Below are 109,646 nucleotides of genomic sequence, written 5' to 3'. Positions count from 1 at the left end.
AAGCCTGAATTTTGTCTACTTCTGCACAATTTTTTTGATAACATTATGCCAAACAGTGTCAGAAACCACATAATCTAATCTATTTAAGATTATTTTCCAACTCAAACATGTCTGAGGCAAATGTGCAGAGGTTTAGGCACGCAGTTGGCACAATACCAATTTGTGGGATGTAAGTTTGCATTACTTGTTAGCTTTCTTCCTCACAGCTCCAGGGCAAAACTAAAAAAAAGAAAAAACTTCAGACATTAACCTTGAAGGACTACTTCTTTAACCACCACATCTCTCCAAATACAGGAGCCTTTTTAAGATGAAATAATCATAAGGCAAAATCCAGTACAGAAATGTCTTCAGCCTGCAAACTCAGCCCGTTGCCTTCTATTAGCACCACTTAGAAGTGACCCCATGCTAGCCCCGGTCAAGGTTCCTCCACCGAGACAGTCCATGCCCTCCAAGTCCATGTTCCAGATCTTTCACTGAGTCCCTCTCTAGCCCTGGGCGCATCTAATTGAAAGCGATCTCAGGGCTCTGCCGAGTTCCGTTTCTTTGCTAATCCTCCGCTGGGGGAACCTCACATGGTCCCAATTACGGCCCACACTGGTCCCTCTGACTGCCCCTCTCCTTCTTCTGTCTCCCTTTTCCTTGCATCTCTGCTCACTTGGCCTGGCCTTTGCAGGAGTTTATGTTATTAACCGCACACTGCACAGTTCCTGCCTGTCACGGGGGCCTGGAGATGTTATCACCATCACCCGACGTATACGGTTACCTTGAAAATATTCCATAAATTAGATTGGGATTGGCAATTCTGGAATATGGAAGTGGAGACAAGGCAAAGGGGAGGGCAAGCTTCAACGTAAGAAACAGGACAATAGGATCTCCTGCTGTTTATTTTGGACAGAGAGACATTAGCAGTAAGTCACTGGCAAGCAGAAAGGTAATACCTGAAGAAAAAAGTGGACGGGGTTTTAGGGGCTTTTGGAGTTTTTTCAGAGCCAAAACAGGAGAGACAAAATACTCTGTTTTCAGAGAGATTCTTACGGTCAAGCACTGAATGTATGTAGTCTGGGTGGACCTGGGCTTTGCAGCATTTCTCCTCAATGACAGGCGTACATCCCCTTGTAATCAAATAAGGCTGTGTCTTGGGCAGAACTTTTCACCTCCCAGACAGCTTTTTCAGTCACATCTTCACACTCTAAAGGCCTTAACAGCTCCATCAAGCAGGAAAGTGATTCTGTAGGTAACCAGTCCAAACATTCAACAAACAAGCACAAAACAGGTGATTTTAAGTGCTAGAACTTTCATTTTGTACTTCTGAAAGCAGAAATGTTCTTGGGATGTTTTAGAAAAAAAGCTAAAATCTCAAGATGGAGCTCAGGTCTGCCTCTTTGATCCTCAATACAATCATATCAAAGCTTATTTGATACTGTTGATCAACTCACTCTTCAAAACAGGTCGGGAAAGAAAGCCAGCTTGAAAGGTGGGAATTCCCCCAGGTCCTATCATTTACTTTCACCACAGACACTACGGAACAGTGTCTTTAAGAAGAAAAAAAAGAAATCTAGGGCTTCGGCTGCTGCACCTGCTGATGTTTTGATGCACCTGCACCTAGCTAATAATGACCTGTAGATTCAGTAGCAATGTGTCTGAACAATTTTAAGTTCACAACTTTCTGAAAAAAACAAAACTCTATATCTTCATCTTCTTAATGAATATTTTGGAATGGCAAATAGTAGTAAATAAAATGTACAGAGGGAGTAATTATAAACTATATAACTAAGAATGTAACTGGTAAAATAAGCTCTTAATTATTAAAAACATGTAATCTCATCTGACTTTTTACTTTTAGATATCTCACGGTTTCATAGCCAGGTTGATTCTTCGTTCCAGTAAGCTTTCCGAATTTTCTTTATTTTCATGTTTATACACATGATTCTATTCCCATTTGTGGGACTTAACTAGGAGTAGCTAAAAACTTAATGAAACCGCTTGATCTTAGAGTGGAGAAATGACACAACTGTGGATCACTCTCGTAATGCATAATATGCAAGATCCCCCACAAAAAATATTATTCACATCATGATAATCTCAATGTCAACTGACTCTAAATTCTGCAAAAATGTTTAGATTTTCTACAGTTTCACTATGGAATTAGCTGACACAACTAGTCAGTTTCATTTTAGTCGCAGATGGCTTACTGGGAATACGAATTTGGTTAAAAGGAAATTTCATAGCTCATGCACTGCTACAGCCCTGATATCAAGTGGAGATGATGCTGACTGGTTCCCAGCAGCACAGTCAGGCAGAAGCTTCCAAAGATGCTGGTCAACTCCTCTGTTTAGCACCTGACTTGACAAATCCCTTTGGGCCTTCAAAGTTGTTCACTATATGTCTGAAGCTTGTAAACCTTCTTGCAAGGCTGTGGATTGAACTTTCACTTTACAGTTGAATGAATACATCCTGACCTCATGAAAATACTTGTTTTAAAAATGCTCTTTCTAAAAATGTGTTAGGGTTTAATAAATGAGCTTTCCACAATTTACAGCTTACATTTAGAAAGAAGGAGAAATACTCCACCGCTATAAGACACGGGCCTATTACAACTAAATAATTAACCAGATGTTTAGCATTTCACTGACTGATTAATACATCACTCACGATGCTTCTATCTGTGCCAGTGTATGCTGTGCTCACTGACAAAAAGCATGGTAAAAGCAGCATTTTGACCAAAGATCAAGAGTACTCCTTTACTTCTTTAGAGGGGTAGACGATATATAGGAGTGGATGATGATACTTTGAGGTATTTTCATGATACGCATCATGATATTCTGACACTGACACAGTACACTAGCAGTGAGACATTTAAAAGCACTCATAAACTAAGAGGTTTCGCTGTGATGAGTGACAGGGTCAATGCCTAAGCTCTATGCTCAGAAATCCTTGTTTAAAGTAAAGCAGTCCTCCAATGACGCTGGAATGCAGATCAAGGCTGATAATATGGTAATTATTTATTAGTCATGTATTCTATTCTAAATACAGCACAACAGTCTTCAGTATGTTGTTTAAATTCTGAAATAATTTGATTTGGGAATGAATTATTCATTCAAAAGTATTTTCTTTCTTGCTGAGAAACATAACACTGAATTTTTTCACAATATTGCTGCGTAGTCAATTAACAACTGCAACTCACACCAAAGAAATTATGCTCTCTTTATAATGAAACATGCAGTTGGTCAGTGTTCTCTAAACACTGACCATATCAATGATATGCTCAGGAAAGCATACTGTTCATCACAATAACTAAATTCATCACAACAACAATATAATATCATCAAATTGCCAATCTTTACCTCTTCATTATTTCTTTTTGTGTGAGTGATAATAGCAAAAATTATGTTAAAACTCTTGTATTGCCTACCATAGGAACCTAACAATCAGGAGCATTTTTGATCAAACCACATAATAGCTATTGGCAACTGGCAATGGTGAAATATGAAGCATTGTATACTTATAACACACGTCAAGGTATTCTGCACACAATGGAAGTACAATGAAACCAAACTGATTGCATGTTCAGGCCAAAGGCATGATATCCAGCTTAACCCGGCCTAACAATTTAAATTCTTATTCAATGTTAACAGGCAGGATTGTCACATTTTCAACCATCAAGATAACCTTACACTTAGCATAGGCCTGTGATGTCTACAGATTTAGCAAAAGGAACTAAAGAGAGCGAAATCTGACAGGTGGTCAGTTGAGAGAGGTGAGACAAAACTGATAAAATCAGCCTCTATAATTTGCAAGAGCGGGGCTGCCCTTTTGCGCTCTTGCTACGAACATATGCTTAACAGCAGCCGGGTCAAGGTGGCAGTTGAGGAAATGAAACCTGTTTGTTTAGTTACACTAGCCCTATTTTACACACACAAACACACCTGTAGCAGAACCCCACATATACACACACACATTACACACTCACACATACACACCCAAACATGGCCTTGCGGCTTAGAGGTCGGAAGTTCAACTATTGCTAAGGGCAACTGAAATAAATTCTGTTACCTATTTATCTGCATTGCCATGTACTGCAAGCAGGCGGACTCCAGCTTTCCTTTTCTGGAGGAGGGCCCCCAATTCTGGCTAAGGCCTGTTTTAATTGAGTCTTGAAAGCCTGCCACTTTCGAGAGGCCTCACGGCTCCACACTGTGCAAACTTATGAGTGGGGTAATTGCAACCACACTTAAAGGCACCTTTAAACAAAAGCAGTGAAACAGATTCAGCATCAGTCTGCTCTCAAAACTGAACTGCACATATTTTGCAGATCAGCATGCGGGCCAGCTACAGTAAGTTAGATAAAATGCATTCACTGTTTTCCTTTCAATACATTAAGAAAAGGATTAGGCTAATGAAGCTGTACCACTGGCGCACCTGATTAGCCAGCAAAGTTCACTATATTTTATTAATAGCAATGGATGTAATTATAGATGTGCCTTTACACAGATACCCCACAACCAGGCATGAGCTACAAATAGCGATGAACTAACAGGAACAGGGACGGAAAGTACTTATTAATAAAATAAGAGCAGCACTACTTTAGAGATAATTCACTTAAATGTAAAAACATTAATAAAGAAAAATTCTGAAGAGAGAGTAAACAAGTTACCAGCTCATGTAATTATTTTGAGCTACTTTAAGTTATTATTGACCTTACAGAAAGTAGGTCCAATGCTCAGGATTTTGCAGAGTTCACCAACAATATAAGCCAATCCATTAACTTACACTGAACACTGTTCACATTAGCTAAATTAGCCAACTAACAGGCGCTCTCAATCGAACACAAAGTCATCATAGCAAATTTTCCTTCCCTACTGTGACATATTTCCTTGTGAAACACTGTATTAGGTAGGGCTTATTTATTCTTTTAAATGGCATAAATTTTGCTTAACATAATTAGGGATGTGAACTAACCTTGTAAGAAATGTCCATTTTGATACCTGTTTCATTTTAAGGAACAGCTTTATGTAAATAAAAAGCTGTCATGCTTGTTAATTTGTAACAACAAAAGAAAATAGTAAAAGAACACGGTGGTGATACGATAATGCAACAGGGCAATTACATCTAATCACATTACAGGCAAAAGTATATTCAAGTACTGTAGCAGCAGAAGGCTAGTTGCAAATTGTAATAAAATTGTTTATCTGTGAACAAATAGATAGCATTTGTGCAGAAACAAAAAACATGGACATTACTGAAACAAAAACTGCTGTGTCTCTTAGCTTACAGTACCTAGCTCAAAACAGTGAGTTGTGAGCTTGTCAAAACAGTCAGCATAAAGCAGGGCATTCAATTGTGCCTGAAATCTCTTCCCACCACCCAGTTTCCCTCCCTCTGCCTCTCCCTCCTCCTTTTTCCTGCAGCATGTCTGAAACGGAATCTGGTCTTCATTTGAGCTTCCAGATATAAATGAAAATGTGCAATGTCCAACACCAGTGCGGCATGGCTCGAGTGCCTCCAGTCCCTCGCTTGAGTAACGGCTCTGCAGCGTAAAGTGTGCTGTGCACTTTGGAACATGTGGTTTTGGTTTCAGAATGTTTTACTGCTGAACAATGTTTCTGCCTTGGAGCGCAGCACCGCTCATAAAGACCATATTGTCCCTCCGTGCCCACACAACACACACACACACTGTATGACATCAGCAGCGCTCAGGCTGGCATTGTCAGTTTACAAAAATAAGCCCAGTCTTTGATAACTCACTGTAGATTACTGCAATAGCTCCTGCTTCCCTTTGGTTTTGCACCCTGCTTTCCCCAAATTCACATCTATGTTCATCTCATTTCTATTGCAATAACACACAAAGTATGTTTGTGCCAAGGTGAATAGGCCAAATCAAACCACAGGGACCATTCTGTATTCAGAAGTGGAATTTTTAAGCTGTGATGACATTTTAAGTATCTCTGAAGTGAATGTCTCTTTACAAAAAAGTGAAATAGCAGTATTTTAAAACAATCAACAGCATGTCAGTGCAAAGAACTGATTTAAAGCTTATCTAAGAGGTTTTGCTGTGGTGAGTGACAGGGTCAGTGCTTAAGCTCTATGCTCAGAAATCCTTGTTTAAAGTAACTCAGTCCTCCAACGATGCTGAAATGCAGATCAAGCCTGATAATACATTATGTATTCTATTCTAAATATAGCACAACAGTCTTCAGTATGTTGTTTAAATTCTGAAGTAATTTGATGTGGGAATTAATTATTCATTAAGAAGCATTTTTTTCTTGCTGAGAAACAAAACACTAAATTTTTTCACAATATTGCTGCTCAGTCAATTAACAACTGCAACCCACAACAAAAACACTTTGGCATAACAGTAACAGGTTTATAACAATCTGTTCTGTTATAGAGGAAAGCAAGCTGTGAGGTTAATTTCGACTGAAACCACAAGGTGGCACCAGATTCGTGGCAATGAAACAAAAGCACTTTTCATTTCAGGACAGAATTATAGCCTATCTATGCACCAATGATTGAAATGAATCAAACACAAAAGCACATTTCCCAGAAGGAAAAGCAGTGTCATAAGGTTCAATATGCACTGCTGAATCTTGTGGAACAAGGGATAAATTTTGAAGCAGTGCAGGAACAAATGTCTCAATACAAAATAATCACTCGCCACTGCCATTTTAAATTTTTTAAAAAGTAAAAATATAGTCATGTTATAATGCAGAATTGATTTATATTGATTTAATTGTTCTAATGTTACCATGACACAGTAGGCTGAATAATAATATATCCTACCTGAATATTTCAGACTGGCCCACAGTGCCAAAGAGATGACCAGATACACAAGAGACTACCAGACACAGCCAAAGCTAAAGAAAATTGCATGAATTATATCTAACTGTATTCTGACCTACTCAAAGGTTAATTTGATGGGGAATATTTATTCTCATTCTTGTTAGTTTTTGGACAAGAAAGGACAGGCCTGACCTCACATCAGTGGAGTTTGACAATTCCTAATGAAAACTAATTTTCTCTCCCCTCCCAACATTTGTGGACTGCACACACCCAGTCATTACCAGATACACACACAATGTAACTTAATATTGCATACAGACTTTATGCAGCTCTACCTTCCAAGAAAGCAATTCCAGTAACTCTTGGATCAGTAGCTTCATCTCTCCTCTACCCCGAACTCCACAAGTTGTAAACCTGCAAAGGCGGGACATTTTATGAGGATAGTGCTCGCTAAGAAACAACAAATGTTATTATCTAATATGCAAAGTGGATTTTCAACCTCTTAAAGAGGAATTCCATTGATGTTGCGAAACCTCTAGATAATTAAATAATTAATATGTAAACAAGATCATTTTAAAGTGGTTTGATGTGAAATGTGACATTCAAGAGAAACTCAAGTCAGTAACTTTCTCTACAACGTTGTATTCCATACCAAACCCTGCTGAATGACTTTGTTCACTGAAATTTTGAAAATTCTGTGAAATTCCCCTCAATGGCTGATTTAGCAGCTGAAATAACTTCATTTAGCTACTCACTAGTGAACAGTTGATTTTTGCAACAAACATTACAGTTCAGCTTATTTTATGCGTGATGGTTCCTAAAAGCTGAAAAAACAAACGTTTGCTGTTAACGTTTTTGGGTTAAATATTAAGTACCATGCTAGCTGTCCGACTGACTAGCTTGGTAAAATGACTTGCTAGCTAGCTGCCTAACTGGAACGTAGGACGAACTCACTTTAATACGAAGTGGTTACTTTATGCAACAAAATAAACTTGTATAAAGGCTAGTAACCTACATAGATACAAATACATTACCTCCGTTTTGAATTTGAAAAAACCGAACAGACCTAACGTTACTTACGTTAGGTAGCTAGCTTGCTAAAATTACTAACCCTATCAAGTTAGTTAACTACTAACTACCTAGCTTACCGAAACTAACGAAAAAGTACTTAAGCTAGTTACTACATAAATACTTACTGCATTCGAGGTCGTTACCTTATGCAACATAAGTAAACTAAAATATTGTTTATATGTTGGTAACGTTACATATATAAATTAAAATACCTCAGAATGAAAATTTCGAAGAAGTAAAGAGACGGTTGGAGAAAATTCAACCGTTCCTCGCGTGCATCAGTTCCGCGGAGCTCTTCGATGTGAATGGATTAGTTTTCATATCTCAGTTTAGCTGAATTTACTAGTATACTGGTTGATAAATTGATGGATTGACTCGCGCCTTAATTTGAGACGAAAATTTTATTTCATTTTAATGTAGTTTATATAGTAAAATGGAATATTGTTTCCACGGACATGTTTCAAGTCACCAAATTTGCCATATCGCTGTACATTTTAGTATTTCAAAAACCCAGTTTAAGGCAGATAGCAAGGTTGTTGCCAGAATGGCTAGCATAATCTCCTCCAAGAATATTTCTGACTCCTAATCAAAACTCTGGACCATCACTGGTTCTCTGAAATAGACATAAAAATTAAGAAAAATGTTGTCAAAGGCCTGAAACCTTTAGCAAAGGCAATGGCTCAATTAGAACCCTTCTATATAGAACCATTTCATGCCTCAATGGTTCTTTGCATGGTAAAATGTTTTTTTTTAGATTGATGGAGTAGGTTATAGGGTTCTTCTGTTGTTATGTCAACTTGTAACAATAGAAGAACCTTTTTTGGTGTTCAAAAAAAAATATATATATATATTCATATATAACACATTCTCCATTAATCTGAAGAACAATTTCACCATATAAAGAACAATTTAAGCATGGAATATGGTTCTATATAGAACTCGCGGTTCCAAATAGAGCCCTTGAAAAATTCTAAGTGTGTATGCCTTTCACACACTGTACTGTAAAGCAACTGTGTAAGGGCTGTGGCCAAAGGCAGTTGTAGAAAAAGGAGATTCTATGTTGAATAGATGGATTCAACACCAGTATTTTGTCAAAAAATACTTCCCTGAAACGCCTGCAGGCTTGGTTTTTCTGTTTGTATTCCAACTTCCTCTGTTGAGTTCCACTTTCCATAACCGAAAAAATGTCCAACACTCTGCCCAAACCAGCTGAATGAGGATACAAGGGAAGACACTCATAGCCACTGCTAGTTACTATTGTTCCCTTAGAATTGGGACGTAAAGGACACTAAGCAAGTACTACATATTAACATACACAGAAACAAGTGTTTTTCAAAGTGTGCTTTGCATGCCTATCCCAAATGCATAACAAAATCCCCAAAGAACACGAATTATTTATTAATGGTATTTCATTTCATAATGGTTTTGTGCTTCCCCTCATATAGTTAGTATCTCCTGAAACAAAAGAGGTACCCTTTTTATCATATTTGGCTAAAAACGGTTTCATTGGAGAATTCAGTTCAATTTAAGATTAGGCCTCCACTGCAAATGTCTGCCTAAGAGGAAATTTTCTTTTCTGATTCAGGTGGAGAGACACTTGGAGCTGAACGTGATCGAGTTGCTAATTTAGCTTTTGCATGTGCTTTCCCTTGCTGCGAATGATAATTAACATGCAAATTAGGTCAGGGAACAGTGAGAGGAGTCATACTTCATTCATTAAGGCCTTAATTACTGTTTGAATACTGAAACATTACTTATGAACCATGGGACTTCACTTAAGTGGGGCACAGGGTTTTGTGATGCTTTCAAATGAGCTTTGTTATTTTGCAGCACCCCCCCCACCATCAACAGCATCAGCCACATAGACTTAAACCCTTAAAACATTTATTTCACTAGAGAACACATGAGCAACTGAAAGAACTATTGACGAATATTAGAGTTAATTTCATCCACACTGCCCAGATTGAAGGTCAGTGAAGTCTGAGTTGGCCTCCAGACACCTGCAACCTTTACAATAAATCAACTTCACCTTTTTAATTAATTAGAAGGTAAAAAGCATCTTTCAATATTGTTACAGCATTCAATTTCAGATTTTAATTAGGTCTCTGTAATTAAGCAGCATATACAACTTCAGCTTTTAATGAGCTCCCCTTAATTAAATAGCTTATTAAATTATGCAGTACCTGTCAAGCGTTGATACTATCAGAAATATTAATTTTAAAGGACGCATCTTGAGTTTTGTATAAAACACTCATTTTCATCTGTTGAGTTTAAAAACTTACTCCATTTACATAAAGCTACATTTTGCATTTAAGCTTCATACTTAAAAGGGCACAAAAAAGACATTCTTGCATCTGCAATAGCATTCAAAGCTGCTTATTTTGGGAGCACACTGTGAGAGCTTACTTTCAGTAAAAAACACATATGCAATGAACCAACAGTATTGATTTTTATTTCATTTTTTACATGTATGGGTTAGGTCATATTACAACAGTCACTGCATGCACACATCTATACATTACTATCGACATGGAATCTACAGGTCAATCAGTTTACCCTTTTCTCTGCTTACCTGCTGACCACAAGGCAAAAGGTACAAAATTTAACTTAAGAAAAAATAAAAAGCAGCAAATGTAAAGTGCATGATCAGTGGAGAGCTCTTCAGATTGCTTCCTTAAACACTTGGCACAAACCATAAACCAAACCCAACAAGCTACTACACGACTTTGAGACAGGAAGGATTGATGGTGGATTATACACATACGTGGACATTTAATCTAGGAGCTAAGTGCTCTTGGAATATACCTTCTACATGTAGTAATGATATCAAATTGCAGTGTAAGCCAATGTGGTGCAGAAGTAGGACGAGAAAATTCTGGTTATCTAAGATTTTATCCACTTAAATAAGATTCAATGAGTTGTTCTTTGTAAACATATGCATGGTTATCATTCAGTAGGGATTTAATGCTTTGCCACCAGTCATCACAGGGTGGTCGTACTGTCTTCTTCGTTTAATCTCTGTTTTCTTAAGTTCACTTCTATGTTCTCTTCATTTTATTTCTCTGCTCTCTTCAGTTCATTTCCCTGCTTTCTTCAGTTCATTTCTCTGCCGTCCATTAAAGTGAAGAACTAAGTCACACCTTCTGAATAAGTTCGATTTTTCTACTTAAAACAGAATTCCTTCATACTTACTGGTAACTACATGTCGTGCACTCACAGCCCCAATACTGAAAGAGTGCTACTGCACAGAACTGTGCTTACTGGCAGAGAGCATGGTAAACACAAATAATGTTGCATTTTGGTAGCTGCAGTTCTTGTTCAAAGGCTTATGTTGTTACAAAACCAAAAAGTATGCTATTCCTGCCTGGAGCCTTTAACATATATCTAAAACTGGAATCGACAGCATCAGACTACTTTCTGGAATCATTCTTGATCTACAGTCCCACTTTGCAAACACTGACCAGACATTACAAACCAGAAAAGACTTGGAATCTATCCTAAATGAAGCTACAGTAGAGACGCCAGCATAATGCCTTATTTATATTATACGTCCGTGCAACTCACCACAAAAACCAGCACAACTGCTGACCATGCAGACGCAAAAGCCATGTCTGTTTAAATAAACCACACTGATAACGCAGCACAACTCTGATGAGTAGTAATTTGTGCATGTCCTCGCATGAACTATTTGGTTACACTTCTTAATCATCCTTAAAGTTAAGTGCATTTACCATGTGTAGCATCACAATATAATCGCCCATAACCGGGCTGTGAGTATCAACAAGGAACCATCTTGCCAGTCACAGAGAAGGTGAGGTTACATTCTCAATGACCACCTCTCACATCCAACCTATTTTAGCAAGCGGGGAAATTACTGAAGACAACGAAAACAACTTCACATGAAGTCAAATGCAAAGAATAAATAATTACACAAAAAGTGAGCATCTCTTTACAAAAAGAAAAACAAACAACAGGACCTATTAGGTCGCCTTTCCTCAATGTGGTACAGTTCGCCATCACTGTACCCTCAAAGGCAGGTTTCACACTTTGAAACATCAAAAGAGAACAAAAAAAACAGTCATTTTAGAAAGTTGATGGCAAAATGATTTGGTATAATCAAATAATGTCCTCTCCTATAAAAGCATGGCTAAAAGGTGTTCTTGTTAAATAGTTTGTAGAACAATAGCAGAATAATTCATGTTATGTATTAGTTAGCACTTTTAGTGTTGGTCTTGGTCATGTAATTCAATAATTAGAATATAACCCTTTATCGGCCCTGCTGAAGATACTGTTGGGTGAACATGTTCAGCTCACTGTCCAGCCAGCCAGCTTTATTCCTGTAGAACACAAACAGAGACGCATGATTAGACTGCTTATAGCATATGTTGCAAGAAATATGAAAAGTGGGGGGTGCTAAAAATTGTAATATTTTAAAATGTAAAATTTTATTATGACTTTTGACACTCATAACAGCTAGTGAAGAATCCACTGTATTATATGCTTTATTTGTAATATTATGTTCAGTATTATGTGTTATAATATGTACGTGAGCTCCTGGTCCTGGTTCTGAAGAAGGAGGAGGGGTCTAAAAATTCTATACTAGTCCACATTTCCATGTCACCTATCAACAATCTGGTCGCTGCTCATTTGCATAGACTTTGTGGGAATGAGGGAGAACAGAGAAATCAGGGTGGGTTTGATGTGTCAGTTATATGTGCATATTGTCTCATCAAGTTATACCACATTATGACACATTCTATCTGATGTGCATTATCAAAAAAAATAGGGGAAAAAAAAAGACAATTCAACACTTTCCCACATCCCTGTATGGTGCACAGTATTAATTCAACTCCTAAGCAAACATAGCACCTAAAATTGAAGGATTTAGTTTCAAAATGCAATATATACTACTTGTATGAATCTTCTTTTTTCCATGATATACATTGTTAGGAGTGGAATTTACACATACAAAAATATCAATGCTATAATATAATTGATACCACCTTTATAAGAAAAATAAAAATGTGTTTTCCATTAAAGTCAACTGTAAATCTTTAAAAGTCATTATCATCAAATTTGTCACAAATGGATATAGAGCATTTTGGGATAAAACTCTTCAACTGTAAACAACTCTGACAAATGGCAGAGAATTAAAATGTTAGGACAAGCCAATCACTGTCATAAACTATAATGTTGAAGTTCTTTATTATAGGCCCAAGCCTACAGATCATTTAAAAATTTCTGTTCTACTATTGTTCTCAGTTGCTTTATACTAATTCAGACAACACCGTTCCACTCAGGATAACTTCTGTGTATGGAAGAAAATATTTAGTTAGTGTTTCTGTTACCTGAGCAGCTTGGCTTTGCTCTGTAAAGAGTCCAGCTGTTCAATCTTGCGATTCATGTCCTGAATCTCATCTTCCAGCTGCTGCCGCGTCACATCTACCTGCTGGCACAGTTGTGAAAAGGTGCCTGCCAGCTCCCTGTGAGACACACAGATCAGAAAGGCACAGATCTTTATAAGAGGCCTTGGCATGTCACTCCAAACAGTGTACATTATTTTTTACTTTGTCATATAAAAATATACAAAATATTTCAAAAATTAATCAGAGCATACACAACATTTGCTTTCTTGAAAACACAACCAGGACTTCAGTTCTTTCAACGCACGCCACATAATAATCCCTGGCCTGTGTCTCTCAAATGCATTGCATAACTTTATCCACTGGATGGAGGTAGTGAGCAAGCACTCAGATCAGCCAGAGAGAAACCACAAATCTGTGTCTATTTATTACATGTGGGCTTATGTAATAACAGCATGACAAAATGACATTTCCATTAAGGTGCAGATTTAGCAAACTCACTGGTAGTGCTAATACACAACCTGTCGTGAGGGGATTACACTTCAGTTCTCTTGCCAAAACTGCAACAGCATGAGGATTAGGGAGTCTTTACTGAAAAATATCGGACATAACGCAGCCTTAAGGCAGGTCTCTGAGAGGCTGGAAACTCACTGGAGATTACAGACAAGGGATTTGTCCTCTGGTTTATGAAACAAAAGAAAGTGACGGCATATAGTTCAATCCTGCCAAGCAACAACACTCCATTTATCATCAGACAAAATATTTAGCCCAATAGTCAAAAAGTGTGATTAAGTATGCAATGATCATTTCAACATAAAAGAAATATGAAACTGGAATAAATCATGCAAAATGATTAGTGTGTAACAACAGCTTGTAAATGGTTGTTTACTGAAACATACTACAGTAAAATGTCCAATCACAAAATTAACAAAATTGAAAAATGTTACATTAGTGAACAGAACATTATAAGGGCTGGTTGTGACAGCTTAGATTTGTGACAAAATAATAACACATAAAACAACAAAATTGCCACTGGGGAAAACTATTCTGGCCTCTAGCGTTTGACTCTGTGTTTTGCTTATTGACTGATGTAAACACAATACTGGAAAAAGCTTCTTACTTAGCAGATTACTACAGTATACATTTTTGTGTAAAGTGTAAGATCAGAAGGCAAAAAAAAAGGGTGAGACAGCGAAAGAACATCTCCTGATCTGCCCTTATAGTATCATTGTTGTACTTTAACACTGGAAGGAACAAGACGAGACACTAACTTCCTTTCCAAATACAGAAAGTTACTACAATAGGGTCTGTTTGTCCTCACTTACTGCTGGACTTGGTGGCTGCAGTTGGAGCCAGTGTAGCTGACTATGAGCTGCAGCTTCTCGCTAGCATATTCCACAAACTGCCTCTTGAAGGCTCGCTCTTTGGCTTTGGTGGTCCATGTGAGCCTCTCGTACACATAGAGCAGGCCATAGAGCCCCACAGACAAAGCAATCAGCCTCCATCCTACTGCCTTCCATATCTGAGAAAGAGAAAGAATCAATGTTATTACAAGACAGAAAACATGTATATGCATGACTGTTCCTACTTTTAATTATCAAAGCTTCCATTGACCATGTCCCAAAACCCAAAAATTGACCCGCTCATATCTATAACTAAAGCACTTGTTTACAGAATGAAGGCCAGTTTTATTTGAAGCTGTTGTGGATGCTGAGACAAATGTATATGCTAATTACCACGCCTCCTACAACTATGATGCCCATGGATGTTCGAGAGGTGAGAGAGGCAAGTCCTGTCACCATGGAAACCATGAGCTCTTCCTGGGTCACGGAGCCCTGAGGGAAAGGAGGCATGGCAGTGCTGACCGGGGTGATGGCCATGGGCCTTGGAACCTGTGGAGACACACAAACAAACACATTTCGAAAATCTTCATACTTTGACAAAACATCTCAAAACAATGACAAAACATTGCAGATTTAGAAGCTATAAGGGCTCTCACCATAGACGAAATCCTGGTTTGATAAGACTTATGATTTTGAAGTTAAGTTTTGATTAATTTTTGATATTTTGAGTCAAAAATGTGTTTCAAACACCAAAGAAAACTTTTAATTAAGGTGCGTTGATGCTCAGCGACTTCTAGCACTGTTCAATTTCTCTATGCACCACAGCATGCCACTCAACATTTTACTATTACAATGTGAAACGAAACCCAGAAGCACACCAAGAAAAGTCATAGTAGATTACTTAAAACTTAAAGCAGTCATTTTAAAGTCTTTTAGATAAACAGACAACTGCTAATGATACCAACCGGGGTGGTATAATATTAAATCATGTTGAAAGTAATATTCCATGACATTTATACAAGTAGAATGTAAAAATGAACTTGAGCTTGAGCCAATAAACATCAATCTCATTGGGATACATTTTATGTAGTATAGCCACACTTTAGTACTGCATCTGCTATGCATGTGGTATGATGGGGCCTTTTGTGTAAATCAAGCTCACCAGCGATGAACCCGCATTCTGGTTTAAACTAATAGGCTTAAAATGAAACTGATTAACAAAGTATTTCTTTAGAAACGGAACTTATGCCAAGATAACAAACACATATACTGTGGTCTCACATTTCAGAGCTGCTTGCACAAGCTTAAGCTAGCCTTAGTAAGTGCTAATTCAAATCCACCATCGTATGGAAAAGGCCAGTACCTGATCGTTGTAACCCATGAGGGCCCGGCGAGTGTTCTTGGGTCCAAGGAAGCGGTTGACCAACATGGTCCAGCCCAGCGAGAAGTGGAAGCCGATGTCTTCCTGGAAGTCGCTGCACAACTTGTCACAGTTGAGATCGTAGCTGAGGCTGAAGCACTGCCTGGGCACCATCTTATCCACCTGTTCCCTCACTGATAAGGGCAGCAAGGGCTTCAGACCATCTGTGTCAGAGGGAAATAGAAGTGTTCATTAACATGGCACTGTGGTTATGGTACTGTTCCATGAAAAGTCTTAACCTGCAGGCTGGTAAACTGGACAGTAACAATTTTTGTTGTTAGCTCTAACAAGAATATTTGATTAGGAAAGAAATAATGTGGTTAAAGTGCATTTTTGGGATGATAGTGTTGTAAGACAGCTTTTTTTGCTCACAGCATAAGAGTTGCTTTACTGAGATTGGCACTTTGGTCTTCATGTTAAAAGATAACAAAAAGAGACTCCTCATGCAAATGCCATACTTACAATTAACCCTAGACATTTTGTTAGCTTTTATGTACATTAATTAATGATGTAATTATGTTCAGCTGGCCAAGAGACAGCTGAGCACCATTTCTTCAACTTCTTATAGTCCTCTGAAATGGATAATGTAAGACTAGCTATAAGTGAATGCAGCTGCAAGTCAGCTTGATTTTGAAAGTTAATGTATCAAGCTGGCCCACATTTCACCAGCCATACAGGATGTGTTGTAAACTACTGCATGTGAATGCGATACAGACCTATCATTTCAGTTTGGGTGTTTTGAAGGGCTGAGGTGATGGCATTGGAGCACCTCTCAGACATATTCCTGCCCAGGCCCTCTTCTATGTGCCTGTGTAGTTCCTGCAATCACACACACAGATTTCATTTGCATCGGACAAGGTTCTGCAATTCTCCTTTGTCCACAGAAGCACAGGACTGAACAACGTGACCAGAAAAGTTGTGGACTTCCATTTGGCAAGGGTGACCATTAACAGTAAACACTGAATAAGAAAGTGAAAGCAGAGGAGCAGAAAGTATAGACAAGAATAACAGAGCAGGGAAATGAAGCATAGAGATAAAGCACTTACATTTTTGTACACCTTCAAAACCACTTGTGAGGGATGGAAGTCTATGTGGAAGTCATCCACCAGGACGTGCAGTCTTCTAATCTCTTCAGCCATTGCGTTTGACACCTAAAAGACAGTTTGTATTAACGCAAACCTACAGTAACTCTTTCTCTTTTTTCCATGGGCTGGTTTAGAACTGTGTAAGTTGACAAAGGAAGTGAACCTTAAAAGTAACAAAGAGACACTTTATCTCTGACTGATGGTTTGCAGAAGTTTTGACCAAACCTCCCACTGTGATTTATTTCCATTTGACATTATAGACAATACTAGTCTCCTGTACTGAGACTGCTGTTCTTCTATAGAGTAAGATGAGATACTGTAGTTTCTTTAAGTTACCTGTTTCTCCACTTCCTCTGTAATCTTCTTGATTTTGCTCTTACAGTCCAGGGTGAGCAGGTCCAGCTGTTTATCGATGAACTCCAGCCTGTCCTCACGTTCCTCTTTCGTTTCCATGCAGTGTATCCTTAACATAACAATGAGGCAGCATTATGCATTTCACTGGTTAATATTCAGAATGTTTGGATGTTGGATGTATATTTTTAAAGCAAGTGAAGACAAGTACCAAGTAACAAGCAAACTTTACTGAAATGTGATATTCTGAGGGTTTATTTATATATCATTTATTCACTAGAAGTGGGGCAAGGACAGTGAGAATGTGGGGTCAGGGTCAGTTCCATTTCAGTTCATTTGTTTTAGCCAAGTCAATTAACTACTTTTTTAACCAACAAAATTGGATGCATGTTTTTAATTTGTTAATAAAAATTGTTAATTCAGATAATTCAAACAGTTCATTTCATAGGATCAAATCCAATTTTCCTGAATGGTTGCATCACCAAAAAGCATGGAAAACACCATTAATCACTTATTGGTCAGGGCACTGGATTGTGACCGAAGGGAACACAGTTTGATGGTGGCCATAACCACTTCCTGGTAGCCTAGAGTTATCTGACTGCACACCTCTGCTCTTGGGCAGCCACATGCACAGAGTCCATGATCAGTCGAAGGGTTTCTGAAATCTGCTTGGCCCTCACAGTGTGCTGCTCAAACTTCGTCTTCACGGCTGACTGAGAGATACACTCCTACAAGTACACAAAATGAAAATGTGTCTCAGCAAAAAAGTGGTTGCTGTCTCTTTGATGCAAGCACAAAATCTTATTTTAGAGCTTCAGATGACAGTAACAGCTTACCTCAAAACGCCTCTCAAAGTTCTGAAACTCAAACATTCTTGCTTGAAAGCCTTCAGCCAGGGCCCCACCTACAAAACAATGAGGAGTGAGGACTGAGGCATGCTGAAACCATGTAGGCTATTTTACAGGAAAAACAAAGCACTACTGAGAATAAGGCAGCTTAGGTCTAATACGGCTGTAAATCACTTACTATGAATGGAGACATTAATGAAACTGATTTACACAATAACTGACTGTCACAAGACAGTCATCAAATTTAAAGGGCCAAGAGCTTCTTTTGTTTTAAAAACAATATGGAAATACTGTCTTATATTTCCACAAATATTTACTGTGAGCCACACAGAGACAGAAGGAGAACTGCTGAACATAATCTGTGCTTTTTTGATTAATAACCTGCTCTCAGTCTTTAACTGCACGCGCTACTTTACTTTTTACCAAGAGGAATTTTTAAGATATTGTGGCAATCTTAAAACCATGTTATAAAGTGCTGCTACCTGCTTCAGGCATGCCCTGAGCCTTCTGCACTCGTGCCTGCAGGACTTCTTTAGCAGAGACGAAGAAGATGCGATCACCGGCCTGTCCTCGATCCACCACCCCCAGCTCATCCACAAGGAAACTGGTGCAGCGGTCCATGTGCTGCCGTCTGACCTGAAACATGTATCAGTATCACATGCTCAGCCTAATGCAGCCCATGTTTTATTTCTAAAGTGTCCTTTACAAAGAACAAAGTTATGTGTGGGGGGGGAGAAAAAAACATAAAATGTGGCCTGTGTGCTTTTTTTTCCCAAAAGGTTGAAATCAAATGAACTAATAAATAGCAAATAAATAGAATGTGTACACTAAAATTTGCAAGAAAAAATTAAGTTTGTTCCCTGTAGATATGTCAACTTGATTACACTTAGAAAATCAACAAAATATGTAACTTGATTAGGGGTATTCAAACAGCATATTATGTAGGACATGAAGCGCACACAGCCTTGAATAGAAAATTCAAAAGAAATATATATTCCAAGCTCTACAGCTCTCTACCATATTCAGGTCATAAACTGAGCAGTAGAAATAAGGCATCTAGTTTTTCCAGCAGTTTTTAGGGATACAGAAGTAATTTCCATGTTTTTCAAATGTCTCTACATTCAGTATTGTTGACTATTTATTTTACAACAGTTTACTTGAAAGAACTAATCTTCAGCAATTACATACGAAAAACATTTTAAAATACATAAAAACAATCAATTTACAAAGCACTGCAAAATCTGTCAATAACTGAACAGTGGTGCAATTTTTGCTATTTTGTCTCTGTACTCCATCTGAAATAACATCGGGGGGTTATGACAATGACTGAGGGTGAAGCACCCAATATCAGCTTTGATGAGAGGGAACTCGTATCTAAATTTGTTGAAGCATATAGAAATCAGAGCTTTTGTTACACATATTCTCCATATTTCAAAGGTTCAACTAATACAGATGTAAGCATTCTGGAATAAAAGCTGATAGTCTGTACTTTAACCTTATAGTCATATCATCTTAAATGCATTGTGTAGTACAGCTGCAAGACAAAAAAACATCACTGCCCAACGACTTAGAGACTGCAATGTTTACCTAACAGCAATAAATCAGTTGGTGTGATAAAGTAAGGAAACAGGAGTCCAGGTGGTGTTTACAATTAAGACTCCACTGACCTGTTTTCTAAGTATGATAAATATTTATCAGGCTTATCTTATTATGACAACTGTCCATCCTGGGACAAAGCACTGAAAGCAGAGGTCTTCCTTAACAGGCTGAACATCATCTGTCCTTAAGAATATGTGGCATACTCATACCACTTTAACAACTTTTTGTGGAAAAGTTTTCACAAGTGTCTAATGCACTGCTTTTATGGTAGTGTCAAAATACACTGGTGCTCTACTGCTATAGTACTGCTGAGGCCTGGCCAGCAGAATACCTAAGTTCTGTCATGCTGTTTAAATAGAAAGATCATAAGACCAGGAGTGTGAGTCTTGTTTGTTGTGTAGCTCTGTCATACCTCCTCCATATACTCTGGCTCACTGGCTGAGGCATCCCAGCGGTTATTCAGGATGAAGATATTGGGGCTTGAGAGGCGTTCATTCACCTTGTGGAAGAACGATTTCTCCTACAGAGAGAAAGATCAAGACACTGAAGGTTATTCTAACAAATTCCTGCCTAATTCTGCTTCTTGTATGAGCTTAGTCAAGCAATTAGATTCTAAACGAGTGGTTCCAAAATCCAGCTAATCTGCTGGACGGCTACCATCCTGTAAGTGTTAAGATTCCAGACATTCTCTGTGCTCCTCTGATACACTACAGCTCTCTCAGTTAAGGCCAGTGTTGACTGAGCCATAGTCCACATCTGCAAAACTCCTATGTTCGTGCTAAAAAAGCTGCTTGGAGAGCTATTTGTGCCATTTGGTTCAACTGTCCCACACACTAAATTCCTACCAACTGCAAAACGACACACAGTCAGCATAGGAATGCCTCTGGGGGAGGGGGTGGGGATGCTAATGTGTGATGATATTAACTCACTGTTTGCATCAGGGTGGACTCTGAATTGGCCACCAGAACGAAAACGTCAGCATCCAGGCAAAACTTGTCAATCCAGCTGTCCAGCTCTGTTGTGACATCTATGCCAGGGCTGCAAAAATTGGATCACATAATACACATTTTATACAGTTCAGTAACATTTATCCTTCTCCCTCTTTCTTTCTCACTCACTTTGACCAGACAGTGTTCATCCTATTAAGTGTAATTTGGTTACTATATGAAAAATAGTGTTGCAAAGCCTTTAGCAGGTACACCAATTTTATTTTATCAAGACAGTGTTTTAGATATTAAGATATTGATAGATATATTAAGTAAAATAATTATGCGCTGACATGAAAAATCATTTTTGGCACCTAATTTTTTAAAACGGCACAAACACATTTTCCTAGTTTGACCCTTCAAACGATCCATAGTTCCACCCTGATGCCCAGGTGCTTCCATGCTGTATATTGCTATGATTGACTCTGCAACTACAGCCTTTTCATTCAAGTAGAGCTTTTACATGGCATGTTCCATTTAAAACTTGATTGCTCTCATGATAAAGCCAAAGTTATTAACAGCTACTGCAATGGTGTGACTTTGTTTATAACCAAAGTACATTGAGCCTAACGTATCATTTGAATGCAACACTAATGATGCCAGCAATATCAAATTCAACAAACAACGCTACAGTACTCATAGGAGACCTAAGGATGAATCGACAAGCAGCAAACTAACAAAAGCAGTAGTGAAGTGGAAAGCCCCAGTTCCACTCGCAACAACATGTAATGTAGAGGTTTGAAAGCAAGAGGGTTACAATCGCAGAAGAAATAGAACATGTAGACCCTGTTGCTCACGCTCACACTCATGTGATGTTTCATCACATTGTTTTCACATTTAGGTTCATATGAATCCTGTGTTCACATGATGAAAACAATGCTATGCAAAAATAAAAGTAATAAATGCATTAAGATGAAACTTACTTTGTTCACTCATATAGCTGTAACCAAATGCACTGGGAAATCTCTATCTAGATAAAATCTCTATTTAGGATCAAATTTGAGCAAATGAGATAAATTAACTGCAATTAACTAAAAAAAACAATAAGATGAATTACTTTAATTTAACAGACCTAAAAATAATATGATCTAACATACACAAAACATCTTGAGCTCCCATGACCTGGTATAGAGGTCTAAGGACAGATGTCAAGATCCAAATTAGTCAGGATATAACGCACAGCAGGGCGTTAAAGCTGTGTGTGATCTGCCAGCTTACCTGTCTACCAGCACCAGGTCGTCACGCAGCAGAGCACACTTTGCTTTAGGCCACATTACACACACCAGGCTGCCCTGCATCCAGATCCTCATCCTGATGTAGAGCATGTGCTAGCTGGTTCACCGTCTGCCACAACACACACACACATATTAAAACAAGCTCTACAGGTGCAACTCCTTCCTTTTTACATTACCATTACTTTAACGGGTTACACAAACAGTTTCTTCAAATGAAGGTTAACCTAAAATACAAAATAATCACATTCAGTGTTTTTGCAGTAAAGAGCGCTGAAGGTGACTTCCTCAGGCTGACAGAATGCAGACCGTAGCCCAGCTCATTGTTATGCTCCTCCTGGATGCAGAAGTCCATGTGCGACAGGCTGGACAAGCAGTGCATTGGAATAAGAGAAAAGCCTGGATGCCTGACTAACGTAGGAGAAAACCAGCAGAGGCTGCTTGGCAGGAATGACTGTCACCATTTGATAAAAAAAAAAACCTCAGGCAAAATGAAAAATGTTACCATCACTACATCATACTTAAACATACGTAAACATACTTACTCTCATCTTACGAGTAAGAGTGAGATTTCCCCCTTTAAAGACTGGTAAAACCCTTCTGATTAAGCATCTTGAAGGTGGGAGAAACTACTACAAATGCTTTCGGGCTGATTTTTGAGGTGGGTTGTTTAGTTGTCTCTTTTTTTGCTAGCTTGCAAATGCAAAATGAAGGTAAACAGCTAACATTACTGCTAAGAAGCTGAATATCTCAATGCAACTGTAGAAACTGTCCTCAGATCATCATTACAATAGAGAGAGATTACTCAAATGACAAAACCACTCGTCAGATGATGAGAACAACAATCGGAATGCCGATGTTAGCTATCTGGCTATTTAGATACCTTAACTCAGTTTGGATTCTTTTAGCTGGCCAAAAGAATGAAAGAAAAAAAAACGTCACTGGTGTCCATTTTGTGCTGAATAAAGACAGAATCAATGTCTTTCTTTACAATTTTCTTTGATGACCAAGGTAAGAGTTACACTACTGCTACCTTGGTTGTATTTATTAGTCAGTGGCTCAGTGGCTAAACTAGCAGTTAGGATAAGATGACAGCACAGGGACATGATGGTCCTATGATGTATTTATATAATGCATGCTGGGTATTGTAGTGAGAGAACACTGATGAACAAAAACATAGGATAATATAAAATCAGGAATTCTGTTAAAACGAGGTTCGAAACAAACTCTAGTTTTAGGCCCTTTTGAATCAGATTATCAATACAATTCTTTCCAGGATGGTTCAAGCCAAAATCTAGGGATGCACTGATCAAACCTTCTCTCCTGATAATGATTCTGATATCTGAACTCAAAACAAGTGCCAGTCCAGTACCAGTGCTCTCATAAGGCACTCATGTTTTATAGTAGAAAAGTACATAAACATCAAAATATAGTTGATGTTACGACAGCCATGTACTAACACTGTGTTTACAACTGTGTGCTTTTTTTTAAATGCCATTGTTCTAGAAAAGTGGTTTTCAAAGCTTTTTAATCTAAGGCCCTCTTTGCGGAGCCAGTGCCACAGCACTGTATCAAATGTAGATCGGTCATAATCACAGCCAGTCCACTTAACAGAGTCAGTACTGGAGTCAAAACAAATCCAGAATATTGGAGGGGTGTATCACAAGATCCTACTGCAATTGCTGTTTTGGCATGTTGGGTTCCCTATACAAGTAAAACATCCCATAAAATGCATTTCATGCTTCCAGGATGTACCAAATGGCGTAGCAAATTCCTTTGCAAGTCTACTTAGTGAAGAGAGACTTTATGAAACATGAGGCTTCTGCCAGAGGGCATTTATGTGTTGCATTAGCCTGCAGGTTGTACAGTCATGGAAAGCGGAAACAGCTTTTCTTAGTTGCAGTAGGATACAGAGAGGGGGTTCGTGTGAGACGAGATAGAGCAAGACCACAGGTGGTATTAGAGAGGCACTCTGCCCTAGATCCGCTGGAATGCTCAAACACTTGACTGCCAAAAGCCGTGCCCTATTGTAGCTGTGCTATGTTTAGATGTTGATAGGGATGAGGGAATGCCATCATAAGCTGGTGAAACCGATGGACAAATCCCAGGCATAAATTTGACTCAGCAACGGCAGGGCCCGTGCCAGCTCTCAAAAGGAACTGCAAGACAGAGCAAGTAGCACTGGCTATGTAACTGAATATCAAATTCAAGTATTGTGGCAAATACACAGCACTAGTAACATTCCACTGAGGGTAGGGTTTTCCAGTGAAGACAACTTTCCCTGCCCTTTAGTGTAAAGGGGTGAAGTCATGAGACCAGGGTTCAGATGACAAAACGTGTGGCCTCATGACAAATGGCCAGGGTGAGCACAGATTCATGTGGGACTAATTATAGGCCAGTCAACTGACACAGTTAGAACATATTAGTTAGTTAGAACACATTAAGTTAGTTTCGGGCAATTTAGCTTTGACTAGAAGCCATATATACACTACATTTGTCGCATGTTTTATGAAGCAATGTTTATCTGTATCTGTACAAATAAAATAAAAAAAAAAACATACATATAGTAGTAAAAGACAGGTTTTCCCTCTACAGCACAGGTTTAGAAAACCACACCAGTGGAATTAATATGGGTACAAACACCCTAAAGGCTTATATAAACATTTTTTAAGTAATTTTCAGTAATAATGGTGCTTGACTCACAAAGGTCTCTTTCAAAGTCTAATGAGAGGAAGACACTGAGCTACAAAACTCAGTAAGGTCAGTCGCATTTTTTGGGAACAAAGATCCTTCCTATGGTAGCTGCTAAATTAGAGCAAACAGGATCTTCTTCATTCTTGTATCACTGTTTCATTTGACCCATCTCAAGCACTTGAGCTGGACCTTTTCTAGTTGGTTTGTACAGCCTAAATAAGAACTCATGTGTGACTCGTGCGAGCAAAGAACACAAACTTTGAGCACAAACACCACCATATTGCAGCACGTATTTACAAGCTAACTCTTCTTTTAACTCATTTTTGTTTGTCAAGGGAGCAATCATTTTGAACACTGGAATGCTGCAGACTGACACATTAACCAATGCTTGCCTGCCATGGATTGACTGTGCACACTTCAGACTTTTAAGCTGTTAAGGCATTTAGGAGCTTTTCATAGCATGATTAGGCTAAAACTAGCAGTATGAACACCTACTCATTTCACAGCAGCTTTTACATCAAAATACAACCAAGCAATCTATGACACATGGATCAACTCATTTACATCTAACTGATTCAAAATCATGACCTTGGTGTACCAGCACTGTTTCACACGGTGGACTAATGTTTGTGTTTCACAAATACCACTGAATGCCAAAGAAAATAAACATTACTCACTTTAACACTCTTTCTTTCCTCTGATCCCTCTGTAAGCAGGAATGCCTCATTGCCGTCAGTACCTTCTACACGCAGGAAGCAGTTAGTGGTGTGGCCGATGCCCGATGGCAAGACTTTGTCCCACAGCATGGCATTGATGACAGAGCTTTTGCCATTGCTGGTCCTGTGGACACAAGAAGTTCACTGGGGTTCACATACATGAAACAAACAGAGGCATCAGCAAAATTTCAGAGATTTAAAAAAATAGATAAATATAAATAAATAAATATAAATAAATAAATAAATAAAAATTATATATATATATATATATATATATATATATATATATATATATATATATATATATATATATATATAAACTGGATAAAAGCTTGTACAGGTAAGACTTTACAATCCAGTCTTTAACAAAACAATACAACCATTGTTACAGACTGACTACACAAACCTTAGGATGTAACAATACTGTATTGTATTGTATAAAATATCAAAGTGTATTGCAACACATATCATTGTATTGCGACTAGTATGTTAGCTTGTAGCTATTGTGTTTCAAATATTGTACTTTAATGTTGAATGCTGTAATAAACAGAAAATGCAAACACTAACATAATGTAAGCCACATTTTCAGACACCATTTTAGCTGTATTGAATCGAGACACTACTGTTACATCCTTAGATAACAATCAAAATGTCAGAACCTGTGCTTTCTTGTACGGAGTTAGGATGGGCCATTTAAACAACTTGCTTTAGATGTGCAACAAACAGCATGTGTAGACATGGGCCTTGCAACATTATGCAATATTTGAGACAACACACCCTAACCAAACCCATAAACCCATAAATGCTTCTCCCGCCACTCCTTATGCTGTAATGTGTTTCAGATTGTGTGTCCAAACCCAGTTAATAATGTTAAATAAAAGCTTTAAAGCACTCACACTGCAGAAATATTTTTTGGTATCAAATGAATGTGATCACATACCTGCCAAAAAAGACCACTTTCATGTGTCTGCGGGACAGGACCTCACCGATCCCTGCCACCTTGGAGAGGTAACCCCGCACCTCTGCCACCTGTTCCTCTGTAGTGACTGGATCCAGTTCCTCATTACTGTAGGTCTCTGTCACAGAAATACAACACATCCCACCGCATTTAGGATGAGTATCAACTGACAACAGGTGGCATAAAGTTCACTGAGGAAGAAAAGATAAGTCTTAAGTTAACACAGAGTAGAGTGTAGTTTAGTTAAGTAATTGCTGATTGCTGGAAGCCTCGTCTTTTTTTGTTTGTTTGTTTTTGTTTTTTGCAGCAATTTAAATCTGCCAGGCATTTGTAACCACTGTGTACTGATTTTTCACCACAGATTGTATTGATTAAAGGAACAAAACCATCATTAACATATTATTGACTGAAATTAAAGAAACATGGAATAGCAACTTCATCACTTATTCTTCATCCGCCCAAGGATTCCTGCTCCAGCTCAGACACGGCGCTGACTAAGCTGGTCTTTGTCAATGCTTGTTTCCTTAGGGAGACGAACACTGGCTGTCAGTTACATAACTTCTTTTCTGTCAGACTAAGTTAACCTTCCTTCAGCAGGCTTACAGCCATGGGAATGTTAACCTGATTTGGCATCCAGGATAATAACAGTGGGAACACATATTTACCAGTACTTCAGAACAAGAGTGCTAATTAAGGCTGCAAGATATAGACAAAACACTAGTACTGTGACTATATTGTTGAATACTGCAATATACTTCGGAATGTATTAAAACACAATCATTAAATCAATAACGAAACATAGTTAAAGATTGGCCTGCATTAATCTAAACAAAATAATTTAAAGAAACACTCATCTGGAACTCACAGCACATTGATTAGATGCTCATTTGCATATTGCAGCCTTCTGCAGTATCTATATTGTACAAGTAAATATTATAATTACAATATCAATAATGTACTGGTATAGTGTACAGCCCTGGGGCTGATCTAGTATCAAATTGGCAGCCCTCATACAGTTGTATTCCTTAGAATGTATTAGGCAGAAGCTGATCCCAGGCCACTTTTCCCATCCTGAAAGGTTTCTAACATTGTGAGAAAATGTGTTCAGTTAAAGTTACAGCAGGTCTCGAGCACTTACCGTCTAGAAAGGCCGAGCTTTCTTTGATGTACGCGCCAAGCTGCTCAAAGATGCCGTTGATTTTCTTCTTGGCGGTGACAAAGTGCTTGAGTGGGGAGGCATTCACCTCGGCCATGAGTCGTTTGTCCTTTTTGCCAATCGCACTGGTGTTGGGTCGCGAGAAAACCAGAGACATTGCACTGGAACCAAAAGGGAAAAATCAAAAGAGTAGTAAATACATTGTGAGTATCTGAAACCTCCCCTGGACGAAGAAACAAAGGCTCCAATGAAACTGTCTTGGTTTACATTTTATCAATACCAATAATATCAATGTATATTAATAAACACATTTTTTGAAAAGCAGAAACACTACATTAAATGTCCAACAAAAAGTCTTCTCAAACACTGAACAGTATTTTACACAATGTCCAAAGAAGCTATCTGGTCTAGCATTACATGCAAATACGTTTTATCTCAGCAGAAGCCAGGCCTAACTTTTCACAGATGTAGCTTTTCAAAAACAACAAATTTGCATTTCATGTTCTAAACAAGAGCAATACAAAATGACATGAAGGGCTGGTTACCAACCAAGAACTTCCCACTCTTGGGATATTTTGAGTACAGGCTGGAGTATAATCTACTATGTAGCCTACTACCACTCACATCTTTCTGACTATTTAAAACATTTAATATATACCCATAATAGCATTTAAGGAACTGACAACTGCCTTCAATACACGACTAACCACACAGCAGGGTGGTCACTAAGTCATTAAGACTTCCATGCAGGACATATATTCATGTTTGCAGCATAATGTGAGTTTGTATTTATGCTGGATGGAATCTACCAATTATTCAAATAATTTTCTCAAATATACTATAGTATTTGATGATAATTGAGTTTGCATTAATAAAGTTAATGAAGCTCTCAGCTGAAAGAATGCCGTACAGACCTGCATAGCTTGTTTTGACTGGATTGTTTTATTCTCTTAAAATTATAGCAAAGGGATCTCTACAATCTACTGTTAACTGGAAACCACACTTTCAGTGAGGAAACGTACATTTTATTTGGTAAATGTCCTTTCAAAACTATATGAATGACACAGCAAAAGGCATATACTGCATTTGACATTTTAATTATCTATCCATATTGGCAAAACTAGAAATGAACATTTTTGTGTGACATCAATATCCACATAAAGGATATATATCTCAGCGCTAGTTTCTATAGAGCTGAGCACTGATTGTGTGAAATGCTGCTTCTTTCAAAACAGCGGAAACAATTCACACTCAAAGCCCTTCTGATTGTTCATGTTGAAAGAGCAAATTTCCAGATGGGCTTTGTTTTTGTTTTTTTTGTTGCTGTTGTTTTTTTGGGGGGAATGGGAAAGTTGGAAGATTAAGCTGTAATGCTGTGGCTGCATTGAACGTTGCTTTAAAAGCCAAAAATGTTAAGAAATCAATAAATTGATGCTGAAAGCAAAAATCAATCAAATTCCCTAAAATAGATAACACAATGGTAGATTATCTCAAACTGACTAAATGACGAGGTCTACAGAAACAGTACATTTCTAAAGTATTCAAATCATGACTGATTTGAAATGTTCGCACATACATGACATTCAGTGCAAGTTTGAAGGGAATTTGCACCATCGACTTTCTACATAATTACATCACTGGGATGTAAACAAAGCAATTCAGGGTGGTTTGATATGCAACATTCTTGAGAAACTTACAGAGAATTGTTCACTAAAGAGTTGAATGCTTCTAAAAGCCACCTCACAATTATTACATGAAATGGTTACTTACATACATACATACATAAATAAATAAATATATATTGAGTTATATTTTATTTATACACACACGGTGAAAAAGTACATGCAAGGCGTTGTAAGGCATAACAGTTTGCAAACACGCAGGTTCACTGGTCATTTTAGATAGTAAACAAACACTGCATCACCTGGTACCTTTCACCACCATTATAAAGAAATGTTAGTAAGCTTCTCCACAATGAGCCATTTCACATCAAAACACTTTGAATGACTTTGCTTACATCTGAGTGATGAATTCTGAAAAACTGAAGGAATTCCTCTTTGGAATATACTGCGTTGTACAGCTCTTTGCATATATGTGGCTCCTGCCTATCTGCAGTGCTTTGCTCAAACTCTGCATATACAAACATGAATGTACATAACGAACCATGTTTGTCCTCACATTGAAAATGTCAATATTTACTGCTGGCCATGTAACATAGCAGTGCTGACAGAGTCCATTGAGAACGTGCAAGAGGCACTTTAAGAGGTGAAACTGAAGTGTGCGTGGGCATGAGATTGCCAGACACACACTGCAAAGACCACCTGCCATAGAAAGTCACCTTCAGTGCACAATCTCAGGACAGACAACTTTAGAAGGCAGCGGGACACCAGCACGCTGAGAAAGGTGATTGGGATTCAGAAGCTGAACCAGAAATGCAGACAAACCATGCACCATGTGTGAGGCATGTGAACAGAGGACACTGTTTATCAGCCCAAATTGGTAAAACAGCCCAACCCCTGGGTGCAGCTCAGAGATAAAGAAGCAGGCTAGCACTCCACTTTCATCCTGAACCATGCAGTCTGTCAACATTATGATCACAGACGAGCTCTGACAGGGTAAACGTGACATTTTTTGCGTTGCTTTCAACCTATTCATTGTATGCTAACTCTAAAATAGGCCTGTTTCAAAGACAGCTCCCAAAAAAGCCAGAGAAGACTTAAACATACTACATTTTTTAACACTGTTGTGCCTAAGAGGGCCATCTTCAAAAGTCTATGACAGAAATAAAGTGCATTTTGTCTACACGCAAGACGTATAGTGGCCTCATTTCGCAATCATGACTGTTAGTGATACTTACAAATATTACCTGAACTGACTTTAACTATTTATCAGAATGTGCGAAGGAAAGAACAGAAGTCATGTTGAAAGGTACTGTTGATTAGAAAGGCATGGAAAAATCCAGCCAGTTAAAGGGGAACTCAACCAATTTTTCAAAAAATCTACTTAATGAAATAGTTGAGATGTAAACAAAGTCATTCAGAGTGATTGGATGTGAAATGTGAAATGAGAAACTTGACTAGTCAGAATTGTTCACAGTGGTGGTGATAGGAACCAGGTGTCTGAGGGAGTTTAATACCTCTAAAAGCTCCCTCACAGAATGCTGTAACATGAAATGTTTAGATATATGCTGCCTGGTGTCTGACACATTGTTTCTGATAGTTTTGTGTTAACGTTTTGGTTTAAAGTGTATTTTAATCCATTTATGGCAGAGGGGTACATGCAGGGTGTTGTAAGGCAAAACAGTCCCCAAAGACTTTTTCTTTCATTATGTTACCATTATTAAAATTACATATAAAATATTCAGAGGGCACGTGCAGCTTCACTGTTAAGAAACCAGACTATGCAAGCTTGTCTACGACGAACCAAATTTACATCAAACCACTGTGTATGGCTTAACATCTCAAGGACTGAATTATAAAGACATTTTGAAAAATTGGTGGAATATCCCTTTAAGTTAGCTAAGGTCGCTAAAATGTAAACATGTATCGAACACGCGTCGGATCCCTCACTAAAACGAAACAACAACGGAAAAGCACGGAAAACACGGCGAGTAAAAAGTCAGACAGCAGTAAATACAAGCTAGATCAGCTAGACATGTCTTACCTTTCAGTACATGCACAACCTTGAGGTACAATAATGTGTCCTGTAGCGAACAGATCGCTACTTCCAGTTCAGTCGTCTTGCCGTGACCGTTCACCTAGTTCCCTGAGCAGACCGGCGCGCTTCGGCCAAACAACCCTCAAACTGAAAGAGACATGACGGCGAGAACGACCTCCGGCTAGTGTAGCAGCTAGCAAGCTAAGTCACGGTCTAAACCCGTGTTGTGTGCTTCAGCGAAAGAAGAGGACGATGTCAATGTCACGCCGTTTAGGCTCCAGAACCAGCACACACCAACTCCACTCACCACCCAGACTCAAGGCCCTTTTCTGGAGAACTAATCCGACTCCGACGGCACATGCCCTCTAATTCCGTTGCTGAGGGCTAGGGGGTGTGAATTCACCTCCTCGTGTCGCTCATGAAACAGTGATTTCCACCCCTACAAACACAAACTTGTGAGGGTCACACCTCCACAGATGATGCTGCTGGTTCTAGCTAAACACACTCTGCCCACTGGACAGATACGCATTTATCTGAGCATCAGTAAAGTTACCTAAGCGGCAACGTAGGGAGCCAGTAGTGACCTGAACTCGGGCAGATCCAGATTATGTAACTCAGATAAGAAGAGTCCTGCCGTGAACTGCTAGCTAATGTAAGTTAGCTAGTGTGCAAACGGCCTTGGTAGCATTACTGTCACTTGAGAAAGTGAACATAGCCAACCAGCTAGGCAGCCAAACCACAAGCTACTTAGGAAAGTCTCATTATGTTATTAAATAATATTCATAAATATTTCGTTAACACGCATAACAACTGCAATAGCTAACGTTACCCGATGCTAACGCTCTTTAACAACTGCGCTAGCTAGCCTATATCTTAGCCAGTCAGCTAATGTTAATGGAGGTTTGACAGGAACGCTAATGTACTTAGTCACACGTGTGTGCCTGATTTAACTAACGTAGTTAAAGTGATCTCTACGGATAACAGCCAGCAAATTAACGGGCGGTACGTTACGGGCACCTACTATAAAGCCTCTGCCACATACAGATCTAATTAGTACGAATAAAGTTAGTTAGCTAGCCAGCTAGCTCCTTCGCAACTTACCAAGAAGGGCGGGAGGTTATAAGAAGTCCTCAAGCATGTTGGTCCTGTGTTCTCCAAAAAAAATAAATAATTTTGTTCCTCCAAAGGTTCTTCGAGCAACAGTCTTAGCTGCGCTTCTGAAAGGAAGCGAAATCCTGCGAGCTGCTTTTTGTGCTTGCAAGAGTGAAAAGTGAAAGTAGCTTAGCAAGCTAGCTAGCCCGACTTGGTCCACTCAGTGTGCCAAGAAATGTTCAGGGAGCAGCTAACGTTATAGTTAATTCAGTGCACCTTAATGAGCTGTATAAGCGATCTCAGAAAGTCGTACCGTTTACACAGAGCTAAAACTCTCAAATTACCCGACGGCGAGCATTGGCTGCTGTACCTGCACAATGCATTAACCGTACATCATCGGATACCGCCACAGCGCTGATGAGAGGCGGCGGCGTCCCACTAAGTTTCCCTCCCTTCACTAAGTTCACTTGTTCCCTACACCCTTGTCCTATTTTTTTATTATTTAAGAGAGTGCAAAAACATGGATTGCTATACAAACACAGATGGATGTGTATGTGTAGAATTAAACAACAGATCTGAATCTTCCCTCATAGACAGTAAATTACCAATCCAAAGTTTTCCATCTCTGCCCCCCCCCAAAAAAGATCATAAGTCTATTTCCAATGCGTAATGAGGAAGAGATGTATTGTCAAACAGGTGGCAGTCATTAAAATCTGCTCTCAGATGTCCACTAAAAGTAACTTTCCATCATTACTTATGATGTTCATATCATGTTATATGAGATCTCTAGAATCTGTAGCCTCATCTAATTGTATTCAATTGTGATTGTGTTAATTTGCTTTCATGCCCTTACCAAACCTTCTTTATCTGTGTCTCAGTTTTTACCCACAAGCCAGACTCTTGACTTTTGTCCTGTCAGCCCCCTAAGGTGATGATATTTACATTAGTTTGAATGCCAAACTCAAGAGGAAATCACACCTTCCTCACTATTCCTTTCACTGAGCCTGCATTCTGTGGTGGTCACAGAAATGAGCTCAGTGACCCCCCGGCCAGTGACCATACCTGAAGGGCAGCACTAGTGAAGACCCGCAAGACTGTGTTTGTCATTAAAGCTGTACTTCGGTGTACTTTAGTTCTATTCTTCCTTACAGAGCAAATATTTTGCCTGGTAAGTGGTACACACATGACTCATGAGGCATTCAATGAGAAATCAGGTTATATGGTTTTCCTTTACTGATGGATGTCTTTAAAATGAAGGGAAGGAACTATTCCAGGACTGCACGGACTGCACTTTACTTTCCAAAACACTCATATAAGCATCAGCTGAAACTGAATTTCATTTAGTGTAAATGTGCCACCTAGTGGTAAAAACAGATCACACCATAAATGGCTCCTGCTGATTCTCTTGAAATTGCATGGCTACACAGAGAACCACGGCTGTAGAATCTCTCATCCAATGAGTTTGGCTCAGAATCCTGCCTCTCGTAGAGAAATGTGAGTAGATATGGTGCAGATATTTGTCTCTGCTTGTCTCAAAAAGATATGATTCTCCTATACTGGGCATAGGGCTGCCTCAAACCCTTCATTCAGCAGTTCCTGGTCACACTGCAGGCAAGATAGGATGCCAGTATTAGATCATAACCACCGTTATCACTTTAAATATTTTTTGTCAATCACACCCTATTTAGTGGATCTGGTAGATAAAAGTATAATTCAAATGTGAATAATTGCAGATAACCAACTGAACTCCTTTGGGAGGATTGCCTATTCTGAAATGAGAAGAATGCGATTACCTGCACAGTATGAAATAAAACATATTCCTAAGATGTCATAAAAACTGTTTATTCATGAGGCTTGTATAAATCTATTTTCACCTACTGAGTTAAATTAAGAGACAGAATTGAGCTTCAAAACCGAGTTAACCAATTGCTCTCCTCTTACGTTGTTTAAAGGTGAGAGTCGGTTACATCAAAATGTGCTTAATTGGATATAATTTCCCAAGCTCATCATTTTCATTAACCCCTAAATTACTAGTAACATCTACAGTATGTCTATCTGTTTAGGAAACTGAAACAGACCTAAATAGACTATAGGCTTCTTCAAGATCTCTACAAAAAATGCTAACTCTCCTATTATGATCTAGTACATCTCAAAGTGAAAAATATCAGTTTTAAATCATCTTGAAAATTTTCATATATAAAAATTGACAACAAAAAGCCCCAAGTACTCAAAACAGTAACGTTTATTGACAAAAACCATAAGATAAACACAAAACTATAAAATAAAAACAAATGCCACGGATGACTTAAGAGAGCACTGAAGACCAAAATACACATCAGCCCATTTCTGAACAGTAGCAACAGTAGCCTGATGTATGATCCGGTTATCCATGACTAAATCACACAAAAAAAACAGTGGCCAAGGACCAAGCAACGGTTCATATAACTGATATCTATATAAAAACTTTGGCATGACTGCTTTGGAACTGGATCAATAAATAAAAAACAACAGAATTTCTTTCAAAAGGAGGTACACACTGCATCTGCCTCAACTGCTCTCAAAGTACGCCTGAGTTCAACAGATGGCCGTCTAATTACAGTTTTGTTTGTAACATTAAAACATAATGGAAATGTAAGGCACAGACTCTATCAAATCTTTCAGTGATTTTCAACATAAAGTCAAAGTGATTGTCTCTCTGGTCCTCCTTTAACACTCATATTAGATACTAACCTTCGTGTATTTTTTAACTAAAGTAAAGGAGCTCCTTTTGAGATCAACTCAAGGGTCCACAAATGAGACAGCGATGTATCTGATGCCTGCTGTGGTGGGGAGGCCCTCGTGGTAGTGTGTTAAACGACCTGGGTGCATGAGAGCCCAGCCTTTCCTGGGGGCCCGTACGGAACAGTTGTACCTGAGAAATCGGCAGCCGCCGCCCTGAACAGGAGAACGGATGAGAAGGCATGAGAATTAGTTTCTTAGCTTCGCTGACAAACCATACATTAATGACATAAAAGCACTGATCAATCGAGAGCTGCTTAACATTATGCTGTGACTGTCCACTCATTTCCCAGGCTGGCCATATTTATTAGAGCCCCAGCCAGCAATATATTGGCAACATGCAGATGTATCAGTATTGCCTAAAGCAAGCATGCCTGTTTCAAAATTAATGTATATAGCCATTCAGAGGTGTAGATTTTGAAAATAAAATACAATACAATACAATATATATATATATACCCACAAATTTTTACAAATAAATTTGGACTAGTTCATTATAAACACAAATATGTTTCATACTTGAACTGGCAAACAAATTATATGGTGCAAAAATGTTTCCCTGGTCAAAGTTTGTGTTTCATTTTCCCAATATGTTAAACTGAGTGAATAAGCAGTAATTGTGCATCCATCAAATGTGCAAAGGGCTGGTGTGGGTGCAGGTTTTCATTCCAGCCAAGAAGAGCACACCTGATTTCACTTGATTAAACAGTTAAATCAGTCTCAGTCTTTAAACAACTGATCAGGTGTGCTCCTGTTTTTTTGCAATGAAAACCTGCAGCAACAAACATTATCCGCCATACAATTCGTATTGATAATGAGCTGGTCCAACTTTGTAGTGATTTGTGCATTTAAGCATTTAAACCACTAGTTATAAAGCAAACCAGGTGATTTCTGTGTTTCACTGATGCAGGATGCTTAACTAATTGACAGAACATGTTCAAAGCAGTAAGTTACAAGCCACACAGGTTTTAACCTACAAACATGGAAAGGAAGAGATGGAAGCAATGCAAAAAACAGAAATGTATGTTTCATATGGAAGCCATTGTAAGTCTATGTGCCAAGAAGTACTTGTTAAACCCTAAATGAAGAAGCAGAGAAAATACGTATGACGCCACCAGCACAGAACAAAGTGTTAAATTTTTTTTAAGCTGCCAAGGCCAGTCACGAGCCTAAACATGCAGCATTGCTGGATGAAGTGTTTGCTCAGCAGTTACACTAATCTACAAGGTGGACTCATTCTATCAATATACATCGATGTTCTGTTTGTTTTTTTGTTATAGCTTCTTCATTAAAACGTACTACAAGCATCCTGCATTTTCATCAGGTTTATTGTCTTACACTACACATTAAGGCTGCATAATATATTGCTTGCTAATCATCATCACAACACAGGCTTTTCTAAGGATGCAATATGCAATTTTTTTTATAATTCTTTAGCATTTTAAAAATTATATTAGGGGATCTCCACCAGTATTTCAAAATTCCTGCATAATTAAATGGTTAAGATGTAAACAAAGTCATTCAGAATGGCGTGATGTGAAAACAGTCAGACTTGTTCACAGGGGTGGTGATGGGAACCACACATCTTAAGAGCTTAGTGCCTCATAAAAGCTACCTCACATAAAGTTAGTACACAAAATGGTTATGCATTCACTGCCTGATGCTTGAGACATGGTATTGGCCTAAAACACATTTTTTAAATAATATTAATGTCAGAGACGTACAAGCAGGGTGGCAGGGTGTTGTAACGGCACAAAAAAAATCCCATTTTACTGCTATATTACAGATATCAAAATGGTACAAAAAATCCAGAAGACTAGTAGGTTCACTGGTTGTTTTGAAGAGTAAATAAAACAGCTACTTTTGCATTATAGACCCCTGGTTCCCATCACCTCCACTGTAAAAAAAAAAAAATCAGTGGTTCCTGCACTCTACCAAAGACAATATATTAGTTTATTAAAAAAATTAAACAATTGTCTCTTAATGTTTGATAAACAGTGTACATGCTATCAACTAAAATCAACATTCGGTCACAGCAAGAGAACCAAACAATAAGGTCGACGGCACAAGAAAACTGCTAAATCCAAAACAGCAGCCAGTCGAAACACTCACCTCAAAGTCAATCCCGACTTGATTGAGAGCGATATTTATAGTAAATGTAGATGCATCATGATGAGGCCTTAAAAAGGGCTGTTCATCGGGCTTATATCTAACTACAAATGCCAAATCAAATTGAGCCTGCAAGAAGAGAAAAGACACAAAGAGAGGCAAGGAGGTCATGCAGCATTCACGATCAAGACACAAGAACATCAGGCATCCTGCGAGAAGGTGGGCGAGGGGAGAAAAGAAGAGAAATAAGGCAGACCCCCTGCATCAGTAGCGCTGCCACAGCATCTTTGGTCTTTTTTTCTGAAGCTTCACCTTCGAGCTGAGCACCCATTTACCTGATAGTCAATGTCTCTGCTGTTGAGAGCTATGTTAATAGTAAAAGTGGACGCGTCATGATGTGGGGCGAGTGAGGGCTGCTCGTCAGGTTTATACCTCACTACAAAGTTGAGGTAGGAGGTACACTAATGAGAAAAGAGATGCAGGTGAGTCAAATCTAACGGAACTATGATTTTTTAGGTTTAATAACAAACTACTTAGCAACCTCCAAACAGTGTCACCTCAATGTTCAGACGTCTTTGTTTTTCTGTCTCTGAATAAGTGAATGCCAGTAGGGTTGTGACGATCTTTACACTAAAATACAACACTTTTGCAATACAGCAGTATAAAATTAATGCATTCATTTCTGATTTATTTTTTGTCAAACTGTAAGTCAGTATGATATTACAAATGTTTTATAGCATAAAACTGTACTCTATTTGTACTTTGTTTTGTAACCCCATGTACAAAAAAAAAATTTTGAATGCATATTCAAATGCCAAATCCCAATTTAGCCTCAAAAACATAATCTAACACATACAATTTAATTAAACACACCATGACTCACGCAGGTGCTGTGATACCGAGCCAATGAAAGGAAAGCTTTCAGCAAGTTCATGAGCCACTGCTTGTTCTTCATGAAAAAATCTCCCAGCTAGTGAGATATACTCCTTTTTTTTACATGCAAGCACTGCACTGTGGTCTTCTAGAAGTGTAACAACTGCAAATATGTGTCTCTTTCTTTAGCTACACAACAACAATACAGACTAAACTAAATTTAGTACTTAACTAAAACTATGGAAGTATAAAAATCTAAAATATATATGTAAACTTATGCTGGCTAATGTGCTCGATTATCAGAATTTTTAGCCCCTTAAAATCGGTATTGGCTACAAAATTTTCAAAGCCCTAGTTATTACTGATAGTACTGATGACATTTCTAATTACTTTATTTATTTAACTACAAATCAAATATTTTAAGGCTGTTAAACTATTATGCTCAAATTTGCTCGCACTATGACTAAACGAGTGTTTGATCATCCAAAAATGACAAAAGGTCAAACGTAAGAATATAAAAACTGTTGGTAATTTTCATACACGCATACTGCAAGAGATATTAACTTTTAGAGCAAGTTTGATATATAAGGGCCAATTTATCCAAAGCAGATTTTAGAAAATATCTACATTATGGTGTGAGAAACAACAAATTGAGAAAATATACTCAACAGAAGCAAATATTCTGTCTTCTAAAAGAATGCTCAAGTAAAGGGGGCTTACCCTTGTGTAGTACCCAGGAAACATTTTCTCTGTGACAGGCGCAACATACTCCAAGAGGAATTTGTGCCACTCTTTTTCAAAGTTTATCTGATTCATGTGAATATCAATTGTGGGAACATTTTCATATCCACCCTGGATTCTAGTGTCCTACAAGACATAAAAAGAAACAAAAAGCATGCTGAAAGAAAAATGTAATATGTAAAGTCATTCTGCGACCAACAGGTTGATTTGCAGATACAATGGTATCTTTTCTTAATCAATATACATTGATCAATTACCAAGATTAATTCTAGGGCCTTGATGTTTGTAGGCAAATATTCAGAAGAACATTTTGGCCATCAAAGTGAAAGAAAGAATCTAAACACTGGCAGACATAGCTGTTGTCAGTTCCAAGAGATCTAACATTGGTCACGATTCAGCTTTAGGACAAATGTGTCTTAAATACATACCACATTGCCACCTCCTGACCATTGGCCAAAATTTTCCATTTCTTCAATAAGATGTTTGCAGGCTACTTCAGTGAAAACAGGGAACCAGTATACATCAGGACATGGCTGTGTGAAAACATGTTAATACATGTTACTCTTTTAAACAGTCTTATCCAGCCTTTTTTTAAAGAGCAGTATTTTTACTTGGCTAAAACTGGTTTGGCAAACAAATTTCAAACTCTAAAAACACAAAAATTTACAAAAACATTACTCCAACCATAATTTGATTAATCAAATTGTTAAAGCCAGTACTTACAGTTTCTACTATATTGTCCTTCATAATTTTTGAGTAATTCTCATGAATGTATCGCTCTTCCCAGTCCTATTACAAAAGAACAAAGTAACAGGTTAACAGTAAAGAAAGTCATAAAACAGTTGCAATTATCTATTTGGCATATGTAGCTTTTCTTCATACCAAAGGGTTTTCAAAGATCTGCCAAAGATCGTTGTGCAGGTGATTCGTCTGGTAGTTTTCTGCATTTAGGACTCGGCCAAATGTATGCATGTTTGTTACAAACATGAAAACTCCCTTAAAGAAAAAAAATTTGACATGAATTAAGAAATAGTCAGTTACTCTGTTTTAAATTTCTGGATTCTTTGCATATTAATTTCCTTATATACTGGATATATTAAATTGCTATATATTAATCTCAGATGCTGTGTCACTGATTGCTGGAAATAACTATCTAGGTACATACTTTATATATAAATGCTACTGATCTAGCATAAATGCTTATGAAGCTGTAGGCTGTACTTTGTTAACTGCACATTATACATAATTATTAACAACTGGTCAGCGGGTAACACACTCAATAAAGGGACCATATAGCAGGACAATGCCTTGGCCTATCACTGGGATTTAGCATCAAATCCCAGCTGTATCATGTGCTTATATCATCTACAGAGTGAGAAATGAAATATTTGACTTCATATGCATCATAGAACTAGTATGCGGTTCTTACCCCACCAAAGTACCGCCACACAACAAGAAAGAGACCTATTTTACTAAACTGGCTATAGATTTAGAGAATTCTTTTTTCAGTCAGCAGTTCCACTGACCTGGTCTCGCACTTTGGAGCAGAAGGCCATATCTGGGTCGAGTGTAGCAGAATGGAAGAGGTCATCGGCTTTTAGTTCACTCCTCAGAACGTCTGCACTTACCAGATACACCTGAGATACATACGGAACATTCCATATCCCCCTGGAGAGGAACCAGAAAAATATTTTAGCAGTCAAACTTAACAAAAACATGATACAATAGGGCTGCACAATATATTGTTTGTTAATTGTTATTGCAACATTACAGGTTACAGTAGTGAGATCAAAAAGGCTTGCGATATGTGAAAAAGCCATCAAGAAAAATATCTAAATATTTTATTGTTTGATGTGGGCATCCTGACTAATTCTCAAATGTCCCTGTGCATTTCTGTGGGTGTGTGGATAAATCAAGGACTTCATAGCATCCAACATACATAAACAAGTTTGGTCAAAATAATACATTCGAGTCTTTAACAGTGTCACATTCATGTTTGCCCAAACACAATATGCAGCAATATAATCACAATATAATCACAATACAGTATTATACCATATGGTATAATACTGTATTGTGATTATATTGTGATTGTGATATTGTGATTGTGATATATATATATATATATATATATATATATATATATATATATATATATATATATATATATATGACTTTTTTCCACTTTTCCACTGTTTGCACTGGTGCTTTCAGCTTTCTCAGCACATGATTTAGTCACACCCCTTTTTTGGTACATGCATTAATCCTTGCATACTGATGAATAGTTGTCTTAATATGCATACCCTAGTTCTGCACTGATGTAAAGACTGACAGTGACTCGAGACTTGAAACAACCAGTACCCATTCTCAATTCTCTGAATGAATGCAAGTAGTCTTCACTCAAATCGAATTCACCCAACGCCTGTATTATGAAATATCATGAACACGTAATTAAAACAACAGACTGTGTGTTTTTGTCAATTCATTTATTTGGCTGTTTTAAGTAATAATTGATCATTTCCTTCTGACAGAAATGAAAATCAAACTAAAGTCTTTAAATAAGCAAAACGAAATGTTCCAATCAATAATGCCATCCATCTGACATGTCTGTCCTTTTATCTGCTTGAATCATCTGCACTTTTAAGTACAACATAATACAGTACAGCAGAGAAAACTTGTGAAATATTTCACCTCTGTGCAACACTTTACTGCCAGGTTTTATTTACGGGCATACCTATAAATATGCACTACTGTAGGACATTTCAATAAGGCAGGACAACTCGTCAGAGCACCGCCATAGCCTGCCTTACTTTCGTGTAGCTTAGTGACATCAAACTGATGCGCAGTAGCTTCAGCTTGCTTGTAGCAATATTAGTACTACAACTCTTTAACAACCTGGTAATTCAGAGGATCCAGTGATATTCTGGAGAAAAATGTACACAGGACAAAATGAATCGGGTTCTGAACAATTTTCAGATACAGAAATAGAAATAGAGGTGCAATAGAGGCGATTTTCGAGTTTCTGCTGTGACAGTATAGCTCAGCCTTTATACAAAGTAAAATAATTTTTTAAACAGTAGCTGGATTTGGTTGGGACCGGAAAATTAATCTGGTGAGACCGATATTCGAGAACGAGACAAGTCAGAGTACATATACTACCAAGCCCAAGACAAGTCTGAGATGTTAAGAAAACATCTCAAGTCTAGACTCAAGTACTAATGCAGCCTTACTCTCAACTACCATGGTTAACATAGTACTCGTGCCCGAGGGGCACCTAAACAACCATATTGATTGCAGTATAGAGATGTGTATGTGTTGATCTCTTTCTATCTACAAAGCATTTTGACACTTCCAAGTGATGCAGAAAAAAAGTAAATAGATTCAACTGTGACTTACACTCTGCGTCCCTGGACAATATCCACATAGTCCTCTGACCTGGCATAGTACCCATCTGCACTGAGGGCTCCCCAGAAATTAGTCCACAGCCGGCCAGGCTTGGTCATCATTGGTGCTATGAATGGCCTGAGAAATGTGAAATAAGAGAGGCGATTTTATGGCATCAAGTTTACACATGCCTATGAAGTCTATGCTTTAGTGGCACAGTCCTGTTTTATAAAATCCTTTTTGTTGTAGTACTACAAACTGGACACCAGTTGGAGCAATTTCCTGTTTAGAAATACAGCCTATTCAATTAAAATTCCCAGTACTTACCATGATGACAGTACATTAAAAATGCATGTGACTTTAATGGAAAAAAGGTATAAATTCGACTGATGTCTATAAGCATCTACCTTAAATTTTTAACAGTAGATCCATCACAAAAAAGAAAAGATCTCGCTTACTTGTTAAGCTCAATTAGTATCTTAAGCGTTTCGTCATTCTTCAAGACCACTTCTACATCCACACTGAAGAAGTATTCACAGTCAATGTCATCTCGACACATGTCACTGCCAGGAAAACAGAAAGACAATTATCTTCACATTCCAAGCTTAGTACACAGAGGAAAAACAATTAAGTTGAGACGTTCAGTAAATCAAATAGGTAAAAAATAGATGATTGTTTAAGTATCACTTACGTGAATTTGTACTTTACCATCCCTAAAATCTGTGATATTTAACCGTTAAAAACTCACAAGCCCAGACTGCGTGATGTTATAGGATCTACACCCTCATCTGGACCAATCAGCTTCACATTCTGGTAGTCTGCTTCATGGCTCTCTAGAAATGAACGGATGTGCTGGTCATGGTGTGGCTCCTGGAAAAGATATTACAAAAGTACATTGTTATACTTTAATACATTCTTACAATAATTATCCATTAGTAATAATAACAACATCTTTAAGAGGGCTGACTCAGTCCTAAGGCTCAGATTGGGCTCAGTAAAGACAGAGGTTGAGAGGAGAATGTTGGCCAAGCTCTCATGGGAAACCACTCCTATCAGACAATCAATGCAGAGCTAAACACACAGCTCACTGTACAATGATAGCACCTGTAAAAAATAACCAATCAGTACATCATTTACCCTTACAACATGAGTAAACCAATCAGTCTACCTAGATTCACAGAGAAAAATGTATGCCAGACGAGTCACTTTATACAAATACAAATGCGGCTGGTCTGGCATCCGTTTTTCATGGATGAAATGTCACATACATGCACATACTATATCAACCATGGACTGCTCTAGTTGATTGTATCTCACTTTGCATCACTGGACTAATATTTGTCCAAGTCTTAAACAATAACTGGGTAGCAAGCACTCTATCTGCTTCTCAATGTTCTCATTAACCTAGCTGTTTTATTCCAAACAAGCTGTTACAACACAAATCCAGAAGTTTGTTTAAAATAGGATTAGAAATGATGTACTCTAATGTCTCACCTGATTGTAAATGAAGAGCTGGAGGCGATTTTTGGGGTACTGGAGATTGAGCAGGCGCTCAAAGAACACAGATACGAAGGGAGTGGGCTGCTGAATGAAGACACCAATGACTACCCCTGGATACTCGCTTTCCTGTAGGTCACAAGAAGATCAGCGTTCAGATTGTGTAGCTTCGTGTTGAAATTAACTGTTCTTCCCAACTCACCTTGCAATTTCCAGTGGTATTCTGCCCACGTGTTATGTACAAAACTAGCAAACAAGCCTAAATGTACAGTTTATGGGCCATGTGCATGGAAAACCACAAAATGTATTTAGTGGGAGTATCAAACAATGGATGGCAACACTGGAAGTGTGGCAATCAGCAGCCGGTTTTGCATGGATTTTTCTCTGTCTTTTAAAACCTGGTGAAAATTTATGCTGGCAAACACATGGTAACAGACACCGTGGCTAGATGGAGGCACAGATACAAGTAGAGCTGCATGGTAAACTGTATTTTTATCATTATCATCATGACTTTCCACAATAAACATCGTTAATATACCATTACAACTAACAAGTGCTTTGCTGCACTGGGCTGGAACTGTGCTTTCTCACATGAAGAGCACATAACCATTCAGCTTAACGGCCAAACACATGCATGGATTACTAGTCAAAAACTACCCTATCCTACTCCTACTTGCCTGTAAAATGCAAACATGATGAGTATTCTCACTCTCAAATTTGTGTAAAATGTATGAAACAGTAATAGCCACAGCAAACCTGCATTATAAGGAGCGTTAAACTCCTTTTTGTAGCCTTCATACAAAAAGCTGTTCAAGGAACGTTCAGTTTTAATAATTGTGCTAATATTTTATATTTAGACCATGGTGTTTTTATCTTCCTGCGACCCAAAAGGATAAACAGCTTAGAAAATGTGTGTGTGTTTTTATCTTTCTAATGTTTTACTTACGTATACGTGACAGTGTAAAATGTGTCTTGATGCAGTCATATGTCCATATTATTGTTTCCCAAATTCTTTTTTTTTAATTTCTGTTTTGTTTTTGTTTTTTTTAGGTGGACAACAATTATACCCTTGTTGGATCTTTTGATGAAACAACTTTGTTCATTAACACTGCTTCATCACTGTATCACTGAATTTTAATTTTCTCCTTTGTCTAGAGCTCATTAAGGGCTCCACCATTTCACTTCCTTTTAACCTGTGGTTTAAATCTACTACTAAATCTACTGATAATTTCAGATGCATTGAGGTTATACTGCAGTCACATCAAGGCCCATTTTGTACTGCACCTGTGTTTATTCATAGATCTGTTCATGTACATTAGTCGGATTACACAAGCATTTCTGTTTTTGAGTGCACACAACACTGTGGGACTAAATTAATAAACAAATGGCACAGGCAAAATTTAACTGGTGGACTTTTTCTGAAATTTTCCCTTCCCTTAAAACATTTGTAGCTGCATGAGACAGCAATGCATAAACAACGCACAGGCCTATACATAAACACACTCTTTTTATACCTTGTTCAGCAGCAGACAATTTAAATGCAAATCTAGTTCAAGTAGATGACAACTAAACTAAAATAACTGGTCATTTTGTATAACCCACCTTGAGGCCTGAAAGTGGACGCATGTCTTCGTTGCAAACTGTGCAGCCAGTCTCAAATGTCCACACTTTTGGGATATAGTTCCCAAGGTAATTTATCTGAAGCTGAAAACAATATACAAAAGGTACTCATGAGAGGGTCACTTTATATGTTTAATTTTGTTTGTTTTTTTATATAAGTACTGTCTTTAGATCTCACATTTATAAAAAAGGTAAGGAAATAGCTGCCTACCTTTGTGGGCCCATTGCCATGCACAATAACAGGCAGAGTGTCATACAACACGTTTCTGGCCCGCACCCTTCCGTCCTCAAACTTCAACACCACTTCATCTGCTCATGAGAATAATAGGCAATTAATGTCCATATTCACAGCAGCTATCTAGGTGACTTTATAATCTGCTGGAATCTTTTTGTTAAATGGCCTAGAAAACCTGAGAACACCTCTTTATACCACACTATTTCCTGCCTATTTTTTACAGCTATCTGAACACAGATCTCTATTATGTGCCTGAAAATACCATCTGAACTTGATTCAAGCATTTTTAAACTACTGGCAAAACATAAGAACAGTGTGCAAATGATCCACTTCTTAAAAGTTTAAATATTTATAGAACTTTATTTAACTTTTTGGCAATAGTGGTTCAATTGCAATTGTTTGAATTCGTCCACAGCAAACACTGGCCATCACAAATACCATCAGAAAATGAACACAGCAAGAAGCTTAACTGAATGTTCAAACAAAGCTTCTCTGTATTTGTTAACTTGCTGATGGACCAGGAGTCAGATTCACAAAAGTCCTAAGTAATAAAATAATATATATAATAAAATAATATATATAAATGTATAATATATATAAACTTTAGACTTCAAAAAAGTTAAGGTAAACTACTATTCTTCAAAATGCTATTCTTAAAAAAAGGGCAATATTTTCTTAATCGTACAAAATCCTGGCATTTGTCTTGACAGAAAGTGTTGATAAGGTAAGCCTCTAAAATGGCAAGAGACTCTGACTCTGCTGAAGCATGCAGGTAGGTGTGTTGCAACTAACAAAGTTGTACTTAACTTTTCAGACTCTGTAGTTAATGTTTGCTTACTACACACATTATTACACTATTATCACATCCACTTCCTGTTTACTAAAGTTTTGGCCATCTGTTCCCTTCATTTCCATTTTACATTTAGGCACTAAGCGAATCATGGCTAAAGCTTACTCAAAATACATTTGACTGTGATAAGCTGTTATTGGTAAGACTACATAACAAATAACCCAATGGCCTCCTAATGAAAAAATGTAGACTGTCTTAAGATAAAATCTGTGAACTTTATCTTTTTGTGAACTGCATTTAAGAGTGTTCCTTAGTATTCCTTTTTTGAATACTTTATGAATTTTTCCTTTAGCAAGCTTTTGTGAATCCAGCCCCAAAACTATACATCATTTACTAAACACAGTTGCGTTAGTGTGAGAGAGCTCAGCTCTTCAGAGAACCCAGCAGGGTTCTTTTATCACTCAACTGAGGCAGCTTTGTCCAACACCTGGATATAGTGCAGAAAGCTGCAGCCCCTAACTCCCCCAGCTGGCCTACGTGTGCACAAGCACATCTTACAGTTGACTCTTACATTCCAGTCCCCGAGGCAAGTAGGGATGGCCGGAAAAAAATAAGGGCTCACAGCAGCCTGGCCCAAAGCCAACAGTGTAGTTAGCGCCCCTGCAGGGAAGAGGCTCCTGCACTGAAAATAAGATGCCAGGGCCCATACGAGAGTAATCATCAATTTAGCCCTCCACCTTTCCATTAAAGACACACCAAAGCTAAATTCTCATTAAAAGGGAAGTTTCCGGAGAGCTGGAAGTTTTTTTTCCCCAGATCCTCTCAACAGGGTTCACTACATGGGTTTTTATAGGGTGCAATAATGGCACTGATGCTGCACTTTAAAGTTCCTGGAATAAAGAAAGCTTAATGGAATAGCAAGCTGATGTCAGTAACTTTGATTCCCTGATAAAAGCTCAGGCCTCTGAGATTCTGTAGTGAAATTCTGCTCTCTCTACACAGTAGAAGGAACACAAAATGACACACTCACCAAGTGCTCCATGGAGGTTCTGGAACAATCTGCACTTGCTGTCCAGAGTTATATTTATAGATTTCTACAGAGAAAATGAGAGGGAAGAAAACTTCACAACACTACACCAATGCCTCATTAAAAAATAGACAGGAATGTCAACATGGTCATATAATTGGCAAACCAAGTGCCAACAAATCTTTGCCTTTAAACAACATAGGGAATAAACTTGAACGATCGTGAATAAGTACTCACCCTTTTCTCTGGGTTGATGTATAATTTGGTGTAAAAAAGCTGATCACTGTCATTATCTTCACCTGACCAATCTGATACCATCTTTTTAAGTTTAGGAGCATAGCCAATGAAGCCTGTATAGAGAAAAGGAAGAGCCACTGTTAGAACCAGAAAAAGAAACAAGTCTGCTAGCAGAATCTCATGACCTTGTCTTACGATTTCCCGTCTCTGTAGTGCTCATCATCAAACATCTGATATAATCATTAACTATAAAACATGGAAAAACCAATGCCTGTAAGGCTGTTAGCTTCTTACATCAGCTTTAAACCATGTGATAAAGTCAAATTTAGAAAATTAATGTTTTCTCTAAATCTAAACATTGGTCTTAATCAACATGAAGACATTCTATTAGCAGATTTGATCATGTTAACGTATATGCATGTAAATGTAATGTCAGGGTACAGGACTTTAGAAGAGAATGAAACTGATCTTCTATCCTGCTGAGTAGATAAATGGGCAGTAAACTAATGGGCAATAAACTAATGAGCTCATGGCTACAAAACTATGAGGATGGCTGTTTTGGTTCACATGCCTCCCGCTCCAAGGAACCTCTTCCCCTCTCTGACATGTGGGTGCTTGTCCTCCAGATGACGATCTGGCCAAATCAGGGTCTCAGCAGAGAAGACCACCTTGTGTTTAGTCTGCTGGAACTTCTTAAGCAGCTCTTTTGGACCCGAGGAGAAGATCACATCGTAGCTACAGACAATAAATTGAGTTTATTAAACTGCTGAGTATAGCTTTAATAGATAAACGTATGTATCATCACCATAAAAACAAAAAAAAAACATTTAGTGATACTAAACAGTAGCCACCTGTCAATGAAGAGAATGATCTTGTCCTCCTCCTTTATGTCGGCCAAGGCGGATTTCAGCAGACGTACTTTCTGTCCACCTCCCGGTGTTGACATGTAATCCCCACCGCTCCATTTCTCACCTCTCCCAAGAACCTGGAAAATGGAAAAAAGGAGAGATTAATAAACACCTGTAAAAAGACATAAAAAGAAGCTTCTACCAAATATGTGCATGGTTTTAGAGAGACAAAACAATATTCATTGTTAAAGGAATGAACTGCCACTCTGGTTAAGGATGATGGCAGGCTTTAATAACTTGTCCACTGTCTTTAAGCTGAAGGAACATTGAACATAAGTTTAAGATTTTCTGTACCTTAACCGTGTAATTAAAATGTCGTGCAGATCTCATGAACCTCTTGAATCCATCGGTTTCTTTCGTAGCTACAGTCAATACAAGAAGTTTCCCTGTGGGAGGAAAAAAGCACAAAATGAGTATCAGTGTTACAGTGGCTAAATAGCTGTACGGCTGAAGACCTCTATTATTCACTTCATCTTTCTATCTTTTTTTAGTGTGGCTTTTAAGTAAATCCTTCTATGAGCCTTTTTTATTACATTTCTGAACTACAAGAACAGCAGTGGTTATGAAGAGCTTCATTGTCCCATCCTGGGATGAAACTTTGGGTCAGACAGCCCATCAGCCTACGTGCTTTACAGAGTGTGCGTAATGGGGACACCACACATCCCCACTTTTTACTTGGCAATTGGACCGGTTTCCTCCAAAAAACCGCCAGGTTGCTTGGCACAAATAAGCAAATAAACAACCTATTTGTTGTAGCTAGTGCAAAAGCATCTACATTCACTGGCTTTGCATGCAAAATCTGCATTAGTCGTATTTTTGCAGCTCTCACGTCTTCAAAAAGGAAAGAGCACCGAGAAGGAAAGCGGATCTTACTACATCGCAGAAACTCTGGTGTCTGCATTAGCTTCATATTCTTATTCAGGGTTGCAAAATATAAGGATGAACCCGAAAGCCAATGTCTTGCTTAAGATATTTCACTAAACGAGACACTGTAAGGCATTAAAGTTACGAAAGAATAGCCTATAATGCTAACAAAAACCAGAACTGATTTTTCCCTCAGATAACCCACTAAACACGAGATTTTCTTTCTCTATTAAGACGAAAACGTTAGCCCAAATGCTAAAATAAGCCAGAAAGACGGCGATTTACCTCAGACCATTCACTATTATCTCACTATGAGATAACGATATTCTTTCTGTCAAGACGAAAATGTAAAGAATAGACCAAATTAAGCAGAAAAACAGACCAAATGAAGCAGAAACCCATGTTTTGCTTCAAATATATTCACTAAATATGTAATAACGTTAACGCTAACGTACTCTTCGCTCATCAAGACGAAAAAGTAACGGCAAAAAAGCTAACGTAAAAATTATGGAACATGCCAGAAAGCCCGTGATTTGCCGTGGATATTTCACTCAATGTAAGACACTCTTTCTGCATTAACCGAAATTGAGTGATTTAACGGAATGTATTCATCAGTAATACGTTCTAACGTTATCTGCATACTGGGGTTTATCAAACGACAGGGAAAAGCTAACGTGTTTGCAGAGCCGGACTCGAAGTGAAATCGCCGCTACACATCGGCATGCAGCCTCCACGTCAGCGGCCTGGAAACGGTCGACAGTCGGTAGCACAACTTTTATTCAGACTGTCACCACAGCAAGTGAACCTCATAACAGCGTAAGACTGTTTATTTCAGCCAAAATCAAGAGCACAGTGTCGTTTCGTTAGCTCGAAGCTATCTAAAGCTACGTTTGGAGCAGTTTAGCTGCAGTAAATCTGCCTTACCTTCAGGAATGGATCCCTTCGGCTCACAGCGTAGCGAGGAAAATGCAGTCAAACCCAACAGCCCTAACAGAAGGGTTAGCGTTTCAGCCTTCATCTTGGGTCGCCGCTCTCCGCTACTATACTCCCAGGATAACGTGTACGTGCAGAAGTGCGGCAAGCCTTTCGATTAAAAGTTAGCTGAAGTTAGTTATATACAGCCTCCCCCCATAAACACAGCCTGGCCAGCCGTCCTCTTCTTCCCACCCTTCCACAAGCAGAGCCACTGCCTTCACAACCACGGGCTGTATTCACGATTGGCCACATAGCACAGACAGCGAGCAGGGGGTGGAGAGGAAGTAAAGTGGCTTTTAAGTGATTTAAAATGAATAGTTAAGAATAATATTTTACTGCATTATAATTCACTATTGTATAAATCCTCGAATTGCGTGCTGTTCAACGGCACGTAGACAGTCCTTCAGTAACATACACTGGTCACTTTTTAAGGTATTTCTACCTATCTACGTTTTATCAGGTCCACTCACCATACTGACTATATTGCCAAAAGTATGTGGACACCCCTCCTAATTACTAAGTTTAGGTGTTGCAGTCACAACCATTGCTAAGTGTATCTCCATAGACAAACAGTGGCAGTAGAATGGGTCATACTGAAGAGCTCAGTGACTTTAAACGTGACACTGTCACAGGATTCCACTTTTGCCACAAGTCAGTTTGTGAAATTTCGTCCTGTTAGATCTGCCCCAGTCAGCTGTAAGTGCTATTATAGTGAAATGGAAGCATCTAGGAGCAACAACAGCTCAGCCACACAGTGACAGACCACACTACTGCGGTCTGCTGTGTAGCGAGTATAAACCACATGTCCTCTGTTTCATCACTCACTACCAGTTCCGAACTGCCTCTGAAAGCAACATCAGCACATGAACTGTGTCGGGATCTTCATGAAATGGGTTTCCATGCCCAAGTAGCTGCACACAAGCCTAAGATCAAAATGTGCAATGCCAAGTGTCGGCTGGACCCAGAGGAAAAAAAAATATTTCTTAAGATTGTCTCAGATAAATAAAGGATATCTCAATATTATATTAATGACAGATCAATGATTTCTGCTTTGTTTCTCCTAAACCCTCTTAGGAGAAAAGAGGAGATTAACATCAGCATTTCACTGTGAGCGGTTCTGGTGATGAAGGAGAAAAGTGTGAGTTCTCCTTCTGCACTGACAGACTGCTGAGAGAGTTCTGTGATCTAGAACAGAGCTGCATAAGAAAAATGATGAGATCTCATACTTTTCTTATAGAAATATTATTCAGCTGAGACTGGGCTGAGATGAGTCAGACACTAAAGAGTTAATCCATATGTGTGACAATATTTTGATCAAAGTGAGAAAATCTGAGGGTTGTTTCTCAGGAGCCGAATTTCAGAAACAGGAGAAAATGGCTTAAAGCACTCTGATTTCAAACTGGACTTAACTGTGTCCAGGAGAAGAACCTGGGATCAAAAGGAGATCTCATTCAGAATATTTCTTTCCTCTGGGGAGTGGTGTAAAGCAACTCTGCAGTAATGGAAACGTGCTTTCTGGAGTGATGAACCACATTTCGCTATCTGGCCGTCTGATGGATGAATCGGGTTTTGGTGAATGCCAGAAGAACGCTCCCTACCGTAATCTGTAGTGCCAACAGTTTGGTGGAGGAAGGATAATGGTCTAGGGGTATTTTTCAGAGTTTGGGCTTGGCTTTTAGTTTCAGTGAAGGGTAATGTTAGTGCTACAGCATATAGATTTTAGAGATACAAGAGATTTTAGACAATTTTACTACTTTGCTACTTTGTGGCAACAGTTTGGGGAAGGACCCTGTTCCACCATGACTGTGCCCCACTGCACAAAACAAACTCCATTAAGATATGGTTTGATGAGTTTGGTGTGGAGGAACCACAGGGCTTGCGTAGAGCCCTGATGACAAGAACTCCAAAATCTTGTGCAAAGCCTTTCCAGAAAAGTGGAGCCAACCAATCATCATATCACACTAAAATGACTCTTAAACATGCTTCTATTGTGGTAGATATCTAAAATAAAATGAAGCTAAAACTTTGCAAGGTGCTAATGCTTGCAACACACACCCAGTATAAAAAGCTACATCATGGGCCCTCCTAGAGCAAGTTTGGTGAGTTTCTTGCTCAAACACAGCGGATTCAACTCATCTGTTGATTGCAAGGTTAGTGGGTGTGTTTGCGCATACCACTGTGCTGGCCCTCCAGGATCAGAGTTGTGCACCCCTTGGCTACATCAATTAACATAGGAGGGTTTGCATGCATTGCTGCACTTTAGAGATGTGCTGTATGTTGTGCGAAGATAAATTAGCATTTTTTTAAATCATTCCTCTGTGACTTGCTGTAAATATGACTATCCTGTGATTCTCTCTTGAATGGGTGGCTTCTTTGGACAGATCTACCATTAATTTCTCACTTCATATATTCCTTAGCTTTTTAATTAGTGCTACATGGACACACTGGACCTCCATGCTTTTCAGATGCCACTCATGATTTAGTTCTGTTTCACTGCCTGTCCTAGAAAGAGATGGTATATGATCTGAATGGGTGAAGTAACATTTGTAATGAAACTAGGAAAAAATGAATTAACTATGCATAAGAATTTAAATTATATTAATGATATGGGGAGCAGTGACCATGTGTATACTGCCATGTATAACTTCTAAACACGAAAATCACTTTCATTATATCTCATACTACATGCATTAAGTTCTGTATGGGACAGAACTTTGCTTCTGAATTATTCTCCCTTTTTCTTTTTTCTGTTCAGGGTAAGCACTCTGTGTTAATAAGATCAGAGTAGCTGGTTCTCCACCCTTGTGTTTATTCATGTAAAATTGCATATGTGATGTTGAAAGCTGTCCCCTTACAGTTACTGTGTTAGCTGGGTGTAGAGTGTAGAGAGTAGAGTGACATTCAAAATTATGTACATGCACAAGCAATGTTTTTAAACCCAGGTTAATAAATAATGGAACAATAATTATAAAATATTCTTATACTTAACATATAAAAATGTTACTACTAATAATACATATATACACATAAGTGCCAGTTTACTAATAAAAAAAAATCTTCTCTTTTCTTTTAGTGAAACTTAAAAAACTAAAAACTATATTCTATAAAATGTAATAATTATGTAATCCTATAAAAAAACAGTTCTTTTCTGAATAAGAAAGCAACAAAAACTGTCAATGAGTGCATGAAATTTTTCATTATATATAATGATAATTTTTAAATATATTTGTTTACTTTGTTTTATTTTGATTATTACTTAAGAATTAACATACTTTTTTCCTTTTTTCTGTTATATATTATCATTTTTTATTGTGATTTTTGACCACCTGGTATACACATTTTTGTATTTACACTATGACTTTCATTGTAGTGTTGTGCATATGTTGTTACGTCTGCAAATGTAACAAAAAATCAATATTTAACCTCCTTATTCCGAACTTCCAATATACTGCACATTTTTTCCCAGGTTTTCTAGCCTATAGAAGCAGGCATGTCTCCACACTCACTTTTATGTGTTTCATCAGAACACAGTATTAGTATTGGTGGATTATTTAATAAAATGTTTTCTTTTTGTATCTTGTCATAAACAAAAACAAATATGGCAGCTGGCGAGATAGACACCCACCGCCTCCAAGACCAAATTAAACACAATTTATTTGGATATGTGGTACCACAGACTCCATCAAGTACCAGAAGAAATAAAATTCAACCAGGAAGCTTAAACTGGGCCACAGTTTGGATCCTCCAGCAGGACAATGATCCATGCCTTAAAATCAACACAAAAAATGGTTCACTGACAACTGAATTAAGGTTTTGCCATGGCCATGGCCACCCCAGACCCCTCACCTAAACCCCATAGAAGACCTGTGGGATGAGCTGAAGAGGAGAGTCCACAGTGTGGACCTCTAAATCTGAAGGATCTGGAGAGGTTCTGTATGGAGGTATGGTCTCCAATTCTTTGCCATGTGTTCTCTAGTCTCATTATTAAATATTATAGGAGAAAACTCGGTTTCTTTGAAAAGGGAGGCTGCACAAAGTATTAAATGAAGGGATGGCAACAATTATGTCACACACACAGATTTGAGAAAAATATTTATTTCCTGATAAATATTTTTGGTTTTTCAATCATTGTACTTCAAATTAAGGTTAGATTCTTGTTAATATTTTGAATGAAAAATCATCAGAGGATAAGCAATAAAGATTTTTACAGCCTGTTTATTTGCTCATTTTTACCAGCGTGCCAATATTTGTGGAGAACACTATATGTAATACAGCTTATTTAATCTTTTTTGACTTTATTTGGTCACTGACCTCAATTGTTTAAACTATTTCTTCATTGCAGGTATAGTGATGTAAATATGTGTAAATGTTTTGTGTTGAAAAGCTCTTTGTTTATTATTCTGATTATATAATGTATTATTAAAATGACTGTTTTGAAATGGAATATTTTAGCAGTAATGCATGCAGAAGTCCAGGAAGTTCCAAGAGTTCAGAAAAGTTTTAATGCAACTGTAAAGTAAACAAAAACATGTTCAGCGTTTGTTTTGTTAAGTTAGTGATAAAAATAAATGTGATCATTTTTCAAAACTCTGACGTTTCAAAGCACTTAAATACACACATCCCCGATACAGGACACTGAATATTATGGTTACCAGTGAAAAAGCATGCATGTTATTCGGTCAGAACATGTTTTACAGCAAAACATTGTTTGTTTATAAAGTGCCCAGTTTCGGGACTGAGGAGGAAGATAAATATATAAAAAACAAACAAAAAACACGACGAAGGAAGGTTTCGAGCGATTTTAAGTGTCGTGAAATGAGTGGTTTATAGCGCGGACAGAGGCGCTGACCGCGGATCAGCGCGCGCTCAGATTAAACGCATTGAAGATCAGGAAGAGAGGGAGAAGACTGATCTGAGACCAGCGGTCTGAGCGCGCTCCTCAACGTCAACCGTTGGCAACTACGACACTTCCGCCTACCAACCAACCTGATTTGGGATAATATGTACAAACCAGAAACGTCAAGCTGTGTTGCTAACTGACTGGCCAGCGTCTGAAATGGAGAATTCGTGGATTTACACCAGGAACAACTCGGATAATGCCTGAAGAGCATTCGGCTGAAGTCGTAAAATGATATTTCGTGCACAACGTCGTTGACAGACTTCGTTAGCTTGCTAGCTAGCTAACTGCCCAAGTCATGGGCATTTCAGTCAGCTGACCGCCGAGCTCGCTAGCCAGCTAGTAAAGTTACAGGAGCGAGAAACGAGCTACTGTTTCCATGATAAATGCTATAGTGTTGTATTATTATCACATTAAAGTGTCTCGGTTCCGTTTTTGATGCAGCGCATGCAAAAGCACATCAAGGAAGGACATAGTTCCTTGAAAAATATGACAGGTTAACTCACTTAGCTTAGTTGTTAAAACTAACTCGGCTCTCGACTCGTCTAGACGAGTGATTCAGAATCGCAGTCACAAGGAGAAATGTCACGGCTCTGTCATCTTTTGCTCTCCTTTGGATTCATTCACATTATTCATTCAGGGGTTGAAATAACAGCGATCACTCAGACTGCTGCTCAAACCCGTCACGCCACTCCCGTGTAAGTTATGTGTGTCAGATGTCAGGAAATCATTTGAGGACCCGTTGAGTTTTCACTACTTTATCTATTTTAGTGCTTGAAAGCAGGGATAATTTTGCTTGCAAACATTTAGACACTATGTGGCTTCAACAGAGGTTAAAGGGGCTCCCTGGTCTGCTCTCAAGCAGCTGGGCCCGTCGCATGTTGGTTGGCTTGCTTGTTTTTCTCATTTTTTATTGGTACCTGAGCTCAGATGGGATCCTGAGGCTACTGAGCTTCTCTAGAGAAACTGGAGGAGCTGCTGGACTCTGTCTTCAGTCTGATGTCAACAGATGGACAGCACTGGTTGACCGTGGGGAGGGCATTGTTCACACGCCCCAGATGAAAGAGTCTGTGCCATTTGTGACGGGTAACGGACATTTCCTGGTCGACGTGGATTCGAATAAACTCTGGGTAACCTCGTCCTTGCAGCCAGGCTCGGCACCTGTGCACCAGACAGAGTTTTCGCCTATAGTGAGATGGCAGATACCTGGGAAGCGCTCTGAGGCACAGGCAAAAATGCTGTGGTACCGGAAGGGCTCAGTGCTGTCCACCAGGTGCGTCCTTTTGGGGAGTTCTCGGGACTGTGTCGTCATTCGGGAAGAATACATAGCCCACCGTAGCAGACCTAACGTCTACCTTCAGAGGGTGCACATAAGCAACCCCACAGACAAAGCAGTTTCAGTTGAGGTGTCTATGGACTCACCCAATTTTAGGAGTGTTGCAGAGAAGATGGATGACAAAGAATTCATGCTGTCCACTGGGAAGGTTCTCACAGAGAGGAAGGACATAGTGTTGGTGGCCGTGGCCTCAAAAAGGCTGAGCGCGCTGTTCCAAGTTCCCGCAAAGTCTGACCACGCTGAAAATATAGTGAATGTGATTTACACCTCAGAGCCCATTGAACCCTCCAAGGTTGACGAGACCTTTAGCAAGCTTCGAGAAGCTGTCAAGCGAGAGATGGTGGATGTGCTACGGGCCAACGTGGAAGATCTAGTGCAGGAGCACCAGCAGGCGTGGATGGATCTTTTCATATCTGGCAAGTCAACTCCTTTAAGTCTGACCAGTTTTAAGGCTGTTGTTTTGCATCTGTCAAATGACAGTTTTTAGCTTGAGGGGGAAATGTCATTCATTTTATTAAAACTGTCTGGAAATAGTGATATATGTCTGCTGTCAGGCATTTACTTAAAGTGATAGTTTGGTAAGAAATCAAATTTACCAAGTTTTCCCCTTACCCCAAATGTAGTTGATCAGCCAAGACATGTTTGGTGTCCAAAGTTTGCTTTAGTTTAGTAGTTTTGTTAGTTTTGTACTAGAGCTACGAGGCTAATGTAGCTGATAAGTAACCAAAGTTTATATCCCTCTAATTGCCAAAACTGTGTCAAGTTGTTAAGCACTTTTTAATAGTCTTGCTTATGTGGTTTCTGACACTGTCTGATATGCTGTCATCTTTAAAAAATAAAAAATTACAAAATACTAACAAAATTCAGGTTTCAAGATGGCTGTTTTTATCTGTGCAAATACAAACTAAAATAATGAATTTTTATCAAATATTTGTTGCACTGTCTAATTTATCTTGTCTTTTAGGTGTGGAGATTAGAAAAATAACAGACGCCCACACTCCATCTAGCCAAACGGTCAACACTACCCTGTACTACATCCTCTCTGCCTCCATGGCGCCCCTGCTGGACAGTGGTATCACTGCAGAGGAGCATGATAGGCTAGAGTCTAGCCTGAACTATGCTGACCACTGCTTCAGCGGCCACGCAACCATGCACGCTGAGAACCTTTGGCCAGGGCGGGTGAGCAGCGTGGCTCAGATCCTGCAGCTGGTCAATCTCTGGACCCTGACCCTCCAGAAGCGAGGCTGCAAAGTGCTAGTGGCGGCCGGTGCACATGGCCTGATGCAGGGCACAGTGCTCAGCTTTGGCGGCCTGCAATTCACAGAGAACCACCTGCAATTCCAGGCTGACCCAGATGTCCTGCACAACAGCTATTCACTGCGTGGCATCCACTATAACAAAGACCTGATCAACCTGGCTGTTCTGCTGGACACAGAGGGCAAACCTTTCCTGCATGTGTCCGTCAAACCCCAGGAAAAGCCGGTCAAGCTGTACGCCTGCGAGGCTGGGTGCATGAACGAGCCTGTGGAATTAACATCCGAGGTACAAGGCCACACGTTCCCAGTGATGGTGACCCAACCCATTACGCCTTTGCTGTACATTTCCACGGACCTGACGCACCTGCAGGACCTCAGGCATACACTGCACGTGAAGGCCATCCTGGCACATGAGGACCACATGGCCAAACAGTACCCGGGGCTGCCTTTTCTCTTCTGGTTCAGTGTGGCCTCCCTCATCACCCTCTTCCACCTCTTCCTCTTTAAACTCATCTACAATGAGTACTGTGGGCCAGGCGCCAAGCCGCTCTTCAGGAGTAAGGTATAGACCCATGAAGGAAACAGCAAAAATCTGCTCTCGGGTGGTAATCTTTGTTGGTGAAACTCTTCCCCCCCACCTCTCTCCTTCTTGCTCTAATTTAGTCGCAAACTGTCAAATTCTGCTTCCAGAGATAGTTCTGGAAACATCAAAGTGGTGATGATGGTTTTGGTAACCCCTCAAACTTACAACCTACAGTAATTGCAGAGCTAAGGCATGTTGAAGATTTTTTGCTTCTACCGAATCCTCTACAATCATCAGTCTGGATGTTTCTGACTTGAACTTCTCGCTTAATGAAAGCACCAGTGTAATTGTGGTTGGCACTGCTGTATGAAGTACTCAACGATCTTGCTCAAGTTTTTTTTCTTTCCTATTCTCGTTGATACGATTAGAAATTTTGTGAGTCATAAGGTAACAAATATTTATTTTTTTATACAAAAGCTGACTTTCAGTTTGCAGAATAACAAGTTGCAAATTAATTTTATCGCACAGATTTCTTGAATGTAATTTATCTCAAACTGAAACAAAGACTTGTTCTTTCTTTTTTCATGTAGACGACACATTTTACAGTTTGAAGAACAGCGTGATGTGAATTAGTCTCTTGATGAAGTAGTGGACGAGGATTTGCTTTTTTTATTCAATGAGAAATTTGTGCATAAAACTCTTCACTGGTGCCTTCAAGCCTTTCTTCTTCCAAGTTGGTGCGGGGGTTCTTTTGTGCTATCCACCTTTCTCCAGTGTTTTTTGGTTTGTTTGTCTGTTTGTTTTTGTTTACATGTTCCTTTCTTTTTAGACAATTGTTTTTACCACCTCAGTTTAATTTCATGCATATATCTAAGGGTAGGAAATGAGGTAACACATTCTGAGCACTACACAAAGTATTATACAAAGACATATGAAAACATTATGCTACATTGCTGATGCCAAAAGGCATCAAGGGGGCAGTAAAGTAAACAGGGGTTTGCACAGTAAGTGGTTAGAGTAAGGAGGGAACAGTTTTATCGTAATCTGTAAGAACATATGGGCAAAGAGAAGCAAAGAAGATTAGCACAGTGCTAAATGGTCAATAGACTGTGTCAACCAGATGCCCCATTAACCACATCTACATTTATAAATGACTGTCATGTCTGATTTGTCAACCAAAGTACATAATTTTTCATTAGAGATGGCACGATACCACTTTTCCTTTCTGACACCGATATCAATATTGAATCCTTGAGTATTGGTTGATCATTTTTCTGTAAAAACGCCTAAGCTTTAAGCTATTTTAAACTGAAGCACTTCACTTTAGATTGGCAGCTATTTCATTATCAAACTGCTCAAACTATGACGACCCCAGAGAAAGAAATACACAGCTAACAGCACATCCCATAATATGACTGTATGCTGTTTTAGGCTAGATTTGTTACAAGAATGAATCAGATTCATTCTTTTTTCCCTCTAATATCAGACCCATCATTTTCTGCTGATATCGGCCCGATATGGATACCTGGTATCAGATCGGTGCCATCTCTAGTTTTTATATTTCTTCATAAGAACTATGTAAACAAGTGCATAATGGAATATATGTAAGCCTCCTTACATCTTTAGATACACTCCATAAAACCAAGCCAAGAATTCCATTATTCATAGGTGGTATGAACTATTGAAAAAAGAAATCGTCCAACATGTTGTTCGTAAATGTGAAAGAACTGTATTGGTTGCAACATGAGTGACAATTCTGGTGTACATTGGGTGAAAAATTCAGGGAGAAAGTGCTTTTGTTTGTTTGCTTGATTTTGCCTTCTCTGTTAGCTTTGAAATTCTCGGGTGCAGACTTCTTTGTGGTGTTGCATTTCTTGAGTCTTGATTTGTTGTGTTTTTATATTGACTCACTACGATTAAATTAACAAATCAATGGTGACAGTGTTCTTCATTGATGTCTTAACCGAGACAGAGTTTTAACATGGAATACACACTGATTTGACCACATTGTGGCAATAAATGTGGTAGGTTTGGGTGATCTACAGTACTGTGCAAAGTCAAGAGACCACTGTTCATTTATTTCTTTTCCAGTCAAAACGGCCATTAGGTACAATTTTAAGTGTCAAAAAAACATTTAACATTTAACCAAAATTACAAAGCCTCAACAATTATATCTATCAATTTTTCTCACTGTTTAGTGTGTCCACATTTCTGTCTTTATTACAGCTTCTATTCCTTTCAAGAGACTTGCTTTTAGATTTTTTAAATACTTTTTATTATTCTACACCTCCAAAATTCAGTCTTAAAAGTTGGCTGCACTTTGTGCTTCATCTTAATCCATAAATTTCATCTTAATTATAAATTTAGACCTATCAGCTGTCTAGTTTTGGTGTTCTAATGCAAATTTTCTTTTCTTGTTAGCAGCTTCTTGACAGTTATGCATCCTTTCAGACCCATAGTGTTCAGTTGTCTTCTCACTAGAGATGAAACGATATTAAAATTTCATATCACGATTATCATGACCAAAATTGTCACAATTATCGGTATTATTGCGATATTGTTCAAATGTGTTGAAAAGTAAAATAAATAAAAAAATAAACACTGATACACAAACTGAAACTCGTTTCACCAACTTTTATATTAACACGAATAGAACTGGCAGCAATATGCACTTTTTTGTTTGCATTAACATTAAAAAATAAGGTCAATACATTTTTAGTATTACTTTTGTATTACTTACAATACTTGTAATACTCTGTAAACAAAAGAATAGCAAATGTATTATTATTGCTGTTATTATTATTATTATTATTATTATTAAGTACAGTAACTAGGAATTTCCCTGCATAGAGAATTAAATCTCGACCAACTCTGAGGTGGGTCTTAATGGAAAATGACTACTTCTAAGAAGTGTTGCACTCGGGGGATTTCTTTCCTAACTGCAGTTGCAGCATTGTTGTGGCGCTGTACCCCTAATCAATACAGTGCACCAGGAAAAACAGCCAAAATCACAGAGGAATTGCGTGACCGTGCTGTGAGCTGCAGACAGTGTAGAACTCACACAGTGTGTCTTCACCTGTGGAGCTGCTTCTCTAAAAGCATTTTAAAACTAAAACATAACTTTAAATTAACGCGCATCTGAGCTGCGGCAGAAACACTCCTAAAGTTTAATCTCTGAAACTCGGCTTTTCCTAACATCAGCACACAGCGTTTACTCGCTCAAAGCACACTATCTTCCCTAGTGCACTTTGTAGATCATGAAATAGCAAATCCTTCACCCAAAGAGTACAAGAAATGTTCGACTCAGTCATCTATAATCAACGTTAACAACAGGTTACAATTCCCTATTTAAAACTCAGCTGCTTGTTAATGATGATCGTGTTTGTTTGAACAGTAGTGCGCTATGTAGGGGACATTGAGTGATTTGAGACAGTTATTCTCTTCTCCGTTAAACTTAACCTTGCATTCTCTAAAAAGTAGCGGGTGGTGGTCGCGAAGATGACTCGTAAGGTTGGATGTGTTGCCCCCTTTCGCCGTTATTTTCTTTCTTTTCTTTCATCTTCAATTAGCTTTCCTTCTGCATCCTTATAAAACCCAAAATATGACCAAAAGACAGACTTAGTCTTCTTAGAAGGCTGAAATTTCTCCAAATCTCTGAGTTTTTCACACTGCGGTAATCAAAAGCGGTTTTACAATACTTTAAAGTTCAAACGGTACTACTAACCGTCATTAATTTTACCGCGGTTAACCGTGAAACCGGTAACCGTTTCGTCTCTACTTCTCACAGTGGAAGGATGGACAGAAACACCTACAGAGTTTTTCAGATCTGAAAAGTGAAGCTTGATTTTCTCCTTTCTCTCAGTTATCATGGTCTACCAGGTCTTATTGAAGTTAGGGATCCCATTTTCTAATCTGCATGTTTTGGAAGCTCCTGGTTTTCCACTTATTTTACTTTGACTTTCCCCTTCCTTATGCAAGTGGACAACCTTATATCCAATCTCCTTAGAAATATTTCCTTTATGCGTTTTAGATGCACATGAGAAAGAGGTTTTCAATACAGTTAAGGTGTGTTTGAGTAGTTGCTTGTGTGAATGTTAGGGTAATATAACGTCAGTGATTCCTTTAAAATCATCTTTTCGTTGGGAGAACGCAGCTGTAACTCAATGGTTTTATGATTGGAAGAATGGAAGTGTTATAGTGGCTGTAGGGTTTACAAAAGTAAAGAATGGACAACTTAAATACTGATGAATTTGATATTATACTTAGTGTTGGGGGCTTTTATGTCATTTTCTGTTAAACATATGTTCCCTGCTTTTTTTCAGACACTGAGAAATGAATAACTTGTACTTAATATCCGTTTTGACTGGAAATGAAATAAACGAAAGGGTGGTCTCTGATTTTGCACAGCACTGTAGCTTGAAAAAGTTATCATGATACAGAATTATAGCAGTGATAGAGACATTAGTACATTAGTACAAATGTTGTTTTATAGATAGTTTTAAAACTCTTATTAAATCACTAATGAGTAGTAGGCTTAGATTAAAACATAGACTCAAACCCACCACAGACAGGCTTATAACTGACTACTTAAAACATACAGAGCAGTGTGGTTTACTGTGCAGCTGAAAATGGTCATTTTATATCTTCTTACCATCATAGAACCTGTTTCTTGATATTAAACATGGTAAATTTGTTAAATAATGATCAGCTCAGTTTTTGTCAATCACCCAGCCCTGTTGATCATTAATTGCATTTGTACTACTATTACAAACAGAAACTTAATTTTGTATTTTAATATAGCGATATGCATGTGAAACAGACACATTTGATCGGTCAGGCTACACTATTACTTTTTAACTACAATTTAAAGGGAAATTCCACTGATTTTTCAAAAAATCATTAAGATGTCAGCAAAGTCATTCAGATAGGTTTGATGTGAAATGCTCCTTTTTAGGAAAACTTGCGAACTCAGTTGTTCTCAGTGAGTGGTGTTGATAGGAACCAAGCTAATGCAACTTCACAGAAAATTATTATTCCAAATGGTTACAAACGTGCTCATTCACCAATATCTTCCTAACCTTTTTCTTAAATTAGTTCTTGAGAAAGGTCTTAAGAAAAAGTCTATCTCAGATTCATGACATGTTAAAACGCAGAATTGTTTGCACCTTTTGTATTCTTGAGTGTGTGTAGACTCTGTTCTTACCTAAGAACAAAATCCAAATAAGAAAACATTGGTAAAAGTCAGAATCTTCATGAAAACTGCATAAGTGGTGTTTAAGAAGAACTTTCTTCTTAAGAACTATTGGTGAATGAGGCCCATTGTTCTCTATAGTTTTAATAGAAGGCTTTGGTATAAAAATCCATGTGGGTGTTGTAAGGCAAAATAGTCCCCATAGAAAACTTATTTCCACTATTTTACTATTATCAACGTTACATACAAAAAGCATGGGTTCAGTGGTTTGATTTGGATAGTAAAAAATGGATATATTTCAGGTGTAGACATCATGACCCTTGGCACTGTAAAGAAGTTTCTCTACAGTAAACCATTTCACATCAAAGCACTCTGAATGACTTTATTTACCTCTCAACTTTTGATTTATACTGACATTTTGAAATTTGGGTGGAATTCCGCTCTGACTCATCAAATGAATCAGAGTAGATCTAAATCAGTTTGTCCTTGATATCTGGATGTTAAATGTCTGAATCTCCAGGTAATGAAGACAAATGAAGAAACGGAACTGTAGGATGAAGGACTTTCAGAGAGTGAGAAGAACAACGGGTAAAATTCATATCAGCCACCATGATCACCGTTCAGCACAACTTTACATCACATATATTAAAGAGTGCCGTGTTTCCCAGCTCTTATCTTCCTGCTCTAACACAACTTATTCATTTGAGCCCAAGACTGATTATGATAAGACTAATTATAGGACATAATCTGAGAAACACAGTCTATGTGAAATGAATTTAGTTTAATTAAATTCAATTGAAAAGTAGAGTCTGATGGCATCCATTTAAGGCCATAATCTCTTAATCTGCGGGGTAACTATTCAGTTATTACAGTCTTACTGTTATGAAACTTATGTAAATCATTTGGTAACTACCTTAAAACTAATTTCTGTTATGCGGTTTTGAAAATATGAAATGTCGGTGCACATATGCACCCTTGCATTTTAGGGGTTTTAAAAGAAACATTAATGTGTACATGCTGTAAAACAGTTATTGAAAAGTTTGAACACCCCTTGTCAAATGACGTTTTGTTTTTTTTTTTAAGAGAAGGATGTGATGTTTTCCTTAACATTTTAGTACAATTTCTATTTATTTGCTGAGTTTAATATATTGCAACAAAATATAAACACATAAAATGTGCCATACCTTTTGCACAGGCCTCATTTTATATTTGATTTTTTTCCAAAATGTTAAATAAACAGTACTTGTGCATTAAATTGTGCAGACGTGTGTTCTCTGTAGAGGATGTGTTAATTTTAGCAAAAGCTGTCATTTGACCAGGGGTGCCGAAACGATGGCAAACAGGATGTACTTTTAAGAAATTCCACTAGGTGGTGATGTTCTCAATCAGTTCTACTAGAGATTTTGGCTGCAGCCAAAACCACATACTACCATTCTGAATAGTAGGCCTAGGTCAAAAATAGTGCACCACCAATAGAAGCCCATTCATTAGTGTAGTTTGTGTGGTATAGTAGCATGTGGTTTTGGGCGCAGCTTTAGATTTAATTACAGAAATGTCTTTGTCAGGCTGTAATGAAACCAAATTTAGAATGGATTGCTTCATGTGATTAAAGTCTAAATAATTGATGATGGAAAGAGCAGCATGACTAAAAGAGAAGGAATTTTCAAATGCTGTGAGCAGAAGTTTTTGTCAGTGACCCCCACACTAATGGAGACTCACAATGGACTCAACTTTGAAACATTAGCGAAGGCAGCTATGCGGCCAGTGATGAGTGAAACCAAGCTTTTGATTATTAACTACTAGGATTTTTCTCTTTTTTTCATTTATAACTATGTGTTCCAGCAAAATGAACGGTTGCTGAAGTGTGAAAATCATATGATTTACATATCTCAGTATATTTTGTTTTTATAATGACATGACTCAGACATTCAACGCTTATCAAATCTCCTAGAATCTCTTTTTTTCACATGTAATGAATACGTTTTCCATGTTGATGTTAGTCTGATGCTGGATATTAGAAGTGTGACGATGAAGAGGTGCAAAGCATGCTTTTTTAAATGTGAGCACCAAAATCTTTTGTATTAAGCTTATAAAAAGTTTATGTAGTCATAACTTTTCATACCCTTTAGAAAAAACATGGTGGTCTAGGAACAAATTATTCTGGCACAACTCATTGATGCCATTGTGGAGCAATTCTAGAGCACTAAAATATCTTTTGTATGAAGTAAACATCATGAAGTTAAATGACAGTAACATGCTATCTTTTGCTTGTAATATAAATGAGCTATCACAGTAGGCAACAATCATTCATCATTCATATTGCACACACACACACACACACACACACATATACACTACATATATATATATATATATATATATATATATATATATAAAACATATATACACACACTCAAACTACACTATGTTTAGTGCTCCACCAAGATAAGAGAGTAGTTTGCTATTTTTCATGTGAGGAACTGTGTGTTTGTGGGATTGAACTTGTTGTGGTGATGTAACTGTAGTTATATTAATTCTTCTTGTGTAGTCAGATGTAAAAAGGGGACAGCCTGAAGTTTTGGGGGAAGATTGTGGGGAGTCCTGGGTGCTTGTGAAGGGTGGATGATTCTATTGTGGCTAAATGACTGCATTGTTAGTTCCATGATATCATTGCCTTAATATGTGCTTGTATTTAAAAAAAATAGCTTTATTAAATTGTTTTTAGTAAATCTGTATTTAAAACACTGAATTTTATGTGGATAATTTATGGGGAATATTAACTATATTAACTAGCTATATTGATATTTTGTAACATTCATGAAAATCCTGTTTTTGAAGCAAACACTGTGAATAAAGGGGAATACAACAGCCGTAATACAGGATGTCTCTTTTTTGTCTCCTACCAGACTTTGACAAATGAACTTTTGTAATCAGCCCTAAGTGCTCCTAATGGGGTATAATTAAAGGGGAATTCTAACAAATTTTCTTTCTTTTCTGTATAATTATTTAATTTGGATTTGGTTAATGGTTAATACTTATATATTAATATGTCTCAATGTCTTAGACAACAGGCCACATATGTATGACTATTTCTATAACTCGGTTGAGTTCCCCTTTAATTGTGGTCAGTAGCAGAATTAGTCAGATTTCTGGAAATTTCCATTTAACTTAGAAGCCACAAGACCCAACATTTATGGAAGTGTATGTGTTCTTCACCTTTTTTCTATTTTTACTGCTGAGCCCATAAAGTGGCATTGTGGAAAAATAAACTATGCAACCACATTTGCAATAGTTTTGCGTTTGCTTGCAAAATTTTTGCATTTCCCTATCAACGGGAACGCAATTATTGCGAGGGAACACAACGTTACTTTAAAAACTATCATTGTGAAAAAAATCTTTGCAATGACCTCGCGTTCCCTTGTGATATTTTTGCTTTCCCTTGCAATAGTTCTGCAATTCTCTTGCTAAATTTTTGCATTTCCTCCCAAACACTTTGCCTTCCCTTACTGTTGCTTCATATTCCCTCCCAAAAGTTTTGTGTTCCCTTGAAAAATCGAATGCATTTGCGAGGGAACGCAAAATCACTGCGAGGAAACGAAAAACATTTGCGAGGGAATGTAAAACAAATTTGTCATTTTTTTAACCACGGCCCCTTAGATGCTCTCTGTTCAAAGGATAAGAGTTACTTAAAACAGATCAGATAGCAATATAATAACACAATAAAAAATATTTTATATACAATAAACACACGCAAATAGACCAAAGTACCATTTGGGATCCATTTTTCTAATTTGAACTGAACTTTTTTGGATTTGTTGGACTTGTTTGAATAGTTTATCCCCAATGTGCTCGTTATTGTGTCACGTAGGTATTTCCCTACCCTTTTCTCCTACGTTGCTTTCCTACATGAATCGTTCATACGCCAGGAAATACGAACACCGTGAATACGAAGTAACACAAAGTAACTGAAGAGCTGCTGAAGTCAGATGAATTTGAGATGAAATGTGTTCAAACTCACTCAAAGGCTACGAACGAATAAAACTAAACACTTCACAAAGATTTGAAACGAATGCCCTGTATTATGTGCCAGTTTAAAACCGACCTGAAGCCTGGTTAAAAAAAAAGATGCACAACATGGCGTCTCATTAAGCAGCCCTCATTGTATATTAAAAGCCCCTCAGTGTGTAATGAGACGACGTCACATTTTGAATTCTTTTACGCCCAGCAAAAGGAGAGGAAGAAGCTCGGACGAGTAGAGTAACAAAAAGAAGGTATATTAAAAGTAACAGTTGATTATTAAATTGTTAAAGCTGAATTTGGACTCTGGTTAGCCACCTGAATTCATTTCGTGTAACATATACGAGAGGAAGCTCATGTCATCAGTGGAGTACATGAAAAAGGACTGCTTAGCTTCTGGGACCCTGTCATCGACCTCTTTGAAAGGCACCTTAACTAAAATCCAGAGCAGAAGACACAAAGGAAAGAAGCTCTTAGCAAACGACCAGGAAGATACGGAGGGAGAATGTGATATTTGCAGGTAAGAGGCTTTATTTTAATTTTATGACAAGACAGTAATTGGTTCAACTAATGTCCTACAAGCACATTCAAATCTGTTGACTGGTTTTTAGCTTACATGTTCATTTTCAGGGCTTTCCTGTTAAGTTGAACCTATCATGATGAACTTTATAGAATTGTAAAATATTTCAAGCTTAAACTCATTTGTTCTTACTGCAGAGTGTTTGTTTAACATTGCAATAATATTGTCCAGTAATCAGTGCCCATCTAATACATATGCATATATTTTTACCTCCTTTCACAGCCTCTCTCTCCCTGCTTGCGGCAGTCGCAGTCGCACAGTTCGCAGGATCCTGGTAGCCTGCGTCGTCTCCTTCCTTGCCCTGTTTTCCGCCATGGCCATGGACTTCAGCTCCAGCTTGGCTCAGTGGCAGCACACAGAGAACTGCCTCGGTGAACTGACCTCCTGTAGGACTAATGCCACGCTCCAAATCATTACTGAACTCCAAATGATGAGAAACGCATGCTCATCAAGAGAGAGCAGAAATAGTGGGCAAGAGATATTGCCAAGTTTTTCATTCAGTGTACTGTCGGTGGTCAGTCACCATTGTACAGGTGTAGAAACAGATGGCCTTGGACAGCCTTGTGGTGCAGATCTCACTGAGTTTTGCAAACATCTTCGGTCTGACTTTTTGGAGTTTGTTAATGAGTCATGGAGTGATGAGCCAACTGGTATAAATGCAACCACTTTTGTCACACTTGCGATTGAAAAAATCTTATACTCCTCCGGCATTGGAGATGTAGATATTGGTCTCCTGAAGTACAGTTCAGACTGGGCAGACCTGCTCACTCTGAAACTTCTCATTACGCTCCAGGAACTGAATTATCAGTGGATATTGGGTGAAGGAGGGGCAGACTTCCAGTATAAATGGTCACAAACAATGACCCTTCTGATCATCCTCCAAAACATGTCTGAGAGCTTCCAGAACTGTTGGATGGAGAACCTCGGTCTGGAGCTCCACTTGACTCAACTAAAAGACTTTCACCCACTCTTTTCCCTCTACAGCCCTGGTTCCTCTTTGGAAGGAGCCTCTGTGTTCGTTCTTGCTTTGGGAAACATCCAGAACTGCTTTCTTTCCAAGACCACATTGGCACTGAAGATGAAATCCAGAGATATCTCCTCCAGCGTGAGCCTAAAAATATGTCTGCTAACCATCGCATGTCTCATCTACCCCATTGTGCTGCTTTCCTTTAAGGAAATGACAGAGTGGATCCAGGATTATGCTCAGAGCCTGAAGGAAAGGACAGAAGACCTGAAGACTCAAAGGCGCCTTGCTGAGGATCTCCTCCACCAGATGCTGCCCAAATCTGTGGCCAAGCAGCTTCGGAAAAACAGACACGTGGAAGCTGAAAGCTATGAAAGTGTAGGAGATTTAGCAGCCTAAAGCCATTTTATGTGTAAAAGTGTAGTTACATCAATGACTCCAGTAGAATTAAAAGCAGTTCAGCGGAAAACAACTTGAGCAGGATCAGAGAAAAACAAAAGAAAGCCTTATAGTACATGGAACTGCAAAATGTCTTAGTACATCCAGCATGTATTTAGTTTGTTTGGTGCTATTCCTCTCTTTTTGGGATATTTTTGATATAAAATAAAATGCTAAACCTCAAAAGTAAGAGGTGTGAGCAGCAGCAAAGCGGTCCAGTTGCTGGAAAAAAAAACAGAATGAAATCAACCACATAGGTATAATTAGTAAATCAGTAAAAAAGTAGATTTATATATATATATATATATATATATATATATATATATATAAAATGTACTATTATTATTATTATTACTATATTATTGAAACTATTTAGCAAATACTACCCACCGCTTTATAGTACAAAGAAACAGGCGCAATATAATGAATTCCATTCAAAAATATCCCAGAAAATGAAAAACAAAACCAGGATTTCAGCTGGGCTGAAAGATGTGCTGTTCTAGGTTAAACGGCTCAAAAAACAAGCTTTCAGAGAAAGGGTCGGTGCAACGGTTCTGCCTTTAACAAATCAAATTGATGTTTAAAAAGAAGTCCATATTCATTACGCATGTTGGCAAGATTGCAGTATATGGAAGGAGCACATGCTCCCATTTTGTTTGTTCTTATTGTTGCAATAATTGCCTGTAATTACGGTATTACATATTCATTAGGAGATAAAACAGCTTATGAGGGAGAGAGGAAAATTGTGGGTATCTCGTGAAGGATGGCAAATGAGGCCCATAGCAGGTCATTTTCCTTCTTTTGTTAGAACATGCAGGTCACCTAAAGATTCAGTGGACTCATTAAAGCACATACATTTTACTAGCTAAAATGTGACATTTAGGGCTAAAGATATTTAGGGAGTAGAGTTCATTTATCATTACTTTAAAATGGGTATTCAGGAGAATGCACTATATTATTTAAAGGCAGACAAATTTAAATTTTACAAGCTTTTGTAATCGGATTGGTATGATTTCTGCATTTAATTGTCTATGTTCTGTATTAAAATACACTCATTTATTGTTTGCATTTTTACAGCACAGTCATATGTAGTCTATTATATAAATATGTGAGTGCAAGTTCTGGTTGGTTCTCTCTAACGCTCAGGTATCTTTTCAGGTGACCATTTTCTTCTCGGATATTGTGGGCTTCACTGCCATATCAGCTTCCTGTACGCCACTGCAAGTTGTTGAAATGCTAAACAATCTGTACATGTGCTTCGACACACGCATTGACTCTTATGACGTCTACAAGGTAAGAACTGACATTATTACATGATTACTGTAGACCACAACATGTAATTTTGATGCATGGGAGTAGTCTTTTGTTTCATAGCAGTCTCTCGCTGCAGCCTACCTTACTATAAATATGACACAGTTGTTTAATCATAATCCTATTCTAGTTTGTCAACTGCTTTCATAGAGCAGCCACTGGTTGAATTCAAATCAGTGCAGAATTAAACCAATCAATCTTAAAGAAGATCATTTTTATTGCCTTCTAATACATGCAGACCCAGTGAGCCTGTAAGTTGTATTCAAGGGGAATAGCGATTTCTGCACAATTGTAAAATTTCCGTATAATTCAATTGAGATGTAAACAAAGTCATTCAGAGTGGTTTGATGTGAAATAATGCATTATAAAGAAACTTATCGGGTTAGATTTCTTTACAGTGGTGCTGATAGGAATCAGGGGTCATGATATCTACAACACACATATATGTGTTTTATTTTCTATGACCAGTAAATCTAAATTTGTCTTCTGAGTTTACATATATAATGTTGATAGTGATAAAATAGTGGTAAATAAGGAAAATAAGAAAACAGGCATCAGACAGCATATTCGTGACTACTTTATGTAATAACTTTCTAGTGAGGGAGCTTTTAGAGACAGTAAATGCTTCAGACATCTGGCTCCTGTCACTATCACTGTGAACAAATCTGTAACTTTTGGTGAGTTTATCAAGAATGGACTCTTTTACTTGATTCAGATTTGTATGCTGGTCCCACATGAATGAAATACACCACATAAACATAATTACTGTTGCTCATTTTACCTGCTTTTGGCAAAAATTGTGTTGATATAATGTATTTTAATCATGTGGAATGGTTGTACAATCAAATCAAATAAATTCAATGCAACACTTTCTTCAGTATGCAATAGAATGGGTATCATAATACAGTCATATTAGGGATGTACTCTTTGTGCAGAATAGATGCAGATTTTTAAAATGATAGGCGAGTGATTAGCAAGTTCTTTGGCCCACGTAACAAAAAAAAATCATTGTCCATGATTATTCCAACATTTGAATTATAGAAACTCGTCCCTGTGAAGTAAACTGAAATTGACCTTTGTTTCAAACTCTTTTCTGGAACAGGTGGAGACTATTGGTGATGCGTACATGGTTGTGAGTGGCCTTCCAGAAAGAAATGGGGATAAACATGCAGATGAGATCGCTAAGATGTCTCTGGATCTGGTGGCTGCTGTGAGACAGGTTCCCATTCCTCACATGCCCAACAAACGGCTTCAACTCCGAGCGGGGATACACACAGGTTTGTGTGAGCCACAGAGTACAGAGTAGTAGGACATGACTTTTGAGTGACTTTTGTCGTTGCTTAATATTTTAAACTTTAAGGAAACTGTATGTGGGCCCACAGTTCAAGTCTTATGATTAATACTGAGTAAGAATAAGGTTTAGGGGTTACATAGATACATAAAAGTAAAGGAATGGTTCATTATGGTGGTTTTGAATACAGCATTATTTACTGTATAAAAATTATTTAGAATACATTTTTGTTGTATACATATATAATACATACATTAAAGAACACTTTTTTTCATTGTCCTATGAGGTTACCATTATGGAGATATCAGGTTTTGTTATAAGAGTGATAATATATAAGTTATTAATACAGTCAACACTTAACATACAGACATGTGAAAAACGTTGAATACCCCTGGTCAGATTACATGTTTTGTTGATTTTCTAAGGTAAAAAATTAAATTAACACATCCTCTACAGGGATTAAACTTCAGTATGACATTTGTCAACGAATTGTAGTGCACAATTGTTATATATACATAAAATATATATAAAAATAATATTTTTTTTTGGAACAAGCCCAATGTTTTACATTTCTGTTTTTGCCACAGGCCCATGTGTAGCAGGTATTGTGGGCTACAAGATGCCCAGGTACTGTCTGTTTGGAGACACAGTCAACACAGCCTCCCGAATGGAGTCAACCAGTCTGCGTATGTGTCTCTAACATAACACACCTCTGGTAAACACTTTCTTATAAAGACAATGATAATCCCTCCAATACTGCACTTTCAACCATATATGAAGTTTTAACGATGATTACAGGGTACAATATGTGATCATGGAAAACTGATGTTATATCAAAACGAATCAGCTTTTGGCCGGAGTGAAGTGTCTGTTTTATGCCGCTCTGACGTTCATGAATATTTTCAGTCACCATAGAGACAGACGGCCATTTCAGCAATGCCTGCATCATTCTTCATTCACTCTTAGTTCATCATCATAGCATCTCTCTACCCTTTGCAGACCATGAGCTCTTTTAACATGGGTTACAGTTATCATTATACAGTCCAGTATGCTGATATGCGCAGAATAAATTTGAGAGCATCATATGTGTTATACATCTAAAGTTGATAAGAAATGTAATTCTCAAAAGTCTACAGTTGTTGTGGTTTAGCTGTGTACTATTTAAATGTAATTCCGTATAGTAGTGTGCCACCCTTTATTTATTTAATGTCCAATCAAAATGGACATTAAATTAAAGTTATTCTTTTTTATAGTATCAGAAAAAGTAGAAAAAATTAACAGAAAATTACATAGAAGCTTCAATAACTAAATATAGTTTCACATGTTTCAGTGTTTAATCTGTCCACCCTTTGTCTTTATTACAGCTTCTGTTTCTTTGTGGAGACTTGCTTTCAGTTTTTCGAAGAAATCTGCAGGCATATTTTTTTCCAAAGATCAGTCTTCAAAGTTGGTTGCATTTTTGCTTCTCACGATCCAAGTAATCTCAAACACATTAAATGATGTTGAGGTCTGGACTCTGGAGTGGCCAGTCCATTGCTCTGAGAACACCAGCAACTTCTTTGTTTGATTTGCAAATCAAGATGAAAGCTTTAAGTTGTGCTTATCTGGTGGTGACAGTTTTAGTGGTCTACCAGTTGTTAGGAGTCCCATTTTCTCTATATTTGTTGTACCATTATGAACTTAAATACATACATTTTCTATGCCACTTATCCTTTTGGGGTCACGGAGCCTATCCCAGCGCTCATTGGTCATAAAGCAGGAAACACCCAGGACAGCTCGCCAGTCCATCACAGGGCAGACACACAGACATCTACATTCATTCATATACTCACACCAATTTAGCATCTCCAGTTCACATGTCTGCATGTCTTTGGGCTGTAGGAGGAAACCGGAGCACCCAGAGGAAACATTTTGAACTTGGAAACTTTGGAAACTCTTCATTTTTCAGTTATTCCCAAAACTGAAGTTCAAAATGTTTCCTCCAAGTGGTCTCTGATGTCTGCACATTAGTATAATTACATAATTAATTGCATAGGTACATAATTACAATTACAATTAGGTTTAATTTATTTACTGCATTGTCAGGTTTAAGTCTGCACTTCTAACTTTAAGTTTGTTTAGATGTGAAATGACTATAAATACAAAGCATCATTCTTTATGCAATACAAGACTGTAGGCAGAGCAGTTTATTTTCATCACATTTAAATCATAATATATTTCTTTTTTTAATTATGAACACAAATGTATTGACCTAAAGTGATTTTTACCTTGTGTGTGGCATTGATAAGTCATAAACCATTTTGAATATGCCACCTTCATAAATTAAAGGGCAAAATGGTACCAAAACAGAACAAAACGCTGTTACCAGATCAGACTGTGCCTTGAATAGTCCTTTCATTATTGTTACAGCTCAGAAGGTCCATGCGAGCTCTGCAACATACCTGGCTCTCATGAAAGACAATGCATATGAGCTCCAGCTAAGAGGAGAGATTGAGGTGAAGGTAAGAGTCAATTGTGCATTACAAAAAAAACCTACATATTACAACTCAAAGGCATTCTGTTGCATTTTTGTACATTAGAGAGAGCTAAGGTGTAAACATATAGCTACCCAATTAATATATCACCTCCAAGCTCCCTTGCCTCCTCCCCTATAGATCGTACAATATTTAAAAGCATAGACTGTTTATTAATAATAAAATAAATTTAACCACCAAGCAAATATGTTGATGTAAGATGATCAAATTAATTTAATATTGTTTAACATTTCTTAAGATTTAGCTATGATAATATATTGTACTGTGTGCCTATTTACCATGTTATTTATGGGATCAGCTTCACTGCTATTTACTACTTTCATTTTTAGGGGAAAGGGAAAATGAACACCTACTGGCTGATTGGTCACAAAAACTACAGTGTCCAGAACGACAGTTTGGTGTGTCACTGGAATCCTAACCTGTCTAGGAAAAAGAAGACACCTATAGAGAGCAATGCTTCGGTAGGGAATGTGAGTACATATATGATAGAATATGGGAACAAATGTGTTATTATATACAGTAGTGTGCACCTGAGCAAATTGTTTCAAAATATTTATCTCATCAGCAAAAGTAGTTTTGCTATTATCTAGATTAGTTATATAGTAAAAAGCAACAAGAACGTTTTGTTTTCCAAATAGTAATCAAGACCTTGCTCACTATTCTGATGAGCAGAGATTTGGTTCCAGACTTCACCTCAACATCCCCAACTATTGCATATATTTGTTCAAATCTACCATCAGCACATCTGATTTAACTTACTGATGCATTGATTGAGCCAAACAAGATTTTAGATGATAACAACAATAAGTAACAGTTTGCCTCAAGGAGAGTTTGAAATGGACAAACAGATTGACATATGTAAAGTCACTGTTTTTGTATTAACATTAGTGTTTTAAGCAAATAAATGCTTACAGACCAATGAAATAGCTTTTGCATATAATATTCTGAGGTGGCAGAATAGCTAAATTCTTCTTGTGTCCTGACACACCTGATGCCACTAATGGGGGGGTGTAATTATTAGTCACAACAGATTTGTTAGAACAGGATAAACTTTAAGTTTTGAACTTTAAGTGCCTGTGGCACTCCTTAACTGGCTTTGAACAACCCTGCCCTAATGATTCATATAATCCATAAAAATCCTCTGTGTCATGATGAAAAAATGCCACATGCCAAAGAAAAACAAAGAGGTAGATAAATCTTCCCTGAGGAGAGCAGCGCAAGTCAATTTTTTAGAAGACAGAAAATAAATAACATTTCTAAACAGAAGTGCAAGATCCACATTATATGTTGGACATGTGTGTTTGGCAAACACTTATAGAGACTATGAGGGGCTCCTGGACATTGCTGATATATGGCTTCTGCTTTGCGTCTTAACTTTTGTAGTATTTTAGAAACTGCATTTACAAGTGTTTTCCACAGTATTCCAGAGCCAACGTGGTTATATTTATTACAGAAGCATGTCACTTTTTAAAGCAGTGCCATTGGAGGAATCGAAGGTCACAGGCATTCAGTATTGGTTATCAGCTTTGAAGTTTACGCACAGAGATTTCTCCACATTCTACGTGTTAAAGACTGTAGATGGTCCCTAAATTTCCTAAATTCCTTCCATGTGTTGACGAGCCCTGTTTTTAAGCTGTTTGACTATTTGCTCGTGCAGTTTTTCGTAAAGTGGCGAACTATGACAACGACAGCTTGTAAATCACTACTTTCTGTTTTTATTTGCATTTTACCTACGGTCCCAACTTTTTGGAAGTGGGTTTTTACATTATATATTACCAACCTTATTTCGCTGTGTTTGGCTGATAGAACAGAAGTGTTCAGCTAAAATGATAAGCTCCAGCACTGTTCAAACTATGTGCAAAGGGAGAAAAATTCATTCTGATCGAGTAACCACGTAAAACAGTCAAGCGCTCTCTCTCTTTAACTGCTTATCCTGAATGCTTATCATTGACTTATTATTGAGTAACTATGGTAAATGACAGTAGCTACTGTGTGTAACCTTGTGCGTAAGTTCTGTAGTTATAAGCGTGAGGAACTGAAGTGTAGTTAAAAGGTTAATACATTGCATTTTTGTGTTTTTTGTGTAATTTACAGTCCAGCATCACAGTGCAGAGCATAAGTGAAAGTGCCACGCCGGTGTCTCAGGGTGAGGCTCCACTCAGGGTGGAGGGCTCGGAGGTCACTATCTGTGTGTCAGCGCAGGTGGAGAACCGAGCGGGCAGCTACGGTACACTGGGCTCCATGATGGGCGGTGAGGAGAACCCCCCCAGCCCACAGGTCCACAGAGAAGCTTCTTTACCAGGCCTGGTGCCACACTGCTAAATGGGACTGACAGTAAAAATATGTGAGACTTGTATAGGATTGTTCTTGGCAAATGAAGATGAACGTGGGCTTTAAGGGGAACCCCACCAATTTTTAAAAAATTCTGCGTAATTCAATTTGAGATTTATACAAAGTCATTCAGAGTGGTTTTATTTAAATGGTTCATTGTAGAGAAACAACTTGGATTTCTTCATAGTGATGGTGATAGGAACCAGGGGCTGTGATGTTTACAATGCAAATATGTGTCTTCTGAGTTTTTATGTTCATAGTGCTAAAATAGTGGTAAATCCAAAAAAAGGTGTCTTTGGGAGACTATTTTGCCTTGTGATGCCCTGCATGTACCTCACCACTCTGAATGGATTAAAAGAAATAAGTTTTAGGCCAAAACCTTACTGCATCAAAAATCAGGCAGTGTCTTCATAATCATTTCATGTGAAGTGGCTTTTGCAGGTATTAAACATTTCAGACGTCTGGTTCCTATCACCACCACTGTGAACAGTTCTGACCAGGTAAGTTTCTCTAGAATGGAGCATTTCAAATCAAATCACTATGAATGATTTTACTCACATTTTAAAAATCGATGGAATTCCCTTTAAAAAAAAACCATTACTTTTTAAAAAGTGTTCTACTATGGGATGACCTTTTCTGCATCACTGGCATGCTTACTCTAACTTCATGTAATGGCCTGTTTCCTAGACCCAGATCAAGTCTAAGCCTAGACTAAAAAGAATTTCCAGTGGTGATTCACTACAGGCACTGCAGTTAGGTTCATGACTAAGCTCAATCCATGTCTAGGAAACCAGCCCTTAGTGTTTTATGGCAAAATGAAAGAACATCCAGTACAGACGCTTCTTTTTGGTGAACATGTTTACTATTACATTTGACACAGAGGCAGCCTTTCTTTTTCCAAACTTCTTACAAACCCTTTAGCCATAGTGCACCATGCTGTCATGACAAGACATATATGGATTATTCTGCTGGATTGGTTCAAAGTCAGAGTTGAAAACACATTTCAGACTTTTAACTTGCTTGGACTTTGGACTTTGGGCTTTACACTTGCTTTGAATGACCTCATACCTTAATTATGTTTTTTTTTATTAAAGCAAATGTGATGATGAATATTCCACTTTCTTACCACCAAGGCAATCATAACACTACCAAAACTTTACCAGGTGTTTCGATGATGACTGTTTTGGTAGTGGCAGTTTGAGCTGATTTTGAGCAGAACTCAAAAAACACTAGCCAGTACATGACTAGAAAACACAGCTTTAATGAACACCACATAAACACACATAAAATCATAATATTTTTCATTAAAACACAAAAAAGTGTACTTATTTGCTGAAAATATGTGTTTCGGTAGTGACAGCTCCTGATGTTACACACTGATTTTAGAACTTCTGGACGAGTGTGGCTAAAATATGGCTCCACCTTTAAACTAAAACTCTTGTGTTTCAGCAGTGACATGAAAACATGGGACAGCATTTTATGATAAATATGATAATAACTCATCATCAAAATAAAACTTGGCTTTAAAAGAAATAATTAACACTGAAAAAAGCAATATTTTTTACAAATTGAAATTTCAGGGTTAGAAAGTACCATATAAATTAAGATTTTGTATATATTTAGCTTATTTTAATCTCAATTAAGGCCTTGGATTTAAATAGATTATAACATAATCATTGTAAATCTCTAAGGTTTGAACTATTGATTTTTTTTTTTTTTGAGTAATTTTTTTAGCACTGCAGTTTGAACTAATTAGTAGAGTGGTCCATACATATTTTTCTCCAGAATACTGAAATAACCTGATAAAGATAGCAGATAGTTTCAAAGCAGTGAAGTTTTAGTTTAAGTCTGTGTTCTGCTCTAACCAGTAATGTAACAGCATCCAGGCCAAGTGTGAGAGTTTCTGTCATTTTATGGTTTCTCTTTCAGTTTTCCACACCATCTTATTTTAAAATATTGTCACCACCTCAACTGCCTCTGTAGTTTATCAAAACAGATTGATGTCCTGCAGAAAAAAAAATTCCAACAGCAGCACACTGAATCTGTATAGATCAAGTGCAACCCTGTGAGATTCAGGCTATTTTTTCACCCAGCTAGAAGGTAGACAGAAAAACAGTACTTTTTCCTCCCACACAGACTATGAAATTTGTTCTTAGAGGGTAGAGATCTAATTTAAAACCATAGTTTAGCTTTAGCCATTTTGGTTTGCTTATAAGCTTTAATCATTTATGCTTATGCTGTCTTGCTCTTGACAGCACTTTGTTGTGATCAGTACTCTATTCCTGTGCATTTCTTTTCTGTCAGCGTGGCCTTGTCATCCTTATTGTTCTTAGTTCCTAAGTCTGTATTTCTACTCTTTTTGTACTACACAGCAATGAGCTTGTTCACAATATAATAATAAATGTTATATCGTTCATTACAAATATAACATTTAATAAAGAACAAATAAACGCAGAACCAGACCTCCTGCAGTTATTATTTTCTGCATACTAATTCTGAAGGGGGCCTGGCCCTTCAGCGCATTCGCCTCAGTCACCCTGATCTTCAAAGAACACTAACAAAGTGATCGTCATTAGCAGAAGTGGAATGTAATTCCATGGAGAAATAGCAGTGCTCATAAAAAGGACGACTGGAGGAAAGGAGAAAGAGAGCCCCGTATTTAGAGGCTGTGAAAAAACAGTGGCCTGTGCCCTGGAGGAACTATTGTGTTTCAGTCAAATGAAGGCTGGAGATAATTGCTTAGCTGAAGCACACTCCTCTTAGGCTGCAATTCACAGCAGGCGCGTGCCCAGCCATCTGGGACGAGCCAAGAGCGATTAGGCAGGGGCTTTGTTAACCAGTAGAACAGGGGATGGGGAGGTTGTGCCAACAACCTCTTAAACTGTACGCTTATTACTCAGTTGTTAATCTTAAAGTGCATTATTTTGTGACTACTATACGTTATTAGCCTACTATACTATAACTATACCATAACTATACTGTAACTATACTATGCTATACTTTAACTATGATAACTAATATCAAAGTTAGGCATTGTGACAGTGAGGAAAAGCAGGGTGAACCCACTGTCAGGGACTTTAGAGTTCAAATCCCTCTGTGTGATCGTTCTGAGTTGATCAGACACTAGAGGGCGCTCATAAGAGAGTCCTACATGAATGGACACCTGTAGGGTTGTAAACTAGCACTTTGTATATGTTTAATCGTTCCTCTTTTTCAGACTTGCCTTTGTTTTCTCATAACAGAATAGCGTCAATGGTTTTAACACTGCTGTCATTTTTTTTAATACTTTTCAACACATTTTATATTACTAGTTATAGCTGATTAGTTCACCAACCACTCAGCACTCATAATCCATAACGCTACACTCTTAAAAGTGTTTCTTTTGTCTTTAAGAGTTCTTTAGTAAAGAAAATAGTTCTGTATAGAACCATGAGCATTCAAAGAACTCTTTGCATAATTAAATGGTTCTTTGCATTGTGAAAGTGTTCTTTAGAATGTGCTGTAGATGGTTCTATATAGATCCCTTTTGAAAAAGGATCTTTATAGAACCATCTACAGCACATTCTCCATCAATCTGAAGAATGCTTTCACCATGCAAGAAAACCTTTAATCATGCAAAGGGTTCTTTGAGTGTTCATGGTTCTATTTAGAACCATTTCCTTGTGTTTCGCTTCTACTTAATATTTAATAGTGCTTAATACTGGTCTATAGTGTGAATAACAACCAGCCGCAAGACTGCAACTAGCAACAGAAAAGTAAAAAGAACATTGTCTTTCACACATATACAATACACAAAAATATTATCCATCATTTCCTTCTAATTGTTCTTAATATAACTGAATTAACATAATAGTTAATTCAGTTATATTAACACCACTGGTGTTTCCAATGACCTGCTGTAGAATGTAGTTCCATCTTCATACACTAGGGGACATTGTTGGTTAAAGTTTGTATGATTCTGTATGCAGCAAGGGCAACATCTGGTTTTGCAAATGTTTTGTTAATCACTGATTATTGAAATAAAGATTATAATTTAATATAATCATTTATAATTTACTTTAATAATATAATGAAAGTGTGATATATTTACATGTACACATACTGAACTGTTTCTTTCCTCTATTTTCATCTGTTCTTTCTCACATGCTGCAATCACTGCTGATCAGACTGAGTAACCATGAATCAAAGTGAGGTAGAGAGGACTTGAAAGTACCCGGCAGGGCAGTGGGTCTGTTCCCCAGTTGACCTGTCACACTGAGAGAGAATCTAGAGGCTCTGAGAGGCACTTTCCATAAGTATTCATGAGCATTGTACAAATTGGACTTAATTGAAAGTGCTTGACCTTGTAATTGAGAGGGTAATACCAATTTTTTTAACCTTCTATAAAAGGGAGATCCTGCAAGACATAGCTTTTTATACATTTATTTTTGTCTGACACATATTAATTATGTAATATAATAATTAAAAATAGTTCTTATATGCAAGTGTTTATGTATGGTAGACTTATATAATAATTATATAATGTGTTTCAGTAGTGATTTCACGATAGGTCTAAATCTTTCAACTTTAAAAGAAATACAACACAAAAGTATTATTTTCACAAAGGTTTAGGGATTATGGTGTGGGACAGCCACCTGACAATAGAAAGTACCCTATAAATGATGATTTTCTATATATTTAGCTTATGAATATCTCAATTAATGCTGCAGATTTGAATAGATCATAACAAAATCCTTGTAAATACTGCAGAAACAGCCTCTGCTTATGAGCAGGCTTTACACTAAACTTTGGAACATGTCTGTGAGGATTTGACTGCATTCAGCCACAAGAGCATTGGTGAGGTCAGGTACTGATGTTGGATGATTAATTCTGGATGACTAATATCACTGCAGCTAATCACACAAATATTGGAGATATATATGAAGCTCCATCCCTCTAGAGAACACAGTTCTACTGCTTTACACTCTACAGCCCTGTAGCCAGTGCTTGGCATTGGACATGGTGATCTCAGGCTCATGTGTGTCTCTAATAATAAAAATAATAATAATAATAATAATATAATTCCTTGTAATAAAAGGAAACATGCATATAACATCCATCTAACTACCCATCCTAATGGCTAATTGAAGGAATACCTCTCATGATGAGAGTCTCCCCCTTCCATGCTGTTATATTTCTATTGTTATATTCACTGACGTCAGAAGCAACACCATTAACACTTATATAGCTAAACAATTAACCTCTGCATCACATCTTACTGAATGAGGGGCCTGCAAGTCAAACTGACAAGCATCTCTCTCTCTCTCTCTCTCTCTCTCTCTCTCTCTCTTTGTCTCTCTGCACGTCAGCCACACTCACTTGTCTGGAGGTGTGGAAGCTGGCGGCATCATTATTGGAAATGACTCGGTGCACATTCCGTAAGATAATGCGGCTGTCACGGGGGCAGATGCCGCCATGAGTGCTCAGCCTTCAAATCTTGTGGCCGCAAGAGCTTAGAAAGAGACCTTTTCCCTCTCCAGACTGATACACTCCTCAGAAAACATATGCGCTGCAAGCTAAAGCATCTACTCATCACTTATATAAGCACTCATCAATATAATCACAAGCAAGTACAAAGTTTCTGACATATAGTAATGTGCAAAATTCAGAGACTTCAATTACTTATTTGTAGTCATTTTTCACAAAAACAGGAAAAAGCAGAAAACATTTAAAGAGAATGGTTATTGAGGCACAGAAGCCTCAAAAAGTATTTAATATATCGCTGCTGTTGGAAGAAAACCTTGTATCTCCATTTTTGTCATTTTTCCGTTTTTGACATAATTTGAAAATACCTGTTGTCCTTTACACTGTGTGTAAATTTCATGATGAATAGACCAAAAGACTAAAACTGCCAAAAATTACTTGGGGAAAATGTCTGGTTCTACTGGCTTACATTAAAAGTAAAGTATGTTTTTTCCTTATCCTGTAAAGTTACCATTTGGGAGATATGAGGTTTTCTTCCAACAACAGCGATATTCAATATTTAGTGTATCCATGTTTTGCCTTTATTACAGTTTCCATTCTTTTCAGGAACTCACTTTGAGTTTTTTGAAGAAATCTGCAGGGATATTTTCCACACAAGTTCAGTCCTAGAAGTTTGTTGCATTTTCTGCTTCTCGCAATCCAAATAATCCCAAACATATTCAGCGATGTAGAGGTCTGGACTTTCAGATTTGCAAACATTCTTCTTTTTTGTCTATTTTTTTGCCGTTAGAAGCTGCTTCCTGACAGCTTCACATCCTTTTTAGACCCACAATGTTGAGGTGTCTTCTCACAGTGGAAGGATGGACAGAAACACCTGTGGATTATTTAAGATCTGGAGCTTGATTTTCTCCTCTCTTTCAAAGATGAAAGCTTTAAGTACTGTTTATCTGATGCCAACAGTTTTGGTGGTTTGCCAGGTCTTGCACAGTTATAAGCAGTCTTATACGTTATAAAGAATAATTCTTTAAACTCTAGTTTTGTTTCTCACTTATTTCCCCTATGCAAGTAGGTTATATCTAATCTCCTAAGAAATGTATCCTGAAAAAATGAATAACTTGAAGCTTACCCACATTTCTATTTCGTGGCAACAATACTAATGACAAGAACTTCCTAAGTCAAGGTACAAGAAAGTTTGTATATAAATATATGTTGTGTATATATTTTATATATATGTTTGTATAAGTTGTGATACTATCACAGTAATGCCCTAAAATATTCTTACATATAGCTGCATTGAAAGAATATAGCTATATCTGCTGTATGATTTTTCTACCAGGAGATGACCACTGACTGCAGTGACTGCAATAATCTCTTAACATGATGCTCCCCCAGGACAGCTTTATATATTTCCCTTTGGACTGCACTCAGTATATTGCAGCGAATTACGGCCATCCAGTTGAATAGGGCAGGTAAAGACACGTTCACAGGCCACCACAATAAATCAGGAAACCTTTCTCCTCCAGTATAAGGCAGCATCACCATGGAGATCCTATGGATGGTGATGTTGTCTGAGGCCGCTGTCCAAATAACTCTTCAGAGGGAAAACAGTCAGTTCTTTCTGCAGCAAATGCCACCTATATTTGTGCAGCAACAATCCTACCTCAGTCCAGAGTTGGGTTTATTTCATATCAATTTTATCTAACTTCATAAAACCTCTTCCCAGAGAAATCATATTTACAGTATTTTCAGTTTTCTTTTTTTAGAATCACATTAACATAAAAACAATTTAAAGAATTGAGAAAGATGATTTTAACAGGTCCACATGTTTGCACAAACACACGTAACCTCACATGCAAAGGCTTAACGAAGGCAAAGCTTAAAGAAAGAAATCAACAGGCTAAAACTTTGAGTGTGGAGAGAAAGAGAGAGTTAGCATCCCTAATTAGCATCGGGCAAACTGCTTGCCTAAATCATTACATGCTTACCTCAGACTATGTCAGTTTGTACGGTAATCACAAATACAAATGCTTGTGTGGTTTGACACTGTATATACAGTTACATTACATATTTACAGAGAGTTATAAAAGTATTCTAAAACATAGCTACCAACAGTAGTAGCAGCCATCTTGAATTTTGCTTTTGCACATTTTTGTACATTTTGTATGTCATACAGTCAGGGTTGGGATATAACGGAACACAATTATTGGGAATATGTATTCAGAATACAGAAATTAAATATCTATTCAGTCCAAGTTACATTTTGAAAAGGCACTATTCAGAATACAGTTACTTTTTACATTTTTAGGAGAATACTTTTAGAATACTTATGCACTAAATAAAAAAATGAAAAAGCACCATCATTTATCAGCATTTTTATTAACTAATTTAGAATCAGTGCACAGCATGCAATTTTTTTTTAAAACAGGGATCCTTAATTAACAGCTTCTTTACAAACACTAAAGCCTGAGTAGACTGATAAATCACTGTGATGAGCCAGTAATTAATCTCAGTGTAACTGAACTCTCTTAATGATGATGAAACTAATAAGTAGTGGACATGTTCGCGAGTGATAAGCTTTTAGCATCAGTATTGCACTGGATTCCTGCTCTGGGGATTGTGGGAGCAGCAGTGGACTGAAGCAGGTGGTGGAAAAAAAATAGAGAATTTTCAGAGCTTCATTTAAATGATGAGCAAATTCTTCACTAAACATATTAACTGAACAATTACATGAAGAAAACTGCCAACTAGTAATGAGAAACAATGTGAATTAAGTAGAAAAAATGTTCCAACATGTATTGTAAATATATCCCAATTGTATTCCAAATACATTATGTATTGTAATGAAATAGTTACTGAATACATTAAGGACTTCTTCAAAGTATTCTGCCCAACCCTGCATACAGTGTGCGATTTGTTCAGTGTGCGAAGTGTTATGTTATTTGAATACATTTTGCATAATGCTAATCAGTGAAATATGAGCTTCCATTATGTGTTAGCAACATTAGCCTCATAGCTCCAGTTCAAAGCTAAAGAAGCACACTTGAGACAGCAAACATCTCTCACATTCATTTGGGGAAGAGGGAATGTTGCGTAACTTAGATCTTTCACTAAACTATTGCTTAAAGAAAATCAGTGGTATTAATATATTTGCTACACATTGCTAATGCATTTCTTTAAGCTCTGTTAAAAGCTTTGAAACAAACTCTGAGGAATAAACTGACACAAATAAGCATGAAAGCAACCAAGCAAAGAAATCAGGAAGTGATTAGAAGAGACTCTACAGGACATTAGCCCACTGTAAGTTTCAGCCATCTGCAAGGTGAGGCCTTCATATGTGGCCACCTCACACAAGGAGTCTGCCACATTCCACCCCAAAAATGGTAGTGGTGTGGGACAGGGAGCGCTAGTGAGTGGCCCTGGCATAAGGGGCCAAACATGAGGGCCAAATATGCAGATCACTCCCTATGACTCTTGTTCATGTTTATTCTATTCAGCAGAGCTTTGTGCTTGAATGGCACAGCCAGTGCTGTTGGGTATTTGGCGTGATTTCAAAGGACGGCAGTCATAGCTTATACATGAACATAACAATGACCTGCTATTAATTAGGAACTCTCCGACATGCCCAGTGATGAAAGCCTGCTAAATCCAGAAGAAAAAGACTTATAATAAGACTCATTATGAAAGTCTACAATGTAGCTGGCCACCACTGTTAGTCACAAAGGTGAAAAGCTAAAATAACGAAAGAAACTAGAAACTAGAAGCTAATAAAAGCCCCTGGCCACCCGACGTCCAGATTATTCCAAAGCTCTGTCCTTGATATGTTGCATTGAAAGGGACAATGTCGAGGGGGAAAATGCATCTTTTATCATGGCAGTAGTGATTTTTTTAGCATGGCTGCTCCAACATCCGCCACTGCAGGGAAGCTCGAGCCCCACGGTAAGTCATTCATATCTGTCAGCCAGTTTGCGGGGGAGTGGGCTGGGAGCGCTAAAGACAGTTTAATGACTCTTAAGGAAGCTCTAATGGATTCATGCAGCCGCTATACGGATAGAGACAAACAGGATGTACTGGAAGTATGACAAATAAAGAAGGCAATGAAATGGCATAATCTTTTCTTAATTAAAGTTATAGAGGGAGCTAATGGGAGTATGGCAGCTTTCCAAAACCTCTTTACTGTATTAACAGCAAATATGTATGTGTCCCTTCCAAACTAATTTGTTCTATCTGACTACATTACAGAACATCAAATACAAACGCCATTAAATTTTGGGGTCACTTTGGAATTTTCTCACTATTACTTCCAGTTAAGTAAAAAAAAGAAGTACAAACATTCTGTTACCATAAAACAACGGTTTGTTTACAATTTGGGTAGATTTGGCAACTTCCAGCTTCAGGTTCATCAAAGTGTCATCCTAGGTATGAAGGGTAGGTTTTGCCTAATTAATGATTCTACAGTTTTCTTTTCAAACAATGGAAGACGCAAAAGCGTGTAAAAAAGTAAAAGAACAGAAGATTTTCACAAGCTCTCTGCATAGTCCTGATACAGCCTATAATCTGTAATCTTCAATCTTTCTAACCATTGTACACTATAAAACGTTGGTTTACCCTCAGTGTCACGACCCTCACTCTAAACATGAAAGCAAGACCATATCATTTTTTCTTTTGAGGAAGACAGTATCATATATGTTAATAATGGTAGCGATATTTGTGACAGTGCCAAAGCAAAGGTTGGGCAAAACGGCAAAATATAACATCACCACACCTGAATACATTTTCATGAAGCACAGTAGATTTCATGATATTTTGACACAGATACAATGCACCAGCAGATGCAGATTTAAAAATGACAACCAAAAGCAATCAATGCAATGATTTTAATTTGTTTCACATAATGCACAGCACTAATTCTAATTAAACGTGACTAATTATGCTCTCTTTATAATGAAGCATGCAGTTGGTCAGTGTCTTTCAAGTACTGACAATATTCTCAGTAAGCTCAAGAAAACCCATTGTAATGGAATTGATCACAGTAGCAATAAAATATCATCTTATTGCCCACCCCTTACCAATGTCCTCACATTTTATCACCTTCTTGTGATGTTGGAACTCAGCGCCTCAGTAGTTTGATCCCTTTGGGCCAAAAAAGGTCCCAGCATGTGCTTTTAACAATAATTTGGGAGAGAAAACTGTTAAATCTTTATTTAGTCAAAACCTGCTCTTCATACCAAGGAAGACAAAAGTGAAGCAAAATATACCCAAAGTATTATAATTTTTCTTACTTCATTGAAAAGTAAGTTGAAAAGAAAATTTTAACTTTTGATGGATAGTGTACACACAGCAAACAATATCTGTCTGTCGGAACTGATTACCAGCCAAACAAACTTTCTCAAAATGCCATGCCCAGCAAACTGCTCTTTCACTATCCTGTGGGCGAGATTTCTCTCTTACTCATTGGTAGATGCACTTTACAAAAACACCTCAAGCTACAGCAGGGGCTCCCAAATGGAACAACGACATTCTGGACTCATTAAAAGCCCATGAGCAAGTTATCTGTCCTAACTCTCTGGAGGAGTATTTCCCACATTAACACGCCCTTTTGTGTGAGAATGGAAACTAAGTCGATTCTCAGTTGACTACATTAAGCTTGAGCTGCTCCTTTTTGCGGGTGAAAATTAGGAATATGTCACATTTCTGTTATTCAGCTTGATACATTTTGCCCGTGTTAGCCTTTTAATAATGTGTTTGGCATGATAATTGCATGTTAGTGAATTAGAAAGTCCTGTCATGGCTGTATGGCTTTGGAGCTTTTGTAATCTGTTCATGCTCCACCCACAAATGCGTTTTACAAAGTAACTGGTATGAAGTTTGGCAAGCTTTACAGAACAGTGTCATAGCTGTTCTGTCTTATGGGTCCAGTGTTATGGGTCTCTCCACCCAGAGAGAGCTAGGCCATATATGGATGACCTCACCATCCCCAGATGATATGGCCCGTGCATAGATGAAGTGTCATGAAAGTTACTTTCAGTGAAAACAAAAATGACAATGTAATTTGCTTGTTGCTTGTAAACAATGAACATATCATGTTGCAGGTCGTAAAAGATGCATACAAATCGTTACCATAGATGAGATACATTATGAATAAGAGGAAGATAAATGGACGTCAGGACTGTGGGTGTAATGTTGAAAGAAGCGAACTGGCGAGGTATACTGTTAAGAAAATGGATATTTATTGAGTCAGGGGTATATTTATGCATTACTATGTATTTGAGGGGCTCATAAAGATTTTAGGGGATTTTCAGTTGCACTCCCTAGTAGTTACACCACTGTAAAAATCACGTTTAACCAAATAACAATTTGTAGCACATGTTGATTTTTTCCTGCTTGAATGTTTGTTCGGAGTTTCAAATGCTACACTACAGAGTTGTATTATATGTTAGCTAATTCTAAAAAAGCAGCTTGGAAACAATGAGGAATTTGCCACCATGCCAATGGTAACTCAACAGCAAGACAAAAACTACACACCAAACTACATTCTAAATAGAAGTATTTTGATAAAAATGCATTTTTTCCCAATGTTCCTTAAAGTTTGCCCAACCTTCTAAACGTAACTAAGAAAGAATGCATTTGTGGGTGGAACATAGATAAGGCAGTTGTTCATACAGTGTTACTATATATGAATCAGTTTTTAAATGATGATATGCTCTTGACAGCAAGCTGATAAAAAACTGAACGTCTCCTTGCTACATGATTTGACTTTCGTGGTCTTGTTTGAGTGACTGGAGTTAAATATAGCAATAACTGGAGCTAAATATATCAAATTAGGCCTTAGTTCCACTAAAATAGCTTTATCTCTGTGAGAGGCGACAGCACAGAGGTTACAACACGCATGTCATGTGGAGGCCTTTCAGCGGGCTAGAATGCAGCCGGACTGATAGCGGCTGACCCTCAGGATGTGATGTAATGGCGTGGATGTGCGTGTTGATTCTATGGGCTCCGAGTGTTGAATGGGACAGGATGTCTCAAGAAGTGTCAGTAAACCCTTCCCTTAGCAGCACCCCAAGAGATGATGTGGTAATCTGAGATAGCATGGTGTGGCCTAAATTGAATAGCTGCATGCTACTCATACTGCCTGTTCCCAAATGACTCTTCAACAATATTTAACTTGTCCATTCAAGTTCATGGTAGTGTAAAATAGCTTCCCATTCTCATGAACAGCTTTTTGGGAACAGTCTCCAGGAATTGGTAACCATTTTAGGAACCAGTTGTGTCCGGATCAAAAGGCTTGTAATACAGGCTCAAAGTTTATTTCAGAATGTCTTTTAGATTGTTTGTTTATTATTATAATAGTACCCACAGTTGACATCACATTGTATTCTGTTTATCCATTGTTTTGGTTTTTGTTGTCTGGGATTGGTTCCTTGTATTCAACCCTAAAAGCTCGACTCATATGCATGCATTCTCTTGCATTTTTGCTATAAGTGTGTCAATGATGAATTATATTAAAACTTATTTTCTCTGAAGTAAATTCTCTGAAGTCTGGTACCTGGAAGTACTGTCATTTTCTAAGTATTTCATTTTTCTTACCATCTATTTTCCTGGTATATACCAAGAACAAGAAATAAAACAGAAAGACAATGTTTCTGCATGTTACTGTGGGGAAGATTTTGGTATATCCTGAAGGCTAGACAGGAATTTAATTCATCTGTGTCATCTTTTAAAGACCGTCTTTACAGTAATACCAATCAGTTGTAATCATCTGCTGAGTCTTCCAAAGCTTGATGACCATAAACCCAGGTTAGGAGAACCGTTAAATCAATCATTACACGCACGTCATGACTGCCACACTCCAGTGAAGCCCAAAATAAATTTGGATAAAATACCTTTCTGCAGATGGTTAAACGTCAACCAGACTTTCCTGGTTGCATTCACAAACATTCTTCATAGGTATTTTTAGCAGTGCCTCTTCAATGATTTGTGAATGGGAAAGGAAACGTTAGCATGCATGCTGCTTTGGTTGTCAGCTTTTTGGTAGGGCTAACATTCTTGCTGGACTGCAGCTATGTCCAAAAGATAAGACTGAATGACAGTGTCATCCAGCAATGTGTGAAGATGCTGCCGACAGGCTCAACTCTGAAAGGACATGTACGACAGACCATCCTGACCGTTATCAGCTGTGAGATTCCTCCAAGAGACATGAATATGTGTGAGTAATGCCAAAGGGTCAGAGTGCTGATATTTTAGATGTTTAGGATCAGGATCGCCATTAGGTTTGGTGGGGTATTTTGTCCTAAAAGGAAGTAGATCATGTAGGGCTGGGCGATAAAACGATAACGATAATTATCGCGATATAACTTTGCCTCGATATAGCGATACGACATGTTCGATAAATGTTCGATATAATACACCATTCTCACACTCACACGTTCAGCGAAAGCCTTGGTGACGTTTTCTACTGCAAGGAAAGCGACACTACTCTGCTGTCGCCAGGAGAGGGTGCACTTCCGAGTTTTTCTACATGATTAGAGAGGGAGGGGGCAACGAGTAAGATGAGTCTTTAGCAACGGCTGAAACGCGGAGTTATACATTCCCTGTTTGAGTGGAGCGACCGGCAATCTGTTCTCCTGTGACCGAGTGTGAGTGACGAGGTCAGTGGTGTAACTGTACTGTCCTACAGAGAACTCACCTCTTTCCTAACATCCTAACCAGCTTTAGCAGCGTTAAATCACAATCCTCACAACTACAGCGCAGTTACAGCGCTTGGACAGTCATATTTAAGTATTAGTGCATTCCCAAGCAACGAAAGTGAAAGAAAGAAGTGGGTTCATGTAAATTACAGCCTGATTTAAATGAAAGTAAACTGAGGAAGCTGTGAGGCATTGGAGAGCGGGAGAGCGCTATCTTTCCAGGCTAGCTGTTTTTAGCAGCTGGCTAACTCGAAGCAGCGCTCCGTCACTCCACAACATGGAAAATTGAAGATACTGTAGATCAAACAAGACACAGAAGCACCGCTTTCAGTTTAAACGTACCTAAAAGGAGGACTCTGTTTGTCTGGTGTTGATATTTTGCGGTTCACCCCTTAAACTACTACAATTGAACAGAGAAATCCAGTCGTCGCCAGCTGGTGTTTGAATACTGTGATGTCATTTGTAACGGGGTAGCCGAGCGCTCGTCACCAGCTAAAAATGATCTGTTTTCTTTCTTAAATTATGACTATTACAAAATAGCCGTGCTTTTCCAGCTGGTAAAAACAGCTCACCAGACACTTTCTCCCACTCTCCCATGACAGATTTGTGAAATGTCCCACTGTTTGGTGAGTGTTTGTCGTGTTCCGATCATAAAGGATAGTTTAAAACAGCAATTAACCCCCCAGGAGCAAAAATCAGCCTTCAAACTTGAAAGAAATAATGATTTGACATTTATCGCGGTATGTATCGATATCGAACGATATGAATTTTGTTTATCGTGATAACATTTTTGGCCATATTGCCCAGCTCTAAGGTCATGTTATAGAAGCTCTGAAGCAACCATGTTTGGAAGCTCACTTGTATGATAAGAACAATTCAACACATCATCCACTCACTTTGTGTTTTCATAGCTGCAATCGCAGTTCCCAGAATTGTGAATCAGTTGGATTAGCTAAAGACCACTAACAATTATGTGAAGAGAAAGTGTAGGCCCACCCACATCTCCAGCAAAGGTGCAATATGCAGCTAAGACTGCAAAGTATAGCAGTTAGCCTCTTTCAGGGAAGGTTATTTAGGGCCAAGACAACATACCAAATATCACAAATTTACAGCTTCTTGTGGCCTACCACCAAAAAGGAATGTTTAATCTCCAAGAATGAGGAAAGACATGCTCAAGACAATCCACACATTGTGCTGTGATCTCAACAGACCAAGATGGGGTGGAAGAAGTGCAGAGAAACTGTACTTAAGTGTATTTTACTTTAAAACAGTGTTCAGTTAACAGTATAAATAAGGAGCAGTGAAATATACTTGATTATCTACATTTAACACACTCATACTCTTTGTGGTGACTATTGCACAAAGTAAAATTTGCATATTTGAGGACAGTTATAAAAATAATAAAATGATATATAAATAATAAAAAACCTCTCCTAATCTTTGAGATTCATAAGCAATATTTTGAAGGTCTAAATGAAAATGTAAGCAGTTTCTTCTCTCGAAAATATATAAATAAATATAACTGAGTGAAAATGCAAGTATTCAATTTCAATAATTCTTCCAGTTCATAAGTATCTTCCAGATCTTCCAAAATAATATTTAATGCACTGGTGTCCCAGAACCAGAGTAAGGCTAATCTTAAAGTAAGTTCAGTTACTTAAATATTTTCTACCTCTGGATCAAGAAGAATGTCATGCATGTACCACCAAACACACCGATAGGTGGCAATGCACAAAATAGGCAATGAAAGCTCTGTAGTCTCATAACAGGGACCATGATGCTATTTTCCTGGTTAGTCCTTGTGTGAACTGGACAACTCCAGTTCACACAACTCCCCTCCACAGTGTGTTGCTGTGGAGACCACATCAACAATCCAGGGAACCAGCCTCTTTTCTGGAAGTGCTTTCCCCCGATTATGTGAGCCATAACGGACAAAGAACTGATTGCTCGTAAACAGCACGTTGGTCATGCCCACTTACAGTACCTCAGTGCTGCCAGCTCTATGACCTGATTTGTGCAGGGGGTTGTAATCAGTTTTAGCTGATAATGGGCATTGTGACACCTCAGCAAAGAGACAGCACATCAGTTTTTTTTCCAGGGTCATATATGTCTAAATATATTCAGACACCCCTTCTAATTGGAGAATTCAGCTGATTTAAGGTGCACCAATTGCTGACACAGCTGGCAATAGCACACATGAGCTTGTCTAGTGGACACTTGGCATGCCTAATGCCAAGTGTCCGCTAGAGGGGTATAAAGCTCCCCAGCGCTGGGCTGTGAAGCAGTAGAACTGCGTTCTCTGGAATAATAGAGCTCCATCCAATATTTTTGGGATGACATTGGACATTGGAGTGGCATTTATGATCCAGAACTAATCACCATTAGAACTAAACATCAGTATCTGACCTCGCTAATACTCTTGTGGCTGAATGCAATCAAAGCCACAGAGCAATGTTCCAACATCTGGTGTAAAGCCTTCTCAGAAGAGGCAGTTACCACAGCAAAGAATGACAAACTCCATATAAATACCCTTGATATCACATAAAACACTGGATAAGCAGGTATCTACAAACATTTGAACATAGTGTATCTGAAAATCCAGTCTTCTGTGGTGCAGGCACACAAAACTGTCTTAATTTCACTATATTAAGTGGTGATTTAAGATCAACACTCGTTAGCTGAACATGGCAGTTGAGTTAGCAACACTGATATCCTTCATCTAGCAATGAATGTATTCAGTAATACCTTACATACACAGTAACATAATTAAACTAATTTAACTGCTGTGAAAAGCAAATTTACTGTCATTACATTGACTGTCAGTGATATCTGAACTGTTGAAACTAGTATGATACATACTGTACTACTATAAAACACGTATTTGGTCATATTAAAACATATCTTTTCTTAAATGGTCTTGAAAGTAGCCTCTAACAACACCAGAACAGCAACCTGTTATTCTCCATACTTGAAGTTGGCTAATAACTTCCCTCAGAAATTCGCTTTAGCAATTTAGCAGCTCTGCAATAAAAATGTTACGTGTGGTAAACAGTAAAATGCTACACAGTTTTCACCATAACTTTGTTTCGCTGGCATTCATCAAATAAATGCTCTGACAGATAAACTGCAGGCTGTATTAAGCTTTTTAGTAATCTTACAGAATAACAACCTTATTTAACTGCTGTGAAAATTAGCTAAAACAGGCAACAAAAAATATTCACAAAGGCTACGATTGTCCTCAGTGACATCTGTCAACTGTTGACCATGAGCAAACTAATGCAAATATAATTTTAGCAATCATGCTAAGTCATTCTGACTTTAGAACATATACCATGAACATTAAGTAATATTCAAATATACCTTTACATAAGTGATCTTTGACTTCATGAAAGCTTTCAATTTTGAAGGATAACGGTTGCTGGTAACTTTACCTCAGAAATTAGCTTTAGCAGTTTAGCATCTCCACCGTAAACAGCGGTTCTTTTCCTCGCCAGAAGTCAGACGGAAAAGGGATTCAACTGACTCTTATATTTTGCTTTGATGTCAAATTTATTGTTACACCCGACTATAACTTACTGAATTAATATCACACTTTAAACTGGGAACTCTGTGTCATCAAAATATGAACTGTCCACCTTAAGCAAAGAGGCCTAAGCAGAGAGGGCTGCCTCGATGGCAGTCACTTACTTAGATAAGCTTTTGTTTTCTTGTTTCAGGTATTGATCATTTGTAACAGAGAGATCACAACCTCTAGCACGCTGCATTTTCTAATTTGCTTCGTTAATCTGTTTCACACTTTCACGGTCATATTATTTGGCAGGCCTCAGCCATGGTCTGGGTTGATATTCACTAACATCACTCATCATAAGAAATGACACACTGAATGCTAGTTTTAGTTCGGAATGCCCATTTAGGCTAGTTATCCAGGAGACACCTGGGAAGTTGTGCTTCTCTACAGTGAAACAAGCTCTACTACCAGTGTTCTACTACATATACGTCAGTACTTTCTTTTCTTTCTATGTAGAAGTTGTTACTAGAGCTAGTATTTTTACCAACAATTGGGAGCAGTGGTCTCATTTCTGACCACAGAATTCTTCACTTAGCAGTGACATTGATGAAACCCCAGCTCCACTATACCCGATACACTCATGCCAGCGCCAATCATACTACCATGTTAGTAATAATACTTGGTCAGTAGTGGTCTTGTGGACAGAAAGTGGCGCACGATGAATGGAGTAGATTCTACCTTTCTTATGCATGACAGGTGGACTTCAGAGTTGAAGTATAACATAGGTGTTTCTAATTAAGAGGAGTATATTTTAAATTTCTTGGTCAGGCTGGTTAGGTTTGAACATGTTCACAGTTGGTGGTCGCTTATTGCAAGCTGCATATGAGCTTTTTTCTTTTTTCATGTATTTTAAATTGTTATCATTCAGCAATTAGTTGACTCACAGTATAATTATCTACGGCTGATTTTTGACAGCTTGTCCAAAGATCATCTTACATTAAATTGATGAAAAATATTTCAATGAATAAAATGGCGAATTAATAAAATGGCAGACTTCTGTACTTCAAGGACAAACAAAAACTTTATGACCTAAAGACCCTTTTTATACTTTTATAAAGCTCAAAGTTGCTGGACGTAAGATCCTTTTGTGCTTATCATTAACTGTGCACAGCTGCCAGAGAACAAGATGATAGAAGAAAAAGAGTAATCATATCCATATCCATAATCCATAATCATGTACTAAAGGCTAAGGCTAAGAAACAGGTCAACACAAGGAGACACAACGTCCTAATAAGGAAACATGAGAAACATGAAAATAGAGTCCAGAAATGCATGAAGACATTAGCAAGGCAAGCCAACAATGACCAAACCAGGGCTAAAAATACACACAGATAGTGACTTTGCCAACTAAACACAGGTGCAACTATTGAACAGGGGTGGGGTCAGAGCAGAACTGTGCTCCAGTTTAGCATTGCTCGGTAGTAGTTTTGCTCTTTACCCGTGTAATCTGAGTATGATTGAAATGCACAAAAGAACGGACAAAAATCAGGGCTTGAAAAGGGCTGCTACTGCTGTTTAGCTATGCAAGTGAAATATGAGAGCTTGAAACTGATACAGGGTAGAGAACATTTTTGATATGCTGTCAGGCTGATAAACAGACATAAGCAACCTAGAATAGTGGAATAGTTTGGTAAAAAATCTAATTTTTCAGCAGAGACATGTTTGCTTAGCTAAAACAGTGGTAGCAATCATCCTGAAACCTGAATTTTGTCACTTTTCATGCAGTGTCAGAAACCACATAAACAAATTGATCTGAACTTTGAGATTCAACAACAATGACTCAGTCTGAGGCAAGTATGTAATGATAAGCATACAGTAGCGCATTGCTAATTGCCTCACTTGCTAGCTATTAGCCTTCAAGCTCCAGTGCAAAACTAAAGAAGCAAACTTGAAGGGAACGCTGACTGTTAAGACTTGCATGCCTTAAAATACTGAACATGTCCAATACTAGCAAAGACATGAGTCCTGTTTCAATACTCTTTTTAACTTACACTCGCCCACTTCAACTCACCCCTCACAGTGCATCACTCCTACATTACAGAAGTGGCTACTAGCAGCAGAAGTGATGAGGGGACAGTGAGGAGCTGATTATTCAAACGGACCTTACTTGTCCTCAGCAAGTTAGCCTCGTGGAGCTAAATGGCTAGCCATGCAAACTTTATACATTCAGCATAATGTACATAGCGTGTGCATAATCGTTTTGTCATTTTGTCAACTATGCTATGCTAGGCAACTAGTATAATGATAAATTGGTAGAATTTATCTACCTTGAAAACAGTGCTTTCTCCACTGTCCCCTCTTATTACCTCAGGTGTTAATGCTAATAAAAACTCGTCAGATAAAATATTACAGTGATGGTGGTGAATAATGAGGAGACATGCTGCTGTTTATTAGGAGGAATAACGTTAGCATGGTTGGCTAAAGCATTTGGGAAACTGAAACTGGAGAGCGGCTGATAAACTGTTAAACAGCACAAAACACTGTCATCATATTCTTAACTTTAAGTTCATCGTGCTTTAGTTTTGTCCGACCTTTCTTACATCAGTAACGGGGGCTAGCTGTGTGGCTAACTAACTTGATTATTTTGATAAAAGTGACATGACAGTTGATTGTCGACAATAACAATCGACTGTCATGATAAGGTAAGATAAGGTAAGATTCTTAAATTACGATAAAATTTACTTCTGTAATGCACATTTGTGAAAAATCTTATCTCGACCTGTCAGATCTTAAGACAAAGATAGACGTTTTTGTTAAACCGCCCCTGGAGTAGAAACATGGTGTAATGGCTTCCTTTTTGTTCTTCTTAGTCTTTAGCATGCTAATGAGCCAGCTAGCAGAGTAAAGCAGTGAAATTCTATCAGCAGTCATGGAGTAGTTTGTAACCTAAAGCCCAGTAAATCAAATGTTATGGTTTTGAAACCAATTAAGCATTTTAAAGTAGTTAATTGCTATGGCTTATAACCAGCTTTATATGCCATTATTTTCAGGTTTGAAAAGCGAAATGCGTCTGGGCAAGTTCTCCTGCTGAAGTCGACACATGTTTGCTTGATCCCTCACACTTCTGAGAGCTCATCTAACACCCTTCACTTCTGCTAATGAAGTAATGGAACACCTTTAAGATGATGCTGGGGATTCCCCCGGAGTAGAAATGATAGGTCCAAGTGGCTTGTTAAAACCGGTATTGAAATGGAAGGATGATATATGAACTAAATGGAAATTTTTCATTTATTCAATCTCTGTTCGTAGGTCTCCATTGTCACACTGTGATGATGTCATATGGTTGCAGTGGACTAATGCTGCATTGGAATGGTGTGAAAAAGACTATATTAGCTGTGAACATGGAAAATACATATACCCGGTGTGGTTCTATTAGATGCTTTTTTAACACAGAGAAGAAAAAGCAGGATCTGTATTTTCCAGACCTCCATTCTTTAATCGTATTTAATTGATAACCTTCTGGTATGCACACCCTTCCAATGAGTGCCTGAATGCAGTATTGATCCAACAGAAAATGTTTTTCTTTTGGTTAATGTCAGTCTAGCAAAAGTTGAAAAGGCAGAATGATATTTGAGCTGAATTAGATTTTTAGCCCGCTAATTCTGGCTCAGTGAAGCAACCATTTAATGGTGCAGCTAAAATACCCTGCTTAAAAAAAAATAATAGAGACTATTAAAAGTTTCTGTTGTTTCCTGGAGGTGTCCAATAGTCAGTAATAGTATTTTGTGTTTTCCCAATGGGTTGATATCACAGTGTAAAGGATTCCAATGGTTTAACAGGTGTTCTGGGACTGATTACAGATGCATTTGATGTTTTTCTAAAGGGATCTAAACATGTCCTACAGGAAATGAATGGTCTCTAATGGTAACCATTTAGCCAATTCTCATTAGAAAGCAAAACCATCATGTTTTACCCCTAATCGTTCTGGTTTTAATAATAATTTAGCTTTTTTGCTTAGTTTATCCAACATATTTTAATAGTATTAGACACCATATTGAGACTTACATGTCTTAACAGTCAGGATTCCCTTTCAGACACCCCTGCTGGAAAAAATCAGACCAGCATGAATTCCATGCTGGTCAAAACTGGTTTATTCTGTTCTGGTGCTGGTCTAGTGATGGTTTACCTGGTCACCCAGCATGGCTATGCTGGTTGACCAGCATATCAACATCCAAAACACAACATATTCTGGTTTTGCTGGTGACCAGTTTATTAATTTCCATTGCTGCTGACCAGCAATCCAGCATCCAAAACATTACATGTGCTGCTTGTGCTGGTGATTAGCCATGCTGTTCTTTCTAGCAGGGACTAAACACGTCTTGACTGATCTGCTACATTTGTGGTAAGGGGAAAATCTGATTAGATAAACCAAACCAGGACTGTAAGCAATGGTGGTTGTCTATTTTGCCTCCCTTACACGTTTGCTATTATCCAGTTAGCCCTAACCCATCCATTTGTTAGGTCAATCTTTGTCCCTATGAACAATTAACAGTTGATATAACAAAAGTCATGTGGTAAATCGTGCAAAGAGCAGCCACCAAAGAAAAGCTAAAAAAGTCCAGCTCGTGTCTCAAGAGAAGAACATGGGAGGCAGGACAAAAATGATCCTGGAAGATGAATGCTCCCAGTCCCTGCTGGCTTTTTTCAGCTGCAACACTAGGGAAAGCGCCCTGAGGCCCAGCGCCATCCTGCATGAGGGAGGCAGGCTGAAAGAGCTGGCATGAGCGATGGTCTCCTGCTAGCACTGAACCCAAGCTAGCATTATGGAGGCAGACAGGGACTGATTAGCCCTTCAGTGGCTGTTGGCATCTACAGTCAGTGAAACAGTTTGAAGCCTGTCCTTTTGCTCAACAATATGATCATTTCATAAAACATAACTTGTAAAATCTTCAAAGAATTACGTTGCTGATTACACGTTTTGTCCTAAGATAAAGGCTAACATGTAGAGTGTAGAAACTAGTGGTGTTTTGTTTTCTGAATGATGTAGAAGACTGCACATGTATTTAAACCCTCCACTGATGGCAAGGCCTCACCTAAAGCTTCGCTTGGCCACCTCGGTGTGTGACATTTCAAACGATCTGTCCTTCAGATAAAGGATATTTGGAACAGACTCTGGCGTGGCCTGCCATTAAAAATCTTAATTAGCTCTATGGCTCTTAATCACGGAAAGAGCAGTGCTCAGTGATCTGTTGCAGGGTGGAGGACGGAGCTGCCCAGGTGTAATGTGAGAGCTTGAAATAGAGACAGGGTAGCCCACAGAGAATATGCCTGGCTCACAGACAGATTGATAAGCAGAAGTAACCGAAGGTTAAAGGAATAGTTGGAAAAAATAACATTTTTACAGTTTTCTCCTTATCCCAGATTGAGTCAATCAGCCAAAATATTAGTGCATATCATTAGTGTTCAATGATGTCTTAATGCAGAAACCAAGAAATAAGGATGACTGTTTAAACAAAGCTCCTTCATTTAGTATAGCAAAATGCTGACTCCTACAGTCTTCATAAGGCAACACCCAACTGAAGAGGAAAAGTTTCTTTAGGGGCCAGGTAGTGACATCACAAAATTACCTCCCACCAACAAAACTTAATTTATTTGATTTATTGGATTTAATCTGATTACCACTTATACAACGATGCAAATTTCTGCTAATGCCTCTATGGGATTTGTGCCAAGCTAACAGTGGTGTACATTCTGTTTCCATACTGGTTTTACTGCTACTTATACATTAAACCATAAGTTGGACAAGCAGTTTTCATTTTTAAAGAGGAGCAGCTTGACAAGGTCTTTGTTAAAAGTAGGCTCCTCATGCTGCTACTTCAGTGCTGGATGTGCAAGCGGTACAGATTTAAAGCTGTCTGTGAATGGGAGACAGAATGTGATGCTACCAATAAATGAAATAAAACTGGAGTGTTACCTCAGTTAGCTAACGAAAGGTAGATGAGCCAGTAAACTGTGTGGATTGGTTCCAGGGTTCTGTATAGCGAGTGTGATGGTATGTTTTGGTGCTTTTGCACAGTAAACATTAGTGTTTGTGGTATTACTGCTCAAACACTAAAGTAAACAAATTTGTAAGTCTATTAGCTTACAAATGTAGATCTGGCCGTTTACAACATTGAAGACTGTACAACACAACTTTAGACTGGGGAAAATGTGAAAATGCAAGATTAAAACATAATACAATGAGGTATAACTGACTACATTCTCTCAATCTGCACAACACTGACTATGTTCAAGTAAACATTAGCAGCTAACTCTAGCTAAGCTCAATGGATAACTTGTCATGAGATCTTACCTTAGTAATACTGTAGTCACAGCTTTCATGGAAAAATTAGGAAATTGCCACTGTGTTAATGTTTTCCCTACTATGACAACTTCCACTGCATTGTATACGGAAGTGTGAAAAGGGTCTATTGGTGAGGTAACTTACATGGCATCGTAAATCCAGTGCAAAACTAAAGAAGCAAACCAAAGGACACCAAACATGGCTGTTTGAGTGCATTTAGGGAAAATGGGAAATGAGTGTGAATGTGATTTTTGGCTGATCTATTCCTTGAAGTCAGAGCTGTGGAGCACGTGGCATTCTCTGAATGTCTGTAGGTCATCAGCAGGTCGGCACATAATGACTGCCATGGCACCAATGAATGAGGTACATAAAAAGCTGTCCTCTTGATACACATGGCACAAAAGAGTCCATCATCACAGCGAGTTATGCTAAGTATGGCTGCGTCCAAACCTGCATACTACTATACTACACATACTACACTGGTAGTATGTGGTTTTAGATGCAGCATATATTTCTAGTATGCGCCATTTAAATACATGGATCTAGATCTTAGAGGAACACACTGTCTGAATTAGGGTACAAAACCAGCATAAATGCAAAATTATCATGTCAATAATAATATCAATAATAATAAGCTTTTATCTCATTCATGATGGCTCTTTGTGTGCACTCACACAGGCTAATGCTTTCGGCACAAACAGCAGAGCGTACAGTTCTCTCTGCCCCAAATGTTCATAAGATTTATCGCCCTAATGTGGTTTTGGTCACTTTATATTACTGTGTATATACATAACCCAATGGAATTTTTCAAAGCACACAAAACATCTTCTGCTATCATACTGATCGATCAAACTGAAACAAAATAAAAGTGTTTGGACTCCAGTGGTGACAACAAGCACAAAACAAACCATGCATTGTTCCAGCTGTTAGTTTGTGTATTCAGCACTGTCAGCAGGGAATATGTCCCTCATTCCCATCCTTCAACATTCTTCAGTTCTTTTGAAAAAGGCTGAGCATTTCTACTGTACTGTTCTATTAAAAAGCATGACGAAGAGCAAAGCACAAAAATGAGCCGTTGGCATAACACAATGCCCTGTACTCACTTTAGGATATCTGATATGCACATCTGCGCTAGAATACTCTTTCAATCACCATCTGTAGCTTAGAGATTTCCTTGGATGGTAATATAGGTACATGGGTCACTGACAAATAAGGTTTTCAAAATGACAGTTTTCAAAGATCTTATTAAAAAGGACATGATGTACATGTTTATATCTGCATATATGTTTGCAAGTTAGTGTTATTAAAGCTTTTACTTGTCTCTTTCAGTTAAAACTGCGCTGGTCTGGTTGCACCATTTGACTTACTGGTTGTGCCTCCTGACTTTTCAGACTAATGTCAACTTAAACAGGCATCTACTTAGACCCGTAGAAACTTTTGTCCTTGAACATAAGTTTATACTTACATTCTTTAAATGAATAAACATAATTATAATAATTACACATTTTCATGGTTTTGCAAAGGTCACGCCACCTGAACCATGCTAACCATGAATCAAAAATGACATTTTTTTCCAAAATTTGTGAAAGGGCTACTGGCCTTGGCCTTGCACCATGAAGGTCATTTGGGGTTTTCTTTCTGGTGCAATACACAGTCCCTTCTTTCATAAAAGCATGTCAAAATAAAAGTCCTTTGTTTTTGGTTGTGCCGCCTGACATTTCAGGAAGCAAGAACTTGAGGACAAAAGTTTTTCAGTTGGGCATTTTTAAAATTGCCTTATTTTTCAACATGTTTTTTTTTATTTTAAAGTTTTCAAACATAAAATTGTAACTATTTTATTTAGAATTTTACATGACTAAATTACCATTTTGATAGCTGGACGGTTGCACCACCTGACATTTTTAGACCTTTGGAGGCAAAAAGAAACTGAAATGAATTTTATATGGATGCACTGAATATTGTTTCACACAAAAGAGGCATTGTTAAATAATTTGATAAATGTCATGTATTAACTGAATTATTTTTTGGGAAAATAATGGCCTTGGTCTTGGAAAAAAGGCACGTCATATCAAATCACCCACATACTCAAAAACACTTCAGCATGAGTTATTGGGGTTTGCTGTCATTCTACTGAAGCACCTGCCCCAACGGCTTCTATTATAAATGAGTTTCTATTATAAATTAGTCTATTATAAATTAATGTTTTTCCTGCTCTTTTATATGCAGCAAATGGAGTCTAGGTTGAAAAATGCAAGAGTATCCCTTTTATATCACATTTCAAGGAGACCTGCCTTGTCCATCCAGTGCAAATATGCTGTAAAAACTGAATCATGCACCAGCTGAATTCTCCACCACCTGTCAAGAGCTGGATCAGACTGGTTTGATCTGAGAACCCCCCCCCCATCATAATGTCATGAGGAGGCGGATTACCTGTTCAACGGTCCTCCCCTCGCCTCCTGCCTTGACACACTCGCCCCTGAGTCTGTATGCCTCTTGCTGAGAGGGGGGTTCTTCTTGTTCCCTCCCTCTCATTTCTTCAGGCGGGAGCCGTGACGAAAGCAGTGCGCCTATAAGAGCGCACCAGGTGGGACAGGGGAAGGGCGAGGGAGCGCGCCAGCACCACTGGGCCAAACCAACCAGCCAGCCAGCCAGCCAGACACACACTCACTCACTCCTACACACACCTCTAACCCACCCACCATGCTCTCCAGCGTCTCCGTTCTCTGCCTGTGCTCGCTGCTGCTGCTCAACCTGGCCGGTGCCAAACCGCTCTCCGGTCTCCAGGTGAGTCCATCTTTACGCACGGCAAAATGATCAACTAGCCTTTGAACTGGCCTCATTTGAGCGCGTGTGCGGCTTACATACGAACAAAAACATCACATCAGCATCACATTGCTTCTCGTTTTCGCACTTTTGGGGACGGTGTTGATGGAATTGGTCTTTTTCGCGTTTACGCATTTGAACCAAGTCCATTACAAAGCGCTGCTTCACTCCAGCGCTGCTTTTGCGCAAAGAGCTGCTTGTCATTAGATATGAATAGATATTGTTTGCGTTCATGTATATACTCAGCTGTAACCTCCACGATAGATTTTAGGCTGAAAATACACTGCATGTAATGTACAAATGTGCTCATAAGACGTCGATACAACACAGGAAAGAAAGTCTGAGTCTGTTTGTTAATGTTTAATCAGTCTTTTTTATTACTTTTTATTGGGTTTTACAAACGCCACGTTGCATTGTTGGCTAGGATTTATAAGCATGTACTTTTCTCCAGAACAAAAAATATACTATAAACAGAGATATGTAGATACAATTTTTTTTGCATTATTAGTTATTTCTGAATATACATGATAACATGCATGTCTTAAAGCGTCGTTACTCATAGCGACTAACTTTCACCCATCAGACCATCAAAGAGCTTCTGGAAGAGGAGCAGGAAGCCAATGTGCCTTATTTGGGCACTGAAGATGCGAGCATGGAGCACAGAGGCTCGAGCCCGGAGGATTCCGGAAATGAGAGCGCGCTGGAGCGCGTGCTCGGAGACCTGCTGGCCGTGTCCAAGCGCTCGTGGAGCCGCTTCAAGAAGGGTGGACTGCGCAGCTGCTTCGGGGTCAGGCTCGAGCGCATCGGCTCCTTCAGCGGGCTGGGCTGCTGATCGCCAGGTAACGGCAGGGGTCCAATCACTGCAACGCACTGAGCAGATAAAGAGGAGGCGTCTGATTTTATTTATACATCTGTTCCATGTGCAAAGTAAATACATAGATAGATAAACAAATAAATATATAAATAAATAAACAAATAAATAAAATGATTTTATTATAGTCTGTTTTTTTTATAATTCAAAGTTTGCTACTTTATTTTTTGCAGGTTCTGTGTGCTACTGGAATAGGGGGCACTGAGACCCTCCTTACTTGAAACTCTTCGGGCAGGGCATATCTTTTTTTTGTTTTAATATTTTTAAAACTTTATTTTTGTTTTCAGACTATTAACTCCAAGTTCCAAGTTTACAGTGGATGTGTATTCAGAGCACAGTGAAAAAAACCCTGCTTTGAATTTACTTGCTTCAAATGTGCACATCGCCTTCACCGCGCATAAAACACTCCACTACATGAGAAAAGCACGTTAAGTGGATGGAAACTGTGCTGATGTCATATTTTGAAGCAGGTAAATTAAATGCACTTTTTTCAGTGTATGGTCTGTTGTCTGAGTTATTTATTCAGTGGCAACTGTGCAGATTTGTAAATAGCTTTTTTTGTAAACCTATCGTCTATTTGCTGCTTTTTACTGTTTCTTCAATGTATCTATTTATTTCTTGTCCAGATCTGTTCATGTTATAGAGTGTATGTGGAGGCCAAATAAATATTTTGCATAATAAATGTGATAAGCTGGTGTGAATCTCCCTAATCTGCATTGATGTTGGACTGAACACATGGTTTTGGCAAAGAGAGGCAGTTTTGAGCACAGGAATGACGTGGAATCGATGTAAATCGCTGCTGTTGGAACACAACCTCATACCTCCTTTTCTGTCGTTTTTCTGTTTTTGACATACTTCGAAAACACCGGTTGCCCTTTACATAGTGTATAAATTTCATGATGAATAGACCAAGAGAAATGGCCCAGAATGATGGTTCCATTGACTTACATTGAACAGCAGTATATTTACAAAGTAAAGAAATATTTACAAAGTAAAGCCAAGCTCTTACAGTAAAGGCCCAAAGGTTTCCTGCTTTCAACGATTAGAGGTCACAGGTTGAGGCCTTCCTGACCTTCCGTCCATCATACATATAAAAGTTGGGTTTTGGTAGTTTATGTTGGAGGAGGAGCACATAAGCCCCTTCAGACTAGCTTAGAGTTGCTGCATGTTAGGCTACTGCAGGAAAGAGGGTTTAGAGTCTGGCCTACAAGTTTGTACATCTTCAAACTGTGAAAACTTTGGGCCAGGTGACTTTAGTGCTTGGGCCAATGAAAGCAAAGCTCATACCTAAATGAACATTGAACAGACTTAGAAGTCTGCATTAGAAAAAGTACCTCTTTAGTTTCAGCATCTCAATTCACTTACACATTAAGCCAGTATAGGTCCACACTTCAGTTCTTCACTCACACAACTACATAAGTTATAGATCAGTTTCATAGCATCACTAACTTATCAAAACCTTGCAGCTCCTTTTTAAATGTATTTATTTTAAAAATGCGAACCGCTCTTTACATTGGGTGAACACTTTGTGATGAATGGACAGACATAATCCATAATTTTATGGAATAATTTCTCATTACATTAGCATACATTTTACTTAAGAACTATTTTTTTCTTTCTTTCATTTTACCTCTTTGAAGACACCAGTTTTTCTAACAACAGTGATGAAATGCTTTTGCATTTGCCACATTTTTTCCATTATTCCAAAAAAACATGAGAAAAAAACACAAAACACTTGAGAATCACATGAAAATAATAAAAAGTTCTGCATGTCAGAGATCCATAGCTGCTGAGAGTTATGCTTCTTTTGTAAGAGGTGAAGTAGAGTAGCCTAAGCCCACAAGTAGCATTACTGTAATAAAGTGATGACATAAGAAGTAAACAGTGGTAGTAAGAAAAGATCAGATCAAAAGACCTGCTCAAGTACTGAGTTCCCCATAGAACCTCAGCACAAGTTCTTAGAATCAGCATAATGCTGAAGCTCAATAGTGAACAGAACAGAGTACTCCACAAAGTCAACTCCACAATACGTATCAAAAGGAAATACGTATGAAGGAGCACAGAGGACCTTAGAATAAATTTTGATTTCACACAAAAATACTTGAGAGTGAGTGAAAGTGTTATCAAATACGTAGATTGTAAATATGTAGAAAAAAATAAATCCATCAAAATTGTGCAAAATTGAGTAAATGGAGATGTAGATGAGTTACTATTACCTTTTATGTGCACTCTTTTCACTCATATAACTGCATATGTTCCAGACACACACACAGGAATATAGGGGGACTGAATAGTTTCTGAAGGGTCTTCATTTGAAGTTTCACTTGCGAGTGCTTTGAGATCTGTTTCACTGCTATGTTTTTGTGTAGAATTTGGAAAGAAAATCCTTATTGAATGAATAAATGTACAGAGGCTGAATGAAGTGATTCACATCTCAATTCTTTGACTTACTCACTCTGTTTCTAATGGAAAAGGTGTACATTAGCCTGTTTTTTGTAGACTTTTATTGTAGTATCTCCATTTTTTTAACTTTTCTACATCATTTGAACAAGGCAGCTGTCCTTTACATCGTGTGAAAATTTTATGATGCATGGACCAACAGAAATGCTCCAAGCTTGCTTGGAATAAAATCTCTTTACATTAACTTACACTGAAAGTAAAAAACGTTTTTGGCCTCTCCTGCCAACATACCATTTTCTTTTTCTTTGGACAGCAATTATATATATATATATATATATATATATATATACATATATATATATATATATTTATATATATATCCTTATGAGACCTGGTAATTCATTTTTGTCCTCTGTGGGGGACACGAGTTCCCAAAGTATATATACAGGATATACAGGATATACTGTGCTGAAACCTGGTGCACCATGTAGAGGACATCTTGGCCTTTTCAATGATACATTATTTGTTGGGGTGCGTCATTCACAACCGGAGTTCTGCCTTTTCAAAATGGCTGCCATCTCAGCAACCACATTTTATGGGAGCAAGAGAAGTGAGTAGTGGAAAAAGTATGCATTTATGATGTTTCTAAAGCCTATAGTTGATATGCTTTAGGTACAAACAACTTTTAGCTAATTTTCCAAGCACTTATTCATTGATATGCATAAAAGTTTAACCACCTAATCGTATACTTCGTTTGATGACCTCTGTGGTGGAAACTGGAACTTACTAACTCTGTTTTTACATGAAATTCATGGTGGTTACTTTAACCAGTACATTGATGATAAGGACTTTGAAAATTGATGACAAGGTTTTTGAAGTTGTTGTTGATGTTGCAGCAGGAAACAAGAAATATTACTATTCAACATCCTTTTGTCCACTATAAAGCACAATAGACTTATTTTATCTTACAATTACTGAACTTCTTAAACTTGAATTTTTTCTGGGTCTCTAAGGATAAATGAAAGAAGCGTGCACATATATAATGTAGAAATGCATACTTTTCAACGGTGGCACAATTATATAACTATATGAAAGGTATATTTCATGATTTCACAAATGCATTCACAGTCACAAACACACATATGAATAGTCATTTGTATAATTATTAGACAGTAATGTAATCTCTCATTAATAGGTGCTCTGACATTGAGATAGAGAGACTGGCTGTTTAAAATTAAGGTTGCCATTATAGACGCTTAGAAATCTATTTGAAACTACATTTAGGCCTTTGAACTTTTTGGTAATGCTTTCTTTTCCGGTCCTAAGTTTTTGGTATAAACTATGTGTGAAGTACAAACTCCAAAGTACTTGATAATTGTTTTGGGTAATATGATGTAATATGACGGAAAGGTCCAAGACAGTCTAACTTCATTGCACTGAAATGCCAAATAGGCAGACCGAGTTTGGTAAGTAAAGGTACAAACTCTAAAGTACTGTGTAGTTATTTTGGCTAAAATAATTCCAAGAACCAATGCAATTACACTGAAATGTCTAACAGGTTCTGCATATTAAGCAGATAAAGGACATCTTTTTTTACTGTAATGTCATGGTTAAGCAAGAAAGCAAATCAGAAATAGCTCCAAGTATTGGATAGTTATATGGTGTAAAATGATGACACAAAATATATAGATTTCTGAAGTAAATGGCAAAGTAAAGTAAAGCCCAGTAAAACCATTGTAGAAGTCTTGGCTCTCTTTTACAATCCTGATTCAGTTAGGCTTATAGGTAATAGACAGATGCATATTATATACTCGTTAGATTTCCCCTCCCCCCATATAACTATACAAAATAATTACTCAGTACTGTGTTTTATGTTCCTCACATTTACCCAGTTCATACCCTTTGCACATTTCTTTTCTTGCTATTTACCATCTTTTTGCCCAAAATAAATACCTAGCACTTTGTATTTGTACCTCACACACTAAAAATGAAGGTTCCTAAATGATACTTGGCTTAGACTTTGCTTTGGCTTCTAGAAAAAAACATTTAATTGGAGGTTCTTTAAAGAGCCATCCATTGAAAGGGGTTGTTTCAGAAGCCAAAAGTAGAGTCATGCTCTAATCAACCCTTTTTGGCACCTTAAATTGTACATCATAAGCTGTGAAACACTACAAAGCCACCAAGTTGATAAGAAATTGAACTAGACCAAATATGGCCATACTTAGCAAGGTTAATAGCAAGCCTTTATGAATGGGAATGAATGGGGGAGGGGTAGAAAAGCTTCCACGTACCATTACCCATGGCCTCTTTATTTTGGTAATGACTGTTTGTTTATTTTAAGTATGTGAAGAGGATAAAAGAATCAACAAAATAGTGCCACACCCTTTTTAAAGTATTACAACCAGTTTATCTCATGGAATTTCCTCCATTCATGAAAGTCCTCCATCATAAGCATCAGCATATGGTGTGTAATTTTCACGGAAGCACAAGCACATA

At 38.0% G+C, this 109,646-nt stretch overlaps 4 protein-coding genes across 5 annotated transcripts; 2 read left to right on the top strand and 2 right to left on the bottom strand.

The window, feature by feature from the left end:
* Positions 1-10,276: 10,276 nt before the first annotated feature.
* On the bottom strand, positions 10,277-32,795 carry mfn2 (mitofusin 2). Its single transcript, XM_036579026.1, is given in 19 exon segments — positions 10,277-12,188; positions 13,200-13,334; positions 14,540-14,736; positions 14,951-15,106; positions 15,921-16,141; positions 16,694-16,796; positions 17,024-17,128; positions 17,399-17,525; positions 18,020-18,141; positions 18,250-18,317; positions 18,744-18,897; positions 20,273-20,380; positions 20,790-20,898; positions 22,065-22,138; positions 22,140-22,190; positions 25,450-25,612; positions 26,429-26,564; positions 27,585-27,763; positions 32,361-32,795. Coding segments are annotated over 18 exon segments (2,274 nt in total). The 5' UTR covers positions 27,760-27,763; positions 32,361-32,795; the 3' UTR covers positions 10,277-12,118.
* A 1,780-nt stretch (positions 32,796-34,575) lies between these two features.
* On the bottom strand, positions 34,576-50,642 carry plod1a (procollagen-lysine, 2-oxoglutarate 5-dioxygenase 1a). 2 transcript variants are annotated; one of them, XM_036579024.1, is made up of 19 exons: positions 50,339-50,642; positions 48,845-48,936; positions 48,494-48,627; positions 48,214-48,377; positions 47,643-47,755; positions 47,409-47,472; positions 45,565-45,662; positions 45,336-45,437; positions 43,731-43,862; positions 42,985-43,106; positions 42,695-42,799; positions 42,249-42,374; positions 40,379-40,520; positions 39,735-39,848; positions 39,576-39,641; positions 39,281-39,385; positions 38,832-38,978; positions 37,242-37,367; positions 34,576-35,285 (listed from the first exon to the last, which is right to left on the bottom strand). In XM_036579024.1, exons 1-19 carry the CDS (start codon positions 50,430-50,432, stop codon positions 35,130-35,132), a joined length of 2,202 nt encoding a protein of 733 aa, XP_036434917.1. In that variant the 5' UTR covers positions 50,433-50,642; the 3' UTR covers positions 34,576-35,129. The 2 variants fall into 2 exon arrangements, with proteins under 2 accessions (XP_036434917.1, XP_036434918.1); XM_036579025.1 differs by lacking the exons at positions 34,576-35,285; positions 37,242-37,367 and adding an exon at positions 37,532-37,699.
* Positions 50,643-55,358: 4,716 nt separating this feature from the next.
* kiaa2013 (KIAA2013 ortholog) lies at positions 55,359-66,469 on the top strand. The gene is made up of 3 exons (XM_036579023.1): positions 55,359-57,038; positions 57,587-58,440; positions 64,113-66,469. The coding sequence occupies exons 1-3, from the start codon at positions 56,102-56,104 to the stop codon at positions 64,143-64,145; spliced, it is 1,824 nt and encodes a 607-aa protein (XP_036434916.1). The 5' UTR covers positions 55,359-56,101; the 3' UTR covers positions 64,146-66,469.
* A 37,190-nt stretch (positions 66,470-103,659) lies between these two features.
* nppal (natriuretic peptide A-like) lies at positions 103,660-105,455 on the top strand. The gene is made up of 3 exons (XM_036579022.1): positions 103,660-103,840; positions 104,463-104,718; positions 104,924-105,455. The coding sequence occupies exons 1-2, from the start codon at positions 103,757-103,759 to the stop codon at positions 104,709-104,711; spliced, it is 333 nt and encodes a 110-aa protein (XP_036434915.1). The 5' UTR covers positions 103,660-103,756; the 3' UTR covers positions 104,712-104,718; positions 104,924-105,455.
* The last annotated feature ends 4,191 nt before the right edge of the window (positions 105,456-109,646 follow it).

Source organism: Colossoma macropomum, unplaced genomic scaffold, assembly GCF_904425465.1.
Source record: "Colossoma macropomum unplaced genomic scaffold, Colossoma_macropomum, whole genome shotgun sequence".
Classification (NCBI taxonomy): Eukaryota; Metazoa; Chordata; class Actinopteri; order Characiformes; family Serrasalmidae; genus Colossoma; species Colossoma macropomum.
Note: the sequence above shows the minus strand (reverse complement) of the source record. Positions and strands in the feature narration are given on the sequence as shown.

What these genes read in the sequence shown, in the direction of transcription:
- nppal (XM_036579022.1), top strand. Translation starts at nt 103,757, where the DNA reads ATGCTCTCCAGCGTCTCCGTTCTCTGCCTGTGCTCGCTGCTGCTGCTC. An exon ending in AACCGCTCTCCGGTCTCCAG is followed by an intron (nt 103,841 to 104,462) that starts GTGAGTCCATCT and finishes TTCACCCATCAG; the next exon opens with ACCATCAAAGAGCTTCTGGA.
- plod1a (XM_036579024.1), bottom strand. Translation starts at nt 50,432, where the DNA reads ATGAAGGCTGAAACGCTAACCCTTCTGTTAGGGCTGTTGGGTTTGACT. An exon ending in GAACCTCCATGGAGCACTTG is followed by an intron (nt 45,663 to 47,408) that starts GTGAGTGTGTCA and finishes TCTCATGAGCAG; the next exon opens with ATGAAGTGGTGTTGAAGTTT. An exon ending in ACATCACGCAGTCTGGGCTT is followed by an intron (nt 42,800 to 42,984) that starts GTGAGTTTTTAA and finishes TTTTCCTGGCAG; the next exon opens with TGACATGTGTCGAGATGACA.
- kiaa2013 (XM_036579023.1), top strand. Translation starts at nt 56,102, where the DNA reads ATGTGGCTTCAACAGAGGTTAAAGGGGCTCCCTGGTCTGCTCTCAAGC. An exon ending in GATGGATCTTTTCATATCTG is followed by an intron (nt 57,039 to 57,586) that starts GCAAGTCAACTC and finishes CTTGTCTTTTAG; the next exon opens with GTGTGGAGATTAGAAAAATA. An exon ending in AGCCGCTCTTCAGGAGTAAG is followed by an intron (nt 58,441 to 64,112) that starts GTATAGACCCAT and finishes CTGAATCTCCAG; the next exon opens with GTAATGAAGACAAATGAAGA.